At 39.2% G+C, this 123,904-nt stretch overlaps 29 protein-coding genes across 29 annotated transcripts; 14 read left to right on the top strand and 15 right to left on the bottom strand.

Annotated features, from left to right (window-relative positions):
• Positions 1-787: 787 nt before the first annotated feature.
• On the bottom strand, positions 788-1,846 carry BKA55DRAFT_216845 (uncharacterized protein). Its single transcript, XM_046185201.1, has 2 exons — positions 1,719-1,846; positions 788-1,659 (listed from the first exon to the last, which is right to left on the bottom strand). Exons 1-2 carry the CDS (start codon positions 1,795-1,797, stop codon positions 878-880), a joined length of 861 nt encoding a protein of 286 aa, XP_046042046.1. The 5' UTR covers positions 1,798-1,846; the 3' UTR covers positions 788-877.
• A 2,330-nt stretch (positions 1,847-4,176) lies between these two features.
• BKA55DRAFT_546223 (uncharacterized protein) lies at positions 4,177-4,957 on the bottom strand (the record flags this gene model as incomplete). The annotated part of the gene is made up of 2 exons (XM_046190892.1): positions 4,177-4,413; positions 4,502-4,957. 2 exons carry the CDS (start codon positions 4,955-4,957, stop codon positions 4,177-4,179), a joined length of 693 nt encoding a protein of 230 aa, XP_046042045.1.
• A 4,440-nt stretch (positions 4,958-9,397) lies between these two features.
• Positions 9,398-10,460, bottom strand: BKA55DRAFT_486387 (uncharacterized protein; the record flags this gene model as incomplete). The annotated part of the gene is made up of 4 exons (XM_046186226.1): positions 9,398-9,502; positions 9,634-9,842; positions 9,898-10,264; positions 10,323-10,460. Coding segments are annotated over 4 exons (819 nt in total), but the record flags the coding sequence as incomplete, so codon positions are not given.
• A 1,230-nt stretch (positions 10,461-11,690) lies between these two features.
• BKA55DRAFT_216788 (uncharacterized protein) lies at positions 11,691-13,515 on the top strand. Its single transcript, XM_046185200.1, has 5 exons — positions 11,691-12,129; positions 12,303-12,529; positions 12,586-12,820; positions 12,871-12,984; positions 13,052-13,515. The coding sequence occupies exons 1-5, from the start codon at positions 11,998-12,000 to the stop codon at positions 13,415-13,417; spliced, it is 1,074 nt and encodes a 357-aa protein (XP_046042043.1). The 5' UTR covers positions 11,691-11,997; the 3' UTR covers positions 13,418-13,515.
• An 805-nt stretch (positions 13,516-14,320) lies between these two features.
• BKA55DRAFT_697490 (uncharacterized protein) lies at positions 14,321-15,739 on the top strand (the record flags this gene model as incomplete). The annotated part of the gene is made up of 5 exons (XM_046200389.1): positions 14,321-14,733; positions 14,769-14,815; positions 14,865-15,005; positions 15,057-15,079; positions 15,155-15,739. 5 exons carry the CDS (start codon positions 14,321-14,323, stop codon positions 15,737-15,739), a joined length of 1,209 nt encoding a protein of 402 aa, XP_046042042.1.
• Positions 15,740-18,176: 2,437 nt separating this feature from the next.
• Positions 18,177-19,037, top strand: BKA55DRAFT_485447 (ankyrin repeat-containing domain protein; the record flags this gene model as incomplete). Its single annotated transcript, XM_046186217.1, has 2 exons — positions 18,177-18,600; positions 18,808-19,037. Coding segments are annotated over 2 exons (654 nt in total), but the record flags the coding sequence as incomplete, so codon positions are not given.
• A 662-nt stretch (positions 19,038-19,699) lies between these two features.
• On the top strand, positions 19,700-20,711 carry BKA55DRAFT_697488 (uncharacterized protein; the record flags this gene model as incomplete). The annotated part of the gene is made up of 6 exons (XM_046200388.1): positions 19,700-19,882; positions 19,937-20,191; positions 20,236-20,316; positions 20,371-20,400; positions 20,453-20,505; positions 20,633-20,711. 6 exons carry the CDS (start codon positions 19,700-19,702, stop codon positions 20,709-20,711), a joined length of 681 nt encoding a protein of 226 aa, XP_046042040.1.
• Positions 20,712-22,161: 1,450 nt separating this feature from the next.
• BKA55DRAFT_599543 (uncharacterized protein) lies at positions 22,162-23,323 on the bottom strand (the record flags this gene model as incomplete). Its single annotated transcript, XM_046196406.1, has 2 exons — positions 22,162-22,813; positions 22,875-23,323. 2 exons carry the CDS (start codon positions 23,321-23,323, stop codon positions 22,162-22,164), a joined length of 1,101 nt encoding a protein of 366 aa, XP_046042039.1.
• A 1,860-nt stretch (positions 23,324-25,183) lies between these two features.
• Positions 25,184-25,363, bottom strand: BKA55DRAFT_528076 (uncharacterized protein; the record flags this gene model as incomplete). The annotated part of the gene is made up of 1 exon (XM_046188968.1): positions 25,184-25,363. A coding segment is annotated over one exon (180 nt), but the record flags the coding sequence as incomplete, so codon positions are not given.
• Positions 25,364-32,000: 6,637 nt separating this feature from the next.
• BKA55DRAFT_697486 (chaperonin 10-like protein) lies at positions 32,001-33,267 on the top strand (the record flags this gene model as incomplete). The annotated part of the gene is made up of 3 exons (XM_046200387.1): positions 32,001-32,277; positions 32,334-32,954; positions 33,011-33,267. 3 exons carry the CDS (start codon positions 32,001-32,003, stop codon positions 33,265-33,267), a joined length of 1,155 nt encoding a protein of 384 aa, XP_046042037.1.
• Positions 33,268-35,631: 2,364 nt separating this feature from the next.
• BKA55DRAFT_528157 (general substrate transporter) lies at positions 35,632-37,300 on the bottom strand (the record flags this gene model as incomplete). Its single annotated transcript, XM_046188975.1, has 3 exons — positions 35,632-35,965; positions 36,026-37,097; positions 37,156-37,300. 3 exons carry the CDS (start codon positions 37,298-37,300, stop codon positions 35,632-35,634), a joined length of 1,551 nt encoding a protein of 516 aa, XP_046042036.1.
• A 571-nt stretch (positions 37,301-37,871) lies between these two features.
• Positions 37,872-42,903, top strand: BKA55DRAFT_717605 (uncharacterized protein). Its single transcript, XM_046200931.1, has 7 exons — positions 37,872-38,088; positions 38,148-38,754; positions 38,819-40,082; positions 40,146-40,616; positions 40,821-41,089; positions 41,133-42,594; positions 42,678-42,903. The coding sequence occupies exons 1-7, from the start codon at positions 37,992-37,994 to the stop codon at positions 42,885-42,887; spliced, it is 4,380 nt and encodes a 1,459-aa protein (XP_046042035.1). The 5' UTR covers positions 37,872-37,991; the 3' UTR covers positions 42,888-42,903.
• On the top strand, positions 42,903-43,668 carry BKA55DRAFT_528188 (dienelactone hydrolase family-domain-containing protein; the record flags this gene model as incomplete). Its single annotated transcript, XM_046188980.1, has 4 exons — positions 42,903-43,057; positions 43,130-43,239; positions 43,308-43,444; positions 43,510-43,668. The coding sequence occupies 4 exons, from the start codon at positions 42,903-42,905 to the stop codon at positions 43,666-43,668; spliced, it is 561 nt and encodes a 186-aa protein (XP_046042034.1).
• A 1,333-nt stretch (positions 43,669-45,001) lies between these two features.
• On the top strand, positions 45,002-45,632 carry BKA55DRAFT_743926 (uncharacterized protein; the record flags this gene model as incomplete). Its single annotated transcript, XM_046201572.1, has 4 exons — positions 45,002-45,218; positions 45,283-45,416; positions 45,467-45,517; positions 45,571-45,632. The coding sequence occupies exons 1-4, from the start codon at positions 45,118-45,120 to the stop codon at positions 45,630-45,632; spliced, it is 348 nt and encodes a 115-aa protein (XP_046042033.1). The 5' UTR covers positions 45,002-45,117.
• A 1,515-nt stretch (positions 45,633-47,147) lies between these two features.
• BKA55DRAFT_599538 (pyruvate kinase-like protein) lies at positions 47,148-48,829 on the bottom strand (the record flags this gene model as incomplete). The annotated part of the gene is made up of 9 exons (XM_046196405.1): positions 47,148-47,191; positions 47,272-47,391; positions 47,430-47,598; positions 47,680-47,920; positions 48,002-48,060; positions 48,097-48,168; positions 48,211-48,282; positions 48,416-48,673; positions 48,725-48,829. The coding sequence occupies 9 exons, from the start codon at positions 48,827-48,829 to the stop codon at positions 47,148-47,150; spliced, it is 1,140 nt and encodes a 379-aa protein (XP_046042032.1).
• Positions 48,830-49,530: 701 nt separating this feature from the next.
• On the bottom strand, positions 49,531-50,856 carry BKA55DRAFT_546213 (uncharacterized protein; the record flags this gene model as incomplete). The annotated part of the gene is made up of 1 exon (XM_046190891.1): positions 49,531-50,856. One exon carries the CDS (start codon positions 50,854-50,856, stop codon positions 49,531-49,533), a length of 1,326 nt encoding a protein of 441 aa, XP_046042031.1.
• A 726-nt stretch (positions 50,857-51,582) lies between these two features.
• Positions 51,583-52,658, top strand: BKA55DRAFT_599536 (uncharacterized protein; the record flags this gene model as incomplete). The annotated part of the gene is made up of 2 exons (XM_046196404.1): positions 51,583-52,490; positions 52,550-52,658. 2 exons carry the CDS (start codon positions 51,583-51,585, stop codon positions 52,656-52,658), a joined length of 1,017 nt encoding a protein of 338 aa, XP_046042030.1.
• A 9,760-nt stretch (positions 52,659-62,418) lies between these two features.
• On the bottom strand, positions 62,419-63,163 carry BKA55DRAFT_697477 (uncharacterized protein; the record flags this gene model as incomplete). Its single annotated transcript, XM_046200386.1, has 3 exons — positions 62,419-62,889; positions 62,950-63,021; positions 63,071-63,163. The coding sequence occupies 3 exons, from the start codon at positions 63,161-63,163 to the stop codon at positions 62,419-62,421; spliced, it is 636 nt and encodes a 211-aa protein (XP_046042029.1).
• An 11,999-nt stretch (positions 63,164-75,162) lies between these two features.
• Positions 75,163-76,234, bottom strand: BKA55DRAFT_656083 (uncharacterized protein). The gene is made up of 2 exons (XM_046197443.1): positions 75,414-76,234; positions 75,163-75,359 (listed from the first exon to the last, which is right to left on the bottom strand). The coding sequence occupies exons 1-2, from the start codon at positions 76,180-76,182 to the stop codon at positions 75,325-75,327; spliced, it is 804 nt and encodes a 267-aa protein (XP_046042028.1). The 5' UTR covers positions 76,183-76,234; the 3' UTR covers positions 75,163-75,324.
• Positions 76,235-76,781: 547 nt separating this feature from the next.
• On the top strand, positions 76,782-77,754 carry BKA55DRAFT_584910 (uncharacterized protein; the record flags this gene model as incomplete). The annotated part of the gene is made up of 1 exon (XM_046194396.1): positions 76,782-77,754. A coding segment is annotated over one exon (294 nt), but the record flags the coding sequence as incomplete, so codon positions are not given.
• A 4,839-nt stretch (positions 77,755-82,593) lies between these two features.
• Positions 82,594-85,074, top strand: BKA55DRAFT_717568 (S-adenosyl-L-methionine-dependent methyltransferase; the record flags this gene model as incomplete). The annotated part of the gene is made up of 6 exons (XM_046200930.1): positions 82,594-82,893; positions 82,951-83,066; positions 83,327-83,352; positions 83,530-83,645; positions 83,857-84,422; positions 84,491-85,074. 6 exons carry the CDS (start codon positions 82,594-82,596, stop codon positions 84,594-84,596), a joined length of 1,230 nt encoding a protein of 409 aa, XP_046042026.1. The 3' UTR covers positions 84,597-85,074.
• Positions 85,075-86,230: 1,156 nt separating this feature from the next.
• On the bottom strand, positions 86,231-86,956 carry BKA55DRAFT_697474 (uncharacterized protein; the record flags this gene model as incomplete). The annotated part of the gene is made up of 4 exons (XM_046200385.1): positions 86,231-86,354; positions 86,415-86,675; positions 86,731-86,827; positions 86,884-86,956. 4 exons carry the CDS (start codon positions 86,954-86,956, stop codon positions 86,231-86,233), a joined length of 555 nt encoding a protein of 184 aa, XP_046042025.1.
• A 4,848-nt stretch (positions 86,957-91,804) lies between these two features.
• Positions 91,805-92,107, bottom strand: BKA55DRAFT_528206 (uncharacterized protein; the record flags this gene model as incomplete). Its single annotated transcript, XM_046188983.1, has 1 exon — positions 91,805-92,107. A coding segment is annotated over one exon (303 nt), but the record flags the coding sequence as incomplete, so codon positions are not given.
• A 2,733-nt stretch (positions 92,108-94,840) lies between these two features.
• BKA55DRAFT_528128 (uncharacterized protein) lies at positions 94,841-95,014 on the bottom strand (the record flags this gene model as incomplete). The annotated part of the gene is made up of 1 exon (XM_046188972.1): positions 94,841-95,014. A coding segment is annotated over one exon (174 nt), but the record flags the coding sequence as incomplete, so codon positions are not given.
• Positions 95,015-96,371: 1,357 nt separating this feature from the next.
• Positions 96,372-97,279, top strand: BKA55DRAFT_546206 (uncharacterized protein; the record flags this gene model as incomplete). The annotated part of the gene is made up of 3 exons (XM_046190890.1): positions 96,372-96,444; positions 96,601-96,791; positions 96,929-97,279. 3 exons carry the CDS (start codon positions 96,372-96,374, stop codon positions 97,277-97,279), a joined length of 615 nt encoding a protein of 204 aa, XP_046042022.1.
• Positions 97,280-97,923: 644 nt separating this feature from the next.
• Positions 97,924-99,990, bottom strand: BKA55DRAFT_656076 (Alpha/Beta hydrolase protein). The gene is made up of 2 exons (XM_046197442.1): positions 99,392-99,990; positions 97,924-99,326 (listed from the first exon to the last, which is right to left on the bottom strand). The coding sequence occupies exons 1-2, from the start codon at positions 99,860-99,862 to the stop codon at positions 98,076-98,078; spliced, it is 1,722 nt and encodes a 573-aa protein (XP_046042021.1). The 5' UTR covers positions 99,863-99,990; the 3' UTR covers positions 97,924-98,075.
• Positions 99,991-101,213: 1,223 nt separating this feature from the next.
• On the top strand, positions 101,214-102,517 carry BKA55DRAFT_717540 (uncharacterized protein; the record flags this gene model as incomplete). Its single annotated transcript, XM_046200929.1, has 8 exons — positions 101,214-101,404; positions 101,440-101,469; positions 101,515-101,556; positions 101,592-101,711; positions 101,767-101,806; positions 101,855-101,929; positions 102,188-102,339; positions 102,392-102,517. 8 exons carry the CDS (start codon positions 101,214-101,216, stop codon positions 102,444-102,446), a joined length of 705 nt encoding a protein of 234 aa, XP_046042020.1. The 3' UTR covers positions 102,447-102,517.
• A 59-nt stretch (positions 102,518-102,576) lies between these two features.
• BKA55DRAFT_599530 (uncharacterized protein) lies at positions 102,577-104,904 on the bottom strand (the record flags this gene model as incomplete). The annotated part of the gene is made up of 6 exons (XM_046196403.1): positions 102,577-102,849; positions 102,934-103,206; positions 103,705-103,835; positions 103,869-104,086; positions 104,153-104,641; positions 104,699-104,904. The coding sequence occupies 6 exons, from the start codon at positions 104,902-104,904 to the stop codon at positions 102,577-102,579; spliced, it is 1,590 nt and encodes a 529-aa protein (XP_046042019.1).
• Positions 104,905-108,201: 3,297 nt separating this feature from the next.
• On the top strand, positions 108,202-110,330 carry BKA55DRAFT_584876 (uncharacterized protein). Its single transcript, XM_046194395.1, has 6 exons — positions 108,202-108,762; positions 108,850-109,076; positions 109,133-109,272; positions 109,322-109,416; positions 109,479-109,592; positions 109,662-110,330. The coding sequence occupies exons 1-6, from the start codon at positions 108,631-108,633 to the stop codon at positions 110,034-110,036; spliced, it is 1,083 nt and encodes a 360-aa protein (XP_046042018.1). The 5' UTR covers positions 108,202-108,630; the 3' UTR covers positions 110,037-110,330.
• Positions 110,331-123,904: the final 13,574 nt, after the last annotated feature.

The following is a 123,904-nucleotide window of genomic DNA, read 5'->3' as shown; positions in this document are numbered from 1 at the left end:
GAATTCAAGGAATTCAGAGCGCTCAGCACTAGCACGATGAAAAGATTTACAAATGCCATCAAAGGATTGTGCGATCACACTGACTGGGTGCAACCATGAGTGTCTAAAGGAGGATCTTCCGGCTACTAGTACCAAACTTTGTGTTCTAATACAAGTGTATAGTAGTACTGGTTTAGCTATCGGGAAGCAGACTTTAAGTCGAGCTTAACATACTGTCCTCCAGGCGACTGGGGTTGTTAATGGGTTAAGCTCGTAAGGGACCATTGTAATCACGGACGCAAGTCATCAGGGCCAAGTGCCCATCTCGGAGACAATTATGGTGGCGCCATATGCAAACAAATAGTGCACAGAAACACGGTCAGGCTCATCAAGGCATCTCCACTCAAAAGGATTGTATTTGTAATCACTTACTATATTAACTTTATAGTGTTTAACTGGCTATAGGAGTTATAGTAATATAAACCTTAGATATCATAACCCTTGTTAAAACAACCTTTTAATTAACTATCTTTGTAGGTTGTTTAAGGGTTAATCTCTAGCCCTTTATCTGAAAACGGCGGATCACACAATAGTGCTATAAGTTTAGTACTTTACTTTTATATTCTACTGCAATATATAGCCATTAAAACTTATAACATTTTAAAGCCATTACAGTCTTAGAACAAGTATATAAGATAGAGAATAAAGTTAATACTAAATATAATCTTTATAAAGCTATTACTTAAAATATATTAGCTGCTTTAAAGTAATAATAATATTATTAAAGATTATATTTAGAATAGAATTACTCTGTAAGTGTATATAGGTATATATATACTTTTAGCCATAGCTCTTAATTACAAATAACACATCTAGCTCACTATCTCTCTATGCTGGCTTAGATATCATGAATAGTAAGTCTAATCGATGTATATCCAGAAGGGCTACCAGTGGAAATAAAGAGAGAAGCATCCTCAGTCGCCTCATCCGGCACGTAAAACAGGTCAAGCCCGGTTTCCGACGACGTAACGCAATTATAGGAACCAGCAACGGTGGCGCACAGAGTTGCAGGAGCCGTGCACGAGAACTGACCGTTCACAATTTGGCAGGTCAAAAAAGCATACTCCTTGTTAATGCCGACTCCATAGCCGTCGTTCTCCCTGCAGTTTGCAAGGGCGGCCGCATGATCCGACTGGAAAAACGGGTAAAATGCGCATGCATACATACCAAGTTGAGTATCCATGAGTCGGCCAGTGCTGGGCTCGAGGGTCCAGGCTCGGACTGTGTATGGTGTATTCCCGAAGATGTCCGTAGAGGGATTGAGTACAAGAGAGGTTGCACCTACGCCTTGGACGCTCGCGCCATCTACAAGGCCACCATCAGCGACGAGGGAAAAGGTCGGGCTTGCGGCAGCCGCTGTAGTGGTGCTTTCGGCAGTAGTAGTGATGGTTTCAGAGAGGGTAGTGCTGTCGACCTTGGCGGTGCTTTCGGCTGTCGATGTTGTTGCAGTAATGTCTTCAATAGTGGTTGTCTTAGACGAATCTGATGTCGCGGTCGTGGTTTCGGCATCAGTTGTAGTCATGCCTGTCTCTAAAGTTGTTTGGGATAAATATTCAGTCGAGGTGCCGAGAATCGCCGAAGTGGACTCTACTGTAGGCGCAGTAGTTGTCAATAATCCATCTGAAGTCGTGGAGATTCCTGGTTAGAAATTGTAACTGAGGATCGCTCACGATACTTACCTGACGATTTGGGCTTGCAAGGGCTTGAAAGCGCAGAGTTGGCGAAAAGGCCAAAGACCAGAAGAATGCTTGCATGCATTTTGAAGCAATTTGGCAAACGAGTGGCTTAGAACAAGACGGAAAACAAGAACAACAGAGTCAAAAGAAAGAAAGAAAAAAGGAGCAGAGGTCTTAAAATAAATTAACAGCCCTAGTCCAGACACACTTCAGCTCGCTAACTTAAGCCAATAGTCTAACATAGTCTGTAACTATCGCCTTATAAAAGTCCACATTAGACTGTAATTAGCTAGTGTTGGTCAACAACCCAAACTCTAGCCAATAAGCATAAATAGCCCCTGTAATAATTATGCTTAGTTTCACTAGTTTCTAATACTAACGCGCCTCTAGTGGTTCTCCCCATTTTCAAATGCTTACAGAGTCTGTATATAATACCTAACTGTCACAATAGGAGGGAGAGCTAAAGGTTGTAATAGTAAATTACGTCTCTTATATAATGCTATCTATTGATCGGTGGGAGACTCTACTTTAATGGACTAGGCAGTCCAGGAACTCGGAGACTGCCACCACCACTAAGCTAGATGTCTTTGGTCACTGGAACCTATACATATCGAATTCTCGTGCATTATTCAAACCGTCCATGGCAATTCTAGCGTTCTCGCGAGCGCACTACCTTCGGCGATATGTCCAACGCCTTCTCCATCATGTCAAGAATGTACAACATTTGACTCTTGCCCTCTTTTGCCTCTGGTCCAATCAACTCGTGCGGCATTTGCAATAGGTCCATGTCTTCAGTCCGGACCATTTTCCAAGCAGTCTTCTCAACATAAACAGTACTGGTTTCGTCGACTTCTACACTCTGCATGTGCTCAACAAGGTCCCGATAAACTAGCTTTCGCCTGGAGCCCCCATTGGCTGTATGTGTAGCATCACACCGGACTGCCAGGTCCCACTACTCCTTGCCATCAATAATATCCCCAGAGTCACCATTGGGCTAATTTTCGTAGTCATTCTCATCCTTTTCCTTTGATAATGCTATGCTCCCATCTACACCGTTAGATATATCTTGCTAAGCCCAAAGGGTTTTAGCGCAAATCACCGGCTCACGTTTCTACAATAAGTTCTACCCTCCTCAGTGATGTATTGGATTGAGTCTTTCCAAAATTGGCTTTGAGATGTATATACGATGCTGATACCCCGCTTCGGTGAAGGAATTATGCTATACCTAAATCACGTCAGCCCTTCAAATTATACTCATATGATCCGGGTTATATCTTCTGTTTGGGCAGTCCTGCGTGTTTTTCGGTTTTGCTATCTTAAGAGTCTGCATGGGCTTGAACTCAGATTTCGCTCCTTTTGTATCTGTAGCCGTTATAACGCTTTGCCGTAGTTATTATTGGGAGGTTCGTTCAGGGTGAACTCAAGGGTTTGTTGTTGTACCTCGTTGATATCTGCCGGGAATATCATCAGTACCCTCACGAATGTCTGTCTGCATGGGTAATGAGAACATTCTTGCCAATAGCTACGCATTTCGCCACCGTACCACATCTGCCTTTTATCCTGAGTATAGCCCCCCAACACCGTGGCACATCTTGTTCGTAAATCTAATCAGGCTCTCCGCCACTCGTCATATGACCCTCCCTTGAGGCTGTAACGATTTGTCTAGACATATTATAAATAGTCAAACTTCAAATGATCACTGGGTGGAACCACTGGCTGGCTTGAAATGGGATATCAATGATGTTCAAATGCTCTCAAGTACTGTGAGATAGCTGGCCTTAGATCTGCGGATTGATCAGGAGATATAACAGGGTCTCTCTTTTGTCTCAGAGTTATAACACGATCTATATAAAAAGAGAACTTTCATTCCGGTTTGCAATGCTCTGCTTGATACTTGCGTACATCATTGCGTTTTCTCAAAGAATAGTGATAATGAGTCTGTCTCTGATGTCACGTACATCGTTGCCGATAATGCTTGTACAACTGAGAATGAGGAGAAGACGAGAGAAAGGAGAGTCTGCGGTGGAAAAACGTCATTTTATGTGCAGAAGCAATGCATGCATTCAGTGTAGCAGCGACGTCAATTAAATTCGTTGGATAAAAGGCGCATCTGGCGATAGCAGATCAATCCGACTTAATCCAGTTCAACCAAAGGAGTATCTCAAGTCTAAACTAACATTATATCAAGTCTGACTGTCTACCAACAAACTATCCAGAAAGGGTTCTGCCAACTTTGCCATATCGAAGAAAACAATATACCATCCAACCAGCATGTTCATCAATCATGCTCTATCCTGAACTCCAAGCCAATCACGACGCAATCCAATGCTCAGGAACTCGCGCAATTTCTTACAAATTAAGCACATTCCTTTTCAGGTCCCGTCTTATCACTTGTATTCCCTTTGGCATCCTCGTACGTCTTGTCCCAGCCACTTTGTTTCTCTATTGCCTCATCCGACAGTCACAATTTATCTTCACCAGGCATCGCCTCCGGCTTGGACTCTGGCGAACGCGCTCGCCCTTTAGCACCACGGGAGACGGGTTCATTCTCTGCTGCGGCATTTCGGTTCAATTGTATCATCTCGGCGCGGTTCAACATCTCAGCCACTCTGGAGTATGGGATTGAGAAAGAGAGGTTGGGTATGCCTTGATGGAACTCCTCGAGCGCAAAGTCGTAGAGATAGAGTGTGAGGGCGCCCTGATTGACGGGGCTGCCGCCGGCGGTTCGGAAGGGCAATGTCGGTCAGTTTACGCCCAGAAGTTGTATGGAAGATGTTCGAACATACCTCGCGTTTGACGACTTCTTCATAGAAGAGCTCGAGCTGATCAGTGTCTGGGAGGGGAGCATAGGTAGCCTCCCAGACGGAAATCGTAGAGTCGTTATCCGAATTAAGATTAATGCAAATGACAACTTGAATCGCTTCCTCTGTAAGATAGATGTAGTCCTTGGCAATTCTGGCCAATCTCTTTGCATCTTGCGTCAGCGCAACCTCGACAATTACACCTGGGTATGTGGCGCTCTCATGCTGAAATTGCGTATCAGACATGCGTAGAGCTTCTACTTTTCCCGTTGAACCTTGGGTGCTGTCATAGTCACGTAGAAAGAGATTGGAGGACAAGACGTTGCTAATGCTGTTGGTGAAATCACAAACTTGTTCGTTCTCACGACCGAGATCCCGGAGATTGTCGCATATGTTGGCTCCTAATTGCCAAATAAATGAACCATGGGTCGCAGAAGGCATTCGAATGATGATCAGCTCCTGTAGTCGAAGCAGCGAAAGGTTTAGTCTTGTATGCCTGCACTAGTGCTATTTATAACTCTGACTTGACTGTGTACCGATGAATGGAGCATTCTAGTAACCGCACTTTTTACAGTGCATACCATCTTGGATTTTAAGCAAGACCTCATCGGTTATGGGGTCCTTAATTCTGTCACCGCTTCGTCGCCATAATGCATCTACTTCCTGACATTGCGATTCTGATTAACTAGTTTCAGGTATTTGATATTCTTCGACTGCGGTAAGTGCCTAACTAGGTGAAGGATAACTTTTAACTTCAGCCTTGGAGTGTGTGGAATCTGTCTGCTTTGCCAACTCTGTCCTTGAATCGATACCTTAAGCGCCATGGCGTAGGCGTTGAGATTCGTCTTGTGATCTACGGCCGCCTTGAGCGCTTCATCCACCAATTTGCTCTCTGGCGCCAATACTGCCCGCAATCTTTGCCTGTCATTGACGTTGGCCGTCTCGTTCGTACCATTGGGCATAGCTAGAATAGAATGTCGTACAAAGCCGCCTGCTTGAGGTTCGTTCTGAGGCTTTGGACAGTGACTGAAGCGTTGGTCCGACGCAGCCACCAGTGATGTTTCAGCTCATAGAGGGACTGCAAGCTATGAGGGTATACTTTAGGCTGCCAACACAGGTAATTGGAACACGACAGCAGCCACCAGTGGAAATTACCAAGGAGCAGTCTTTATGAGATAACTAGTCGTTTTGGGCGTTCATTGATGCGGTCGTCGTGGTCTCGGATGGACAGACTGGGGACCAGCTAAGAGCACACCATCATACCTGCAAGGCATCCTCGCCTAGCGAATCTTAACAAATCATATCAATCAATACTAATCAACTGCCCAACCAGATCTGCAAAATTTAATCGGCCTCCCTTCTTTTAGTTCCAAAGACTGCTCTTCACTCTATCTCCAAATTTCGTCATCCACGCGCTCTGCTGGACATCTTTGTTTGAGCGCGGCAGTACTAAAAAAAAGGCTCTTCGCGGGCTATATGCAAGCTACATAATAGAATCATTCGGCCAAAAGCTCGGGGATATCGTGAGATTATATCCAAGGCCAAAGGCACGGTCACATTGATACTGGGTTGTTTTTGGCCCATATACGCTTTCAGCCATAGTTTTCAAAGAGTCAACTGCAAAGCATTAATGTAAAGGACCTAGTTCCTACAGAGTACAAGACTTCGAGTCATCCACTGTTGAAGACTATTTTAAAGCTAGAGCCAGTGGGGTTGTCTTCAGAACAGGGCATTATTAGAGACGCATTTGGTAAAATGGGGTTGGCCTTCAGGAAAGACGGAAACTGTTTTATTATTATGTAATATATGTGATAAGTGTGCGCCATAGACAAGAATGCGGCGCATTTTTTCTTAGTATCTGGTTAATTAAATTGACTTTAATTGCTTTATTTGTCTTAAAATAACAATAACGACCTGACTGGTATGTAGGCTGGGGGAAAGTGGACGATCAGCGCATGGGATATCATTAGGAGCCCGACCGTGGCAGTGGCAGAAGTTGCTGGAAAGACACGAGCCCATTGTACTGAAAATTCCTAGGTATCAATGCGGCGGGCACTAAGTTAACGCCTCATTTTCACCCGCCTTCCGCCCTCAACTTTATGAGATAGCATATTGATTCTCTGTGTGATCGGTATTGCGTATTGGGAGACCTTTTTTGAGCTCGTGCAGCTCTCTTACTGGTTTCAATAATATTGTATTGGCCTTGAAGTCGGCGTTTCGTGAAACCTAGAGTTTAGAGTATAGAAAAAGCAAGGAAAGTAAACTTTGAAGAACAAGGCGGCAAAGGTCGTCTAAGATTTCGATATTAACCAGAGACGCTTCTAGACGCTCATTGAAGCAAAAGAACGTGAGCCTTGTCACAGAATCGAATACCCCTAGCATAGCACTCCATGCACAAGCAGAGCCCACGCTGCAAGAGTAGCGGCAACCTCCTTGGATGCTTAGTGTACAGGCCTCGCACCAAGGGGTTTCGTGATCAAACGGAATAGAGATAAGATCATTGGGAATATGGTCGTCAGAGATCCGAGTGCCAACTGTTTCAGTATGCTCTACTAAGAGCTGGATTAGCCCAGTATTACCAGCGCGGAGCGCCTACCATATCAGACTCTGGCTGTGTTTCGGTGCCCTCATCGTCTAATTCCTCCCCTGCACAATATCTCTTCCTTGACTGACTTTCATGACCGTATGTGTTAAATAATGCGTTATAAATGCACTCTCGCCATTCCCTATGATTTGTATATCGCTTCCAACGCGGCTGCCCGTGACGCTGAAAAGGATAACTGTTAACAAGGGCCATATCTAGGAGGAAGGTCCAGCAAAGTGCCTGCCAAGCGCCCCGGCGTAGGGGATGCCTATACTCATAATATGACCTCAATTGATCACCACGGTCAACATGGTTCATTTGTTTGTTATAAGCAGCAGCGACCGTCGGGATTTGAACTATCTTGATAGCTTCGTCACCAAAGAATTGGCGTATTGGCTTGGCGTCGGGCTTGCGTGACGACGGCTTCCTCCTTTGGCGTTCAACTCGCTCATTATCGGCGCCAGTGAACACGGTTGTCCTAAATAATACAAGCTTATTGTCTTTCCAGGCGATATGGTTGACCTGGGGATATAGAATGACAATAAATTAGTAGGGATTTTCGAAGTAAAAGTGCCAGAAATTGATACCTTATTATCAGGGGTTGGTATCGCCTTAACCTTATTAAATTCGTAGCTTCTCTTGACCTTGCCGTCATTGCCCTTATCCTCTGCCAATTCCTTGTAGATGCCGCTGTTCTTGCGGGCCGTGCCTATGGCTCCGTGGCCATGCTTTCGAAGACTGCGAAGGAGACCTGATGATGAGAAGAGGTTATCGATGAAGATATGATATGTCGCTTTTGGCAGCAGATTTGCTAGGGTAATGACGACGGCTTGGGTCGGGTCCAAGGCAATGGGCTTCTCTTCCCTGGCTAGCTCTTTCCCTGCGGCCTTGGAAGCTCCCCGGCCCTGAGAACGTGTGGATGACTTCTTCTGTGGAAGCTCGATGCCAACGGGGCCATAAATCGCATCTCTGATGTGCCAAAGCCACCGAAGAAAGAAGCCCTGTTGGGCGATAACCCAGATCTTTACTCCCACTGGTCCTGGCTTGCCCTTGACCGTTGTTTTGGCACCACATTTCCCCGTATAACTAACCATGCACTCATCCACGGCAAGGTGAGATCCAGCAGTTAAAAGCTCGGCTGAGACTGCTTGTATGTGGTTAGACCACTCTTCAACGCCTTGGAACACCTCTGGTAGGTGTTCCTTGCCGGTCTCACCGATCTTGGTGTGGTCAAAAGGGCGGAGATGATGGTGCATGAGCTGAAACTTCTAGTAGGGCATGAACTTGATAAATAAGTGTTCTGCGCTTTGTAAACCGGGCTGAGGAGAACTCCAATAGGTCTTCAGCGTCCTTTCTATATGTATTCCCATATAAATCAATATTGCAATAAACAGGTAGATCTCTGAGGCATAGGTTCCTTCCCAAGTTCGGAGACGTAATATTCGACCCATCGGCCTTTTCCAGCTATCTACCCATTCGTTGGCTTTGAGCCACGAGATGCAGATCTTGGTACAATGTACCCATTTCTCAACAAGGGAAATAGGTAGGAAAAGCTGGAATAGCTCGAGAGGCGTTGGAGGAAGCGTAGCAATGTGAAATTCGCGCCTTGGTACGTTGAAAGGTTCAAATTGCGTGCCTCGGTCTCGGGTAGCCGGGAAAACAACTATGCAGGTGGGGTCATTTGGCCACAGCCGATGACTGTGCTTTGCCTTAATAAAGCTCTTATCATCATAGACATTGAGAGCCGGCGCATCCTCGGGAATCAATTGAGTACTCATTGATGAAATTGAAATGCTTTAGGGGCCTTCCAGTGTGTTTTGGGGGGGGCTGAAATGACGGATCAAACTTCCGGTACCCCGCTCGTACTCTCGTCATCGCACCGGTCATGTGGGGCTAAGTACGGAGGTGTTGTCTTTTGAGCACTCGTGGGATATAGACCATAGTCCGGTCAAAATTGAACTTCTCGGTGTCATCGAAACACTTCTTTCTTATGGGTGGTATTCACCGCTTCCAAACCCCACCTCGTCCCTAAACTCTTCGTCTGTGACCTCGAAATCTCTTCTAATCCCAGGCTGCCTATCCAAGTGCTCTTCGCTCGCACCAGACGTAATATGCGTAATCGCGTAGGCTGATGACGGTGATGTTGGAGGATTCTTTCGGAACATGGCGCTGTGAGAGCTGTGGCGGTTAATATTATCGTGAAGACGTATTGACCCAGGCTGCGGCTTCGCTTTCCGCCTTGACAAATCGTACTTAGGTGTCATAGATGAAAAGATACTGATGATGGGCGAAAGCACCCGTCGGATAAGTGGAAATATCATTGGGACGTTAGTGGTGACGATGGCGACGAACGATTCTCGACATGCCCAGTTTCCTGACTCTTGGGCGCCTTTAATGGGATTCTACGGTAAAAGGTCATAAGTACAAACGGTACCGTCAAGAGGACAGAGAGAAAATTAATCCCCCCCGGAAAAAAGAAGAAGAAAAAGAAAAAAAAGAAGAAAAAAAAAAAGCAACTAACGAACTAACTCACCGTCAAGATCAGAGCACATCGCAAGATACCAGCCGTGGTGGTAAAAATGCCACCTGAAAAAAGCAGGACTAGTCCCAACTTCTTGTGGAGACGAATCTGAGCCATCAAGAGCATCGGTATCGGGATCGAAAGCAGATACAGGTCAGTGATACTATTAAAAACGACCATGGTGAAGAGGTTGACCCTGGAGACCGCCGGCTGGCAAAAGTCTAGGAAGTGTTCGGTTAACTAAGGTAAATGTTCTACGGAAAGAATTAAACGCACTGCCCGGATCAGGATCAATCTGCCAGTTCTTATGGAATGGTCGACAAGTCAACATGACGCAGCAAATGATGGTAATCCAAGTAATGATGAGGAGGACAAATCCCACGTAGATAGGAACCCTGGACTTTTTCAATCCATCTGTGAGTCGCAGGTAAAACGTGCACATGGCGGCCTTGAGACACCACAGGAGGAACGAATATGCAGCCCATCCCATAAGCTGAGTCTTAGATCCGTTGACTCTCCATGTGTATTCGTCGCTCGCGGGATCGAGTGCTGCTCTTTGCTCATTCGTCATACCATTGTTTGCCAAACCATGCCAGCGCGCTCCGACATTATATCTAAGAATGGTCTCTAAAGTATATGAGACCTTGGTATCGTCAGATGTCATTTAGGTGGCATTCAATGAGGAAATCGTCGGCATTTACCACTACCAAGACCATCAGATAATCGTCGGGTTGTAATCCGCGAATGCCCACCGCTGAGATACGGACGTACCATCGCAAACCAATGATTGCGAGGCCAATACCGAGCAACGTAAATGCTTCTGTCGTAAAGTTGCTCATCTTAGTATATCAGAGGTAGGGTATGGAGAGCGTGAGTGGCATAACCCCCTGGGTCGAGGAATCGAAAGAAGAAATCGAGTTCACAAGTTGCTCAAAAAGAGCTCATCTGACCCATCTTAAAAACAGTCAGTCGGCGGTCGCCACGCACGAGCCCTTCAAAGTTGAGTTTGAGTTGTGCATCATGTAGATAACAATTGGACACGACCGAGAGCTAACGAGCCACTAGGAGGACGATGGATTTCAGAATTGCCCACTCACAGGCAAATTGTGGGGCCGAAAGGGTGACACCCTCCGTCTCGACGACGAAGGTTCGTGCGTTACGTTAAAGTTGGGGAATCTAGGAGGGCCTTCACGATGTGGGGACCGGATTCTACACCCGGTGATATGCTCTTCAATTGTCGAGGAGCTCCAGCGAGTAACCTGCCCCACACCATCCCTGTTAACGAGGAGGCACATGAGGGGAACCACACGATGCATCATTAAGCAACAATCACCCAATTCTTGTACAAACCATTCTTAATCAGACGATGACTTCCCAGTCGGTAGCTTAATCATTGCCTGTAGAGACAGTCAACACGTATGATGATGATAGCTTTATCAATGAAGATAATAGCCGCCAAGAGCCTTCAATTAGGGCAGCCAAGATAAGGAAGCTCAAGAAGGCCATTGGCGCCGGTCAGTCGTAATAAGAGGAGGCGCCAGACAATTTGGGGATGTGAGCAGTGTAATGTAGCAATTTGTAAGTCGAGAGGTTGCTGGTACTTCAATCATAGGCTAAAGTAGGTGGGGGGGCTAGTTACCTTTAATTAGATGCATTTTTATTGGCTGCCCCGCGTTGTCAGGCAATCCCATATGCCAATCATTATACTCGGTACCTGGCATGAACTTTAGTGGGGCCGCAGGAAAGAAAGAGGCGCAATGAACGACGGACTCGCCAACATCCGCCTTGTTGTGGATGTGCGGGCTGTTCAGCGATCACTTGAGTTCATGAACACCGTGATGCATGTGCTGGCGGACACTGTCATCGGCTAACTCCTGAAAGTGGATCTAGACCCACCTTCCGTCACCCGGAACAAATCCCGCCCGACACTTTCGGATAGTACAAGGGCCGTCCCTCATCAGATGGCCGATAGTGGGAGTCAGTCAGCTCAATGATAGACAGTTATCGGCCAGGCACTAGTGATATCACAAGATTTGTATGTATTCATATTGCATACCCATCTACATAGACAAGTGTAATGGAACAATCCGGTGCTTTCTTTGACCCCAATGCCCCCCTATCTGATGCCCCTTACCCGCTTCATTAGTAACACGATCACTGCGACGTGCCCCCGCTTCCATAAGGCAAAGATCTTGGCCTTATCTAGATCTATACACGTTGATTTATTCCCAACACGAGTTCCTCTTTTTTTCTTCTGCTTCTCTTCCCTTTCGACCTGGATCCCTTCGTATCTTTACTTCTCACACCTCCGGTCCCAACCCCTCGGGCCGACTAACGTTGCCTGCTTCTTGTACTGCAGCATAATAGCATGTGGAGATGGGTATCGAAGAACAATTTGTGCTACTCTCGCTCGGGCTTGCCACCATTGGTGTCCGAATTGGAGTACGATGGCGGCAAGTAGCATCTGGTGGATGGCTACTCGACGATTATCTGATGCCGTTAACGGGAGTGAGTTATGTCTTTTTTGACAAGAATCTGCAGCAACGAACCCACTTGTTGGTTGATAGCTCATGTTGGTTCATCAGCGATGAACCCAAGAGCACCAACACCAAGTGCGCGGTTTTGGGATCTGTCAATATCGCTGCTTTATGCAACTTTGCTGACATGCGTTTTGGTTACAGGTTGTCTTTACTGCAGAGACGGTAGCAGCGGATCTAGTCGTTGCCAAATTCCAAGGTCTCACCAATAGTTATATGACGAATGAAGAGCGCACGAACATCGACATCCACGGTCAAGAACACTACAATCGTGTCTGGGGATCCAAGATTCAGGTCATCGGCTGGTTGTTATATGCCTGTACCTTGTGGTCGCTCAAGGTTTGCGTTACAGCATTCTACGGCCGCCTCACGTTTGTGCTATCCAGTTGTCGCAAACTTAGGGTCGTTGTTACTGACTATCGCACAGGTCCGGATTAACTCACCTCAAGACCCGTGTGAAACTTGCATACATCGTTCTTGGGATTACCTACACGGCTGTCGCCCTCACGATTCTTCTATCATGTCAACCATTCAATCACCTCTGGCAGGTCACCCCAGATCCGGGAACCCTGTGCCGACCCATAAACTCGCCAGCATACGTACTGGTGGTGGTTATTCCAAACATCTTGAGAGATATCTACTTGCTTTCTATTCCACTACCTGTATGTCATGATGACACAGTTGTCAACAACTTGTCTAACTTGCGATGCAGCTTCTCTGGGGTGTCAATATTAGCTTGCGACGCAGGCTCACTCTTATGCTTCTGTTCAGCGGTGCTCTCTTCATTATGATGGCTGGCACGATTCGAGCTGTGACAATTCTCACTGTAAGCATAGGCCATCTTGTACACCGACAAGGTGTTGACATTTACTAACCAACATCTCTTGCTTTAGTCGGGGCCCAATGGAGCAGTCTCGGGAAGCGCTTGGGCGTGTTGCGAATCATTTGTCGCCATTGTCGTCACAAACTTACCGATCATCCAGCCTCTACTACGAAAGGGCGCGAGCATGATCGGCCTGAGTGTACTCTTCAGCCGGGGAACCAGATCAACCTCCCAGAGCCACCAGCTCAGAAGTAGTGAGATGGGCGGAAGTCGCTTCGGCACTAGTCGACGACGAGGGCCGAGTAGCCACCCACTCTCTACTGTCCCCCATACAACGGCCTGGGGCAGCGACGAGCATATTCTGCCGGAAGACAGTGACGGCAAGTCATTACGCACAAGAGATCAGCGTGCAGTCAGAAGCTGCGCCCAATGTTGAAGCTCCCGATCCTTCAAGGGATCCGGCAGCTAATGACTGGAGCTACAAGACAGCAGTAGCAAGGACTCCGTCACAGAAGCGCTGAATGTTATCATCGATGCCTGTCTGATTACTTTATCTTCTGGAATTTAGACCATCTTTTATAGGCAGCGGGAAAGTATGGTGTTTTGAACTTTTTACTTTGTTGGCCGTGTGATGACGGTCTTTTCTTTCACCACGTGCTCACCCAGAGGAACGCATAAGCCCCAACCCCCTGCTGCACAAACACATAAACATACACACATGTCTATTACGCCCGGGTGGCCGTACCCAAAGTTCTCTAAAGCCAAAATTATAGAACATCGCTCTAGCTTGTTCCTTGTTCTCTCCAAGCCCATACGAATCTCGCCTTATTCTTTCTAGCTTGGTTATCGCTCTTCTTTTCGGCCCTCAGTGTTAGTATTAACTATCTAAGCTATTCTGCTTAAGTGTTTTATTCTAACTAAAGATAACGTATATGATAAGCAAGCGTGACAAAAATCCCTCAACCTATATTATCTCTTGGGTAGATTAGAGTAGTTATAGCAGGGGCATGGTCTCCGACCTCAAACAGTCCTGAACCAATTTCTGCCTCTCTTCCAATGCCGCTCCCAGCGCCCCCAGTAAACAGCGACAGATCTCGGTCACCAAAACAGGTGGCCGGATCGATAACGCGCAGCATGTATTTTTGCCCATGTTTAAGAAACGAGGAGTTATATTGTTCATCTCGCTTAATGCGGACCTCGATGTCATAAGTATCAACTTCATTTTGCAAGTAAAAGGTGGAGAGTTCGGGGAGCCTGGATGCGACAGATGCGTTCATATCTGTTGCAACTTTCCAGGCAGACGGTCGACTATGGCGGTATTAGACGGCAGGGGATTAATATGACGGACCGGAAAGACGTCGTTACGCTGCTGAGAGAGGCTCAGCTCCTGCCTCTGGATGTCGAGCACACCGCCGTCGACGTCCCCACGGAGGTCGAAGTAGCAGAATTCATCATTGGAATGATTCCCTTTGTCAGTAAAATAGTCGCTGTGTATGAAGTATACACTGGGAAAGATCTGTTCGACTACCACCTCACAGATATCGAGCGAGGCGTTATTGCTGCCACGCTCTTGCTGCCTATTATCGGGAGGCTCGCCAAAGGGGGGCGAGCCCTGTACACGGAGGCCCGTCTCGCCAAGCTGTATGGGCGAGATGCCGTGGGCTGGTCAAGAGCCGTCAAGGCCGGCGCAACGATTACCCAAGATTCCCAGAAGCTTGCTACTTTGCGCAAGGCTGAGGAAGCTATCAGGAAGTGAAGCCGCCTCAATAAGTCGTTAACTGACGAAGCGGCCAAGGCACTCGATGTGGTGAAGCCAGGCGGCGCCAGAGCGGCTGTGAACTCTGCCGTCGATCAAAGAGTAGCTGATGCGTTGACTGCACTAGTCGGCCGCTCCCAAGTCTACGCGACCCTCGATGCCCTCGCGTTGGAACGAGTCCTCCTAAAAGGTGGCAACCTAAACCATATAAAAGGCCATTTCCTGGAAGAGCTCCTAGAGTCCCGAATCGTGCCCTGGCTGCGAGAGCGTTAGGGTAGTTTCCCCTTGGGCCTCAGAGTCCCCGACAAAAAGCAGCTAGAGTTCATCCCCGGACATCTCATCGTACGTCCCTCCTACGTTCAGACGCCCAGTCGCAAAGTCCAGATCTAAATGAAAGGAGACTGACGAGTGGGCCAGAGAGACCTCGACAACCGCCAAGTAACAGACGGAATCCTGGGCTACTTCGACAATGGGGTATTGAACATCCTCGCCGTCTTCGAATCAAAAGCAGGTCCCCACGGCGCCCGCGAGCTGTCTTTTACCGCGGCAGCAGCAACAGACGCCCAAAAAGCCGAGCTCCGCGCCGCAGCAAGGGACGAGTTTACAGACCTCCTAGCCCAAGCAAAGCTGGATGGCAAAACCCCTACCAAAACTCTTCAACAGATCGAAAAGTCCTACAAAACTTCCCAGCTGGGCGGCCAAATCCGCCGCGACATTGAGACCCTCGCCGAGCACGGCGGCATCCACATCGGCGGCGTGGAAACGCCGATCAGCTTCTCACCGACAAAGACTAAGTTCTCTGGGGTCGTGCCTGCGGGACTGCAGCCGAGTCTCCTGGCCACGATTCGAAAGCAGCTGGAGGCCGAAAAGGTTACGTTTGAGATCATTGCTGCCGAGCTGGATACTGCGGAACTCGATTCTGCGGCCAAGCGATTACAACCTCTTGCCGTTGCCATGATGAACGGTCCCGTGCCTGCTCTTGGGCAAGTACCTACTCCGTAAGCATGAAAAGATGGATACTTCATGGAGGACGACGTATGTAAGGTACAGTCTATACAATACAATACAATACAATACAATTTATTACGCCCGGCGGCTCATTTCGGCCGATAGGGCACTAGTCACTAATCCGTACATGCATTGCCTAATTTTCGTCCTCGTCTCCTCAAGCCCATGCTGTGCCAGACATTGCTCAATTTATGTCCCCATTTCCGGAAGCCCATACTATACCTTGCCTTGCATCATTCGAATTGAAATCCGTCTCCTAAAGCCCATACTCCGCTTGTTCCTCGATTATAATTCTCCTCTCTGTTCTGCTGCTCTCTGCATTCTCCCGTGGTTTTAGTAGCATTACCAGCGAACTAGCTTGAAAGCTATTCTTCAAGTATCCAGCGTCCAATCCACGGCGGCTGAAGCGGCGTCCCGCCTCCGTGACACGGGGTGCTTGGTGTATGGTATAAGCATGCTTAGAAATCGATCATATAGATCGATTGCTAGCTTTAAATAATTGATTTAAATCGATTATTACCTTCAGTTAATGGATATCAATTAACTACTAGTTAATTAGTTATTATACTAATAAATTTTAAGCCTTAAATAATTAATTTATATTAAGCATTACTACCACTTAATTAATATTAATTAACTAAAGGTAATAATTAATTAATCTAGCAATTAATATTAATTAATAACTAATTAGATTAGTTCTAGGTTTTACTATCCCTATTTACCCTTATCTTGCCTACTAGTTAAAGAACTTGCCTCTAATTCTTACCTTTAAGTAAACTAAAAGGAAGAGTTAGCTAGTAGATACTAGCTTTACTCTAGGATTGAAGATACTAGGATATGCCTATAATATGCCATTATAAATATAACCATAGTAATATTATTATCCTCCTATAATTACTAAAGTTTCTCTCTATTTCTACTAAGGATAATATAATAGTAAGAAAGTTAATAGCTATTATATAGCACTAATATCCCTCTACTAACTAATCAGATTAGCTTTATATACCATATTATTAACTAGTGGCTCTAATAGATACTAGTTAAACTTATTTTATATTAATATCGCCGCCGCTAGTTATTGCTTATACTATCGCCCTTAAGAATTAGAAATGCCTGTAGCTAATGAGCGACTAAAGGCCAGCTGACATTCAATATAGTCTAAGGCACTCATAGCCTCTACTGCCAAAACAGTCCCAGACCCCGCCCTATAAGCCTTATTCTTATACTTATCTTCCTATATAATCATTAGGCTTCTCTCATACCTTCTCCTCTATTCGAATATCTAATAAGTCAGGAGTTAGTCCTAAAGCCATTTAAGAGCTCGCCATTTCTTACAAGGATAAAATATAACAGCCGCTATATAAGCAGTAGGGCTCAGCTTGCCATAGTACTCGTTCAGATTCTTCCATCCGAGCTTGATGTAAACTTTCAGAAGTCTCCGAGATCGGCGCGAAGCATATCGAGTATGTTCCGATCTGTACCTTCACTTCCGGCCACGGGTCTTGCGTATTGTGAGGGTGGCTGATATGTTAGCAGCCGTTTCGTCCAATGACATGGGCACGGGATGGGGAGGGATAACACAAACCACGATGTCGGACAATACCTCCGCCTGTCGAAGCAATGAATATATAATCCGTGGTCCTCGGTTTGTTCTGGAGGAAGTATCTCTCGCAGACCTATACTATCTTCCGAGTCTGTGGCCTATTATCCTTTATTCTGAATCCGAAATGCCACTACTATGTCCGCTCTTGAGAAAGGTCATGGCCTATCGTAAACCTAGGGAATCGCCTGAATTTATCAGCCGTCTAAACATCGTAGTCCGGAAGTTTTATGGTTGCATATGTTATCGAGGCTGAAATAGCCGACGGCTGGTCGGCAAGCTACCCGGGATACTTTAGATATAAGTTGGCAATCGGCGATCGTATAGATCGATTAGAGGTTTGATCGATATGACACCGATCGAGCAGTTTTCCTCAATGATCGACTGGAGGTTTGATTGATACGATATCGATCGACTAGGGTTTCTAATTAATTAATCGATATCAATTAACAAGCTGGATCGATTGATCAAAATCGAAATCGAATCGATAAGTCGAATCGATCAAGTCGATCAGTCGATCGATTTCCAACCTTGCAGATTTCGCTAAAGCAGAATTAATTAGTTAATGCGGCAAAATTCGCATATGCAGCCATGCCCAACCAGATATGCCTTGCTTACCATGTTCTGAGATCAGGCTGAAGACGCTCCTCATGCTCGATACTTGTCTTCGTAAAGTACTAATTCTGATGCTGGACGCAAAACGTTAGAAGGTTATTAATTCCAAATACCAATCATTCTCACGGTCTTTGTATCCATTACTGACGATTAGCTTCAGTGATACTCGGTTACCTTGTCCTCTTTGCAACAATGGAGAACGGGCCATATGATCCAGACTACGATGAGTATGTTCAAACCAGGCACACGTTACTGTGGACGGCCGTCGAGGAAGGACGAGAGAATGATGTTCGGTTGCTGTTACGCGAAGATTGCATTCAAAAAAATGGAAAAGACCATAACGACCACACACTCTTGTCGATCGCCGTGGCCCTTGGCTTCACTATCATTGTCAACCTTCTCCTCGACAAGGATGATATCGAATTAAACCCTAGAGATATAATTGACCGGACGCCGCTTTCTGCAGCCGCAGCTAATGGGCACGAGGTTATCGTTAGCCTGCTTCTCAAGAAAGATGATATCGAATTAAACCCCAGAGACAGTCACGGTAAAACGCCACTCTCCCTAGCATTGGCCGAGGGGCATGAAGCTGTCGCTGAATTGCTCCTTAACCAGGACGACATTGATCTTGGCCCTGATTGTTCTATGGGCCGCGGCTACGCGCTACTTTCAATAGCTTTGGACAAAGGGCTTCGGAACATAGCATCAAAAATTCTGAACGCTAAAATCAGTCGTAATCCAGAGATTCCTACTGGTCGCTCGCCATTATCCTGGGCCGCAGAGAAAAACAGGAAGGACGAGATGAAGCTAGTACTAAACATCGCCACTATGAATCCGAATCAGCAAGATGATGAAGGACGAACACCGCTCTCCAGAGCCGCAGAGAACAACAGTATTTCGGCAGTGAATTTATTGCTTGAGAATAGCGGCGTTAATGTGGATTATAAGGACCAGGATGGCCGTACACCGTTGTCCAGAGCCGTTGAGAATCAACACAATATTGTGGTTTCCTTTCTTGCAGCTCGAGACACTGTCACTCTGCATTCGCTAGTTCAAAAAGGGAATCTGCCGCTTATCGAAGTCCTGCTTGACAATAGGTATGATATCAATACCAAAGACAGTCAAGGCCAGACCTCGTTGCGCATCGCAATCCTTAATAATCATTTCGAAATTGCTGATAAGCTTCTTTCAAGGGGGGCGGATGTCAACGCTGAGGATACGCATTTCACGAACCCTCTGTCCTTCGCAGTTCGGTTCCAGCTTCGCAACTTTGCTGAGTTACTACTTGAGAACTCTGCATGTATGAAGGGTATCAAGTTTGAGAGTTGGCGAACACTCTACGAAGATTTTCACTGACAATTTAACCTACATATTTTAGAAAGAGCTACTGGGGCACGAAGAATGAACTTTTTTAGCATGAACAACGTGTTGCCAAATGAACCAGAGGTTAAGAGACAATTATTGTAGGTCATCTGTTGCGCTTCTAAGATGATATGCTGACGTCTTTGAGTCTCTCATCCACTTATCAGGCTTGGTCATCAATCATGCTCGCCTCTCATGGGTTTGGGAGGCCGTCTTTCACAAAGTTACCAGATTTGGAAGATACAATGCGAATCATGTCCTACCATTAGTATAGGAGTCTAGAGTCGCGTGCTTATGCCATTGCGCCCGTTCCAACGCTACAGGTGGGCTCAGGGGAGAGTCGAATCACCTGGGAAGGCTCCGGAGTAGCGTGGACCATGGTCGACCTTGGAGAAGATAGCGGATCCGCTCGGAAGACAAAGGACGACCGGTATTTCAGCATGTTGCAAGATGGCTGGATTCCAGAGGATGGCATTGAATTGTTTCAGCAATTCTTGGTCCACCTGACCGCCAGATGGTCAGAGTTGTGCAGTCAATTTGAGGACTATCTATCTCGCCTTGTGAGTCAACACTAACAGCGATCAAAGATATTTGTGGTTAATTATAATGGATAGCGATTGAACCAGCTAGAGTCTAAGGGGGAAAGCCCAGAAACTATATCCCACTTCGCGGAGAACGCTCTGCACATCGCCAAGCTCCGCCGCTTTTTTCAAGGCCAAGTTCGCGGCGCGAGGGAGTTTAGTATAGACCTAGGTTGCCGGTATGGCGCAGGCAAGGAAAGAAGAACACTTGAAGAAATACATAGATTTGCAGACGTGGACCGACAGCTGCAGAGCTTGGGTCAAAGAATCAGGGATCTGCTGCAACTAGTGAGTAAATTTCAGTTTGTTTTATATCGCTGCTGATATAACAGGAATTTGCCTGGGTTTCAATCAATGAGGCTCACAAGTCGACCAGCCTAGCAACCAGCATGAAACGACTTAGCTGGATTACGGTGTGTGACCCTCAGTTCCCTGTAATTATTATAGACCAATACTGAAATCTCCAGTTCATCTTCCTGCCAGCCATGTTTGCCGCGGTAAGATCACAACGTACATCTCAAGAATTAGAAGGTTCTAACGCAATGTTAGAGCCTTTTTGGTATGAACGTGGATATACTGGAGAATAATCCTGATTGGCGATGGTATGTTCTTTTTGTGGGATCCTTCTTACTTTTAACAATCACTGGATGGCTATTCTTCAAATATTTTGAGGTAACTAAATTTCTGAAATATGCGTTTAGTGGTCTGTATGCTAATGCAATAGTATAGGTTGAGGGATGGGTTGAAGCGCATGTGGGACGGCGGATTCAAACGTTGGCTGGGGAAACAAAACACGCAGGGAGAATAACTTCCAATTCGATCGATGATGTCGAGAATAGCCACTATCAGAAACCTAGTCGGGACGTAGAGTTAGGAACCCTAAATCAGGCTAGACCATAAGTGTACATGTTTTGAGACGGTTTATACTAGACGTCTATTCTGTCTTGAAGAAACTAAATGCACGGAGCTTATGAAGGGTCAGTCGAAATGAGTGTCTGTTTTTTATCTGCAGGGAAAGACGTGTATGGAAGACCACTTTACCATTTGCTGAAAATGTCAGACGGCACTTCGACCCAACAGATTTGTGAAGCACTTCCGGCGGGCACATCAACTGATGGGTGACAAGGTAAGGGACATTGACGACTACTACATCGGCGTAGACTTGGCTGATCCGGAGACCGAGCTGCTTCTATTGGATAGTACTGTAGCTATCGAATTACTCCTAATATTATATGGGTATAGTTGCTGTGTGTGTAGGTATCTTACAGTGGTATGAGATAATATTATCTGTTATTAGAAAAAAGTAGGTTATGGTATGGTAGAGATTTGATGGACTGAGGTTTAATCATAAACTTTAATAGGTAGGAAGTATATGTAATATTGGAGTATCCAATACATATATAATACTGACAACACATCGGATGTCACTGGCATTATTAGAGATAGCACCATAAAAAGAATTATTATTAATAGTTAAGCCTGACTAAAAGCAGAAGACGCCATATAACTCTAGAAGGACGACTTAAAAGAGGACATCGACTACGATTCGCCATAGGTTAAGAGGCTAGGTTAGGTTAAGCACTTTAGCTTATAAGACTTATTTGACAATTTTAAGGCAACCAAGTAGATAAAAGCAAAGACAGCAACATACAGACAGGCCCAACAGAAAGATAAGCAGGTAATCCACAAGCGACTACTACTGGTGCAGCTCAGGCAGAGCTTCAACCAGGAGGTAGACCGCTACTATTGGCCAGTTAATAGTATGCCGACCAAGACGCTCTAATAGCTCGCTAACATAATAACAACTAATCTAAGTGCAATGTCATTCGGTTATAAGAGAAAAAAGACATTAATAAGTAAGTATTAGTCTATTAATTATTAATATCTAAGCTTTTGCTGGTAGGTATATTATATTAGCTGTAATAAGGCGCTTAAGCAGTAGGGGATTTAGTTTACAGATGAATAGTAGACCTTACTATGAGATATAGTATATAAGCTTAAAGGAGATAGATTTACTAGTAGTTATAATAGCAGTTTTTATAGCGGTAGAGCTAGAGATTCTAATAGTAATAACAATAATAATAATAATAATAATAACTAGTACTAGTAGCATTTTCTAATATAATCATTTATATAGCACTCGCGTGAAACTGTAGATAACCTCTTAATATTGGAGATGAACTATTTATGTTGCCAATATGAAGGAACTACCTCGTTTTATTAACAAGCAAACCCCCTCGTTTTTCAACACACTATATCTAGGAATGAACAAAGTCTCCGCTTATTTCCTGAATCGGAGGTTCAAGGCGGTCTCCGCTCATTTCATAAGCTACAGGCGGCGGTGCAGGCTGCTGATCACGTTGATACGCCGCGCTCTGGCTACTCGGTGACCTAGGTTGACTGGTAACCGCGTTCGGTACAGTTATCACCGAATCTCTCCACTCGGGCTGCACTGGAGAAGTCGCGCTCGTCTTTCCGCGACTCCTATCAACTGGTGCTATTCCGATCTGCGGAGATTGCTGCATCGAAACAGCCTGACTTGGGGGGGTATCATTCTTCTTCAACCGTCGAACAGACCAGAAGATCGCCAATGCTACGAGCGAAAGTGCTATGAAACCTCCAATCGCACCACCGATAATAGCTCCAATATTAGGTTCGGACTTTGGCGGAGGTGGAGGTGGAGGTGGAGGCGGTATGGTTGCGCTAGTTTCGGGACCAGTGGTAGGAGTAGGTTCAGTCGACGTGATATCTCCATGGGTAAGTGTTGTAGTGAAAAATTCTGCATGGTCCTGACCCTTGTATGTAAAATATACACTCTCGACCCTGGTTACAGGTGTCGGTGCACATCTATAGTCTTCAATTCCCTCCGGATAAGCATATGTTTGACAATAAGCAGACGACTCTTCGGTACTAGAGTGCAATTACAGCAGTCAGAAACAAATCTCATAGGACTGCAGAATGTTCAACTCACCAGCGAAGAACAAGCATGTTTGTCTGACAACTATCGTCGCAAATGTCCGTATCCAATGCGTCCTTTCTCCCAAGACATAATGCGTTAGCCTCGTACTTAATATCAGTCTCCTGAATCACGCCGCAGAGTATAAATCCCATCGTATATGATCGCACCCACATGCAGGTTTGATGGAACTCGCAAGTAATTGGGCTCTCGGACTTCCCCGACAGCCAACCGCATGTTTCATCTGGTGCTACAGTAAGGGTATGGAAGTCATCTGGAAAGCTGGTCTCATGCCGCTTTGCTGCATGCCTGAAGTTAGGGATCTCTACCATAAGGGTTACCGCAGGTAATCGGTCATGGTCCGCGATGCGCGATCGTTGCGTGGGCTCGTACAGGACTCGTCCTTGTGATCCCTTGACAATCCAAAAGCCAAATGCTAACCCAAAATGTAGTAGACTACTCATCTTAGAGTTGACAGTGAGATGGTGAAGAAACCGTCGGCAGAGATATCTCGCAAAATAACAGTCGGGGGTTTGGTTTATTTATCGTTAGCATTCAAGCTTAAAGGCGAATGTATACACACATTCTCCGACTTCAGCCACGGGCATTAAAGACGGCCTCGATTGGTAACAATATGGAGGCGTCGTATACTTTTACTTAGTCGTTGGGGCAATGTCACCGATAGGTCCCAAGTGGCTGGCAGGTCTGCAGTCGGGAGTCCTTGGGGCCCCTACGTTTATTTAGCGAGCCATACCAGAGCTGAAAGTTCAAAGACAAGAGTGGCTTGATAATGCGTCGGAGGGGTAATAATGATGCAGGTGCCAGGATATAAAATACAGGCTGTGGATATGAGAACGACTGATTGATGAGAAACCGTGTCCTTACACGTCACTATTATTCAACGCGACTTTAGGCAATAGACGTGAGAAGAGCTAAAGAACATTTCATTTATCTGCATCTTAGTAAGCAAAAGTCAGCATATCTCGATTTCAGTACTGTAAAAGCCCTTCAAGTTATAGCAGCCCAGTGTGACTTTCTTTTACCTGCTTCCAAGCTTAGTCCCCGGTGCCTTAACTATTACTACTCGTAGTAACTAGTCAAGTTATTAGTTAATTAAGTATCAACCCTGGCCTCTACCACGCGACTATGTCGCCTCACTTGGTCCCCTCGGTGTCGACAATAGGTATCCCACTCTACTACAATCTCGGTCCACAATAGTAATATCATGATAGAAGGCCAACCAAAGCCTTACCCACACTCATACTCTGTACCACACAGTACGTACACAGGATCGTAATCGGTTCAGTAGGGGCCGCAATCTCTTTTAGGTTTTCAGTTACATTACAAGCAGTCGCTTGCAAAATTAGCTTCCTCTGTTATAAAACGTTTCGGTAGGATGCTTTACCTAGTATACTGTATATAACTTTTAAATATCAGGCGTGTGTGATACGGAGCGGAAGGTTCCGTCAGATCCTGGTCAGCTTTACTGAGTGGCGTTAGTGAGGGGTTAGTGAGGCTGTTAGCTAGCTGTTAGATACGCGGTAGGTATCTAGGGCGTACAATAGGGTCAACTCAGTAGGAAGTGGACTAGAATGTATAGATCTTATTGATTGATGACCAAATGTCATCTTGATTTCGTTTCTTGGTCTTGGTGCGGGGGCGTTAGTCCAATGTTTATAATAGATATGCGATAGGGAGGGGCGAATTTAGTAGCTAGTAGACTAGAATTAATAATCTTGATAAAGTCTTAATGATGCCTTGTCTTACTTTCGTTGTTATCGTGCGGGGGTATTATTCTTGAGAATTTACCGCTATAAGCTATATATATTATGATAATAAGTAAACTCTTTCCTAGAAGCTGTAGCGGCTACCTAAATGCTTGAATAAATATTGATCTGGACTATTTACGCATGAAGCTTTGCTATAGCGTTGCAAAAAGCCAAGAAATGTCACACCTCCGCGTAATTACGGCTTCTGTTGCCACCGGCCATGTTCAGTCCTGAACTCACTCCGGAGCAAAGGTCTGTCATTGTTGCTGAGCTACAGGCCGGCAAGTCTCAACGCAAAGCTGGCAGAGGATCATAGGACCGACCAAGGCACCATCTGTGCAATAGGAAGCGTGTGTATTAATCTGATGTGTGTAACTTCTATCTTGGGGCTAGCTGTGATCCCCCTTGTTTTATCCGAGGAGGTGGCACCCTCTGATTGGCTGATTCTCTCGGAGGTCTCGGAAGCAAATCTCCGAGCCTCTGGCACAGGTTGCCCTCTCTGACACCCCCCTCAGGCCGGCAGGTCACGGCCGGGCTGACCTCCTTTCAGCCCCCTTATTCAGGGTAATTCCACAGGTCCTCTTTCATCATGAGGGCTTCCAGTTTTGCTTGGTCTTCGGAGAGCTCTCTATTGCGATTTGCCTTTAGTATCTCCTTTTGATCGGTGATCTTCAACCGTTGAAGGAATGCAAGATGAGAGAGCTTTGGAAGACTCTTTGTTAACCCATCGGCTATAAGCTCAGCGGATGGTGTGTAGGCAGTCTTGATCCTGCTCTCTGTGACCTCCTGTCGAAGCCAGTGATTATATATATCCACATGACGGAGCTTTGTCTGTAACTGCCAGCGCTCATCATATGTCAATCAAATCAACTTTGAGGTCAAAGTTGATTTGATTGATTTGATTGATATTCTATATAAATTCTATCTCTTTGAGCGGTGCAAGACTCCAAAGGGTCACTTGCCCCACTTAGCTTATCTAATCACACAAGTACCTGCAGGGTACGAGAAGTTCTCGTCAGACGGCTTCTTCAATTAATACATACAAATCCTCATACAAATTAACCCTAACAAGTCTCAAAGAAAACAATGAGCTCTTTAAAGATACAAGATAGCCTAGATGATCACAGCTTTGACCCTCACTTAAGGCGCAGCCGTAATGACCCCACCGGGGTGCCGATTTTTCCGCCTGAGGAAGGCAGAGGCTCTGACTTTCAGCCTTTTAACCTAGAATATCGTGATTTTCAGATTAACCCTCTGCCCTAGGAACCACTTGAATTATTCCAGTTTTTTATACCTATTTCCCTTGTATAGTCATGGATCGAATACACCAACAGCTGGGTCACTTACTTGCTCGAAAATGCTATTATTGATAACTAGAATACACCCCTTTCCGAACACTCACGCATACTTAAGTAGGAAGACCTCTCTATCGCAACAGCCTATGTATAGCTTAGAGTCATGATTTACCTAGGAATTTATAGGGAAATATTAATCAAGGACTATTAGAAGGCCCCTAGCCTAGGAGATTAGCGCCCTCTTTACTCTTTTACGAAGTTCATGCCGTTACTTAAGTTCGAGCTGATCACGAGGTATTTCCGCACTTTTGACTATACCAAGCTCGATGTGAGGGATGAGAGCGATCTTCCAAAGACCTTCCAAGCGGCTAAAGAGTGGTCTGACCACATACAGAAGGCATCTACCGAGCTCTATCTTCTAGGGACTAATCTAACTGTAGATAAGTGTATAATCCCTTTTACAGGCAGATCCAAAGAGACAACAGTCGTCAAGAATAAACCTATGCCGGTAGGGTTTAAAGTCTGGGTTATTGCGCAACAGGGCTACTTTCTGCAGTGGCTTTGGCATGTAAAGGCATCACCATATAAAGCTATTATCATTAAGCTACCTATACTAAAGCCATACGGCAAGCAGGGAAAGCTTCAGACCGAGATCCCTCTTAGCAATACACAGAGCATCGTAGTTCACCTACTAAAAAGGCTGCCAATACAGATATATCACGTCTTTACAGATAACCTATTTTCCTCGCCGCATCTCTTCCGCCATCTTCGGCAGCTTGGATACGGTGCCACAGGCACGGCACGCCCTAACTGCGGCATCACCACCGAGATGAAGCATATAAAAGAGACCGGAAAGGCTCCTGATGGCCGGCCTTTGGAGTATAATAAGGTAATATTAATCCCGACACAAGATAAACAGGTATAGATAACTTTATATATATTTCCCTTACTAATTTATCCCTTTTTATCTCCTCTAGGTCATCTAAATCGCCTAGAAAGATAGCAATATCGTGCTCTTCCTTTCAACTGTGCATAGCGGAGCTCCTCACGAGCGCATACCAAAAAAGAGGAAACTGCCCGCTAAAAGAGGCACAAAGGCAGAGGCACGGCGCCTGCAGCAGGTCTTCAACAGAGATAGCTTCAAGATAATCCCTATTCCTACTGTTGCCGCTGCATATAACGATGAAATGAATCACGTTGACCGCGGCGATTAGATACGGTCATATACAACATATAAACATCGCTTCCGCCGCGGTCCTTGGCAGGCGCTGCTTTGGTCTTTCCTTCTTGAAGTCGCACTTACAAATAGCTTCATTTTGCAGCTTCGCATACAACAGCCTCATTAGAAGCCTTATATAACATTAAAAGACTAGAAGGAGTGCATCTATAACGCTATTTTCAACAGATATGCTTCAGAAAGTCATACCAGGAAGAGAGGCTGTACAGGGTTAGAAGAAGATATCGAAGATACAGAAGCACGGCAAAAACACCTATAAAGAGATATTAATCACGTTAACAGAGGATCAAATTCCCCCTGCCTAGCTTGCAAGGGCTTCTGGCAGGGTCAGCCCCGACCCTTCAAAAAAAGGAAGATAAAAGGAGGTTATTTACAGCCGGTATCAGGAAATAACCAAATTCGGAAGAGCAGGTACGGCTGTAAAGTATGTAATGTAGCGATTTGTAACAATGAAAACTGCTGGTACTTCTATCACATGCTATTTTAGGTGTAGGTAGAGGTACCGATTGTTGCGCTAATTTTGATTCGCTCTAGACCCCTGTCGTGACCGCCTTGGAGTCTTGCACCGCTCAAAGAGATAGGTGGAGACCCCTACGCGAACTCATCCCCCTCGTGCACACCAAAAGTCAGCTACCCACCCAGCTGCCTAACTTTACTCCGCCCTGCCTGACCCAGTTCTTAAGGCATTAAACATGTCCTAATGTATCCGAGCCTATTGAAAGCCTCTAAGATGTCAACATCAGCTAGGCTAAATTGCCTCTCATAATCGCTTGCCATTGCTGGAATAGCACAGACATCCAGAGCAAAGTTACTTAGTGAGGGAAACAAAGCCCTGTAGTCTCTCCACTATTGGATAGCATCCTACATATCCTGTAGCTCTAGACAGAAATACCTTATAAGCACGCCGATACTGCTGCTTATCGCAAACGCTTTCTTTATCTTGCTGTTAATCCATTAAGTATACTATACTAATTATCCTCTTAGCCCATCGTCCTTAACGCTGTATTATACTTTATTATTTCTTTATATAGTCCTTAGTTTATATTATATTAATAAGTAAATTAATCCTTAATTCTAACCTTAATATTATAAACCTAAGCAAGTTACTCCTTAAAGACTTAAGTAGCCTTTAACTAGCTAATCCTAAACATTAAATAAAGAATAACTATTATTATAAATAAGGGAGATTCTCTAAGTTTATTATAATACTTATTTAACTTCTTCTACCTATTATTAATTAATGCCTAAATATAGGCTTAATAGTTTGCTAATAATATACTCTTTTATAATATCTTAAATACTAATTACTTCTTTATTATAAAATATTTTGCCTAAAAATATAGCAGTAAGGCAGATTTTATAAATCTTAGGGATTAGCTTTATTATAATAGTATATAAACCTTATCTTTATTAAAGTAGGCAGGAAGATAGTATATATAACTTAGCTAGCTATTAGACTTTAAGAAATTTATTAATATTATTATAATTTACTTTATAGTATTTACTTAAGTTTCTTTTATTATCTCCTTTATAACCTTATTATAAAAGACCTTTTATTCTTTAAAATACTTTAATAGATATTTTATTTTTATTAATATCTCTTATAGGTATTTATAACTATTACTTTTACCTTAGCCTTATATTTATATTATTTAAAGGTATATAAGTTTAAGAATCTTATTTACTTTATTAAAAACCTATTAGTCTTTACTAAATATTATATCCTTTATTAAAATCTATTTTCTTTTATTTTCCTCCTTTTAAGTTATAAAGATAAATACTTTAATATCTATTTACTTTTATAAAGCCTTCTTAATTATTATATATATTAAGTTCTCTTATATTTTATTATTTATAATATCCTTAAGCTTAGCTATAAATTTATTATATAGCTAGTATTCCTTATACTCTTACTCTCAGGTAACTTACTTAAATTATTTACTTTACTTTAGTATTAATAATATTATAAAGCTTATAAATAAGGCCCTTTATATATTAATAATCTAAGTCCTGCTTAATAAGGCTATATATATTATTAATATTAGACTTTACCTTAAATAAGTTAGTATTTTTATTAAAGAGAAAGGCTTATATAATAAGATTAAGTATATACCTATAGTATTATATCTAGCAGGCTTTAATATTAATAGGCCTTATTAATAAATTAAGCTTTTAGTATATATAATATAAATAAGTATTATTTACTATTATATTATTAAAGATAATATAGCCAACTTGCCTCTTAATTTCCTATTTATAGATAATATTAACTAGAAAACTAGTAAGATTCTTACTACTATAAGCACTAAATTAATATTATAAAGCTAAAAGATAGGACTATTAATACCTTAGTTAATTAATAAAGTGCCTAAATATAGCTATACTTATAAAGCAATCTGGTAATATCTAGAGATTAAAGCTAATATATATTACTATTAAGGCATTATAGAGTTCTGCCTTAATAGCATCTTACTTTGCTTTAAAGAGCTGGTATATCTCTCTAGTAACAGAGCTACCACTATCAGACGTCCATGGCAGGCGAGATGGTCTTTACGGGCCCTAGTGAGATCCTCCGCCAAGTTAAGGTCTGTGATGGAGAGCTAAGCGCAGTATGAGAGAAATCTCGAGACGATGATGGGCTGTTGTCTTTACTGTCGTGTGGAGGGCAAACCATTCGAGCACGCAGCTGCCGCATGTGCACGACGCCACGAGTGGTTTCGAGCAAAGGCTAAAGCACTGCAGGAGTGTAAGAGACAGGGGAAGGGCTGGATGGACGAGTTCGCTGTCTGTTGGAAGTGCTACCAGCCACAAGTGATTTGCCGAGCCGCGGATCTAGCATACGAAGGTGCAGATAAAGGTGTATGCCAGTTCCCGGATATGGTGATGCCGCTTTGCTTTGGAGCTTTTAGTCGACCTGGACGGACAAAGTGGTTTCTTAAACATTTTAGCCAAACTTTTAAGACTTGCCACGAGTATATTCTATGGCTAGGAAAGGCTGCAACATTAGGTGGGAGTAAGTGCGCGCAGGCAAACTGCGTAGCAGCGCTTCAACTAGCCGAGCTTGGATAATCAGTTAATACGAGTGAGTCCATTAGCTTCTATTCTATCAACCCAACTCAGATCATACAAGTATCTCACGTTCCATCCATGATCCCATAGTGCTAGGGAATACATGGGTCCATTCCTCCACCTCTATCCTATCCTAGCTGCGCGGCGGATTCAGCTCTAAATCCAATGCCTTTCCCATAGTAAAAGAAATGACACTAATGAACAGACGACCTGAATTCATTACACCCCAACGGATTCAGGTCACCCATAGGTTTTTATTAATAAAATACATTTCAAGTAAATGCATCGATTTATTACACTGAGGTAAGTTTATATATTAGTTATCAGCCTATCTTAGCTACGCAGCAGATTCAGCGGCAAATCTAATGGTTCTCCCATACAAAAAGAAAAGGCGGTAATCAACAGGTAAAGCGAATCCATTGCACGCAATAGATTCAGGTCACCCCCAAATTTAATCCAGTAAAATGCATTTTAATAAGATACATCAGTTTATTACATCAAGTATATATCGCATTTTAATTTCTAGTAATAGAAAATCAGAAATGCGGCATTACAATTGGTTTGAAGTTCAATTTATTAATTAAATTATAGTTAAGAATAACTGGGATAAGCAGGAATATTGGTCATCCATTTTAGTCAAGTTGGTCCATATAAGCCCTCCATCGGAAGAAAGGCGGTCAAAATGCACGGAAAGCACAAGAAAGCCGCCAAAAGCTATCGCCCAAGTAAGAGCAACGATTAGTCAAGTTCATCATAAGCGAAGAAAAGGCCTGTCGGGCCCTACGAAGCGTGGCCTACGCAAGCTTGCAAGAGAGATCTACCATATAACCCAGGTCACCAGGACAAGCCCGTCGGCAAGGACTAGCCAGACAGCTTTCTTGAGTGTAACGGAAGACTTAATATATAGACCTCAGTATCTTTTAAGGCCACTCGCTCTAATAAGACGACTCCCAAAGCTCCTACGCCAAGCTAAGCCAAGAGATGCAAGAGAAGAATGTCCCAGATAATCTGACGTTTAATCCTGACGAACAAGGCCTCACTGAGGGCAAGACTAAAACTGGGAAAGTTATTGGGGATGCCCTTTATCGCCGGTCTATCGTTTCCGAGAGCGATAATTGCACTTGGGTATCCATTTTGGAGTGTATCAACGCCATAGGAAGACGACTGCCGCCGTGCGTAGTATTTACAAATTAAAGCAACAAGCGGACATGGTATGGGCCGAAGGAGACAAGGACGCAATTTGGGAAATGTGTGGATATATTTCGGTATAAAACGCGGGGCGTAATAAATTGAACGACTGCTGCTGCTCATTATCATTTACCTGTCCTTTGATCCTTTCAGCACGCTCTGTGCGACACCATGACGGTAACAGAATTTCTCATCATCTGGCCAAACCGAGGCATCTAGTGAGTTCGATCGGGTAAACAAGTGGTCTGTAATAGCGTGCGCTAGGCTCTTTTCGGGCTTTGTTCGCGTATTCTGCCGATTACGACGAATGAGACCATGGCGCGAGCGCCAGGATATTTCACCTTCCGCTTTTGTAATGACAAAAAGGTAAGCATGTAAGATTGGTAAGCGGCTTATGCCTGCGAACAAGAGATTTTGGAGACGATGCGAATGGCCTTGCTTATATATTACGGCGTCGTTTAATTATCTTGCCCATCAGGATGAGGGAAGCTCGGTTTCATGTTTATAGCCATCATCATCCAGACAAACAAGAAACAAGACTCTATCGCTCTCTTCGCATGAAGATATAATATTGACGCACGCAATGAAAGCCTTAACAATTACTCCGTCCACGGGAATCGTGGCTGTCGAGGAGGTTCCTGTTCCGGTCCCTGGGCCAGGTGAAGTGCTCATCAAAGTCCACGCGGTTTCGTTGAATCCAGTTGATGAGTTCTATGTTTCATCGCCCATCGCTACCCAGGATCGACGAGTGGTTGGTACAGACTTTGCCGGCGTTGTGGTCGAGGCAAGCAGAGACATTGCAGAGATGCAGGATCCACGAGTTCAAAGGGAAGCCCGCGTTGCGGGATTTCACCAAGGAGGTCAGTCATACTCGACCCGTCCCCTCTAGATGAAGAAATGCTAAGGCATTTGATAGCCTCATCTGTAAACGATCGCCCTGGCGCGTTTGCCGAGTATGTCACTGCACCGTATGACCTCTTGTGGCTTGTTCCAGACACAATCACGCTCCAAGCTGCTTCGACGGTCAGCATGTGTAGTTTGACCGCAGCTCAAGCGCTCTTTGATCGACTCAAGCTTCCTAGTCCATTTTCTTCTGGAACGGTCCCACCTGGAGATACCATCAATCTCCTCATCTACGGATCTTCTACCTCCCTTGGGCAATTTGCCGCTCAGTTGGTGCACTTCGCCGCTGAGACATCTGGTAAAAAGTTCAACCTTATCGGTACAGCAAGCGCCTCCAACCACCAGTTTCTAAGTCAAGCGCCATACAATTATGACGTGTTGATTGACTATCACGACTCGGATTGGCCTGACAAAGTAAAAGCCGCTACTGGTGGGGTTGGTGTCCATTTCGCCCTCGATACCATATCAGAATTCGACACGGTCGAAAAAGTTCACAGTACGCTTGGTGAAAACGGCAGATTTCACGTCTTTCGAAGCCCAGGCGGCGGACAGTTCGACCTATCGAGTCTCAAAATTCAGCCTATCTATGACACTGTTTGGGAAGGATTAGGAGTGGAGGTTGATTACGGTGATGGTGAGTCAATATTTTCCTTTACCAACATAAGCCGACGGCACTAAGCTTCTGTCTAGGATTGGTTTTTTCTGCAAAGCCAGAGGCGCGAGACTTTGCCGCTAGATTCTTCCAGTTCCTCGGAAGTGAGGCACCAGCTGGCAAAACAAAGCTACAACCCAATCCGGTTCGCAACATGCCGGGTGGGCTGAAAAAGATTCGACCGGACGGGCTCGCATTGTTGTCGGGATTGGTAACAAAACGAAATGATACTGACTTCAGGGAGGATCATATGCGACCTATCAGCGCAGAGAAGTTGGTATACACGGTTCCATAGCCGGGCGGATTACCTGACCCCCCTTCATTTGTATGGATGAGGAGCCTTAATATTGGTGAGGCATATCTATGATGGTTGGAGGGGTCAGGGTTGACCTATGCATTCAAAGAGAGCAAAAAAGCAGATCTCAACGCAACACCTTCCAACCATAGTAATGCGCAGGCCAAAAAACATACCATGCTGTAGTGAAAACTCCTATAAGTTGATTCAATTGAAGAAAATGTATTTTTTCTATCCTAGGTGACCTATAACGGCTAAAAGGTTAACCTTAAGGTATATATAAGGTAAGCAGCTATTTAAGCAGGCTCTCTCCCCTACTTCACAGCAACTAATTAGCAATTATTTAAAAAACATAATATCCCTGCTATTTGCTTATAAACTAATATATACCTATTTAAAAGCAAATACTACTATAAGTACTTACTTACAATATCCTATCCTAGCTATATAGTATATATAGGTCTAAATCTAATAGAAAATATATATAAAATAAAACTATATTAATAAAGATAGGGACCTGAATTTATTACCCTTAATAGATTTAGGTTAATATTTTTAAATATTAAGAAAAATATATTTTAAAATTATAAATTAATTAATACTTATTAAGATATATTTTATTTTAATTTTAAGTTATATAAACTTAATAGTATAATATTATAATTAGTTTAAAATCTAATTTATTATATTTAGTATTTTTAAAAGTAAATAGCAATTAGTATACTATTTTAGCTAAAAAGGGTTTATATATCTTAGTATATTTAAGTAAAAGTAAGAAGGTAAAATAATAAGTAAGAAATAGTAATTAAGCTAATGTAATTTATAAAATTAAAAAAACTATAAGAATTAATAATAGTAAAGTATTTATAACTTATATTAATTAATATAATATATTAATTTATAGTTATTAATTTATAAATATTTTTAACTTATAATAATAAGGTAATAAAATTAAGGTTTAAATTATAATAATTATATAAGTAGGTATATTAATAAGTATAAATAATATATTAATAGCTATTAAAATAAAGCAATTAATACTTAACCTAGTAGTATTTAATAATTATAAGCTAATAATATTATTTATATATAATATTAATTTATTTATAAAACTACTTAAATGTCTATATATTATTTATAAAATATATTATTATATATATATTAAGAAAGAAATATTATAATATTTAAGGAGGTATTATAAGTTAATAGAAATACTAAATAAAAATAATATTATAATAATAATTTAATATAACCTTAGTATTATCTAAAAGTAAAGTAATTTAGTAATATAGCTATTAATATTATTAATAACTAACCTTATATTATTTATATATTTATTAAGCTAAAAGATTAAATATAATAATAAAAGGCATTTATATATAATTAATATAAAATATGGTATATAAAAGTATTATTATAAGAAATACTAATATAAAAACCTTTAAGAAAGAGATAAAAATATCTAAAGGCAAGTTATAAAAATATAATAGGTTTTATAATATACTAGGGTTTAATATTAATAATTATTTAATAATAGGCTAGGTAATAGTTAGTTTAAGGTTAAGTCTAATAAGCAAGCTAGCTAAGTAATGCCTAAGAAGGCAATTATTATTAACTAGATAAATTAAGTAATAAAGTAATAATAATACTAATTTAAAATAATAGATGAGTCGAGTTGAATGAGATAATAACGTACAAGCTCACCAATCTTGCCAAGCCGACCCCGCATGCTCAGATTCTCCCCGGGTTTGTCCCCGGATTTCCCGCGATGCTTTCTGGCTCTACCCCGGTTTGATAGAAGTGGTGCTTAGCTGATGGCGCCGCTCTCCGTCGCTTGGGGTTTTGCGGGGCCTCTCCTGGGTGTTGCCTCGCTTTGACGTTGGCTAAGGTTCCATTCACTGCTTGCGAACACGGCCGCGCGCGTTTGAGTCGACGCAAAAGCTCCTCCTAATGCCTCCAAGCGTCCATGGGGAATGAGGGGGTCCTTGCCAGATATGGTTATTTACGCTGTCGATCTAGCCTTCCTCGTATGATGATGCTGGGTCATCTACCGGAATTGGTTGCCGGGGATATACCCACCTCCCCGGAACCCGGTTGCAGCTTCGCCCGGCGGGTCAGGATTTACTGTGCATAAGGATATTGCATGATCTTGTGAAGGGCAATGGAAGTTGACGTAGCCATATAATTAAGATTCATTTGCAAGTAGTACATCGTCGACTGCTGGAGAGACCGGGGAACCTAGCTTCTCCTTCCTATTAAGCCTTGCACAGTAGGTCCAGTTCAAATGTTCACCTACTCCCCATAGCTGGGGCTCTTGTCAGCAGCAGCTTTGCTCAATTGCAATGGTGATTCATGGAATCCCATTTAGCCGCTCTTGTGTTCCACCTCCACAAACATAACCTTGGCCTTGCCCTCCAAGTGCTGCGTATCTGCATTTTCTCCATCGAAGATGTATGCCATCTGCTCGAGGGTACGGCCTCGAGTCTCAGGGTAGAAGAAGTAGGCGATCACGAGGAAGGCAATAAGGAAGATAATGTAGGTAAAGTAGTACTTCCAACCGATACTCTGAAGTGCAATCGGGTTAACAAACATATTAAAAATGCCAGCTAGAATACCTGAGGACCACATGACGCTGAAGCCTCGGGATCGGAGCTGGTACTGCCAAATCTCAATAGGGTATGCGATGACTAGTGGTGTCCTAAATTAATTCATCTTAGCTGAGCACTGTGCACCGTTTAGACGTATGTTATTGACTTACAGTGCAATATCGTAACCCGCGAAAAAGACAAAGAGGAGAGGAATGACAGCGACGCCCACAGCAGAGTTTCCTGTGTTTGCGAAAGAGCCCGATAATCCAGTAATGACAATGTAGCTAGCCAACATAGTTGCGGCAGACGTGAGGAACAAAGGTCGTCGGCCGAGCTTCTCGACGCATGTTGCCGCTGCGACAGCCCAGATAAGGTTCCAAACCTGTAGGCATGCAGAGATGAGCGTTTGGTGAGTAACGCTGGTGATGCCGACAGTCTGAAGGACAAGAGCAAGGTAGTACGAGACAACGCCGTTACCACTCCACTGACTGAACACTCCCAGAGAAACCGAGATAAGCAGTCTCCATCTGTTGCCCTTGGTCTTGAGCATGTCGGCATAGCTAGCACTGACATGGGCCTCCTGCTCGGCCTTGATGGTGTTTGTAATCTCCTCAGTCTCGAATTGGACTAGAGGCGAGTTGATATCTCCACCAGCATGGTGCTTCGCGATGACCTGAGCTGCCTCTTCGTTGCGATCCACGGACGCAAGCCATCGAGGAGATTCAGGCGCAATGAAGAAACCAGGGAAAGCCAAAGCAGGAAGCAGGATCTGCATCAGCGATGGAAGACGCCAGTCCCAGGAGCTGCTATAGTTCCTAGTTCCGAATGTTACCCATGCCGAGATGATACTACCAAGATAGAAGCCGCACTGGAAGCAAGCGGAAGCGATGGCTCGGTGGGTGGGATAGGCGATTTCATTAATGAGCAGGGGCGCACCGCTGGTGTACCATCCTGCTGCAGCACCAAGCAGGCCGCGAGCGGCGATGAAGGCTGCTGGGTTATGTGCTGCCGTCTGTAGAACGGTGCCAGAAACGAGAAAGACGTAGCCGATGTAAAGGCCTGGCTTGCGACCGTACTTATTGGAAGTCCAGGCGGCGAGGAAGAAGGAAACACCGTTCATAAACCAGTAAATGGCGTTGATGAATCCAAGCCAAGCACCATGTGGCATGTTCATGAACTGGTTCCACTTGGGAAGCGCTTGGAGACCGTTCATCAAAGAACCGTCGTATCCGTTGGCGGATGCTTTTGAGACTATGTTAGCCTCGTCAATTATGCGAGGAGAGATTGTCGCGGGACTTACAGAACATGACCAGAGAGAGAATAATGAAATTGAGCCTCAATAGATGAACCTGCTTGTACCAAGGCTTTCCATCTGAAGGCAACACCGACGCCAGCGTGTCAGCCACGGTGTCCGCCTTCTTGACTGGAGCTTCGCTGGCACTCATGATATTCAGGTATAGACAATTGATGAACAAGCGAGGGCTCGTGTCTCTTGCAAGGTTTCTGTGCGGATGTTTGAGCAATGGTATTCTCATGGGTTTGGCTTCAACTTTATAGGCAGTCACATCTCGTTCTCCAACTCGGCTAAGGAGCTGAAAGATTGGGGTTCATACCTTATCTGGTGGAGTCAATATCTGGGGTCAGGGGCGGCCTAGCGTCTGATTCGAGATAAGAACCATTCTGGGGTTTCTCCAGACCTGGTGATACCTAGTGATACCGGCTAGATCGGCCAGCATGGGCCCGATAGGTTTTAGTGACAGCACTAACACGGCCTGGAAGGCCTCCTAGCGACATTGGCGGTCAATTGTGCGGGGAATTGGCGGAGAAATATACGTAGTCGTTTAGGCGGAGGAGGCAATATGGCGGAGGCGGAGAATTGCCAGAACTGGTAAGCCCCAGACGCAGGTCCAGGCTTGGTAGAAGATCAGGACTGATTGGCTATCATTTGAAGTGGACTATAAGAGTGATAAGCTAAGGCTAACATGAGGGCAATTAATTCTCGGCCGGATTGAATATCTGCAAATAACACTTCTGATGCACATCTCAGAGAGATAAGCTACACTATCTGTTCACGCAATATCTCAAACTAGGGACAATCTGAGTTCTTTCTCCCGGTCCCCATTCCATCCCGTTATCATGTCGCCACTCTTGAGCGATACTCGCGCAGATGAGCTACCCGTCGACGAGCTACTCTCAAAACTGACAGTCGACGAAAAGGTGGCTCTTCTTGCAGGTAAGATCCAAACTTCACATGCGACAGGACGCTCCATTCGGGTGTTAACTCTTGGACAGGCAAGGACTTTTGGCACACGACACCATTACCTCACCACGGTATACCATCCATACGCCTCTCCGATGGACCGAACGGCGTTCGCGGGACAAGATTCTTCGACAGTGTTCCTTCGTCATGTCTCCCATGCGGGACAGCATTGGGCGCGACATTCAATACAGACTTATTGGCTGAGCTTGGACAGTTACAGGGCCAGGAAGCAAAGGCGAAGGGAGCTGTCTGCGTGCTTGGCCCTACACTCAACATCCAGAGGGGCCCACTGGGTGGCCGCGGCTTTGAGTCCTTCTCTGAAGATCCGCTGCTTTCTGGTATTCTGTCGGGGTATTACGCAAGAGGTGTTCAAAGGGAGAACATCGCAGCTACGCTGAAACACTTTGTCTGCAATGATATGGAGCATGAGCGCATGGCCGTCAATGTGATTATCACTCAACGCGCGATGCGGGAGATTTACCTATTGCCATTTATGCTTGCCATTGGCATAGGTGATCCTCGGGCAATCATGACAGCATACAACAAGGTCAATGGCATACATGTCTCGGAGAGCAAGACACTGTTGCAGAAGATTCTTCGGGAGGAGTGGAAGTTTGACGGACTCGTCATGAGCGACTGGTGAGTGGGCTTACGGAAACATCTAAAGATCATCCTTCTGACCTTTTTTTGCTTCACCTTGTAGGTTTGGTACCTATAGCACAACAGAGTCTGTTCACGCTGGCCTTGACCTGGAAATGCCTGGCCCAACGCTTTGGAGAGGTTCAACCTTATCCCATGCTGTCATGGCCAACAAAGTCACTGAAGAACAGCTCGACAACCGCGTGCGTAACGTCCTCAACCTCATCAATTACTCGCGCGCCTCCGGTGTGCCTGAGAACGCACCCGAGAAACGATTGAACCGCCCACAAGACCAAGAACTTCTGCGACGAGCAGCGTCAGAGTCCATCGTCCTTCTCAAGAACAACGATAATGTCTTGCCGTTTGTCAAGTCAAAGACCACTGCGGTCATTGGACCAAACGCCAAGATTGCCCGTTTTTGTGGAGGCGGCAGTGCGTCGCTTCTTCCATACTATAGTGTTTCACCCTACGATGGCATCGCAAAGCAGTGTGAGAAAGTGGTTTTTTCACAAGGCGCCATGGACCACCAGATGCTACCGCAGATGGGCGATGTGCTTAGGACTGACAAGGGTCAACGGGGCTTCACTTGGAGGGCCTACAATGAACCCGCGAGAATCAAGGACCGAGTTCCGTTGGACGAGCGCGTTCTTGCCAATTCCAATTGCTTCTTTTTGGACTATGAACACCCTGATCTGGCTCCAGTTTGGTACTCTCAGGTAGAAGGAATCTTCACACCTGAGGAGAGCGGCCTCTACGACTTTGGGCTCGGAGTGGAAGGCACAGGGAAGCTCTTCATCAACGATGCACTCTTGATCAGCAACGTCGAGAACCAAAAACCAGGCGAGACGCTATTCGGTTCTGGTACTGTGGAGGAAAAGGGCAGCATGGAACTAGTAGCGGGCCAAGACTATAAAGTCCGGGTGGAATGGGGATGTTTCAAAACAAGCAAATTGCCGCCTTCTGGTCCCGTCGGTGGTCGGCACGGAGGATTGAGATTTGGCGCGTGCAGACGAATTGACCCTGCTCAAGCCATTGAAGAAGCCGCACAAGTAGCCAAGTCTGTGGATCAGGTCGTTCTGGTTGTGGGCCTGAATGGTGAGCTGGAGTCCGAGGGCATAGACCGTACTACTATGGATATGAGCGCTCATACCAACGCCCTTGTCTCTAAGGTACTTGCGGCAAACGTCAATACTGCTGTGGTGGTTCAGTCAGGCACACCTGTTGGTATGCCTTGGATCGACGACGCTAAAGCAGTCTGCCATGCTTGGTACGGTGGCAACGAGACGGGAAATGCTATCGCAGATGTGTTATTTGGTGACGTGAACCCAGTAAGTTTGCTCCCGATCCGACTAGGCAGAGTATCCCAAAATGATAGCTGACATTGGCAATAGGCTGGCAAGCTGCCCTTGACGATACCGCGTCGTCTTCAAGACAACCCTACATACTTTAACTTCCGTAGCGAGGCAGGACGTGTCCTCTACGGCGAGGACGTATATGTAGGATATCGGTACTACGAGAAGGTCGATTCCAAACCTCTGTATCCTTTCGGTCACGGCCTATCATACACCACGTTCTCGCTCCAGAACCTCAGCGTGAAGGTTGATGATGTTTGCAAAGTTACGCTTGATATGACCAACACAGGCTCTCGCGCTGGAGCCCAAGTCGTCCAAGTTTACGTTGCCTCACCAACGACGATGGCGGTTGCACGACCTGTCAAGGAGCTCAAGGCCTTCCGCAAGGTTTACCTTGAGGCTGGAGAGAAGAGACAAATTACGATTGATATGGATACGGTCTTTTCTACAAGCTACTGGTACGAGGGTCGTGATAAATGGTGTAGCGAGAGGGGTGAGTATAGGGTCCTGGTTGGTACGAGCAGTGTGGATACGCCGTTGGAGGAGACATTCGCGGTAGACAAAACGAGATATTGGACCGGTCTCGCACCCTAATTTCGGGGGATATATAGAATAGACTAAGACCCAGAAGAAATCATGCAAATAAGCGTTGTGCCCATCAAGCTTAGAATAGTGTAACAATGACTCAAGTGGTGCACGTGACCATAGTCTTAGTCGTCCCGGCCTTTCGGGTGCTTAGCCGGGGCACTTTCTAGCATATCTCGAGCGGGGATGGATCGGTCCATCTCCTCAATCCTTCCCAGCGACAAGGCGCTACTCCACCCCTACCCATTGGCCAAATATCGAGGATCGACAGCGCTGTCATTGTCTAGGCCAAATTTCTGTGTCTATTACCAATATCGTTTCTCTAGATTGGCACTCACTAACAATGTCAACGAGTCCTGCTTCCTCCAGGGTTGTTGCGCGGAAAGCATGCGATGCATGTCGCCTCCGGAAACGAAAATGCAGCTTTGGTTCCCAGGGCAGCCTGCTCTGGACAAATATACTAGAGTCGTCCATGACGTGCGACAATTGCAAAAAGTCAAACTCCCAGTGCTCGTTTCAGTTACCATCGAAAGCACGAGGCCCAAAAAGGAAGACCGAGTACCGACTCAGCGTTCCTGGGCCAGCCCTTTCAGAAGCCGACTTGGGTCTAGAAGCTCAGAGTCCCACTTCACCACAGTCATTTTCAAACCCCGGGAGCTCCATTATATCGCTTGCAGAGCCTTCTGTGCCGTCTGCAAGCTGTATACTCCCATATGCGACCGACATCCTTTTCCCGCGAGACCTTGTGCGGTTCATTCTCAACGATTATGTAACATACGTTTATCCACTGATCCCTGTGGTTCACCGCCCATCGTTTGAAACAGACCTTGACGGGAATCGTGACTTACACGATGATGATTTTCTCACATTGATCGTCTCTTTATGCGCCGTTACTGTCGGACTATTGCCGTCTAGGTTGCAAACATATCGTGGGTTCTCAAGTCCCCTGCCATTCCGCACACGCTCAGAGATGGCAAACGGCTGTTACAAGCTCAACCAAAGCTTTCGAGACACGACGTATTTCGACACGGTCAGTCATCAAAAATGGGCGAGTAGCTTTCTCCTAGGCGTCACGTTTCATCAGACAGGCAATAACAACCTCTGGCGGATGTTTGAAGTGGAATCCATGCAGCTGTTACGCCTGTTGGAAGTGCAGCACATCTCGAGCTATGCGGGCTTGGACGCCATAGAGGCCCAACTGCGCAAAAAGGCTTTTTGGTTGATGTTCTACGGCTATTTGCACCAGATGCATAACTTGCGCAACGAGCGGTTGACATTTCTCGACCCTGTAATGTCATGTGAAATCAATATCGAAGACCTCATGCCGGTTCCCGTGGACGACGAATATATATCATCCAGCGGCATCCTCCCATGTCCTGAGACTGAAGTCGCTCAGTCTCTGACTTCGGGCTTCAACATCCATTCGCGCATTTTCTCGGCTGCTTTAAGACCTCCAGGTTCGGATCCCAAGAGGCATTGCATCTGCAGCCACGTGAAAGATCCCGCAGTGCGTTTAGCGTCTCTCCAAGATAGGCTGCATCACCTCAAGTATATGCTCGACACGGTGTTGCCGGCATACAGATCATGGAGCAAGTCCAGTACAGCCGCCGCTCCTACTACTTCGCCTGGGCAAGATGATGTGGCCAATATACAACGTGAAGCCATTCGTGCCAATATACATGTCACGCACTTGTGGCTTCAAATTATGCTACTTGATCAAATTGACATACTTGGTGGCCAGCGTGGAAAGGAATTCACAAGTCCCTCGATAGCGTATTCTACCTCATCCCCAAGAATACAAGACTTTGCATCATGGGATGAACGCGAAGATATCTGTCGACAATTCCTACATCTCTTAAATTCACTCTCTCAACCCAGTCTAGAACCGAACGGTCTTTCTCTGGTCAGTCAATGTTTATCTCGGCACAAGGGAAAAAGTCTAAAAAGGCTGATTCACGCTGACATCCTATTCTTGAACAAATATAGGTGTACAAAGTCAGAGACGTCGCTGTTTCGCTGTTATCGTGTCCATATGATCCTTCTGAAAAGCGGGCACGGCGAGCAACAGAGTATCTGCGCGAGTTCTCTAGACTCTTATCCATACTTGATGTCAGCGAGCAGGTTAACTTGTTAAGTCTGCAGAGTTGGATTGATACTAGTCGAGATAAGCATACTATAGTTGCAAATTCCATTTAACGTGGTGGAGTCAGGATGAAATTTACTAATCAGAATACTTCTGTTGTTAGTGAAAGCTTCCCTTCAAAGCATCTCCACGCCTCTGAGGAAGCTGCCGCGAGATGGGTCAAGGCTGTCAAGGCCGAGTACAGCACCAGCGAGGCTGTCAAGTTTGCGGCCGTTGGATACTGGTGAGTCAGCTACTACCGAGTAACCCACTGTGGAGTCGGTCTAGGAAATATTCGAAACTGACAATGTATTAGTTGGGGTGCTCGATTCGTCACTCATCAACTGTCGGCCGACGGCATCTGTCAAGCCGGAGCCATCGCCCACCCATCTTTTCTGAAGGAAAGCGATGTATTCAAGACCAAAGGTAAGCAAGTCAATCAACGAACATTCACGCGCACCTCCAAGTCTTTGCTGCTAACCATCATATCGCAGAACCGATCTTTCTCTCCGTTCCTGCCACAGATAAGCTCTTCGAACCTGAGCAGCGCAGCAGGACAGTTGAAATTCTGTCTCAAGGAAACGGAAGATTCAACATGCAGATCTTCTCAAACGTCGGCCACGGTTTTGCAGTAAGTTTTGTTCAGACATCCCCACCTTGCATGAAGCTATTGTTATACTAATACTCATGGCAAAGTCTCGAGCACGTCTCACTGATCCCTACGAGAAGTGGGCTAAGGAGCAACATTTCAAGAGCTTTGTTGACTGGTTCGACTTTTGGCTTGGAAAGAAGTATATGCCCTATATAGGATACTGGTTGGACTATACTAAGACATTTGTAGACTCGAAGTGCTAGATGCTAAGATCTGATAATTGAATCTATCACGTCTTAAGGAGTAGGCAGTTCGGCTCGAGCGGGGCATTGCAGGGGTGTCTAGCCAAGAAAAAAACGAGGCGTTTTGCCCCAAACATTATCTGTAGACTAGTTGCGGGGGTTCCCCGTTCCCGGGTATCTCCTTCTGAGCGGAACCGTTTCCCCAGTTTCTTTATCTTGGCTGGTGTGGAATTTCCCCGCATTCCATTCTGACCGAACTTTGTCTACAGTATCTCTATTTCTGTCTGTATCTGAATCTGAATCTCAACGATTGACCTGGCCCTGCCCTGCCCTGCCCTGCCCTGCTCCGAGTGCGGACATTGACCTGTCTCGGCTACTGTACTAGATTGGTTATTATAGATCACGTGGTGCGAAATTGCCACGCCTTATGGTTAGATGAACCGCTCCTTGTACAGCACCGTTACGCCACAGGATTGCCCACAGTGACACGTTGTCAGCGGTTGGGGCATACATGCATATATTAGCGACTGGTTAGTTACCAGCTTCGGGGAACAAGATAAGTCGTTAGCGCAGCCTGTAGATTAGCGGTCCCTGTTCGGACACAATCCGCCAGCAGAACGTTGTGCACAATGAAATGATTAGAGGCTCATCAGTCTGATAAACAAAAGGTTCCAGCGATTATCAAAACAAAGAAGCGGAACGGTGGGATCAAGTAGATAAGAGGTGGCATTTGAGTTTGGAAAAGCAAAGAACTGACGGGCAGGTGAGTGCAGAGCGGAGTCAAGGGTATCTAACCGAAGCAGACGCCAAGAGCCAACACCGGGTATCCCGAAATAACCCCCCTGGTCAGTGATATCAGAGCAGGTCTGAGAAGACCGAGTTTACAATACTTGTTATCATTCTGGCCCCGTTTGCTATGGAGACAATAGATGGATAGATGTTTCGTGTATTTGCTTTTGTTTTTTGCAGTTCGCCTACATAGGAAATTAACAGTATAGGCGCACAACCGCTGGCTTCCCGCCCTGATGTACTGCACATCATGGTACAGAAATTAAGAACAACACAAGATATTGGTCAAACTACGTGTCTGCTCGCTTAGCTTATTGGCACTAGCAATCAATCTTCTGTTCTCTTGGCCTAAGTTCTTAAACCTAAATGTTGTCGGCCTGGTTTTCGTCTCCTGCCTGGACCCGACCCAGTGGCCGGCTGGCTTATCTGACCGGGGAGTTGAGACTCGTCATGCCTGCCTGGGGCTACTCTGTAATTTGTCACTAGCTAGGTTGTTTAGCGGTACCTAGCCCCCTCTCACCCCGCTTTACCCCAGCATTGCCAAAGCCGCCCAGACCATACCAGACCAGACCGGACCAGACCAGCATCAATATCTCTTCTGTATCTTGTGTTCTCCAAACTGTTCTCTCCCAACCCATCCCTCCTCAACCATTCTTCCTCTCTCTACTCCACCATAACAGAATGGCGTCTCTAATAATCTCCTCTATTGAGCAGTACTTGTCTCCTGACAAGAAGGAAAAGGGCGTCCTCGACCATGGTGAGACTCCCGTCTCTGATACGGAGTAGGAGGGGGTTAAGGGAGGTTTTATAGGAGAATGTCGATGGTGTCGAGTTTAGAACTGTCAGTTGGCAACGAGCCACGGTTGTATTCCTTAAGATCAACTTTGCCATACGTATTCTTGCTATCCCAGCAGCCTTGGGCGCATTGGGTTCCGTGGGCGGCTCTTTGTATATCATTGGATATACGTCGCTCAATGTTTGTAAGTTGACCTGATTTGAAAAGCATCATGATTGGCGCTGACTCGTGTAGATACTGGCCTTTTTCTTGGTGACGTCAAGCACAATTACACAGAGTGCCACAGTAAGTAAATCAGCTACCTACGGCAACGCCACATAACGGTAACACCCCTGAAGCATTGGCAGACATGATGGGTCTCATCTGGGGTCGCTGGGGCCGCGAAATCGTTGGTATCTAGATCATCATCGCCCAAGTCCTCATTTTAGCTGGTGGAATCGTCATATCAACCACTGGCTTCAATGCGCTGTTAAACCACGGAGTATATACCGTATATTTCGGCCTTATTTCTGCCGTTTTGATTACCCTCTTCTCGTCTATTTGTACCTTCTCTACGCTAGGCTGGTTAATATAGTTTAGCTTTATTACCTTCGTTATTGGCATCTTCATCTTTGTTATAGCCATGTTACAAGTTAATAGACCTGCTGCTGCGCCTAAGGCTAGAGACTTTGATCTTGGTTAGGCGCTAATTGCTTATCCTAGCCTTGTTATAGGCATAGTTAACGTAACTAACATCTTTATCAGCACTTATAGCTCTTTTATATTCCTGTCTATTATTTCTGAGATACAGCGACCTTAGGATTACTATAAGGCTTATCTTCTTGCCGGCTTTATTATTAAAGCTATATACCTCTCTTTTAGTCTAGTTGTCTACTATTACTATAGTATATAGCTCTTAACCCCTACTTTTACTAGTACTAGACCTATTATTAATAAGGTTGCCTATAGCATCTCCTTACCTAGATTTATTCTTAGTATTAGCATTTACTAGCATATTGCTACTAAATATATATTTATCTAACCTTGTAAGACTTAAAGCACTTACAGGCTAATACATTTACTTACTAGGGTACTTAGCTTAGCATTAACTTTATCCTTAGTTCTGCTGCTTTTATTATGGCCGAGGCTATCCCTATCTTAAACTACCTGCTTAGACTGGCTGGCGCCCTCTACTTCGCTCCTTTTAGTCTAGTCTCTCCTGCTCTTCTCTAGATATATGACTTCGAGAGCTACAAGACTGGAGCCTTGGGACAGAAGATCAAGTACGGTTTCCATGTGCTGATTATGACTCTTGGATTTTACATAATCATCGTTGGAGTGTAAGTGCTTATTTCCTCTAACCATGCTTAACTGGTCCATCTCAGATGCTAACTATACTTGCCTAGTTATTCCGTCGGTGTTCTGATCAAGGAGGCATTTGCCACGGGCGCCATTGCCAAGGGTTTCGATTGCGCCGACAACTCTGGTTTTGTTCAGGGCCACTAAAAGTGAACTGTGGACAGGAGTTCATTCATGGTAGCGAGTGCTAAGATTAGTGTTTTTTACAATGCAGTCCTGCGATGAGGTACCGCACTCACCGTGCGCTGACTAAGCAAGGATTGGTGTACAGATGATGGCCATGTCACTTGAATGACATAGCGTCGTAATTGAATACTCTGATCAGTTTCGCGAGCATCCATTCATTCATCATTGACTCTATGACTGACTGGAACATCTACCACTGGCTGCCATCCTCTAATAGAACACCAATTAGAGTAACCCTCGAGGGCAAGATTGCCTGAACGTAAGTGCTGCTAGGTATGATGACAGGTAGGCACCTGAGGGTCGTAACGAAGCAAGAATATTCACAGTACTTCGTTAAGACTCATGTAATATCCGTCATTTTATTTAATATCCGTCAAAGGTTCATTTCTAATCAATCTCTATCGCGAGCTTCCCAAGTCCCCGATCGACACAAGCCTGTAAAGCAGTCCCCTTATCCTTAGCCAACAGCGCCGTGCTCCTGTAGTTAACCTCTCCCTTATAAAGCATTACCTTACAAGCGCTATAAGCCCCAGACTTGCATAAGTAAAGTATATCGAAGCCAGCTTCGTTGAGCACGTCGAGTAGCGTCTTGTTGGAAGGAACCGTCATCGTCTCGTGTCTGTTGGTCTCGGGCTCTTGCACGTCCCCTCGAACTGGTCGCCTAAGTTGTCACCACCACTGCCGAAATCTTCGAAATGCACCATGTGCTCTGGGTAGCCGAGGTCGGTGGTGATGCGCTGGCATTCTTTCATCATACCTCCTGGTCCGCACGAGAAGATGCGGGCTGGGAAGGTCTTGTCTTCGGTCTTGGGCTGTGGTATAACTTGTTGGATGTTAAGCTTCTGGCCTTATGACTTGGCGTATATTGTTGTCTTGTCTTTGGGAAGTTGATCCATGAACGGGGCGTCTTCGGGGCTTTGCACGGCGTAGTGAAGATGGTATGGTACTCCTTTGGCCTCCCACTCGCAGATTAATGGGAGAAAAGCAGTTATGCCAATACCTCTAACGATTAGGATATGCTCGAGATTCGGGTCGGCCTTGGTGTCATTCTCCTGTGCGCCTAGATTGTTGCCTGGTGACATCTTGATCTCGTCGCCAACCTTTATCCCATTATGGATATAAGCCGAACCACCTCGTGAGTTACGATCGAGAGAAACGCCTAGACTGAACTTATACAAATCGCCTTCAACAATTAAGTATAACCGTTCAAACTTATTATCTGGCCCAAAGGTGATCTAAGCAAACCTATAAGGATTGAAGCTAAGGTTGTTAAGAGTCAGGTCCTCTTTCAACTTGAACGTAAGCTTTCAGACACGACAGGTAACAAGTTAAGCGTCAACCAGTATGTATGGCTTTGGCGAGCTCCTCAGCTTTACTTTCCTAATATCGATCCACATATTAGGCATAGGCAGCTAAATGCACTTAGCCAATAGCTAGAGGGAGACGTTTCTTACTCTCAATATCCTCTGCATGTTGAGAACTAACCACTTAGGATATGGTCTTTTAACTAAGGAAATAGTATCACCCTTGGCAAATATTTCCCATCTGTAACACTCTAAAACTCCATCTGGATCATCCGGTTTGTATTGTTTGCTTAAGGGCTCTTGGCTATTTAAATCAGGAGTTAAGTTTATAGCATAGATATCTAGGCTTGCTGACCTCGAGGAGGACTTTATCGCCAAGCTTATATAGGTCGCCGATGTAGACGTTATTATTACTTATGTTAGTTGTAATAATGTTTTCTCCGAAAGCTCCGACATCATATAGGTTCGGTTTGGGGGCGTTCTCGGCTTGCCAGTCTGGGTAGTGCGCTGGGTTGTACTGATATACTGCGCGTTCGGTTCCGCCGTGACTTTTGGCGGCATATTCGTCGCCAGCAATGCCTGTCGCTGTGACAAAAGTTGGGCCGTGCTGTTCCTGTTTGTACATGGCTGATGTTATTTCTCACCCCAGGCCGCGTTGCTGGACTTTTCCAGCGCGGACTTGGAAGAGAACGCCCTTTTCTGGCACGGGCGCATCTTCGAGTGAGTAGACATTCCCCTTTGGGATGTTTCTGGTGGATGCGACGTCCATTGTATTGTGATAATCGGTAGGTGTAGCAAGAAATGAAACTAGACAATGTGGTCTGTGGTTTCTGCGATCACACTCTGAGCTCCATCATGGGCACAAGTAACCCACAAAGAGCCGGATAAAGAAAAGCCTAGTTGGAAAGTTAATTCCATGGTCCGCTCATGATTCCGAGAATTCTCAGGTCTTCAGTGGAAGGTGGCCGGAAATCCCGCGGACCACCCGATGAACCTGCCGAACAATTCCAAGTTAGCCCATTGGTTGTTTGAACTTATAGTGGGCCTCTCGGCTTCTCCATCCATGAGCGATCTGCCAGACAGACTTATTGTGTAGGGTAGCGGATACAGTTGCATCATATGCTTGATGCTTTCGGCACTTTCTTTTCAGCCTTTATCAAATACAATTAACTTTTAACAGATGAATCAGAGTGTTTTTAATGATATATAATGTGGTGGGCTTATGGAACATGCTTGTCAGATGGACGGTTAGAGCGGCAAATCCCTAATGTTCTACACATGCGCAATTTTGGAGAACAAACCTCATTTTCTGAAGGCCTTCTCACGGAGCATAACTTCAAGGTACGGAAGAAACAAAACTGAGTTAGAATATTGCGCTTGTATTGATTTAAGAAATATATAATCTATGATCTATGACCTAATCTATACATCTGGCCACTGTATTTCCAACTCTATGCAACTTGTCGTCCCTTACAGAACAGGCTTGGGGGTATTCTTCTTAGCCCTGCCACCGAAACCCCAGGCGATCTGGTGAGCGATCTGGATAGAAGTGTTTAGATCATCAGCCCACGACCAAACAAGTCCGGTGTTCTTCTGGAACAGACGACCCGCAGCTACTAGATCCAACGGGGTATCGTCCTCTTCGCCCTGGATGATTTCCTCGGCAAAGGTGCCTGTCTTGATGCTACCGACAGCACTGACAAGCAACCTGTCTCCAACAGACTTCTTAACCGCCTTGGCAAAAGGAGCCTGGTAACCGGGACCGACAGCAACCTTTTGCATCTTGTGGATACCACCGCTGGAAACATCGAGAACATCAACGCCTCGCTCCGCCAAAAGGTGCGCAAGCTTGATACTCTGCTCGAGAGTCCAGTTCTCTCCCTCGTACTCAGGGTTGTTGTCCAGCCAGTCAGTGGCACTAATACGAGTGAACAAGGGCATATGGTCGGGCATAACGGCTCTGGCTCCCTCGACTATCTCAAGAGCAAGTCGGACTCTGTTCTCGAAGCTTCCGCCGTACTTGTCGGTGCGCTTGTTGGTAGCAGGGGACAGGAAGCTCGAGACGAGATAACCGTGAGCAAAATGGAAGTCGATAACGTCAAAGCCGGCCTCAACTGCTCGACGCACTCCGGAAACAAAGTCGTCCTTGAGTTGCTCAATCTCTTCGATGGTGATAGCACGGGGTGTAGGATAGCCTGGAGCAAAAGGCTCATTGCTGGGGCCCACGACGTCATCGGGCCATCCGCCGGCTGCCTTTTCAGCGGCAAGTCCAACGTCTAACCAAGGAGCAACACAAGAGGCCTTGCGACCGGCATGGCCAATCTGGATACCAATAAGAGAGTTGTTGGCGTGTGCGAAATCAACGTGCTTTCGCAGTCCTTCCACATGTGAGTCTAGCCAGATACCCGAGTCTTCAGGTGTGATACGGCCTCGTGCTTGAACAGCTGTGGCTTCAAGCATGATGAGACCAGGGCCACGCTGGGCCAGTCCGCCATAATGGGCAAAGTGCCAGGGCTGCTGAAAGCCGCCACGGGCACTGTATTGGCACATGGGGCTGACCCAAATGCGGTTGGGCATTGTGATGCCACGGATCTTGATGGGCGTAAAGATCCTTGGCAGAGAATCGTTGGGACCGCTCAAACCGAGGCCGGGAGCGGGAAGCTGCTCGGGGTTGAAGTATTCAACTCCCTTGGCAGGGATATTCTGAACAATCTCCTTGTTTGTATCTTTAACTTCGGTGCCGTTCTGGGAGGTGAGGACATGAATGGCCTGAGAAGGTTTCTGTTGGACAGTCATATTGGTGCTTGAGGTTTGGTGACGCGAGACTCCCGATTGTGAATAGATAACTGATTGTTTGTTTGGATTCTGGAACAATTCGATGGAGCTAATCCTTTCTTAAGTAGATGGCTTAATGCAGTAACCTACAACCAGTGCTTGATGGCAACGTTATGCATAGCGCTTGACAAATTCGATTTATTACGTCTTCCTTACTCATGCTTAGTTTACCGCCTGCTACAGATATTCGTACGTAATGACTTGCGGGACCCAGTTTGGAATCAGTTTACGGATAACGGGACAAGCGAGACCAAGAATTATGACCCCTGACTCGTATACATATCCACTTTTAGACTTTTTCAGCACTGCAATCGTTCTCGGGGATAATACGGAATTATCCGAGTCAGCTACCGAAAAGACTAAACTCTTTAGAGCTGACGTTCGATCTTGGCAAGAAAATCACGAAAGGTTCTTTGCAAATTCGAGAATGATTAAGGGTTTGCGTATGCCACTCCGTATTATGTCATGTTCCACTGCTACCCACTTTGCTTTGGAAACAACGCTGTTCAAAAGGCTGATTACGTGAACTTTGCAAGATTCTACCATGCTCATTAGAAGCCACCAAAAGTCATCTACTTCAGCATCTTGAGCACCTTCCACCAATTTAATCAGACAACTGCTATAAAAGTCAATCGACTCATTATATGTTTTACTAGTCACAAATAATTTTTACAACCAAGTCTCACAATGTCTGCAAATCTCAAGCACGAAGCTGCCAGCGAGGCAACCCCATTCGCATTCATATGGCGTCAACTCTTTCAATCAATCCCCTCTATCCCAAACACCGTGGACCTATCTGGCCAAGTCGCTCTGATTACTGGATCCAACGTTGGCCTTGGCTTTGAAAGCGCACGCCAACTTCTTGCACTTAACCTCTCACACATGATTCTTGCCGTTCGATCTAAACCGCGAGGAGATGCTGCAGCAAAGAAACTCCAGGCTGAATTCCCCTTCGCGAAGATCGAGGTATCCGTCGTTGATATGTCGTCCTATGACTCAATTATGGCTTTCGCAAAACGATACGAGACATTGCCAAGGTTAGATATCGCCATCCTTAATGCAGGTCTAAGCCAGCCCAACTATGAACGCGCAGAGGAAACAGGTCACGAGATTACCTTCCAGATCAACTATCTCTCGGCAGCTCTTCTTGCTCTCGTTCTCATTCCTATTCTCAGAGAGAAGCGTGGAACCACATCACCAGCGCGTCTAAGTCTCGTTGGCTCCGACACATCATATTATGCAAACTGGAAGGGCACAGATTCAAAGCCTATTCTTGAAGTAATGGACAACCCAGCCCATTTCAACTCGTGGGAGGCCTACAAGACCACCAAGGTTTTGCTAGTTATGTTCGCACACGAACTAAGTAAGCGCATACCCTCAAATGAAGTTATTATCAACGTATCGAATCCCGGCGCATGCAGAGGAACACAGTTTGGACATGCGGAGCGCTCAATGATGGAAGAAGCGGTGCTATATGTGGCATCGCTGGTTCTTGGACGGACTGCCACTGTTGGTGCCCGGCAGTATGTGGATGCTGTGACGGTGCAGGGGGCCGAGAGCCATGGTAGCTTTGTCAGCGAGGGCAAGATTAAGGCGTGAGTTTCCCTGAGTGGCTATGAATATATCGTAAGTTGTGCTAACAGTATTTGTCTAGATTCCCACCGATTATGTATGAGCAGCGTGGAGTAGCCCTTCAAAATGCGTTGTGGAATGAGACGATGAGGGAGTTTGCTTTTGCAGACTGTGAAAAGTTCTTAGCCTAGACTTTAATATCTTAGGGTTAGGATAGGATTAGAATTAACTATATAAGCTATCCTACCCTGATACTTTTCTCTAACTATGGATGTAGCTAAAAGGATAGAGTGGAGATTTTTCTAGATAATAAAAGCAAAGAAAAGGAAGAAATAAATAAGGTAAAATATAAGGATATAAGGAAATAAGAAGAAAAAGAAAGATATAGCTTATAGCTAGAAAGTAAGTATAAAGTAAGTAGTTAGGAATAGTTAGAAATAGCTAGAAAAGCATAATAAGAGCAAATAAGGAAAATAAAGGTAGAAATAAAAGGAGGAATAATAGTCTACTAGGTCTGAGCCCTAAGGCACCGAGACTGCTATAGCCTCCATATCTGCTAAGACTGAGAACGGTCCTGTCTCTAAGTCTGTGGAGACCGAGACCGAGACCGAGACCGAGACCGAGACCGAGACTAAGATGGTTTCCGAGCAGACCGAGAGCGTTACTTCTACCAGTGTTTACCCTCCTCCCCAGCCTACTACTAAGACTACCGAGGGTATTGAGACTAAGATTGAGACTATTCCTGCTAAGACGGAACCTACCTAGCTCGCAGCTAAGTCCTTAACTAACGATAGTACCTAACCTCCTCCTAAGCCTGCTACTGAGACTGTTAGCACTAAGACTGAGACTATTTCTAAGCACCCTAGCCAGACCTAACCTAGCCTTAAGAGAACTGGCTAATAGGCCACTTTAATTATATATATAACCACTATCTTGACCATTACTTCTTATAGTCCTGAGGTTCCTAACTGCCTTAATGGAAATTGCATTATAGCTGAGACTATTGCTATCTCTATAACTATATGCCCTGTAACTGAAGTATAACCTACATAGCTCATAACTGTCATTAAGGAGCAGCCCACTTAGTCAAAGCCTACCTACCCGGTCCCCGAGATTAAAGAGCAGTCTATTACTCCTGTTACTGAGTCTGAGGAACAGCTAACGAAGCCTGTTACCGGCCATGAGGAGGGATCAACTAAGCCGTCACAGTGGGGTTCGTCAATGCCGAGGCGAGTGGTCACCCCTCACCGCAACAACTAACCACGTTCTATACGGAGGAAAGACTTGAGGATTATATCCTAGAAAATCCGGAGCCCAGGACGCTACACAGGCTGGTGTGGAAGGCCGTGATACTCTTGTGGCATGTCAACTTCGGGTAGACTGTTGCTGGCTACATGATTCCTCAGCGTATATTTCGGTTTGAAAAGCTAGCTTTCTTCTGCGGTTTCCGTAGTTAGGTGATGCCTAAGGCTACTATAAACAGGTGGGAAGGGCTGCACTACCGTAACTTTTACTTTTCTAGCAGTAAATTCGTTATAGGGTGTTAGATGACCACAATATCGACGCCGCCCTACCTTCCGGCGTGAACACCGCGCACAGCGCCGACTCTAACGCCCCCATCCTCAAGAGTACCGGGATGGTGGTGCACAGTATTACAGAACGAGTATAGCGAACAGAATTGACAATTCACACGATCGTGGCTGCTCCTCCTCATTGCTCCTCGCATGGCTCCGCAAACCTTTCTATGAGTTGTTTGCCCGACCCCACCAGCTATCGGCGGCCCTACTGGCCTTGCCCCTCTTGAATCACCAGGTTCCGTAGCTAAATGTCTATTTTGGTCTCTTCCAGCGTCAACCCTTTTGATACTACTACTTCAGCCCAGGGCTCTGCTCTACAGTAACACGGGATGGCGTTCCAATCCAGGTGCAACTCAGGCTTCAACGGACGGTTGAGGAGACAAAGGCTGGTGAAATGGAAAGGCAACTAAAGGAATGGTCATAATTTCATATGTCGCGTATAGGTAAGGTTCAGAAGGACGTAAGTATGGCGAATAAGGGGACGCGCTTCGGCTGCCCAGGAAGCGCGCCGCCTTCATTGCGTCCCTGTGTTCTGTTGTATCTCAGCCACTTGAAATTGTACCCACCACGGACTGAATGTCTTCTATTTAACAATTTCATATAATCTAAGAGATCCCGTGATGCATGAGTCCCATCAAGCTTACCGTAGGATCTCCCCACTCAAATTAAAAATTTCATATCTCAGCGACCCCAGACGATTAATCATAAGCTATTGAAGGAAGGAGAGTTAGTTTCCCCTCTTTCCAACGGTGTCACTTTGATAAGTTCGGACAACCTATTCTTGCGCAATTCAGAATTACAGAATTATTTCTGGCTGGATTCTCATATACGAGAAACTGCTACCCTAGACTGTACAATGACAAGCCACTGACCCGGCGAGAGGGTTGTCGTGGTTGCTTGACGCATCTCTCGAAAGGATCTCTCCTTGGTCCCCATCTCACAGACTGGTTGATATTGCGACGCCTATGCCGCCGCCTATCATTCTCATTGACAGGTAGTGGGCCCGACGGACTGCCGTTGCTATATTTGTGCATGGTGGACATATAGCCTATGTAAATCCTGCGTACTAAATAAATATCAATTCTGGACTAATGTTTTCCCAAGTGGTGGATAATGGGTTAAGTAAAGCCTATTTTTAGCCACTTGTATTGTGGGCAAACCAAGCCAGGACCTCAACCCTGCCTTAATGACATCCACTAACGGACGAATTAATGCAAGGAAAAAGGAGAGCTGAGGCTTATAGTATTGGCCTACTTGAGTATGAAATTATGAAAGGGGACGCGTTCCTAGTTCAAGACTAATAGCAATCTATACTCTTCTATCCCTATTTAACTATTTCATGATCCTTTAATACAGTAGCGTACATGTTCAGTGACAGCAAAGTTGATCGAAACTTCCAGTGGAACCGCACTAACAGCAGGGCTGGTGGCTGGTATGTAGCTTCTTCGTAAACCAGTAACTATTCAGCATGAATATTTGGACGCCATCGCGCGGTTTAAACTGCGGAGCCGTATCTCCGACCTCTGCTTCTCAGAGCTACCTTTACATGCTATTGCGTAATTAGCAAAAAGAGACTCAAATATCTGTAATGGGCAGATACTGACTCATGTCAGCATAAACTTGTTAAGGGACTACGCATCCGCTACCCCGCTTACTGATCCCAAAACAACCAGTCTGCTAAAACAGCATTTCCAGTCAAAACACGAACTGAGTAACAGAGCCACTGAGCCTGTACCCTGTTGTAGAGTAGAGAGTTTATGACCAGTCTAACTTTTATGGCCTGCAACTAATATTCTTTTCGAACAAATATAAGCCAACGTGAACGAGCAGTCCTATACTTTTCCCTCAGGTGATATGACGATAGCGTCATGGCTGCATATACCTTCGGTTACTGGCACATGCGGCGTGAGTGGAACTTCCCACTCACAGGCCATCACATGTTAGCAATATCTGCTTGTGGTGTAGTATAACTACCAACTAAATAGCCAGAATCTGTGGCTTAAATTACAAACATCTGAACAACATTGCAAGCTCGCAGTTCGAAGGTAGCCCAGTTGAATCTGCAGTATCGAAGGCTATCCTTGGGTAAACTCTAAAATAATAAGACTTATGGTTGGGCGGTATGGAAGCCGAGAGAAACCATGTCAGCCCACTTCACGTTTAACCAGCTGGCGTAAGCTGCGCCAACGCGCAGAGTGACGCTTCGCTGAGCTATAGAAAACGTTACCAGCTCTAGCCAAGATACGACATGTAAATGCGAAGAAGAGCCTATATACTTGAAGCCCTGTACTTCTCGAGGCCTCTCATGTCATGAATGGTGTCCACCCGCTATTAAGCCCTGTGTAATTAGTTTATATTAAGGGGCTTTTATAGCTACAGCTAGTTAAGTAAGCTACTTTAGGTTTTTTTAATAGGGTTTATATTAAAACTAAAAATAGCTATAAATAATAGTTTTCTTCTCTTTTTTTATAAAAGAAATAAAATCTTTTATTTATTCCATTAATAGCCCTAATACTTATTATATAATAAAGATGTACTTTTAAAATAAGCTAAAAAATACTAAAGTGATATTATAAATATAAGTAAGATAATTTAAATTAAGGCTATTTTTAACTTGTATTTTTTTTTAAAAAAAATAATAAATATCTAGGCTAGGTTAAATTTAATTATCTCCTTATATATAAGGATATTAAATAATATATTCTCTTTTAATTTAAAATTAAGCTAATTAAGCTACTTCTTACTTATTTGCAGTAATAGGGGATTAATATACTAAACTATATTATATAAGTAAGGGAAGGTATATAGGCCGAGTAAGTTTTATATAATTTAGGAAATTACAAGCAGTTCCTGGTATAGTAGGGCTTAGTGTACCTACTGGCCCTATGAGATTCGTTCTCCTAGGCGTAATAAACTCTATCTATCTATCTATTAGGCCCCAGGAATCTATATATTAACTCCACCAGGGCGAGTATGTAAAGGATGAAATAATGGCTGATAGTGCAATTAGAATTACTGTAGTGACTGAATTGTGCATTCCCAAGGAGGTAGAGATAGGTAGCGGTGAGACCGTCAAATTATACAACACCGAGACACTCGTGTTATTTATATGACTGCGGTGCTAAGAACGCCAAGGGCCACGCCAAGGTTAAGGCCAGTAACCAGATCTACATTAAGTGGATTAACTGGCCCGAGAGCCATAAGGGACCTATTATTAATATATTAGCCTCTTGCAGTTCTGCTAGCTATAAGACTAGTATTAAAGAGATCTATAAGTTCTTTAAGATTAACAAGGTTAGTCTTATTAAAGCTAGTAACCCTAATATCTATAGCTTTAATAAGCTTATTACTAATAATAATAGCTAGCTTATTTAAATCCTTAAAAATATTAAGGCTAGTACCTATATCCTTTATTATAAGAATATTACTCTCTATAATAGTTTCTAAGAGAATAATACCTAGATCTATCCTTAATACTTTAACTTTAAGATTAAGGGTTTTAGCATTAAGTAGCCTGAGGATATCCTTAGAATTAAGCTATATAAGCCTGATAATAAGGGCATTAAGTTTAATATCTATATTAACCCTACTAGCTATCCTATCCCTGGCCCTTCTCTAATTAAGGGTGCTATTAAGGTTACCTAGGGCAAGCTTGCTAAGAAGTCCTAAGGTACTCCTATTACTGACTATAGTTCCAGTTCTAACTCTGGCTCTGGCTCTGGCTCTGGCTCTGGCTCTGCTGCCCCTGCTACTCCCTCTAAGACTAAGGCTCCTATTACTAATACCTTTGCTACTACTCCTATTAAGACTTCCTCTACCGCCTAGGAGCTTTCCACTCCTATCCAGACTTCTAGCCCTACTTCCCCTAAGCCTACTAAAACTACTTACAAGTCTAAACGCAGCAGCAAGGAGGCTTGCTATTACGCTTATAACCTTATAAACTAAGCAGCCCGCTAAGTGAGGTTATATATTAAAGGCTTTTACAAGAATTAAAAGCCGCCTATCCTAAATAAGATAAATCTTTAAGTACTCTGCTATATATATATATATATATATAACCTTAAGCCTAATACTATTTAATTATATTAATTACCATTTACTTTATTATGCTAAATATTTATAATGTCTTATCTTCCAGTAAAAAGTCCATGCTTTAGTCTTTTAAGTCTGCTTACTCTGAGCTATATTATCCGAAGGTCTCTCTCGGTGATGCCCTTTACTCTGCCGCAGTAGCTGTTCAACGCACTATTCCCTCTCGCTGCGGTGCTGAATTCTGCTTGAAATGTTCTCATTAGTAGTCCATGCAAGATGCTACCAAGACATAAAAGGGTAAAGAGGTAACGGGAAAGTTTAGAAAGAATGATGAATAGTCGTCGGAGTTTGCTGTGCTGTTATTCCTGTTGCTCGGCGCGGAGACCCTAGGATCACTGAAGACCCCGGAAAATATCTAGGTAGCTTGCAAGAGATGCTAGCAACAATATTAACTAAGCAGCAAGAATGCTTAAATGCCGCCCTAAAAGACGTTAAGGTAAATCTTTCTGGCAAAAGTAGCAAAGGCGCTAGTATATAATCTACTATAGATAATGTAGGGCGTGTTAGAAGCGGTTAAATTATACTTTTCTAGGCCTAGAAACCTAATATTCTTAGTAAAGTATATAGTATTAGCAAGCACCTACTTAGCTAATAAGAAATGCATATTCTTTGCCTTAAATCTAAAATAGGAAAACTAGTGCTATAGTATTAATACTTAAGGATGACTCTAATATTACTAGTTATATTAGCCAGTATCTTTAAAATACTATATTTAAGAAATAGAAGTCTATCCTCTCCTAATATCTTACCAGATATAAAAATAATAACTAGACCGCCCTTATAATAATACTATATATTAAACCAACATCTTAAGGGAAACTTCTTATCTAAGTAAGGTTTATGCTTAGTCTTATTATAAAAATAATTAATAAGAATTAAGATATTTTAAACCTTTATAGATCTAAAGTCTAAGGCTTAAGCAGAGAGGGACTAGGAGCTTATAAACTATAATATTTACAGATTTTAGGTTATAGCTAAAGAGAACTAGCTAGGAATAGACTTTTAGGGGAATTAACTAAGAACTACTAAAAAAGCCTAATTACTGCGTCCTTTCTAATAACTTTATACCAAGACCTAATATTAAAAGAGAATAATAATTACTTTAATAATATATATTCTAATAAATATATAATAAGCTTAGCAAATAATAAATGTAAAATTACTACTCTCCTTATTACTTTAGATATAATAATAAACTACTATAAGAAAATAATATAAATAATAAACAGAAGTCGTTTATATTAGTTATATAATATATACCCTTATAGGTGCTATATAAAGCTATTTATATTTATAAGAAAGGCAGTAAGTAAAAGGAAATATATTTACTATATAAAAGTTAAATTAAATCCTATTATATTATTAAATTTTATTTATACTAACTTAGATAACCTTAAAATTCTAACATTTTCTTAAAAAATTACTTTTAGATTTTATACTTTTTATTTTAATATATTAAAATAGTAATTAAGTTTAATAAAAATAACTTATTATTTATTTACCTTTTATTTATATATATTTATATTTCTAATTTCTTATTTTTATTTTATTTTTATTACTTTTTATCTTTTACCTTTTACTTTAAGTCTAAAGAGATTATATAATAAAAAAATATAATATAATAGTAATAATAATATATAATACTATAATAAGTACTAAGATTATAAAATTATTACTTATTACTTTAATTATAAGTATAAAATAATTACCTTTTTAATTTCTTAAGTTATTTTCTTTATAAGTTTATCTTAAGCTATAATTACTAATTTACTTTAATAATAACTATAAATATATTATATCCCTTAATAAGTCTTATTTTAGTAATTATTTAAGAAATAAATATTAAATCCTTTTATTTTAATAAAAAGGCCTTAATAAGATATTAGCTATATTAAACCTTAAAAATCTAAACCAGGCTATACCTTTTATAAATAATTTACTTAAAAATAAAAGGCTTTAATCTTATAATAGATTTTTCCTATTTATATTATAAATATTATATTATTTACCTTATACTTATTATATAATATTATAACTAAGATTTTCTTAATTACTTTTAATACTTATAAAGATTTACTAAGAGGGCAGATATTAAGATATATTTTATATATATTTACTTATAAATATAAGCTACTAGGTTATAATAAAGATATTAAATTATTAAAGATAATAATTAATAAGTCCAGCTAGTAATACCTATAGGTAATATATATAGGCTAGTCTTAAGTAATTAAAATATAACTAGTAATAAATAATAAGATTTAATTAGCTTTATATAGGCATATAAGTACTAGTTAAACTACTAGCTTATAGATAATCCTAGTCTTATAGGTAATATATAAATTATAGTTACTAGTTCTATACTAATATATATTAAATAGTAGCTATAATTAGAGAGGTTAAGGTAGGAGACTATATACTAGAATAAGGACCGAAGTCTGCTTTATTGCCTTATCTAGATATTATATCTATATTTCTATAAAAGGCCAGATATACTAGTATACCTTATAGCTAGTGCAGCCCGAATCCCAGATCTCTCTGTTAATCTAGCCAGTCTGCGCAAGGATAAGATTAGTATTAATAGGATTTTAGAGGGTAGTAGATATAGTTATAGACTGCTGTAAAGAGATAGTCTATAATATGAGCTATAGCCTCCTTTATTAGCTAAAGAGTAACTATCCTTATATATCTTATCTAAACCTATTTACCCTAGTTAAATATACCTTATTAACTACTAAATACTGCTTACTATTAAAAAAGGCATTGGCGTTTTATTTTTAGGTATATTATATAGACGCAAAGTAATAAAAGAGGCTTATTGGCATGCATTTTAATAAGATGCTTGATGGTTTCCTTAATACAATCCGGCATTATAAGGACCTGGCAAATCTACCTATTATACCTCTAGGAAAATACCCTACTTAAGAATATAGGCTTTATATATACTAATAGTATTATACTTCTAAAAATAGATAGATTTTATTTGCAAAATTTAGGATTAGCTAAATATAGGCCCTATATATCCTATAATAGTAATATTTTATCTATTAAATTCTAATTAGCAATAATACTTAAGGTTAATAATAAGGTTAATAACTTATAAAATAAATATATTAATAATAAGTAAAAAGAACTTTTAAAAATATAAGTAAGGTAAGAATTAAGGCCTTAGTATATGCTTTTATTTATTTATATTAAGTTTTACATTACATTTAGTGCCTAGTTTAAGTTAGTCACTATGGGTTAGTTAGGGGTTATAGGTTTCCTGCCTTAGGGTATAGAAAGTTACTTAATCTATTTATATAAGAGAATTCTAGGCTAGAGCGGGATACGTTCCTGCTAATAAGATGCCCTCTTAAAAGTAATATGCCTTTATGCTAATAATATACTAGATAAACTAAATAAAATAGCAGTTATATACAACTTTGCCAGGATTACCTATTTTAATATTTAAAATAATATGCTTAAAACTATTATAGGGCTGGTTATAAGTAGGGCAGGTGCTACTTAGGGGAAAGGGCATCTGGCGCTCTCTGTTAATGCAAGTAGATATTATAGGTATTTTAGGTAGATTTAGATATGATAGTAATTATAGATAGTTTAGCTTAGCACGTCCTGTGCTCCCCCAGGAGACTTTTCAGGGCTAATGGCCCCCCGGAAGAAAAATATATATAATATAACATAACATAGCACTAATTAGCAATCCGATATAAACCAAAACAATAAAACATAAATTTTTTTAACCCCGCGACCTATTTTCTTAGCTAATTTAACTTAAATTACCTATAAATAATACCTAGGATTAGCTCTTATAAAGACTAGGGCGACCTTAACGACCTCTATAGCCCGAGATCTAACTAAAAGACATCCCTCTTAGAAGGTTACCCCTATTTGCCTTATTTTCCCTTATTTCCTAATTTTCCTAATTTTCCCAAATACCTATAATCTTTTTAATATTTTTCTATATATCTTTTCTTTTATACCTTTCCTAAATTTCTTTAGATTTCTTGATTTTATATCTAGATCCTAGACCTCTTTTTATATTACTGCTATCTTTTTTATTTTTATAATATATTTCCTTATTTTCTTTAACCTCTTTTTCCTTATTTCCTTACCTCTTTATTATATCTCTTAAAAATCTCTTTACTTTTAATATATAAAAGGATATTACTTAAGCAGAATAGCTTAGATAGTTTAATTTAACCCTATCCCAACCCAAAGACTAGCGGCCTTGGAATCCTTGCAACTGTTGCCCTGTCCTTGTCTGGTCTCGAGTGCACGCTTAAGCAGTGGTAACAGTCTTGGCTCCGTTGGTAGCTCCAGTGTTGGCGTTGCTACCAGCCTTCTTGCCAGCCTCCTTGCCCTTCTTGGCACCCTTCTTGCTCTTCTTACCCTTCTTACCCTTCTTACCCTTCTTGCTCTTCTTAGCCTTCTTAGCCTTCTTGGCTCGGGCCACAAGCTCGCTGGCGTCCTCTTTCTCGACATCTCGGGTGGCAAGCTCACTGGCGTCCTCTTCGGATTCTTCCTCGACGTCTCGGGCTTCAAGTCCCTCAGCGTCTTCGGTGTCCTCCTCAGCGACTTCGTCTCGCTTGCCATTCTTGTTGCAGTTGTTGGTAGCCTTGGCAGCAGCCTTGCCGTTGGCTCCCTCGTGATGGCGGGCGACGAGTCCCTCGACGTCTTCCTCCTCTTCATCGTCTCGCTTGGTCTTGCATCCTTTGACCGCCTTGGCCTTGGCGCCCTTGTTCTTGGCACCCTGATGATGGGGTTATCCTTGTTAGTTGATGAATGGGTAGCGAAAAGTAAAGTAACTTACATCTCGTGCCTCAAGGGCATCAAAGACGGGGAGTGCGCTTCCTGGAAGAGCAGCAGCAGCAGCAATCAAGGCCTTGCAAGCTCTTAGCTAGATAATATCAAGATTGTGAAGAGAAACTTACAGCAACTTGTCCAACGCGAGCACGAGGGACTCGGTTGTCCTGGGCAAGGGCCTGAGCGGCAAGAGCAGAGACGATAACGTTGGAGAAATACATCTTGAAGGATAAAAGGTGTTGAAGATGAGAAATGAGTTCTGACCAGCAGGTAAAGAGAGGAGTAATGTAGATTAAAGTAGGACTAGCCTGGTAATGATGAAAGAAACTTTGAGATGTTGCGTCAAGCAAAGCTCAAGTAGTTGAAGAATGGAAGTGAGTTGAGTTGGTTGATGAGAACAATTTTGTGATGAAAATGCCAAGCTTTATATCGCTCTCATCTCGACTATGTTCATCTACGCTAATACCCCATTTCCCCAGATCCTATGGTCTTGGAGTAGATTCTCGTATTCGATTCGTAATTCAATTGGTAGTCAAACGCAAGCGCCAAGACCAGACCCAAAATGTTTTGAAGTTTTTGCAAACGATGCCAAACTGCCGTACTCACTCATAGTCGAGATCCGAAATAACCGATCTATACGAGTAATACTAACCCCGGACTATAGGTCTCTTACTATAAGAGAAGGTGGTGCTGGGACGGCTAGAACGGCCTATCATGAACTCGGGTCTCGGCCGAAAGCCAACACGCTGGGTCGTTTGTTAAACGCGCCAAAGTTTTGGTCATAGGTCATTGATGGAAATTGAAGCTCGGACAAGTTTCGCCGGTTTCACATCACATGATTGGGCTAGATTTGGCGACCCCTGACGGCTACGACATATAGTGCTTCACATTGCCTGAAATTATTACAAACCCCTGTTACAGATATTACCCCACCAAAGATCTAGAGCTATATTTCGGTATACTTATTAATAACCACTCTGCATTGGAGATGATTGCGAAACTGCCAAATCCACAAAACTGGAATATTGTTTTGAGTGAGCGGTCTGGATGAGTTTCGCACCTTGTGAGGTCGCATTTGGTGCTTGCACGAACCATCCTACGTTTCGTCTTGGCGTTTTAAGACTGTCATTATGAGCCGAATAACCGTCCAATTACGAAGAGACCAATTGGAACGCCAAGAGTTTGAAGGCAGGTATATACACACTGACGACGCCTTGAACTCAATTCACTTTTGCTTTTCAACATTATCTCTTTGATCTAAATTCACAAAACCGTAAATTTCAAACAGTTCACATCAATTCGGGCCGAAACAACCATGTCGCCAAAGTATAGACCAGTTCCCAATAAAGAGGAACAGACATACGAAAAGAATGCCCTTCTCTCACCTCTGCCAATCTACTCCAACAGCCCGCCATTTGTGTCGCATTCCACAACACATCCATATCTATTCTGAATATGTCATGGCACCTTACTATCTTTTTCATTAACTTTCTTTGTTTTTTCATTACTAGTTCGGGCTACGCCTTCAACTAATGGAGCGTGCTCTCAACCAGCCTTTCCCTAAGGTAGGTCTAACCTTGTCCACCATCAATCGTATGTTAACGTCAAATAGCTCCTGCGGAAAGCGTTTCCGGTTTCCACTCAGTTCGATATAATGTCACTCTAGCCTTGAAAATGACCGAAATTGTCGAATATAGCCCTAAAGTTGATAAAGCATAAAATCACGTAATATACGATGTTAGCGACTACATGATTTCTCAAGCTAAGCTTGACAAATTGGGTCTTGATTGAGCTTCGCTTAACGTCAAGGACCCCAAGACCGGTCATGAAGGCTATTATGTTGGAATCTAAGTTTTCCATCAACTTCATTGTCTCAACTTGCTTCGACAAGAAACTTATAAAGAATATTACTCTATAACGGGAGGCGATATTAATGTTGAATCGGAGGACTTAAGAGGATATCTTAGTAAGGATAACGTGTTTAATAAGCGAGCGACGCAGTTAAGCGAGTAGCGCACTACCTTATATATATTAAATCTAGTTTTTAAAAAACTATTTAAATATCTAAACTAAACCTAAAATAGCTATAATCTTACTAATATATATATATATCTTAAAATAAATTATATTTTTTTTTTATATTTTTTAAAATATTATATATAGCTAGTATATAAAAAAGGTATTTATATTATATATTTAAGAGTTTTTATATACAATAAAGTAACTAGAAATTAATACAAAATATATTAAAATAGAGTTAGTTATATTATTATAAGAAATATTTCTTTTAGATTTTTAGCTATTTTATTTATACTAAAAAAATGCTATATAATAGGGATTTTATAGTTATACAGTGCAGTGCATTACTCGCTTGTCTGCGTCGCTTGCTTATTAAACACGTTACAATTGCTTATTCAGACTAATATATTGTTTAGATTACTGTATTGAGATTTTGAGAACGAACTTGATGTGCCAGAGTAATACAGGCGTCTTTGCATTTAAGTATTATGACGGTTATGACAGCCACTGGCCTGACTTTAGCACGTTGCACTGTGTCGTAACTTTAATGCTATTCGAGAATGGGCATTTGAGCACGCGGTTGCGTTTGGAGATAAGGAGTAAAGTGACCAATTAGAATACCATGCAGTACCCACCTACTGGCAGCACCTACCTATTAGCAAGTAAAAAAATAGTTTCTTTATATAAAATGCTTAATTGTATTTATATAGTATTTAACTAGAATTAAAGCTATTAATATAAAATAATTTTTATTATATTAAGGAATTTATTTAGTTTAATATTACTATATTACTTTCTTAACTATATATAATATAGCTATATAAAACTAATATAAAATAATATATATAATATATATATAAAATAGATAAGTATATAATAATTAGGTTTTAAAATAGTAAAAACTATATAATTTAAAGGAATAAATTATAATTTAATATATCCTTAACCTAAATTTATAAGGATTTCCTTCTTAATAATATAATAATAAAGAAATAATAAATTAATTACTTATTAATTAAAATATTTTACTAGTTAGTAAGTACTAGGCTATTAATTTTATTAAGTAATAATTAAAGCTTAAGACTTATTTTTAAAGGAAATATAATTATTAAAGGGCTAAATATAAATATTTAATTATTATTTTTAATTAATTTAGGCTTATAAAAAATATAATTATAAAATATAACATTTAATTAAATAATATCTAAAACTTTAATAAGACTAGCTTTATAAGAAGTATATTATTAAATAGCCTCTATTTATATTAATAGTATATTAATATTATAGCTAATTTGCTTATTTAGTTATATAATTTATTTTATAACTTATTTAATTCTCTTTTTACTACTAATATTAAATTTATAACTTAAAGTCTTTAACTTTAAGTAATTAAACTTATATAAAACTTAATATATATCTTTTATAAAACCTTATAATTACCCCGCTTTTATCTTAAATATTATAATATACTATCTCCCTTATCTTAATTATACTCTTATAATTTAAAACTATAACTAGCTTATTATTAACTATTAATTAGCTTTATAGCCTTTATTAACTTTATTAATTATTTTTTTATATTATTAAGCTAATATTTATATAGGTTTTTAACTAAAGTCCTTAATTTAAAGTTTTTAATAAATCCCTTATTACTTACCTTTATAAGCCTTCTTATTATAAGGGATTACTCTAGCTTTTATAATAACTTAATTTCTTCCTTAAGGTAGCCTTTAAAGATTATTAGCTCTTTATAATAATAATATATAAGTAAGAAGACCTTATAACCTAAAGCAGCTTATTTAATAAAGGTAATATTATCCTCTTTATCTTAAGTCTTTCTAATCTCTATTATTATAATATAAAGCTTATCTTTATATTTATAGTCTTTAAGAGCTGCTATAAAATAAGGGATTAGGTTAGGCATTTTAATATAAAAGGCCTTATTAGGTAGCTATAGGCTTCTTTAGATAGGTATTGTAATGGTGTAGCTATAATGCTATTAGCGGTTGCAGTTAGAAGTCAGGTCGGATAACTTACTAAAGTATAATAGGTAATTAAAGCATAGTATCCTTTTAGGTAAGTTATAAGAAGAAGGTTAGGGCTAGCTAATAAGCAGGGCTTTTTAGCTAGTATATATATAGCTAGGTTTAGGCTATAATTAAGGTAGCTAACTATAATAATTTAACTTAATAACGCTTTACTAGCTATAGGGGTAATAAATATTTAAATTATATTAGATTTTAGAAATACCTAGATATACTTTTTAAGGCTAACTTATAAACTTAAAAAAATTAAAAAAAAAAACAAATTATTAAGTAATATAATTATTATTAGCTTAAAAAAGTATAAAAGCTTAAAATTAATTTAGCTTAAGAATTAGAAATAAGTTATAGTAATTTAAGTAATTAATATAAAAGGCAAGGCTATTAATTTATTTATTATAATTATAAGTTAATATTACCTTATTAATTAATATTAAGAAAGTAAGTTCTTAAATACTTAGGCTATTATTATAACTTAAAATAGTTAAATAATAATAAGATAGGCCTTAACTAGCTAAAGCACTTTAATTAATATATATTTAACTAATTAATTAATACTTATTATCTTCTAATCTTTAATAATTATAAAAGTTATTAATTTATTAATTTTTAAATATATTATAAGAAAAATAATATTATTATACTTTATATAATACCTTAATTTTTATATTTATTATAGGCCTTTAATATTAAGTACTTTAGCCTATTAAAAAAGGTATATAATTAAGAAATAAAATAACTAATTAAAAGGTTTATAATCTATATTTTTAAGACTAAGTTCTTCCTAGCTTTTTATATTATCTTTTAATTAATTATAATTAAAGTATATATTAAAAGAGGTTTTAAAAAAGCTAGGCTTATTTCTTTTAATTTAAAAGTTATAATTTTAAAGCTTAATATATAGCTATAGACTTTAATACTCCCTAAGGTAATTATTAAACCCTTAATTCCTTAAATATTAAAGACTTTAAAGACTATACTTAAGGCTTAATTTTAATATAAATACCTTAAGAGATAAATTAAAAGGCATTAAAGTAAGTCTTTAAAGTTAATTTTAAAGGCATTTAAATCTCTTTTAAGAGAAATAAAGGCAGTTATATATAAGATAGCTTTAATAAGGGCTAAGACTAAAGATTTTTAATAAGTAAATAAGATATTTAGCTAGTAGTATATAGTAAAAAAAACCTACTTATAAATTAAAGGAAAGATAATTATAAAATAAGATAGGAATTTAATTAATTATATAAATATAGATATATAAATAGTAGTTATATTATTAAAAAGTAATAATAAAGGAAGGTTAATATAACTAGGGGTTAGGTAATATAAAATATATAGTAAAACTAAGTATAATATAAAGACCTATTAAGAGGGTATTAAGGCCTCTAAGAATAAGTATAATAACTAAATTTAATTAATTAGATAATTTATTATATTTTTATTATAATATTTATTTAAAAGGTTAAGATTTTTATTTTATATACTTATTTATTTTATATACTTATTTATTTTATATACTTATTTATTTTATATACTTATTTATTTTATATACTTATTATATATATTATATTAAATTATTTTCTTTAATAACTAGCCTCCTTAATGCTCCTTTTAATACTCTTAATACTAGCCCTTAATAATTCCCTTAAAAATGCTATATATATCTTATATAAAGGATAAAGTTACTAAAGTAATATTAGAAATTATAAATAATAGCCTCTTATAGAATATATCTATTTAGAAATATAAGATTTTTTAATTAAATTTTAGGGACTAATTAAGAGGCTTACTATTAAGGTTAAAGGTTATATAGCTTGCCTAGCTATTATTTAGACTTAAGGAATATAAATTAATTATATAAATACTTTAATAAGAGGCCTTAAGCTATACTCCTTCTTATAGTAAAGTTTATATTATTATTAATACCTTTATATAATAATAAGAAAGACAAAAGCCTATTAATATAAATTAGCTAGCTAGGTTTATAAAATACTATCTATTTATAAAGATAAAGATAGGAAAATACTAAGAGGTATTAAAATTTAATTACTTTATCTTAATTACTATTAATTAATACTTTAATATTTAGAAAAAAGAATATAGCTAAATTAAACTTAAGAATATAATTAATATTAATAAAAATAAGATAATAATTAGATTTTATAAGTATTTATTATTTTAACTAAGAATTTAACTAATTTATTATAAATTTAGGCTTAAATTCTTTAGTTATTAGTAGTAATAATCCTAGGAAAAAGGCCTTTTTTAAAAGCTATTAGTTTTATGCTTAAACTAGCTTTATTAAGGCTATTATAATAACTAGCTATCTTTTAAAACTAGGGATTATTTTTAAAGGTAAATAACTTTAAAAATAATAATTTATTAATAAGCTTTAAGAGGTAGCTAGGTAGTAATATAATATATTTAATAATAGCTAAATAGATATTTATATTATTATTAAGTAGCTTAAAGAGGTTTATTTTCTTTAAGTATAACTATTTAATATATTTAATATAAGGTATAATAATTAGGTTTTTAAATAAGTAAACTAATTTATATTAAGTTTATATTTATAAATATTATAAGATATAATATTAAAATATCTCTTAATAGTAAACTTAATATATATTAAGCTTAATTAATATAAAGAAGGTTTATTAATAATTAATAAGCTAGAATTTATAAAAGTATTAATAAATATATTATATATATTTAAAATAACTTATAATTATAAATTAATATTTATATATAAGCTATAAGTAAATTTATAAATGTTATTAACCTTAGTTTAAATTACTACTTTTTTATTAATTTTACTTTATTTATTCTAATAACGTAGTTTACAAGCGAGTTGGCCACCCAAGCGAGTTGGCTAGCATACTTTTTACCTTAAAAGCTATTTTTTAAATAATTCTTATAAATTCAAATTAGGCTTAAAATAGCCAAGATTTAAATAGCATATATATAAATCCTAAAGTAAGCTATATTAATTTTCCTAGATTTTTAAAAAAATCCTATATAGCTATAAACTTTAAAGTCTATTTACACTGTAAAATACACTGTATTTTAAGGTTTTCTATATAATCTAAAATACTTAAAAATCTTTAAAAAATACCTTTTAATAAAGTTAATTATACTATTTTAGGAACACCTTTTATTTAATTTTTAGCTAATTTATTTAAGCTTTGGAATGCTATAGGGTAAACTATTATTAGCTGCACAGTATGCTGGCCAACTCGCTTGGGTGGCCAACTCGCTTGTGAACTACGTTATATAAAGTTAATTAGTTATATGCCTTATTATATATATTTAATTAATTAAGCTAATTATAACTTTAGGTTAATTTAACTTTTACTAACTAACTTATATAAAACTTAATATAATTCCTTTAATTCTAACTTTAATAAAATTTCTAAACCCCGCCTTTACCCCGCGTTTATCTAACTCTATACACAGACTCCCCATCCTAGCTACGCTCTTATAGTCCAAGACCATAGCCAGGCTATTACCAATTCAAGAGCAGCTCTCCGGCAACATCGGCTGCCCTTATAGATATACTAAGGAGCCACTCTTTATATATAGCTAAGCTTATAAAGGCAGCAAGGAAAGCTGCCTTATCTAACTAAAAAGGATAACCTTCCCTTAGGGCTGTTTCTAGGTCTTTAAGACCTAATAGCTTATTATTAACCTAGTTTAGATTAATTAAACTAATACAGTGCCTCTCTTCTATATAACTAATTAACCAGATTAGGCTGCAATTAAAGATAGCTACCTTAATAAGGTTAGATCTGCCCCTTAATAAGAAGCTCTTTATAATAGTAGTAACTATTATATATATTATATAGAGTTCTTCTTTATTAGCTGCCTTTAGGGCAGGCCTAATAGCTAGATTAAGATTATAGCTAGTTATATAGTAGGCATAATTATATAGCTATAGGCTATTTTATATAGCAGGCATTAAGGTAGTATAGCTATTATGCTATTAATAAGAAGGGTTAGAAGGGAAAGTTAGGTTAGATAATATACTTTAGAAGTGCGATAAATAGATTAGGTATAGTATGTTATAAAGGTTAACTAAGGTTCCTTTAAATAGGTTAAAGGAAGAAGGTTAATTTAGCTATTAAAATATAACTAGTATTAATACTGCTTAGTTAAGGCAGTAATTATATTATTAAGGTAAATAAACCTTATTTAATTCTAACTTTTATAATAATAGCTTATTATAAGGGTTTTATTATTTAAATTATTAATAAAAAAGCTAAAAAGCTTAATAGCCTTATATAAGGCTAAAGGTAAGGGAAAAAAAGAAAAAAATATTAATATTAAGGAAATTTATATTTTAAGGTTTTTTATTTAATTATATAATATTAAGATAAAATAAATAATAAAAATTAAGAAATTAAATAAAAGTAAATAGTTATATATAAAGGTAATTTATTAAGTTTTTTAATTTAATTAATATTATAATATTTTATAAACTTATAAGTATATTAAAGACATTAAATAAAAATAGTTAATAGAAATAGGTTTAATATTATTTAGTAAAGATAATAAAGTCCTTTTATAAATATTTTTTATTTAATTAAATAATATTAAATAGAAATAAATAAAAATATATTAAGGGATTAAATAAAGGTAAATAATAGATATAAGTCTAGTATTGCTTAAAAATAAAATGCTTTTTTTAGATATTTTTTTATTTAATTAGATAGTTTTAAAAAGGAATAAATATTAAAATTTATAAAAATTAAATAAAGGTAAATAATAATATTTAAAAGACTTAAATAATAGAAAATAGTTAAGGATAAAATAATAAAAAGAAGTCTATTAATTAATAAGCATTACTAACTTATTAAAGATATATTAAATATTATAACCTAACGGTAAAAGGCGCTTATATTACATATACCCTACCTTACTTTTACTAATTATAACATAACTCGCGCCTTACCCCAGAACATCCCGTGAGCCTCACGAACCGGCTTACGATATAGACTCACGACTTACCATAAGCCAGGCTTAGCATACCATAAGCTACCTACTATATATATATATTTATTTAATAGTAAATAAAACTTAGCTTACTAGCTAATAATAAGACCTCTTTATATTAATAAGCCTTATCTGCATTACTTTATTATTAAGAAATATAATAACTTAATAACTACTTAATATAATGCCTTATATCTTTATAAATATAAAATCTAATATAAACTAGTTTAATTATTTGGAAACCTAAACCGTTATATTAAAGTTAAGAGAATTTATATTAAAAGTAATATATTAAGGTAAATAATACTACATAATTAAAAATAAAAATAAATAATAAATAATAGTTTAATATTACTTAATAAAGATAATAAAGTACTTATTTAAAGATTTTATATTTAATTAAATAGTAATATATAATAGTAGATAATAATAATAAAAGGGATTAAATAAAGGCAGATAATAGTAAATAATTAAGAATAAAGGCAGATAATAAAAATAAGTTAAATATTAGTTAATAAAAATAATAAACTACTCTTTTAGAGATTTTTTATTTAATTAGATAGTGCTAAAAGAGAATATATAATAATAATAATAAAAACTAAATAAAAATAAATAATAAAACTAAGTTTAGTATTACTTAATAGAGATAATAAAATACTTTTTTAAAGATATTTTATTTAATTAAATAGTATTAAAAAATATTAATAATATTAATTTAAAGGGCTATATAAAGGCAAATAAAACTAAATATCTAAATATAAAGTAATTAATAAGCTTAACTAGCTTATTAAAAATATATTAAATTTAAGGGAATTTATATAAAAAGGGGTATATTAAGGTAAATAATAAAAGCAAGTCTAGTAATACTTATTAAATATAATAAATTACTTTTTTAAATGTTTTTTATTTAATTAAATAGTATTAAATAATAATAAATAATAATAATAAATTAAATTAAATAAAGGTAAATAATATTATATAATTAAGAATATAGGCAAATAATAAAAGCTAGTTTAATATTACTTAATAGAGATAATAAACTGCTTTTTTAGAGATTTTTTATTTAATTATATAGTTTTAAAAAGTATAAATAATATTATTTAAATAAATTAAATAAAGGCAGATATTATTAAATAATTAAAAATAAAATAATTAATAAGCTTAATTAACTTATTAAAAATATATTAAAGTTAAGAAAACTTATATTAAAAATAATATATTATAGTAAATAATAAAAGTAAATTTAGTATTATTTAATAGAGGTAATAAAGTGCTTTTTTAGAGATTTCTTATTTAATTATATAATATTAAAAAGTATAAATAATAATAACTTAAAGAACTAAATAAACATAAATAATAATAAATAATTAAGGATAATAACTAAGAATAAAAGGAAGTCTAGTATTACTTAGTAAAAGTAATAAAGTGCTTTTATAAATATTTTTTATTTAATTAAATAATAATAAATAAAGGTAAATAATACTAAATAATTAGAGATAAAACTAAATAATAAAGGTAAGTTTAATATTACTTAATAGAGATAATAAAGTACTTTATTAAGTATTTTTTATTTAATTAAATAGTATTAAAAAGTATAAATAATAATAATTAATAGGATTAAATAAAAAGGGATAATAAAAGCAAGTCTAATATTACTTAATAAAAATAATAAAGTACTTTTTTAGAGATTTTTTATTTAATTAAATAGTTTAAATTAAAATAAATAATAAAAGTTAAAAGCAAACTGCTAATTAATAAAGTATTAAAGTATAATTAGCCTAAGCTAATAAAGTAACTAAAGTAAATATAATAAGCTTAAGTAAAAAGTTTATTATATTAAAATTTAAATTAATCTTAAGGTTATATTAATATCTTAATAATAATATTAATATTAATATAAAAAAGAAACTTTATTATCTAATTAAATAGCTATATAATATATACTTTATTTTTATATAAATCTAATTATAAAAAGGGGGACTTTTTTAATACTTTAGGAAAAGGTAAATTATAAGGTATAAAAAAGGTAAATTAATTTATAATATAATAGCACTATGCTAAACTCCTATATTAAAAAAAGGTAAATTGGCCAATTCACTATTATAATAAGTAGTAGGGGCGATATATTATAAGTAGTGGGGGCGATATATTATAATAGTTTCTTAGATCGAGGTGGTTCGCGATCGAAATCAACGCCTGATCTGGCTTTCGCAGTCATCATTCGTTGATAAGATCATTAACCATTTTAGAATCCAAGGAGGAAAAAATTCCCCCACGCCAATGACCACCAAGGAATATTTTCCCAACAAAGAGCGTGCATCAGCAGCATTAATACAGCAGTACTAATATAAGACCAGATCAGCACTTTACCTAATAGTAATTACTTAACCTAATATTGCCTTTGCTATATTTTAACTTTGCCAATTTAATATAAACCTAGGTAAGAAGCACTATAAGGGCATAAACTACTTACTATAGTATTTTAGAAATACTAAAATACTTATAATATAACTTAATAAAATAGATATTTTTAATATTTATAATAATACCTCTTTTATTAATAATATTACTAATAGGAAAAGTTTATAAACTTATATTATAAAATTATTTAAAAAGACTATTAAATAGTATTTTAATAAGTAAGATATTAAAATTACCTTTATAATAAAGGCAGAGTTACTAATACTTATATATATTATAAAGAAGTTTATATTTATTTTAAGATTAATTATAAAGCTTAATATAACTTTTTATAATTTAGAAATTACTATTTAATATAATAATATATAGACTATTTAACTAATTAATACTAATATAATAATTTTATAAATTAAACTTTATTATATTTATATTTATAATTACTAGCTATATTAAGAAGTACTTCTTAATTAGATTTTAATCTAGTATATTTTTATTACTAAGATAATTATAAATAGTCTTATAAAGGTATTACCTATTTAATAGTTTTAGAAGTTTATTATATAAGTTAGCTTAGTAAATATTAAAAATAGGATTTAAGAAAGAAGGACTAAGGAACTTACTATAAAGGATGTTATTAAAATAAAGGAATATCTTAATAAAAGAAGAGCTAAATAAGGGATTAGAAGGATAGGCAACCTAATAATAGGAATATAGACTATATAAACTAAGCCATAATAGCCAGTTTAGGGGGGTGTATTAAACAGGTGCTAGGGCCTTACGTGCAAGCAGGGATGCTTTAAGATTATAGCTGAAATAGTAAAACCTCTAAGGGGTAGAATTCAACACAATACATTATAAATATACCAATCTGGATTAATAGACCGAATACACGGAATGTCTGATAATAGCTAGCTTATTATCCTTATAATGCCAGAATTTAATGCTTGATTACTATTAGCTAAATTTCAATATATAGGGCCTGATATGCTAAACTTACTTGAAGTAAAAGTAAGTGCCTGGTCTTGGAAAAACTTTGTTAATCTGCCGAGTACTGCGAGTTCGAACTTCAACTTTATGCTGTATGCAAAGTATTTAAGGATATTTTGAAGGATTCGAAAGCCTGCATATTGGACGCCTAGAAGAACGAAGTCCATGATGATAAGAACCACATTCATAATGATGAGTTCTGCCATCAATCGCTGTTTCCTTTCTTCCGCCGTGTATTTCAGGATCTTAGCCGTTCCCCAGATGTAGAGCCCGGATATGATCAACTCTTGGACGCAGAATATGGTGATTTGGATGGGCTCCATAACCTTATATCCGAGTTTAACTGCCCTCGGGACTGGGACAATGTTATAGCAGAATGCTAAGACTGTCGTGGGAATGAGAAGGATGACAGCATTGATAATAATCATTATCAGAACACTGCGAAGGATACAGGGGCTCTGGAGGACAAGATGAAGTCTTGACCACAAGACAAGCGATTGCCCAACGATGAAGGCCCACCATCCGGCAATTGTAACGGCGCTTTGAAGGTACGTGTGTGGGGTTATTTTGAAGAAGTAGGTCGAGAAGCCAATGGTGGCGACGATTAGGCCAAGGCTTGCGACTAAAAGACTCCAGAAATACCACCCGGAGAATCTCTTAAAGGTGACAAAGACTAAAATAATGATTTCCAAGGCATTGTAGAGGGTGATTGCTATACAACCAGCGAAAAAGAATGCCACTGATGGGCTGCTCTCGCTCGCTTGGCCAAAAGTCAACATGATTTGACGCCAAGGAAGGTCGTACAATTACGGGAGTGGTGATGGATGAATCCTTGGCTATGGAATTGTTGCAATAGAAGACTTGAATTTAATATAGGTACTAATAGGCTGACTAAAACTACACTATCCCTTCAATTGTCGAGGACCTCCCACCAGGCCACGGCAGGGGGGCAACCAATTAAAATGCATCGGATCAAAGGTACCTAATCCCCCACCCATTTAATCCTTATGATAGAAGTACCAGCAATCTTTCGAGTTACAAATCGCTACATTACACTGCTCATATAGGCGGTGATCAATGACGCATCGTGTGGTTCCCCTCTTGTACCTTCTTGATGACAGGGGTATTGTGGGGCACGATACGCCCGGGAGGTCCTCGACAATTCAAGGGATAAATGCCGGACCCACAAGCACTACCTAATTTCATGACTCTGTACGGTATACTTATTCAGGCCTCGCAGGCATGATGACATTTATCAAACCGACCGCTAATATGCTTTTCGCAAGGTTGGCCGTTAATGTCAGTAAATCTCCTTCTCATTGGTCGTATGGCGGGTAACTAAGAAAGTTTTCTAACGTCTTTAAACCTGTCAATTAAGGCGCGTGAGACATGCGATGCAGCGTACTAAAAGTTCTCATATTTTAAAGCAAATGCTGACGAGTCATGCGCTATTCTATGCCGATATTCCCTCCTTAGTACCCTAAATTACATCTGCGGCAGATAGTAGAGATGTTTAATATCTTCATCTTCTTATGGGCGATTACGCAACATATGAATCAATTTGACCAATACGACCAAGTGCGATAATAGTCGAGGTCCAGCAACTTAGGGTCAGATTGCGCTCTTGCATTCTCATCTACCAACAACCGAGGGCGGGGTAAGCACCCACCCAAACTAAAGCTGCCGCTCTCCCTTAAGCGTCGTGTTCAGCAACGGTGCCTAAGGGCGCTCCCTATCTATGCCGGCTCGTGGAATCCAAGCAATATCATGACTCAACTGTCGTTTCTGGCGATGCAGCATTCTCATTAATGCCGAAATCCTCAGATCATAGTTCAAAGCCACACCCCGCCCTCCGCACAATCACGAGGACCCTTCGCGGATACTCGCTAATGTCGGTAAAAGCCGATACAGATATATTCGAGATGCCGGTGCTAGAGCAATTTTGCGCGCAGTTGTGGCTGTCACATCATGTCGCAACACACAGTAGTGGAAACAGGAGTTTCTGAAGGTAATGTCAGATCGCTATCCATATGGAAAGTACGAAAACTGGACGGGGTGCCAGAAACTGGATCCCTATGTTGGCCACCACTCCCAGGGCGTTAAGGATGTTCTCATTTGTGGGGTTGCTCCCGTTTGAAAGGCTTGGGTTGAGTACCAATAGATCGAGATCCATATCTGAGTGATAACCGATAACCATATAAGATGGGGCCTAGGTCGTTAACATGTCAACTCCCTGGCGAAGGTCTCTGAGGTTGTTCAAGACGGAAAAGACATTCATATTCGGAGGTTTCTGATCCAGGAAAAACTCATTGCCTGTCTGCATGAGCGTCAGTGGCTACATTCTATAAGTATACTGAGTTTTGTCTAGGGTATATGACTCGAGGTCTGCAAAGGAGCCAAGGCTGCGCTCTTGAGTGTGGGGCTGCATGGGATCGATTGTTGCAGAGGCAAGTCCCTCCATATCGTAGGGTATCCAGAACATGCTGTCGCTGACTGGGCGAACGCAGTCGCTTTTAATAACAAGTGCTCTGGCTGGGCCATGGCTATTTGTTCGAACTATAACCCAATGTTTTGGGACAGGACGAAACTGAAGGTGAATGTGAGCCATATTCTAAATATTATTAGGATCCGTTGGCCTCCTTGAAAGTTTAGGTCCCCCTGAACTGGTCAGATTAGGACATTCCATTTGAACCCCTTGCTAATCAGCTTATCCGCATCAATAGAATTATTGGTTGACGGGGTAATACCAGCACGAAAGGCTTGCGGCATCTACCAAGAGGGGTAGACACCTTGCGCGTACTTATAGGCTGTCCTCCCAGCGCGGAGCTTACGCGTGCTGGTATTCGCTCATTGATGAAATATGTGTTTATGCGGCAATCAAGCTTCGGTTCATTTGTAATATCAAGGTGGGCGATCAAGTTGTAGGTAATGGGTGCCTTGGTGGCGTCTAGTCGTGCGACATTGGGCTGAGCTAAGGGTGCCACTACTAATAGAAAAGGTCTAAATGACTATCTCCTCAGAGCCCAACAGGCTGCAATCCGTACCCCGCCCCACCTTATCCCTGTTATTACAGCAGTACGAGCGGGGTACCAAAAAGCTTCAGCTTCCAACCTTTCATAGCCAATTTACTATATAATTCATGGCAATTCAATTAATAAATACCTCTTCAGATCCCGATCAAAGGCAGGAGGTCGATTCCTATAATAACAAGAGCTTCTGCAAGCAACACAAGGGCTCCCGCACAGGCCCTAAAGAGCCTGCCAGGGCTAATAATTTTCCAGCCAATAAGGCCTACAGCTTTAATTTTAGCCCTTTTATTATATAACTTTGCAATTATTATATTAGTTATTTACCTAATATATTACTTAATCTTTTATAGATTTTTATATCTAAATTACTACTTTAAAGGTAGGTTAAATATACTAATAGATAGATTTATTACTTACTTAAAAATAATATAATTAATAGCTAGAATAATTTACTTAATAAATACTTAATACTCTTAGCTTAAGAAGGGATTTCTATTATATAAACCTATATATAGCTTAATATATTAATTTATATAAGAATTTATAAGGAAAGGAAGCTAAGAAACTTTTAAAAGGCCCCCTAGCTAGAAGATTAATTCCCTTTATATTTAGTTATTAAGTTTATGCCTTATTAGAGATTTTAATTAATTTATTATTATATTTTTCCCTTTAACTATACTAAAATTAATATAAATATCCCTCTTTTAAAAATATTTTAAGCTATTAATAAGTAGTCTAACTATATATAGAGGTTATTAGCTGTATTATTCTACCTAGGCTCTTATCTTGCTGTAGATAAGTATATAGTCTACTACACAGGCAGATTAACAGCTATAACTATTATAAAAGGGAAATCGACCCTCCTTGGCTTTATAATATAGGTTATGGCCTAAGCAGGCTTCTTTATTAGGTGGCTTTAGCACTTTAAAGGCTTAAATTATAATGCCTTAGGAAGGGGGGCAAAGGCGAAAGACAGGCCGCCCTAGCACACAAGAAAGAGAGGCAGCTAGCAAAGAGACAGCTGCTCTCACACAACTAGTCAATATGCAGGCCATTGTTGTTTCTCTCTGTGTTTCACTGCCAAAGCAGACATATCACGTCTTTGTAGATAACCTCTTCTTAATACCACCTCTTCTCTGTAAGCTTTATGATTACAGATACAGGGCCATAGGCATAGCCTGTCCTAACTGTGGCATACCTAAGGACCTAAAGAGGATAAGGCATTTAATAAAATAAGGCATTATAACTATGCCTTTAATAAAGTTAGGTCTATCTTAATAAAGGATAACCTAATAAGTTTATAAAATTAATGTATATATATTTTCCTTATTAACCTATCTCTTTCTCTTATATCTAGGTTAATTAACTAGTTTAAATAGATAATAGCTATATGCTCTTTCTTATAACCCTCTTTTAAGGCAATAAGTATACTAATAAAAAGAGGAAGAAAGTATTTATAAAGTACCTATAAGCCTGGCTAATATAGCAGTTTTTTAATAAAAAGATTACTAAATTTATTCTAATCCTAATAGCTACTGCTGCTTATAATAATAAAATAAACCACATTAATAAAGGCAACTAATTAAGTTATATATAAGCTATAATTACCCCTACGTTAGGGGGCTTGGCAGGCACTTATATAGACCTTCCTCCTTAATGTTGCACTTATTAATAGCTATATCCTTTAACTATATAGCCCCTAGCTAAATTAGGAGAAATATAAGTTATAGGAGGAATGGCAGAAGTGCATTTTAAATACCTTATTTAATAAATATATTAAGAAAGTTAAGTAAAAAAGAGATATTAGTTAGGGACTAAAGAGGACATTAATAATTAAGAAATACGGCAAAAACACATAGATAGGAATATTAACTATGTCTACCGAGGCCGTAAGCCAAGGTGTCTAGCCTGCCTTGTCTTCCGACAAGGGCAAATAAGGTCAAAAGGGCCAAAACAGCACTCTTTCAGTGAAATCAGCGGTAATACAAGAGGCAGGTGCAGGGCAAACAGACTAGGTATGGCTGTAAGGTATGTGATGTAGCGATTTAAGACAATGGAAACTGTTAGTACTTTTATCACCGCATAGATTAGGTGGCGGTAGAAGTACCTTCTAATATCGGATATGGGGAAACCGGCTACCCTGTACTAATAGATAATAAAATTAAAATATTTAATAGCTTATCCTATATAGCCTTAATTAAGATCTATAAGTAACTATTATATAGTTTTTATATAAGAATATTTATATAAAATTTTAGTTTATTATATTTTAATAATCTTTATTATATAATATAAGTATATATAAAACTTAAAAGTTAAGAATTAAAGAATATTTAAATATTAATATTAATTAAATAAAAATATTATAAAAATAATTAAAATATATTAAAATACTTTATAATTTATAGTTTTTTATAATAAAATATATAACTTAATATAATTTTTTACCCCTTGCCCTTATTTTGCCTAAGAGCTTCTTCAATCTTAGGGATCACATCATGGCCTTTAGTTAGATAAGGCTCGTCGGGCCTGGGTGCCTGCAGGCTTCTTCGGATAGCAGGCATCGTGACGGGGCAGCTGTGATGCTGTTAGCGGTTGCGGCCAGAAGGGAAAGTCGGGTCGGATGACTTACTGCGGAAGCGTGATGGATGATTGAAGCGTGGTATGCTGCAGGGGTCGATGGAAGACCTTTGAAGTGGGTTAAAGGAAGAAGGTTGGGGCCAGCTGATAAGCAGGGCTTTTTAGCTGGCATATATGCAGCTAGGTTTAGGCTGTAATTAAGGCAGCTAACTATAATAATTTAACTTAATAAAGCTTTACTAGCTATAGAGGCAATAAATATTTAAACTATATTAGACTTTAAAGATACTTAAATATACCTTTTAAGGCTAATTTATAAACTTAAAAAAAAAAAAAAAACATTTTTATAATATTTATAAGAAGTTTTTAAAATAATTTATAATATATATAATATATATATTATTATTATATTAAAAGTTAATATATAATTAATAAAAATACTTATTTATATAATTTTACTTTTTTAAGTTAATTTATTAATTAAAATATAATAATAAATTTAAATTAATTATGTTATATAACTTTATTTAATATTTATGGCTATAAAAAGATAATATTTTAAAAAAAAAACTTAATATTATAAATATATAAATAAGGCTTAGTAAAATTAAGTATTAAAAATATAATTTAAATAATTTATATTTTTAATATTAGTAATTTTCAAGCTAGGACTTAATAGTTATTTTCCTTATATTTTCTATAAATATTTATAATTAGTTAAGATTTTCTTAATAAATATTAGTAATTCCTTAACAGACTTAACTATTAAACTTTAAGTAAATATATCTTTTTATTAATATTTAATATAATTATATAGTATTTTTTTATTATATAATAGTTATTTAAATATATAATTAAAATTAGAAAAAAATTATATTACTAATCTAGAAGCTTTTATAACTATTTAAAAGTTTAGTGTTTTAGTGAGGAAGGGTGGCCGGTTTCCGGGGCCCCTCGTCATGACCGCGTTGGAGCCTTATGACCTCTTAGGAGATAGTAGATCCCTATACAAATTAGGTAGCCTAATATTATTAGGGTTTCTAGGAGTAATTAAGTGGCGGTCCTAGCACGTAAGAGCTTTTAAGCCTAACCTCCTTACGGGGGGGAAGAAAATACCGAACTCGCTCACGCCAAAGTCCGCAGATATCGAGTTCGGTGTTTTCTTTCCCTCCTAGCCTCCGTACGATCTACATACAACCAGGGATAGGCTACTGAACCAATGTGATAAAATGTGATAAACTCTAAACTGCACTAGAGCTAGTGAAAATCCCCCTGATCCGTTATTAGTGGGGACGCGTTGAGGCATCTGAGCTAACCGGACAGGGCTAGACTCAGATGATCACTGAGAGAACGAGACAAGAAGAAGGATGGGTTCAGTACCAAACGGCAGGGAAGAAATTATAGAAGAGCAACATGCCTCCATCCATTCCGACCCATTAGCTCGATAAGCTTGACTCGACAACGTCGGAACCGCGAATATAATTCCTGCAGCAGATCGATCAGCGAAGGCCTAACTACCGACATTTTTTTCTTTTCCATTTCTCACTTTCTTTCTTTTATTTTTCACTCTCGTTACAACAAATGGCTTACGCAACGGACAATGGGCACGACTCAAGTTCAACGAGAAGTGGTGGCAGGCCCACTGACTCCCTAGTTCCGCAGTCATCAGTCATAACAAGGCCCCCTGCACAAACCTTGATGTCAGCACTCACCGCCGCCTCCTCGTCGAACTATGCCTCTAGCGTGTCTAGTGACAGCCAAAACCAAAACCAGAGCGGGGGTATCCCTGGCACACCCGTGAGCGGACGCTCACGTCGCTCAGACGGATGGGACCAGCAAACGCTTTCCCCGGCAGCGGCTGCAAGAGCCGGAGTTGATGATGTGGGAATTCCATGAGCCAAATTGCAATTCGATGGCGTTCTGACTGTTGTGAAATAGCCTACGATTGAAGACCATGCCGTTGATCAGCCAAGCAGTATTCGGCCCAAGGAGGATCTAGATGACTCTTCTGATTCTTCAGATGAATACATGACGAGTTATCGGCCTATGGAACGGTAAGAATTACCCATTATGCTGCTATTAGTTCAGTATCACTTCATTACCTGCGAATATCATTTACCATACTAGTAGATTGGCTGATTGGTTCATCTGTTTGCTCATGTTGACTTGATAAAGTAGTTCCACTCGGGTCAGTGGGTCACGCTCCAAACGTTTCCTTCAATCTTTCGTCAAGAAGTTTAACAAATCCTCTGTTCGTCCGTCTCTCGGTTCTGACAAGCCATTGGTATCCGAGAATTAATCAAACAATTCACAGGTTACGGCTTGCTGCCAAACAGCCAGGTATATTCCCGTTTCACCCATCAATCATACTCTTCGATAGCACGCATCTTAGTTATTCGTGTGCTAATGCGCTTTCGTTTTAGCAAGAACAAACCAGAAATGGTATGAATTGAGGCCCCGGGCGCGTCACCCCCTCGCTACTCTTTAGCTTGTGTGCTTGCTGACAGATTGTGCCAGTCATTCAGCACACCGTCATCATCGATGTCTTCGAAGGGCAGCTTCATTTAGCACCTATCTCATCAAAGCCGAGGCGGGTCCTTGATGTCGGCACTGGCCCTGGAGCATGGGCATTGGTAAGTTCTTATCATTGAACGAATGCAATGATTTGCATCTTTTACTGACATTTGCCATTTTGCCGTATTTAGGAATTTGGCAAGTCTTTTTTTTTTTGCCGTTCATGTCCTTCTGTGCCATGGCCATTGAAGCTAACAATCGTGGCCTTGGTTGGTAGCCCAAGAACACCCTTACTGTTCCGTTCTAGCCGTGGACATTGATCCGGTCCAGCCGCCTTACACCAGATCTAACTGTAGTTTTATGGCAATGGATATTACGCATGATTGGGACTTCACCGGCGGCGGTAACTTCGATTTTATTCACATTCGACAACTTGGCGATATTCAGGATAAAAGGAAGTTAGTCCAATCGACTTTTGACAACCTGAAGCCTGGAGGATGGGTCGAATTTACGGAATGGATCGCAATTCTACAGTCACCAAATCATTCATTGGACGGCACCGCATTCCGCAAATGGAATGATCTGCTAGAGCAAGGAATGCGCAGTTTTGGTACAACGCTGTACTACCCGAATGAATTTAAGCCATTGCTACAGGAAACAGGCTTTGAGCATATCATTGAGACCAGAAACGGCGCGCCGACAAATGCGTGCTATCCTGGGAAAAGGTTGCAGCGCATAGGCCATCTAATGACGCAGAACTGGCTGCTTGTTCTTGAGCCATTAACAATGCCTGTTTTTACGCAAGCGTTAGGCTGGTCTCCGGATCAAGTTAAGTCGTTTCTGGTTGATGTGCGGAAAGAGATTGGCAACACACAATACCATTCCTTCATGACGCTGTGAGTACCATCCGCCCCTTCCATCTGAGAACTTATCAATAACTCTTATGCTTACAATTGCGGTCCAGAATAACTATTTGCGCCCAAAAGCCGTTAAATAGTTCATCCACGTCGTCAAAGTCGGCCTCAGCTTCAGCCTCCGCATCCGAACCTTCTCTTCCCACGATAAAGTAGGTCCTCCGGTTTGACCAGACGCACGTTGAACACGACCCGCAAAGTTGCCTTCTCGAAAAGGTCACTTGCGAAGCTGGCCCTAATGTAATCAATAACCAGCAGCACATGGTTCGTGATACTTGGCACAGAATGGGGAGCCCTGTCCCCCCTCCAAGGATGGATCGGGTTCGCTTGTATGCAGTGACATCCATGGAACGTCTAGGTTATAATGTTTTTCTGGTTCTTTTGCCAGGGAGGTTTTGATAATTGGGATAATATCAAGAAACTATGGGGTCTAGTTCATAGACCCTTTGTTGGGTCTGAATGGTATGGTTTTGGTGTTCTTTTGAGCACGTATGCTGTGAGGAACTCGGGCGCAGATGGGGAATTTAGGGTCGCCCACCAACTCTTTCCTGAAAAATATTACTCTTAAAGCACTTTTCCACAAAAAGGGCCTTAGAATAGATAAATAAAGCTATGCTAAGATTATCGGAAGGGATAATGACCTCCAGAAAGCAAAGAGTGTATACAGTTAATATGCCTCTCAAACATCCTAACAAAGTTATACCGGTATATGCTGATCGACCCAGGCCTTAACAAGTTTTTCCTTATACAGTTCAAGCCAAGTCTTCTTTATATATACAACCTCTTTAGAATGATCTAGAAGATACTTTTTCTTATATGCTGCCACGCGGTTATTAAAATTGCCTCGGTAGGTGACTGCATAATAGAATGCCAAAAGTTATAGAAATCTGCCCAACTATCCGGTTTGGACCCCATTTTCATGGCTCCCGATGCATTAGAGGCAGCGCCAGCAGCTAGTTTCTCCTGTAGCGCGAAAATTGGAAGGCAACATGCAAGCACTGCTTTGTTTGTTCAGCCCGAAGGACTTCTATTACGACGATAACTTGAAAGCATAATGTCTCAGGGTAGGCATGATCTTCACGGCCTCAGGAAACAACAGTATTGGTAATCTACCTATATGCTTTAACTCTGCGGGATGGAATACCCCGCACAAGTAACAACTGAAGAACAATAAAAAAACACATTTTGCTGCTGCTCATCATATTCACTTTAACCCTTTAAGCACCCTAAGTGCAACAATGATACTGGCAAAAACGCATTAACCAAGAGCGCTGAGTGGAATGGATGCCGGCATCAGGTTTTTAGGTCCAATGGAATCATATAAATAGGGGATATAACGCCCAAAATTTCCAAATTGAGTTTTCGGCGCATCTTTCGTAATACAAAAGATGCTTCCTATTTGTGGTGACAGGGAATCAGGCCGTAGATCAGCGGGGACAACGGTTCACGATCTTTACGAACATTTAAAGACAGCACGATACTCTGGTAAGCTACCTAGATTAAACTGCATCCCATGTTGTTTCCATTTCGTTCCTATCTCGTGAGCATGCTTGATCTTCTACCCTCACAGTTACATCAGTCACCGTCTTGATACCTCCTTTATCCCCGTGCCCAAGCTCCACAAATTCTGTCGTCGAGTCACCGCCTGAGACGATAGCTCTTGCACTCGCGCCGTCACTTTCAGGATCAGGATCAACTGCACTAAGCTGCCTGGTGTATCTACTTGCACCAGGCCGAGTTCCTGTCTCGTTACCTCGAGGAGTCGGCTTGTTGGTACTATCGAGATGACTTCAGAGACCGACCTTATAGGAAACAAGGCGAAGCAGAGGCTGAAGAGCAGGAAAGCTGCCACACCAGAGTCTAACATGCAATTCAAGCGTCACCCAAGCGGCAACTCGAGCCATTTTGTAAGTCCTGTAATTATAGGGTTAGCGGCTAATAATGGGAGCAGAACAACCAAGGCAGGCAACGAACGTGTCAACGGCAAAGTCAGTAGTTATCATGAAGCCAAGTCGAAGAATTCCCATAACGATGGCAGCCAAACCAACACAGAAGACGAGAATAACTTTTATCGCCTTGGAACCAAACGTCATATTTTTGTGGTTGACCCAGATTGGCAGCCCGAATAGCGCGGCATCGATCAAAATCCCAATGAAAGCATGACCCCACATTAAATGAGCTTCCGATTTTTGGCTGACACAATTTCTATCAGGATTCATGCCGTCAAAGAGGTCGCTGAGTCAGTATTAGAGAATAAACTGAACAAACTGACAGAAACAGGCACACATACCCGATAGGTTTGCACTCTAGGAGGAAGAAGATAAATACTACTAGAGTGATCGAAACGATGACAATGCCGATACCCCAGACGCACCGTATAAAGACACCTATCGGCATGTCAACCGTCAGGTTGTGCGAGCAGGGCACAGGATGGGATACGTACGATCTCGACTAAGACGAGGAATGAAAGCCAGAATCGACAGGCGAATTAAGCCAGACGCCAGGAAAAACAGCATTTGTGCAACAGGTAAAAGCTGGGTCGCCTTTATTAGTCTAGAACAAGAAATGAACCGGTCATGCATGCTTGGAATAAGCGCATACCGTGAAAAAGGCTTTTAGCTGTGCGGGAGAGAGTGTGCTCATCATAGATCCTGATCCATTTTGTACTTAGGCGATCTCGAGGGAAGATATAGCGACAGCCAAGGCCTGAAATCACAAATATGTCAACAACGACGCAGTGGGGAAAGTTCGCGGGGAGTCTCACGAAGCCAAGTAACGCCAGCATGTCATCAACCCCAAGAGCCCTGGCCATGAAGCCGCGAGCGTACAGACGCCCGATCATGACAATGGATGATAGCACGATAAGGCATAGATTCAGGTACAAGAGAACCGGGCCTTGGGATTTAGCATCATTGTCCAAACCGCTTGCCATCTTCCGTGTTGGCGCAATGTAGCAATACTCCAGTTAGTTGGTGCGGCAGAGGGGTATATGCGTATGTCGCAGTCCGGGCTGCCTTATGTTCGTGCTTTTACAGTAGAGAAAATTATCCATAACCGTTGAAGAGACATGCATGTCTCTTAAGGGCCCCAGAGTGGCATCCCACAGCACCCGAAGTCCTTCGTAGGATAGTTGACTGTCTGCAGCCACTTTCCAAATAATACGACCTTATCTCGCTAGCAGCTACATACAAGGAGAATGGACAGCAGAGTGGCCAAGGGAGAATAACCCACCCTCAATCAATTCATGGATGGCCCAAGCCAGTTGATTCGGAACGAGGGGAACTTCCGCGGGCCGCCCTCCCCAGAGGAATTTGCTTCTAGTGTGAACCTCCACGTTCTGGCAGGGATAAATAGCTCGAACCCCTGAATGACAACGGCGTCCCGATAGGATTGAGAGTATTGCACACCGGCTTAGTCAAACTTTTGAGTTTGTGTGGCTAATTGGTGGTATTAGACGAGTAGGTACGTGCGCACTAATCGTTCATAACAAAACGACCCGCCAAGCGAGGAAGATGAGTAGCAAGTACAGAAGAAGTCTCTAGAAGTCTGTGAAGCTTTCTTACAGTAGCTCTAGCAAGTGTTGATGGGTTATCGATTGGACAGGCGTTTTAAAACTTTCCCTGACTCGTGTCGTGGTCTGAGGCTTGTGCTAGTCAGCGCATCGATGACAGTTGGTGGAGATTAGAACTCACATGTCAATCGTATAACTCTAAAACGTAAACCACGGGCAGACAATCTGGGGGACAACAAATGAAAAATACATTAAGGGAGAAAATAAATACGTTGAAAGACTCTATTAACAGGAACTGGGAAATATGAGTTGTTGTGATCGAACTAATCAGTAGTCCAAAGAGGCCAGAGCGAGCGACGCGAAGAGGTCCCAATCCATCGGATCGACGTCGATAACTAGGCATGACACACAGACCATCGTATCTTTACGTTATTGGTGAGCGACTGAATAATATCTCTTGCGGAGAGGGCGGTCGGGCATGTGGAGGAGAAGGACTGGAAAGGGCCTCGGCGCCCCTGAGCGAGTCAAACGCCCGCGACACCATAGAGCTCAGTGAGTTGGCGGAGACGTACGCGACGACCTTAGCGCGTTTTCATCCATAACAACAATATCCCCCATCAACTTCAACACGCGATTGCTCTATCAATTATGCCTCGATACAGGCGAGGGCTACATCATTCGCCTCACAAGAGGACAATATGCCACCCTTACCACGAAGCCATTCAGACTTGATCAATCATCCAATGTGAATTCTATTTGAGGAAGCAGAAACAGCGCATCTTAGGAGCCATGACGAGATGGAATCATGGACTGAAATTCCTCGAGACGACCCTCGAACGAAAGGAAACCAAATTCTAGACTGCATGTGGGTCTACGTATACAAGTTTGACAAGCACGGCCGCTTTCAGAAGTGCAAGGCGCGTCTGGTAGTAAGGGGCGACCAGCAAGCTAGGTCAATTCACGGAGAGACCTATGCGGCAACCCTTGCGGGACAATCCTTCAGAACGTTGATGGCCATCGCCGCACGTTTCGATTTGGAATTGATCTGCAACGCCGAAAAGTTCAAGGAGACTGAAGTCATAGAGAGAGGCAATCAGAAACTCCGCGTGAGCACGAGACCTCATGAGGGTCAAGGTATGGCAGATTACCTCTTCGATTTTGTTCTACTTGCTGATAAAGCGGTCTTGAAGGATATAGAAAGAGGTGAATATGTTGTTAAGGCTGTCTCGTTGCGGTGGAATGATGACTTGGGGTGGGGATGGGTAAGGATCCTAACAGGCTATTTGTTAGACTTATGGGTATACCTTATGTGGAATGATGACCGGATGGAGAACTGTCTCTGCTTTGACGGATCTGAAAAAAATCTCGCGCACTAGATCTGGCCTAGGGATACAGCAATTCACTACACTGGAGGCTGTTTGGAGGTTCGCTTATGGCGGCACTATAGTAACCAAAATGAAATGTACTAAGGAAGTATATAAAAGCAATAATAATGGTATTAAGGCACGATATAAACATCTATTAGGGCTAGCTACCGAGGCGCCTTAGTATAAGAAGCTCTAGTAGATCTATATAATGCCTAACTACTCCGAACTAAAGTCTTATATATAATAGCCTAGAGCCCATTACCTTAACCCTTATAGCCTCTATAACTATTATCTATTTATTTAATATATTACTAAAGTAAAACTATTTTTATAAATATATAATTACTTAATATCTTATTTATTATATTTATTATAAGAGGACGAGACTTATTTTATAAGTAATAATAAGAGTTACTGCTATTATATTAACTACTATATTATATAATAAGTAGACCCTATAATACATACTAATAAATAATATATTATAATCCTATTTCTTTTTCTTTTCCTTATTAAAAATCCCTTTATAATAAAAAAGCTATATAATTAGTAATTATATATTAGCTACCTCCTAGAAACATATCCTTACTAAGCTATAATATATACTCCTTGCAAGTCTTAAATAACTAATTAAAATACTTTAAGAACTATTAAGTATATCCCTACTAACTAAAGGCCTTAAAATATAAAGGTATTATTATATTAGGAAATTTATATAACTTATCCTCTTTATACTTTAAATCTACTACTTAGTAAATTTCTTGTAATTAATAGTATCTTTAATATATTATATATATATCTATTTATACTTTCTTTTTATTCTAGTAATCTTAAAATATCTTTTTATTTATATAAATCTAATTAAAATATTAAGCACAGGCTATTAATATATACTTAAATAGTTTCCCTTTTACTTAATATTAAAAATAGCACCCTTTTAGTATTTTAAAGTCCTATTTATATTAACTTTATTCTCTATTACATACTTAGGTTTAATAAAGCACCTTTATAAGTCTGGTAAAAGTTATATAATTAGTACTAGGACTGCTATTACTTTTACCCTAGTTTTTATTTATAATCTTAGCAGGTAGGGGTAGGCAAAACTCTAGGGTAGGCAGTTAGCATTTAGTATAATATATTAAATAAATATTATAACGCTTATTACTATTTATATACTACTGCTAATCTAATTATATGTTAAGAAACTAGCTTATAATTCCCTATAAGCCTTATTTTAAAATCCTTTATTAAATAATATATAATTACCCTATCCTGCTTACTTTTAAATAGGTCTATCTAGGTCTAATAAAACTATATAAGACAAGCTAGCTACTATTAATTAAGACTCTTTAATGCTAAGGTATTAGGGTTAGGTTTATCTATTATATATATAGTTAAGTCCTTACTATTATATATATAATTAGGCTTTATTATTATATCTATTAAAATTTATATATAATATAAACCCTAGTCCTTATTATATATATAATTATATTTTACTTTTATTAAATATTAGAATTCCCTTTTAAACTCTTAGTTTATATTAATTATAGTTTTTATTTAGTTGAGGTAGATCTATTCGTAAGCATTAGGTTTAACTGGCCTCGAGGGGTGATGTTGATAGTATAGCTTATAGTAAAAGCAAGAAAACTGGCTAGTGCCAATAAAGCAATCGTTATCTGTAAAGCGTAATCCGTTTCTATAAAAATGCTCCAAGACTTGAACTTCGTAGTGGACTATCGGAGGATTCGACTGTAACTTAAGGAATTGCTCTTTGATTTGATCTTCCAATCTAATATAACTCTTGAAGCAGGAGAGGTCTTTCTAGAGGTAGGAAAACTCTTCATCCTCTTTCAAAATCATTCTTCCTAGTATGCTATCCAGGTTAGTATGAGAATTAATTTCTAGTAGCTGCACACATAACAGGGCGTGGACCTCAGACACTTAAAATACATCAAGGACTTCTCTCACGCGCAAAGCATCCTCTACAAGATGCTTCGAAACGCGGATATAATCCACAAGCCTTCCTATAAAATGTCTCGCTAGATTAGAGACTTTTGCTAGTAATTCACCGCCTCCTTCAACAAGAACCTCTTAACTCAGTCATAGAAGTATATCCATTTGTCAATTATTCCGAGAGATATAGGCCAACATGCATATATCATAGGCTCCTAAGGCTTCTCAGGACTGGAATCGTTTCAGCCATCTTTTTAGATCTCTTGCTTCTAATAGCCTATTAGCCATACTTATAGATCTTATATTATATTACAAGACATACCAGTATCAGTTACATTACCGCGGCGAGTCACAGACCCATTCAAGTGACCAATGCATAATGTTGCTATCCTCGATAGCAGGCTTGCTTCTTTCCTAATCCTAGGGGTTACAAAGGCAGCAAAGGACCGAGCCAGATTATTTACCTAGTAGGCCAGCCAACCAGCACTAGGATCTGGCTCTCAGGTCACATCTTGGAGGCATCGTAATGTTTATCTCAAGAATGTCGGTATCCTATGGGCCGAAGCAAATTCTCCCTTCTCAAAACCCTGATTTAAGGCCACCCAAAAAATAGAACTTTCTTCAGAGTCTTCGATACCAATTGATGTCGTAGCTCTACCGCCCTTATCCCAGTCACAATAGTAGGCAAGTCCTGTTGTGAGTCGGCGGCGAGAGGCTGTCAAACTGATATTGTCGTGTTTGACAGTGACTTGTGGACCTTGAACGGGCTGTTCGATCCAAAGAAGTATCAATACCTCATACAGCCGGGCGATAAGTCTCTGATATCTGTCGAGCCAAGCGTGCCAACTCTAACAATAGCGGTTAGCGGCGTTGGAGAAATCTCCTCTGCTTAAGACATTGTTAAGGAAGACGACATAATCCGGTGCCGCAGTTCGGGAATATCAGTACTGGCCCTAAGATGTATACTAATAACTCTTTAGATCACAAGATCTGGTCCAAGTTTACGTACTTTAGATAAAGACAGGGGCCTTTTTCCAGGAACCACTTGTTTTAATACACGTAGCGTGACTATTTGCTTTAGCTTAGAATATCTATTACCCAATACAGATAAGATAAGAAAAACGAAGGGAGATAACTTATGTAAGATCCTGGGCTGAAAATTGGCTGCATCTCAGCTTACGCTGATGCAAACTACGCAAGAATTAAGGAAATGCTAGAAGGGAGCAGAACACCTGGTTAGTCGCGCTTGCAGATAACGCAGCTGTTATGTCTCAGACTGTTGGCTCTATCCGTCACTTGGTCGGCCTCCCACATACGCTATACTGCTTTGATAGTTTTAATGGTGTGTCTCGTGTGAGATATTGGTCTGCCTCCTGCAGATGGCCAATAAGAGTAGACTCCCTTTGATAGGAAATTACAAACCCCACTAAATGACGACATTGTTTGTAATTTTTGTGGATACACGGGAGGAGGACTTAAATCAAGCAGAGCGCTATAGCCTCAGGCATTCTTGACATCCAGATCATCAGTCCATCTCAGCTAGCTGATGAATTGGCCGTTTCAGGACTTCCAAGATATAGACGAGTCCACAACTTTCGAACAAGCTGTGGGCTCGTCTCGACCCAGCCTGAGTCCGCAACTATCCTATGTAATACAATTTCTGGAGCAATTTGGCTAACACACAGCATTATAGTATATGTCGGCGATATTCCTTACAGTTTACCCGGAATTGATTTCGATGCGGGCTTCTCAGGAAACCTGATTCCACCCCAAGACGTACATAACTTTGAGGCTTTTGATATGTTCCAAGATAACTTATTTCCTAATGACCAGTTGCAGTTTCTGAACCTAGACTTGATTGAAGACGACAATTTGCTCTTGACCGTCCCCCAGCTGGCAGCTCCGGATGAAACTGGAACCGTTCAGTTTACACCAGAAAGGCTACAACTGCGACATGAACCATTCCTTGATCTACAGGATGACACTTCCACCATTCTGTAGAATGAGTCACCTGCACAGATCGATGAATCTGGATTCATTCCACAGAATACCTTTACTGATGGATACTGGGGAAACTGTTTGCCTTCGCATCACAGCATCATGGAAAGTCATGATGAAATTGTGCTGGGGCAAACAATCGGCAAGGAATATAACGAATGGAGACTTTCATATCCTGGAAAGGATGAATTTGTTGCCAACGGCTTGTTCTATTGCAATCGTCAAGACTGTCTGTCGTCTTTCCAAACGTCTAGAGATAGGAAGTTAGTATTTCTTTTTTACATACTATCGCGCATAAAAGGTCTAACAAATAACAGCGCACATATCAGAGAGCAAGAAAAGCCTGTCATCTGTCCACATTGTCATACGCGGATGGGTTACCAAACTGACATGAAAACACATGCTCAAACTCATCTAAAGAATGAGCTCCGCCAACGCTATTCATGTCCACTTTGTGGAAAGTTGTTTACGAAGTTGTGCAATATGACAAGGCATAAGAAAAAGCATTAAAGTGTCTTTATTATAGCTTAATACTAGATTGATCTCGTTAAGTATATCTCAGAGCTTGAATATTTAATTGAGTACCTTTTGCGCTACGTTTCAAGATTATTCAGTCTCATAAATCTGTATTTGCTCATTTTAGCCTGGCATTCCTAGCGCAAAGCCTAAACCTGACCTGGTCGCCAGTCCCCCCCTAAAAAAAAAAAAAAAAAAAATAATTCGGCCTAAAAAATGCCGGTTTACGAAAAGTACTGGCATTGCCGGTCGACACTAAGATTTGTTTGGAGCTTGAGATAATGGCCAACACAGCAAAGTCGATGTCCAACGAGTTCGGGTCCTGGGCCACAGCAAATGACTTGGGTGCGACTTGTCAACCACGTTGTGGTTCAAGCAGATTGATTTACAGGTCAATCCGGGCCCAGCTATTAGAGCCAGCCTGGAACTCATAATAAGCATGGAAATGATTGTCAGAAAGAGTTGTAGCTTTTTCTCCCTCAGCAACACGCTCAACAACCACTCTACTCAAGTATGTAGACCAGAAATGCGCCGCATTTCCATCTAGGCCTAGAAAACAGGAACGAGAAACGCGCCGCGTTTCTCCCGCGAGGGGCCGTGCCGACCATGTAGAAGTCTACGGTCATGGGCGCTATAGCGCGTAGTGATTTGAGTTGAGTCGACTGAGGGAGCAGCAATTAAGTGCTCTTCTTTGCATAAGCGTAACTTCACAGAGAGCAATCTATCCTCTTAGTGTCTTCGCAGCTTCATCAATATGGCAGACCTCGCGACGTGCACGGAGGCGATTATTACATTGCGGCCGAGTCAGCTTCAAAAGCTCGAGAATCTCGGCTTGTACTACCGGTACAATTCACCAGAGCCAGCAGTGATTTGTATTGAATGCGGCTTCGCCATTAACCCCACACCCACGCCACGTCCCCCAGGTGATAGGTACCTACTTAACAACCCTTCTTCATCTGCTCCACCGGGAAAGTTCTAGCTGGCCTTGTGGCTTGATCATGTTAAAATAAATTGGGGACGATGACAATGAGGGAACCGCCGCAAACCAGGACTCAATCGTTGCACCAGACTCGCATGCGATCGCTTGAATGGTTTGTAAGTTGATCCTCGTACTGCTTGTCCTTTGTGTAGCCAAATAGAGAGGCGCCAATTACCTTTTTCTCGATATAAGAGCCGAGATCGTTCGGGACAGCAGCTGTCAGAGCAGCTCTATGGTTAAATAACCCTCAGGCTTATTAGTTCGTAGCCCTTTCAGTTAATAGGCAGTAAACGACGTGCCTGCCTCCAATCTCCGGTGATAATCTTGGCAAAGGGCACTTTCTGTCAGCAAGCTCCAGGAGGGTTCTCATTTCCCTGATGGCGCCTTCGACAAGAACCATCTTCTAGCACATTGAACAGACTACTGGTAGCACTGCACCATCTGAAGTTATGGTGCCGACCACCTTGACGAGAGAACTCTGACGGCACGACGCATTATGGAAAGTTGCATTCGTGGACTTGAGAAGCACTCACTCCATTCTCCATACTATTTTCTTGTATTTTGATGTACATTCGAACAGTCACTATTAAGCTCGGCATGCTAGTGAGGTCATGGAAATCGCAAATTACGTAACAGAGACTGCAGAACTGTGGTCGAAACCATGGAGAATCAGCAAAAGAAGACGAGTCAAGCACTCTGCAAACAGGTTTGCCAGCGCCTCGATAACCTGTGTCCAACGCCCAACTACACTATGATTCTCGGCTCCTCAGCAAAAGTGGCGGCACATTTATGCCAACAGTGTCTCTGGAAGTCGGGCAAGACGCCTGTGATCGCCTGAAAACAACGCTCCAGACCCACTTTAACGCGGAGACGACAAGGTCCTTTCGTATGTGCCCCATGGTCCACATGCCATCAAATGTGAAAACGCAGTAACTAGCAATACAAACCCATCGCACCTCATTCGGCTGCCCCATCGATCACAAGAGTGTATTGGAGATCGAAAGAGCTTTACGGGAATGACAGTTTCCCCGTGGTCTGCACGACCGCAACAGGGGGATCTACAGCGGGAACGACAATAATACAGTAGTGGCTTGTTAACTATCGCATCGCGAAGTTACATCGTGCGTAATCCTTCCGCGGTCCGCTAATGGGTGATGATCAGATCCCTGTCATAATTCACATGCTATTCGCGCATTCCTCGGCTGGTGACAACATGCTTCAAATCAGGTATTTCGTATTTGCAGACCTGCGGAGTGCGGGCCGTGACGATTAATGCAGGGCGACCATGTCTGAGACAGACAACTTCAATACCAAGGGTGGCCACGAACCATGCCAACTCTAAGTTTTACCACCCCTGAGGCCTGCAACCTCTTGGCATGGATCGGTAGTTAGTGGTGACGCGTTTTAACGCGCTAGCTTTAATTAATGTTTCTCTCGTTGTTCCTCTCCATCCTGTGTCGTTCGTTCGAGGCCACAGTTGGAACCTTTCTATTCAAGTCCATTTCTCCGAGCGAACTCAGGCAAACAATTACTTACAACGTTTCGAACTTCACTTTGAGTTTTGCGGGATGTGAAGAAGTACATTATCTTCTTCCGTCGTGGCGATGACCATATCAGACCCGCCGTCTGAGGGATATTTAACGCTGTGCGGTATGATATGGACCGAGTCTGCGACTTGTGAGTTGATTTTTTTTTGGACTAATGAGGACTAAGAATGTCACGCCTCGAACATCTGGTCAACATTTGGTGGCCTTGATTCTTCGATCCGATCATGCCCTATGTGCAACATCGGTAGCGGGAATGGAATCAGACTGGGCCGTGAGATGAACTAAGGTGGGCTTGGCACGACGGCTCAGAGCTATAACCACCCATCCTTTGATGATTGGGCAACTGCGACGATTCAACCCATCATTGCATCATGGGCAGAGAATGAGCCATCAGCGGCGCAAACATGCGCCCAAGTTCGAAACGACATCTCGATCGAAGAGCTTGACGCCCAACCGAGACTACCCCCCGATACGGTGGTGAGGCCTTCGCCACGATTCGTTCCGCAACGCCCCCGACAATCACAAAGAGAAAAGAGCAAATGAGGTGTCTCCGGATCTTTGACATTAGCGGCAGTGTTACTTCTCCCCGGTCAAATACCCTAACTGGTCCTCAGCACTCAGCTGCTGCCAAGGCAGACGTACAGGAAGTGTCGAAAGAGCGGAAGGCAGCCCACCCAACGAGCCTCGGCAGGACAAAAGGGCGAAAGAACGGTGGTAAGAAACGCGGCCAGAACAGAAAACTGACTGATCGAGAAAAGAAGGAGAACCACATTCAAGGCGAGAAAAAACGTCGAGCATTGATTCAGCAAGGCTTTGAAGACCTTCGCCAATTGGTACCTGAGTTGAGGACGGACAAGTATATCAAGAGTACAACGCTATTCATTGCGGCGGATTGGTTGGAGGATATAATTCAAGGCAACCGGGAACTGCGGGCACAGATTGCCATACTCAAAGGCGAGGAATAGATAATCCGTGGGTGAGGATACTCTGAATAGTCCTTCAAAGTCTCACAAATGCCCCCACATCCGGTGAAAAGGGACATGGTCGGTCTTCGCACAACGCTCCACAAAGGACAGGACGTACAAGCAGATCAAAGGCCATGCACCCCAACGGATTGATACCAGGGGAGGTATGAGAGAATGGGGTATTCCGATGCATTAAGAACGATCTCCGCAGCCTTATAGGTGCTGGCTCGTAGTAAATGGCGATGGAAAGTCCTGTAAGTTCTTGCCTGGAATGTACCTCCATAGATACCCTAAACCCAAGTTGTTCATCTAGCCAAAATGAAATAACATTAAATATCCTTTCGTAACTATGTTGGTGCTAACAATGAGACAATATGCAAGCACAAGACTAATTGAGCACTTTTGTCAAGTTGAGCTTGACCATAAAAACCACCACTGGCTCACCACCACTGCATCTAGTCTGGTAGGATATGGGATGGGAAATACGGTGGAGGAGGTCCTTCTCCAGACACCGCAGGCGAAGAGATGTATCAATATATTGGTGTTGCTTTTCCCAGCAACAGAGTGAATCACCAGAAGAGTACATCATTCTACATGTAGCGAGGAGGAAAGAATCACTTCAATTGAATTGGATATAAGCAGAGCGTGATTCTAAGTAAAAAATATGAGGAGAAGAAGAAGAAGAGACAAAACTGCGCAACAAGATAACCAGAACGTTTTACCAATCAACTACCTTCGAAGACACTCCTATCTGGCTTCTACATCCGCAAGGCCAGGTGACGACGCATCCCATCCTTTAGACATACAAGCTTTGTGCATTCTGAAGAAGAAACTCGTAGCTATACTTCCTGAAATCGTCATTTATCAGGCTAGCTCGATTCGCCTCAAAGTTCATAAGCTTCTGGCCTTGGTCCCACTGCGGCCAATTCGGGTACTTCCCATTGATACCACTATTTGGATCCAGGTCGTAGAGAAAGTTGATGTAATAGGTGCGGATACTGCGGCTGGCATAATTGGGCAAGATTCCGAAAAAGACTTGTATGATATCCGATGCGTGAAAGGTACCGAGAATGGGCGTCCCGAAGTTGTAGGTAGCGAGATATGACCATGATGGAGTTGTGGGATTCGCGAGATTCGCTAGCGTTAGAAACGCTCTTCGTGATAGGGTAAAGACAATGTCCCCTAGCAGCGCTGCTCGGCGCTTGAAACCTGGGAACACTTCGTTCAATGGCCCAGTGCGGAAGGGGCTGCCGTTGACCACCGCGGATATACCTTCGTCATATGTCTTGACAAGCTCGGTAAGCTGAGCTTCGCTCGCGCCGTGAAAGTGAAGGTCTTTCAGATAGCGGACAAGATCCTCCGTGGTAGTCAAGTTAGGCTGGAAAATAGCGAGTAGTGTGCCCTCGTCTTCTTGGTCGCCAATGATCATGGGCACCGCTGCGTATTTCTTGCTCCCAACAAGGATTTCCGGACTTTCAGTGAGGACCTTCCCGTCAGGCCGAGGAAGATAGGAGAGAGCCACGGAATTGTATGATAGGAAAGCGGGTACTGAGGTAACAGCCTTGAGGAAAGTCGAATAGTCAACCTCACGAAGACAGTTGAGAGTATCCTCCTCACCACTGCAGCCGGCCTCTTTAACAACCTTATCGTAGACTTCCTGCCCTTTAGGACAGTCAACGGGGTCGGCGGGGACTATGCTTCCTGAGTTCATAATTGCCCCGCGGAAAAGTGGCTTGCCATTGTAGGTATTATCTCCATCGTAAAGAGCCATCTGATTCAGGATAGATATGGCTCCGGCTGACTCGCCCCATAAGGTCACCAAACTTGGATCGCCACCAAAGGCTTCGATATTATCAGCGACCCACTCCAAGGCCATCCGTTGATCGAGTAAACCGAGATTGGAAGCTCCATCGGCGAGGACTTCCTTTCCGGGCATGAAGCCGAAACCGGAGGTTCGGTAGTTGATGGCAACGAAGATAAATGGTTTCCGCATGTCGAGACCGTGCTTAATGAGACCTGTGCCATCATACATAGATGACCATCCAAACTTGTAAGTCACGTTAGCATTACTCTTTCAATCGGAACCAATAATGGGAATACAACAGCACATACCTGAAACCCGCCTCCGTAGATCCAGAACAAAACGGGCAACTTTGCATCTTGGCTTGTGCCCTCTGGGCGCGTGATGGTGATGCTCAAACAGTCTTCGGACTGGCCCGTTACGGTTTGGAAGAAGGGGTGGTTGGAGAGGTCGCCAGCAATTTTGAAAAGAAAATTCTTGTTTTCGCTTGACAAAAGCATCTGTGGACATGCTCGCGCAAGCCGAGTCCCGTCGAATTCGCCTAAGGAGTTTTCTACTCGCTTAGGTGGTCTCAGCCTGAGCTGTCCGGTAGGGGCTTCCGCGAAAGGGATGCCGTTGAACGATTCAACGCCGTTGGCTACTTTCCCCAGGATCGTGGCATCTGGAGATGAGATGGTAACTGTCGCGGTCTTGTCGGCCCGTTCTTGGATTGTTTGTGCTGGCGCAGGAAAGTCTTGCGCGGCGCAGCAAACGACCAGTAAGTTGAGGAGAGTTAGACGCATGATGCCGGGAGGTCTGAATACTCAATGAGAAAGAAGGCGATGTAGCAATGAGTTCTCGCCTTCCTCGGATCATTGATGGTAGGAGGAAAAAACTGCGAACCTCCGATGACAATACCGGTATATTTATGCCCGTCGAGATGATGAATCGTGAAACCCATCACGACGAGTTGTTTCTCATCATTGCACACTTAGACGCTGTTTCGCATGACAAACCTCGGGACGACCAGCCGAGGCGAGCTTCACACCATGTGAATCTTTTCGTTCGCAAGCCCTACTCTGAGCGGCATAGCCTGCAAATATGCGGCTAACTAAGGGTCAGGAATTGGTTCGGCAGTTGTAAGAGCCGCTAGTCAGGGGTCTTTGCCGATCAATCCGGGGTAGCCAAACAATGTGGAGAGAGAGGGGGGGGGGGGGGAAACAAGGGTTAGCTGCTGCTAATACGGAGTAATATGTTGTCGAGTCGTCTTGCACCACACGTGCGAGAGGTTCGCATCTCAACCCCCTTTTGGCAACAACAGGTCCTGTTTTATAATAAGTCCAGGGAATACGAGGTAGTCTGAGCGCAAATGACCCTTTTTCTTTGGTGATGAGTCGCCTGATCGCCCAAAGTGGAAATTGCTCGACGTTGTCCACTGACGGCGTGTAGAGTACTCGGCCATATTCGGTATCGCGTTGATACGAGCAACAATTCGGCCATTCACATGTGTTCATATGTGTAGACATCATGTGCTTGCCGTAAATTATACGCTCATAATGGTCTTCGAGACACTCCCCTGAATGATCGCTTTGCCGGCTTGCAATGCCGTGCATCATGAGTGTCAGCCACCCGTGCAGGCAATCCAGGTTCCGCGTAGAAGGACTCTGAGTCTCTTAGTAGGCTAAGTTAACTGACTGATCTGTGGTCGCACTTACTATATTAAGACAAAGTTACGAGGAATATGGGGAAGTCTAAAAATGCCCCGAATCGAGCTGAATCCTAATGCTAAGCAAAGATCTTTCCCTTTAAGAAACAATCACAAACATGTGAAACTCCTGTCTCGCGTAGACTTCATGGCTTGAGGAGTTTTCCGTCGTTGCATTTCAACATGCAGGTACAGAAGGAAAGAATGCTGATGGTAACGTGTCGTGGATGTTAGGCACTACCAATATTCTCTTATCCTGGCTCGGAGGCGAGTAATCTAATTCTTCATTTCAATGACTTCCCGCAACCCCTGGCTGCCGGGAACACCTTTGGCACATGCCTGGCACTGATGCAAGCCACCCTGCCTGCCCCAATCCTTTTCCCGTGGTTCGCGAAGAATTTCCCATGGCACAACCTATTTTGACTATCCTTACTACTCGAAACCCCAATATGGCTTCATCGCCCAAACATGACAACGAACAAGCGATGTACAAAGTACAGAACTGGCTCCATGAATTAGATGACGATGCATCATCGTCCTCCAGCTTGAGCTTCTCAGCTACGTCAGCAAGTAATCCGCCTACGCCGCCCTCAGATTTGGACACGGACGACTCGGAATCAAGCGAATATGCGAACGTTCCGTCAGAATACTTCGAAATTTACTACTAGGAGGCAGAGCAGTGCCGGAGAATGTTGAGGGTGCATGGTGAGAGCGTTTCCCGAGATCCAGCGCTCGATCTGACTTCAACAGGGAGCCTGTCGATGCCACGGCCCACAAATCTTCGCTACTGTTGTGAGTTAAGTAGAATGGAATTATAATACTAACAGTGCTGACCCGTCTAGTCACCTGCTTTGGTGCACGATAAACGATGGAAAGTTTTACAGGAGCCCTACCAGTCATCCTCGGCGGGTGATGGATATCGGATCTGGCACTTGCACTTGGTCGATGTGGAACATGCATCATCAGATCCGCCACAAATGAGCACAGGCTAACCGCTCTCAGGTATTTCGCGATGCAAAACCAGGGCTCACATGTCGTCGCCGTAGATAAATCCCCTTTCATGCCATAACACGTCCTGCCGAACATTGAGAAAATCCGAGAAGACCTGAATCTGGCTCTCCCTTCTGAGGAGAGCATGGCGGATCTAATTTTTTTTCGGCAGCTTGTGTGGAGCGAGGATCCTGGGGGGCTATTCCGCAACGCACGCCGACTTCTCAAACCAGGAGGATGGATCGAGTTCACCTGGCTTAAACCTAAGCCTCGACACCAACATAAGGCCTGGATGGTGTGGGAGCGCCTGGAGCGCAATGTGGGACGGCGCACAAATCGGATGTTTCCCACTCTTAACCTCGTCAAGTGTTTGATCCGAGACGTAGGTTTCTCCAATATTGATACCACATATGTTTGTCGGACTGCATCCCAGTGCGGGCTTACCACGGCGGACCTGTATGACTTTGACATTCGGGACCAGATCATGCTTCCGCTCTATGAGGGATTGGGCTTCACTTTGCCTGAGATTGAGCTCTTAGCCATCGGCATGAGAGAGGAACTAGCGGAGGACATGGAGTTTGAAAGGTACGCACCAGGGCCTGTTTTATGAAGAGAACACTGCTGACTTTGCTGGCAGCTTTAGTGTCTATGCCCAGAAGCCACCTCAGATGACTGTGGTGGTGACGTTTTAAACAGGGTCATCAAGGAAGTCGTGGGATTCATATTGTATTCAATTTGTGTATTGATATATCCTTAGTCGATGGTGAAAGTACGTTAGGTATCAATTGATCCAATCATAAAAATATCTACTCATATCTGAGGCTATATCACTTCTTCAGATTCTCCTTGCGTGCCTTGGTGCATCTCAAGCCGCACGCATTGCACAACCCTCCACCCTGAGGACCAGACAGTTAGTGACACGTCTACGTCGCACCACAATTTTTGCATCCTCCTGAATTTGGCCTCCTTCTTTGGCGTCATGGCTCCCATTTCCGGCTTGGGTATGGTGATACATTGATTCCGGAATGCGCTTTCTTTTGGGGGGGACAAGACTCTCGATTCCGGCCTGAGTAGGTGATACTTTTCTTCCGGGAACTTCGATGGCTTTATTTTATCCTCCCACGGAACAAGGCGACGTAACGGCCCAGGGAGAAGTGGTATAGGCTGACTGGGCCATACGTAGTGATCCTCATTGTGAGAAGGGTTGCCCGGCCATAACTGAGTACCTGGAGTTAGGCGAGGTGCAAAAGGTCCCGAGCTTCTGAACCGCAGCGCATGAGAATGAGCCTCATATCCGAAGTACGTGAAAGCAGCGGATGCGGAAAGCGAAACGGCGGACTGTTGGAAGAATATTCCAAGACATTTGTCCTTGATGATTTTAGCAAGGGGTGGCAGACTTTGGTTCTTGCTGTCGGTGCATCCGAGGGCTATGAAACAATTCATGTCGAGAAGCTGGGTGATGTATAATTATGCAGTTGGAACAGGACCAATCCACGAAAATGTCGAAGAGTCGGACCAAATCTAAACGAGTCCTTATTAGTCTTGCTCAGGTAGGTGTACAACGCAACCGTGAGCCAGTTCAACGCACTACTGAGGCTAGGGCCCAGGAGGCTACGATTGTGGTTCATAGTGAAGAGGTAAATGGCAGTGCTGATGAGGAGCCATCTTCAGTACAACCGGGAGGGTCAATTAGGCGCACAAGGCAAAATAAAACTCCCTCCGTTGAAGAGAGCGATTGAGCAACTTAATCTTTAAATTGTAGTAGTTGTGGTTCTATACTTGATTGGGCTGGTGACATGATGGGGTGAACCAAAACGGGGGTACCCATAACCGCCCTGGGGACTTATTATTTTGTATTATATAGTAGCAGAAAATATGAACTTCTTCTCTTCTCGTTGCATAGAAATAAGACCGGCAACTGAGATTATTAAACATACAGCCTTCTTATACAGTCACCGTAGATGTGGTATCGCTGCGGCGACCATCATCGACATCATCCACCGCAACTGTAGTCTCGACTGTCTTCGTGATGCCATGTGGGCCAGGATATGTGGCTAGATGTATCTCTGAGCCACAGCTGCCTTGACCAAGTCGTTCGTCTTTTCCCAACTTACTCAAAATCGTGTTACCCGACTTTGGCATGGCGTGACTGCCGCTAATGACAACACGGGAAGTGATATAGTTGGTTGGGTTAGATTTGTGACAGCTACTTCCGCGGTAGCCATCTCCTCGCCCAGCCGCACCACTCCTCACGACTTTGGAGATCAAATTGGCCATGAGGAGCTCGATGTACAGCTTGACTATGTATGCGAGAGGGGCGAATTGGACGTATCTGCGTGAGGAGAGTCAGTTGGCTGTTGGCAGCAAGATGGAAGGTTTACAGTAGTCAGAAACTCACAAGTAGGGGTCTGGCAAGCTCAGGAAGCCAAGGAGCAGAATATCCATAGAGGTTGACACAACTACCATACCAGCATTGAAGTTGAAGAGCTTCCAATACTTGCTCAAACCATCGGCAATCAGGCGGAATCGCACCAAATACAAGAAGTATAAGTTGAGCGCTAGATCAACGACGAGGAAGAAAGACTTCTCCGCCTTTTCGAACCCAAGGTTAAGATGAATCTGAAAAGGTGTAGCTCCATCTAGGTGCGCGACAGTCCATATGTAGGCAACGGCGATATTGATGCACCCGATAGCAAGCACGAGGCCCCATTTCAGCTTTCTGGCTCTGCGCTTGTTGGTCATGATCAAAGCAACGCGATTGGCAATGATTTGGGGCAAGAGTTGCGTCTGGATTGCCCATAGTGCCACTGCATGATTGTTAGCCAAAACGTTTCTCACACGATTCCTATCCCATTGATCATTACCAGTGAATAAGTAGAACCCGACACTGAAGACATCAGTTAACATTGACGCTGAATGCGACCACCGAATGACTAGTACCTACCTTCCCGGAACGATATCGTTCAGGTACAAGAATGTGACGAGGGCGAATACAAAATTTACCCATGCCTCAACCCAGATCATGTATAGGTAGCCATGATGAAGGCTCTGCGTACGTCTCCATATGCCGCGAGTCTGCTGCACGGCCTTTGCAAAAGTAAACACAAAAACGCCCAAAAAGAGCCCGAAGTATATGGAAGCGAGATCCATGACAAGTCCTGGTGTTATCAGGGCGGCAAAGCAGCGAAATGGACTGAGTACAAAAGCAAGAAACTGGTGGGGGGAGGTCGTAGAAGGTAGAATTGTCTGGCCGACCTTATGTAACAACTCCTCTTTGGTCGCAGGAGTGTCATGGGAGTTAGGGAATCGGTAATTTGAACCCGATCGACAAATCGAACTTCACTGGTCGGTATACGCGTACAGCTTCCCCGGCATTGAGCTGGACACATGCCAAACGTCTTGTGCCTGAATAAAGCCGCGACGAATTCTGTAATTGGGATAAACACCGCTAGAGGAGACGGCGTCAACTCTCACGATCGTTAGTGCAGGATCGGCCCACGGACCAGACTGTTGGCTTCTGGGTGGGGATCCAGACTTCAATAGATCGTGATCTGCGGCCGGCAATTGATCTGGCGGGGTGACGAGTCACTCGCATGAACCACAAGTGGCAGGTCGTACTTAGTAGAAAAATATTCGCCGGATGGGTTCCCTGCCTTGCAGGGATATCCCTTTCAACGTCGTTAATCAAAAATAAATGTGGTTAGCACTAAACTGCCGGTAATCTTCATAAGTCAGTTAGCGCCTAACCGAGAGGCCGGTGGTAGTTTGGGCTAAACTATAATCTGGGGTTACGGGAACGGACTAATGACGATGCGTCGCCGGGGGGGAGGGGGGCCAAACTACTTTTAGATTGGCGACTGGGAATGGGCTCCACTTTCCTTTATCACAATATTATTCTTGTATCCGGTAAAGGAGGGGGAATTGAACCAACCCCTCCCTGGCAGACTGATCAAAGAAATCAAGTCCACAATCAATATGTCGCACTGAGCGTGCTTAAAGGATTAAAGTGAATGTGGTGAGCAAAAGTGAATGTGGTGAGCAGCAGCAAAATGTGCTGATTGATTGTTTTTCTTAAGTAGTCTCTCGTGCGGGGTATTCCAATCCGCAGAGTTACTTAAAGTATACAGCTAGATTATTAACGCAGTTGTTTCCTGAGGCCGTGAAGATCATGCCTACCCTGCGATACAATAACATCACCATATTCTGGTCCACACTTAAGGAGTCTTCCTCGACTTCCAGGCCTTAGCTGCAGCGCACGGGGCCATACACGTGCGCTAGGTACCAGGCCATACTAACATTCCTGGCATCAAACAAGCGGATAAACTGGCCAAAGCAGCAGCATCACTCCCTGAGCCCCTTTAGGCTTAGCTAACGCTAGCATACTTGCGAAGGATCGCAAGACAGAAACCGAAAGAAGCATTCGAGACCTAGTGGCCTACCATCGCCCCTGGGCAGTATAAGAGACTCAATCTCAAGGAGACCATAGCCTGCCCGCCGGAGCTCTCGCTCCCACATGCAGTCTTGCACCATCTGCTCGCAGCGAGGTCCCTCTACGGGGACTTTGCCTCATACCACGAGAGATTCGACCATAGCGATACACGACTGGTCTGCTCATGCAACTGACGCAAAGCACCGGATCACATCTTCTACTATAGAAAGGTACCGCCGCGCCATCGGATGGTGCTCGCTCCCTCACCGAATGCAGCTGTCAACCTCGCAATAGGAAAAGACTTCACTAAGTTTACCGAACTGTCTAGAATAAGCGCCTTCTTCGACAGGATTTGCCCTCGCTACTAGACGAGACTGACTCGGGACACACTCGCATCCCTCTTCCTTTCCTTCTTCTTCGCATCATTTTCTTTTGTCATTTCTTCTCAACACTTTCGGGCTCGACCAGATGAAGGGCCCTGTCACGCCCTTCATCTGGTCGAGACCACTCGAGGGCAACCCCAGGTTGTCTCGCCTACAGGCCTACCACAGCCTCCCTGATAACAGGCTTGTCTTGTGGCTGCTGTTTCTCAGCCGCGCCTGGTCATCCCGCTGACGGGTAACAGGCTCGATACGATCCGCCGTTTGTGCCGATGATATGCTGGATGGTGTGGTCTGTTATCGTGTCTTGCAGAAAGTGCGCTTGACGGGGAAGTCTAATTTCGCATCGCGAACGACAAAGCCTCTTCCATGCCAATAACATCTTGTAATTAGATCATAGATAGAGACCCCTAGCTCAGCACGTCCTGTGCCCCAGTAGGGGACTTTTCGGGGCCGATGGCTCCTAGACGAAAAACATACACTTTTACAAAATATACTAATATTACCAATATAAAACGGTGGCTAGTATTGTTTTCAATAGCTTCAATTTTGCTTTGTTTTATATTGATTTATATTAGTTTGATTTGGTAGTGTTTTGTTTTGTTCGGAGCGCTGCTATAGCTCTCGCCTGAACGAGACGGCCTTAGCGGAGCCCGAGTTTCGCTTTTACTTCCGGCATTCGGTACAAACAGTCGACTTCTAAGATATCGCGAAGCCCTCTTTAGAAAAGATTCTATTCGTCTCCCAGACAGTTGTCGTGTGCATAAGAGGAGAGGTGTGATCCTCGCCAGGGGTTCCCCCTACCCAAGCCAGGTCTGTTTTATACTTTTCTTCCGATCTCCGCCTAAAGATAGTGCGGGCGTTTTTGCTGTCACAAATCCTCTCGTGGCTGTGTCATCATTTTTGGTGCAACCGGTTTAGCTCCTTGAGTCACGACGCCAGCGAGTAAGTGCCTTGCAGAAGCCAAGGCCAAGTCCTAGATCATATGTGTTCGCTTTAGTATTCACTACTAAGACAATACGAGAATTCTATGAGCTGTGGAAAAGAAAGCGGCTCCAGATTGATAATTGGCTGGCTGGAGAGCGAGAACAACTGATCTGACAATGCCATACTGGGAAGGTAGAACCCGAGAAATCCCTGTATTAGGTCACATGAAAGCTGATTAATGCCGTCGAAACCTATTCCTTGTAGTGACCTGCTGTGAAACTCTAAATACCAATCGGAAGCCAGTAGAGCAGAACATTGGCTTCCGCCCAGCGACGATCCCGAGTCAGCTGGAAAATCGAGCTAGCGTAGGGGTCCGGCAGACACCAATGCTCATCGATTGGACCACCCTCAGGTAATTATAGAGGGATCTGCATTCAAGCTTTTCAAGCAGACAGATCAATCAAATTGTGTGTGGAAACATATCCGATTTGCGGGGCTTGTTAAATATTGCATCTAATTTGTCAGGGCAGGCCCACAATAGGGGCCGAGCGTCGATGACGCAGAATTGTACCGTTAACATTTGCCCTGCCCGCCTTGCGACATGAAACCATTCAATGCATGCATGACTAGCGCCTTTTTCTCCCTCTCCGCATTTTGTTCGAATTTTCAGCCCTGGCTTGATAGTGCACAGAGCTATTTGCTAAACATATTCCTTGAATGTGCTTTTTAGAGTTCTGATAATGGGGTAATCTACTTGTCTTCTCGCGGTCGGAAGCCTGTTCCATAACCTTCACACTTGCGTTAATGCACTGGCGCCGATGCTGCAGCAGAACGCCACATCCGCAGGGTTTTCACGCCACCAACTTATTGCCCGCATTTTGATCGACCTGATCACGGCATTTGCCGTAGTTTCTGTTTTTGATGATTTTATATCTAACGACTCAAGCTCCTGAAGCGATGCCATGATGGGCATAACAGGTTCCCATACACGACGTGAAAGGACTACGTAAGGCCCCTTAGCCCTGGCTTTTCTCATCAGAAAATCTAGTCCTTTGTTTGCAATAGCTCTCCCTTTTGCCGAGCCCATTCTGGATCCTGTAATAGCGACGTGCAGAGACGCTTGAACGAGACCCTGTCACGATGGCAGATCCAGAAGCTTGGACTCTCCTTGCATTGGGCCTCTGGTTTATCGGCATGCGAATGTGGGTGCGATGGACGCAGGTTGGATTCTCAGGCTGGCAACTTGATGATTATCTCATGCCTGTGACCGGTGTACGTAACTACCTTGGATCCCTCGGGCGAATGCAGGTCCCTTTCTGATCTCAGAGGGTAAGCTAACAGAAGATTTCCTCGACACAGGTGGTTTTCACGCTTGAAACAGCGGCCGCTTATCTCGTCGGTGCGATGTTTGAAGGCCTCACAAACAGCTATATGACCGATGAACAACGCGCTGCGCTGAGCCCGGACTCGAAGGAATATAGCGACCGTGTTTGGGGATCCAAGATCCAGGTTATCGGATGGTCTTTCTATGTCTTCATTCTATGGTCTCTGAAAGTCTGCCTCGCGGTTTTCTATTCGCGACTAACGTTTGTGGATACCGCCCCACGCTGATTATTCCGGAAGCTGACCAGGCACTACACAGCTCCGGTTTGGCCCACTTGACAATGCGCGTGCGAATTGCATATGTACTGCTGGGAGGGACATACGTAGCAGTGGCGCTCTCGATCCTGCTCGGATGTCAACCCATGGAACGGTACTGGCAAATATATCCAGATCCTGGGAGTAAGCTACCCTTAACTTGTTGAGTTCTGAACGGTATTGACCTCGGTAGATCTTTGTCAACCGACCATATCAAGGCTCTACGTCTTGGTGGTGGTGATACCCAACGTTATCACCGACCTGTATTTGCTATCCATCCCTCTACCGGTACGTCAAATCACATCCCCTGCCCTCTATAGATAGGCATGTCTAGCTTACATCTGCGACAGCTTCTCTGGACCGTGAACATCAGTCTATATAGAAAGCTCACTTTGATGGTGCTATTCAGTGGAGCTATCTTTGTGATCATGGCTGCCATAATCCGTGCTGTCGTCATCCTTTCTGTAAGGCACCGATCCATTGCAGGGGACTACCATGAGATGAGATGGACCTAACATGACGTCATCTTCTAGGCTGGTCCTGAAGGCGCAATCTCTGGTAGCCAGTGGGCATGCCGGGAAACGTTCGTCTCTGTGATTGTTACCAACCTACCCGTCGTACAGCCTCTCGTTCGAAAATGTGCCGATAGAGTAGGACTCAGCGCCCTATTCAGCAGGTCGACTCGCGCAGCGCACAGTTATTCTCTCAGAAGCAGGGAAGTTCGCGGCGACTGCGACCTAACACGCAAAACGCGCAAGAATCTACACTCAATCCCTCAAGGTGCTGCATGGGACAGCGATGAGCATATTCTTGGAATGATGGACCAGGTGGCACAAGAAATATCTATTCAGACAGACGCGGTTGCCCAGAAAGAGCCCGGTGCATCCGGCGAGGAAAATAGCGACTAGGTGTTGTCACATTGTCTCACTAAGGCCCCTCTGACACACGGGCTGTATGACCAAGGAGGATCAAAACTTGGATGAAACAGATCGTGAGGAAAACTTCGTCATAGTTGACGAATACGATCCGATCCAAGGAGGTATAAAACATACTAACTTCAGTCACACATCCAATTAGAAATCAAGAGCTTCAACGCACAGTCAAAATCCCTCGTCAAATGTGACAAAGAGGGAAGTTTGGAGACAGCTGGCCAAGCGTTAAATGGCGCAGGCGAAGTGGCGCATCGCTGATAAACATCTGGGGCGCTTCGGCTGCCAGCCAAACCCCACTTACCAGGCATGACTGCTGGGGAACAGCGGCTAAAACCGAGTAGGAATAGAAGAACCTGAACCTGACCAACGGTCCTTGGCACAACGGATTTTGTGCCTCAAGGCGGGCCCGCAGTAACCTTAATTCCCATCGTTGTTCTAATATAGTGCCCGTTAGTGGTGGTGGACCTCCGCTGAAAGCTTAATTTATAAAGACAGTAATGTGCATAATAAGCTTATATCCCAGATAAGCATATATCCTAAAATATCTTAACCTTTAAAATAGAAATTACTATAAGAATATAAAAAATTATTAAATTAATTAAAATTAATTACTATACTCTTCCCTAGGTATTATAATAACTATCTAATATATTCTTATATTATACCTAGTCTTACTATATCCTCTATAATGCCTTTCCTTTATTTATATTAACCTTCCTTAACTACTACTTCTTAATCATTTGCCCTATACCTCCCTATTAGTATTTATCTTATTAATTACTTGCCTTCCTCTAGTTACTATTATTACCCTTCTTTTTTATAATTAGGTTTTTTTTACCTCGTTATAATAGTTAGGTTTTCTAAATAGGTTAACTAATGTATACTAGGTTTATATTTATAAATTGCATAAGGTGTAATATTAAGCATTTATAAAGTATTATATTTCTTAATAATTAAATAATATATATTAGGCTTATTAATATAAAGATACTTTATTAATAGCTAGTAAGCTAAGTTTTATAAAGGTATTAATAAATATATTTTATATACTTAAATATAATTATTACTTAAAAAGGTAGTTATTAAGTAATTCTTAAGATTACTAGTAATTTTAAGAATTACTAGTATTCTTAGTTAGGTATTAGTAACTAGGTCTTAGTAGTTACTTATAGAATTTCCTAGTATATAGTAATTATTTATAATTAAAAGAAAAATATAAGGTATATATAATATAACTACTAGGATTATAATATAATTTTTCCTTTCTCTTAATCTTATCTTTAAGACCTTGCTTATTTATTATAGTATTAGTTCCTCCTTAATATATAAAACTTAACTTTATAATTATTCTTATATTAATTATATTATTTTTAGAAACTTAATATTATCTTACTTATATAAAACTTATTGCTTTTACTAGATATAAAATTATACCTTATTTTTTATATATTAAAAATTATATTAAATATATAATAAAAAATAAGTAAAAGAACTACTTTAAGTATACCTATTAGGGTTATACTTATAATAATAAAGGTATAACCTTAACTAAGGGTTAGTTATATGTTTTTTTTATATATAGTATTTTGCTAATTCTTTAAGTAGTAAATTATTTAATTTAAGAGAAAAACTATATTAAAGCTAATAAGAAGGCTATTAAATAAGAGCTTATTTAATTATAATATTAATTAAATAAGTATTTATCTAAGTTAATATATCTTTACTATTAAAAGTATTTTATTTAATCTAAAGGTCTAAAAGCTCTTAAGTAAGATATTAAAATAATAAGTAAATATAAAAAGGCAGAGAATTTAGTTATGCCTTCTAATTTTATTATTATAATTAAATTAATTAAAGTTAGTATAATAGACCTTATTAATTAGTTTACTATTTTAGATCTTTTTTTAAGTTTTAATAAAAGTTCTTTAGGAGTTATTAAGTATTAGTAAGGTATTTTATTAGTTTTTATATATTTTTACTTTTTAAGTAGTTTTTCTATTTAATTAGGTATATCTTTTATTTATTAATATTTTTTATATCTCTAATTTCCTTTACTTTATATACCTTTAGTCCTATAATTTATTATAGTTTATTATTAGTTTTTATATATATTATATTAATAGCTAATTTAAATATTAAGATATAGTAAATTAGATAATATCTAGTATTTAAAAGTAGATTTAATTTATATTAATTTTCCCCTATTCTTTATTTAATCTTAACTAATCTTAAGTATTTATAATCTAGTTTATAACTTAGTTAATCTATTTTAATATTTTTAATAAATAAGTAAATTATATTTCTCTTTATAAAGGTTAGTCCTTTTAACCTTTTAAGGTTATAATATCTTTTTATCCTTTTCTTAATAAATTCTAGCTTAATCTTAAGTTTATTATATATTTCTCTTAGCTTATTACTTATAATAATAGCTATTAGGTTTATATTTTTTAATTCTTAAGTATTATAATATATATTAGATATAAATTTAATATTTATATTAAATAATATAAGTTTTATACTTTTATTATATATACTATTATAGGCTAGCTAGGCGCTTAGTAGCTTTTTAACTTAATTATCTTACTTATAGTTAATATAATACTAAAGGTATTATTTTAATACTTAATTTATTTATTTTATCTAGCTATCTGCCTATAGTTTAAAAGCTATTATAAGTTAGTAATTAACTCTTATAAGTGCTATAAGTATTTATTAGAATTTAAAGGTAAATATTAGCCCTCTATTTAATACAATTTCTCTTAGTAACCCTTATTTTCTTATTACCTTATTATAGAAGATATAGGCTATAACTTCTATATTTATTACCTCTTTATAACATAAGTAAATTAAAATTTTTATAAGTTTATTTATAATAATTATAATACTATTATAAAAGATTTTAATTAAGAGATCTTTTAATAATAATAACTTAGTTATAAAGTTTATAATAATTAAATTTTATAATTATTTTATAACTTCTATTAGTTATAGTGTTTTATAAGGTTTATATTATTATATCCTTATTTTAGTATAAATATTATATTATTTAATAACCTTTTTTATTACCTTTTATATTATTTAATATCTTTATAATAATAATTATTATTTTAAGGTTTTAGTAACTCCTTAGTATTTATATAATTAATATATATAGAATTCTTAAATAAACTTTTATAGTTTTCTTAGGATTTCCTTAGTTATTTTTACTTATATCTATCTTAAGGTTTATATTTTCTAAGTAACTTAATATTTTCCTTTTTTATTCTTTTCTAGTATTTATTCTTTTACCTTAGTAATACTAGTATTATAATTTAGTTATTAACTAATTATATCTGCTTTATTATTTTTTAACCCTTTTTAGTAAATAATTATAAAATTAAATTTATATAAGAACTTTATATAATATAATTATTATTAATTAAGTTTATATATTATAGTAAAATATAAAATATTCTAGTAATTAATATATACTTTAATTTAGTATTTACTTTTTATAAAGTAATATTTAAACTCTTTAAACTAATTAACTATTATTAAGAATTCTTTATTATAAATTAGGTAATTAACCTCTATTCCTTATAGCTTATATAAATAGAAGGCAATAAGGTATAGCCTTCTTTTATTATTTCTTTAACTAATTTATTTTCTTAATATAAAGTCTAATATATTTATTTTTAATTTAATTTCCTTTTTAAGATTAAATATTATTAAAACTAGTTTATTAAAAATTGCTTTTTTAAGTTATTTAAAAGCCTTTTAAGTATTATTATTTTAATTAAAAGGCTTATCCTTTTTAGTTAGTTTAGTTAAGAGGATTATAATTTTATTAAAATCCTTAATAATTTTTTATAATACTTAGTAAAACTTAAAAAGGCTTGTATTTCTTTAATATTAATAGGTACTTTCTATTTAGCTATTATAAAGATTTTTCCTTTTTATATTTTAATTTCTCTAGGGGTAATAATATATCTTAAGAAATTTACTTTTTTAAGATAAAAGTAACTCTTACTTAATTTAACTAATAATTTAATATCTTATAATATTTTTAAGACCTTATAAATATATTCTTTATATTCTTCTTTAATATTTCAGAAAATTAAGACATTATTAAAGTAATATATTATAAAGATATTAAGGTATTATTAAAGTATATTATTAATTATCTATTAAAATATTATAAGTATATTAATAAGACTAAAAGGCATTACTAGGTATTTAAATAATTTAAATCTAGTTTTAAATACTATTTTCTATTTATTTCCTTCCTTAATATAAATAAAGTTATATATTCCTTTAAGGTTAAGGGCTATAAAGACCTTTTTTCCTTATAATTAATCTTTAAGTTCTATTATAAATATAAATAAGGTTTAATCTTTAATAATATATATATTAACTCCTTTATAATTTATAATAAGTTATAGTTTTTAATTGCTTTTTAATATAAAAAGCATTACTAATCCTATTAATAAGGTTAATTTTCTAATATACCCTTTTTAAATTATTTTATTAATATATTATTATTAAATTTCTAATTCTCTTTAATTTAATAAATAAATCTTCTAAAATAATAAGTTCTTATTTATAAGTTTAATTTTATAGTTCTATTAGTTATATTTAAGGATTCTTATTTTTAATTCTTTTTTAAATTATTTATTATATATTTAATATTCTTTTAAAATATTCTTAAGTTAGTCCTAGCTTATTATTATTAATTTGTTTTTTTATAAGTCTTATTATTAAAAGATACTTAGGATTTTTATTTTTTATTTTTAACTTATTTTATATTTATATTATATTCCTTTTAGAGGTAGTAAAGTCTTTACTTTATATTAGTTTATACTTATCCTCTTAATTATAAATTAAAATCTTTTATTACTTATTATAATTATTTTACTATTATTATTAAGGTTATTAGTATTATAACTCTAGCAGTCTTATTATATATACCCTATATTTTCTACTAATTACTATACCCTTTACTAAAGATAATTAGTATTAAGACTTTATAACTAAAGCTAATTTACTATAACTAGTATTAATTTATCTAGATTACTATTAATCCCCTAATAACCTTATTAATTACTAAAGAATATACTTAATATATAAATTATACTTATTAGCATTCTTATAAAACTTAGCTTACTAGCTATTAATAAGACTTCTTTACTTAAATATACCTAACTTACTTTATTTACTATTAAGAAATATAATACCTTATAACTACTTAATATAATGCCTTATAACTCTATAAATATTAAACCTAATATAAATTAATTTACCTATTTAAAACCCTTATTATTATATATTAATAGCTCTTATTTAAAATATACTATATTTAATAACTAAGTAATATTATACTATTAAGATATCTAGTAATACTAGCCTAGTACCTCCTTATACTAGAGTATTACTTAATATTACTAAAATAATAGCTAAATTTTAATAGCTTTATAATACTATCTATACTCTGCAGGCTTAAGTAAATATATATCCTGCTATAATAGCTACTAAAGGCAGTAATAAATAAGACCTTAGAGAAGTACTTAAGCCCCCTAAGCTAGAACCCTTTAAAGGCTAAGCTGCAGATATAATCCTATTTCTTACTTAAATAAAGGCTTACTTCTGCCTCTATAAGAATAAGCTAAATACCCTTATAAAGAAACTCCTATATATTATAAGCCTAATTTAAGGAGAAGTAAAGGATTAGTTTAAACCTATTTTAAGAGACTTCCTTAAGAATAAAGAAGATATATAAGACTAAGATACCTAAAATATCTTTAAAAACTAGGATAATTTTAAATAAGTCCTTAAAGATAACTTTAAAGTAATTAATAAAAAATAATAAGTTATTATAAAGCTACTTGCGCTTAGATAGTATAAGTCTTATATAGCTTACTTTACTAAGTTTAGGCAGCTTATATCTAAAACTAAGTAAGATAATAAAGCCCTAATAGAAATTTATTATAAAGGACTAAAGGAAGAAGTTAAGGATAAATTATACTTAGCTAATAAACCGGAAGAAGGCCTAATAGTATATATTACTATAGTAATTAAAATTAATAAATAATAATATAAATATAAGAAAGAGAGAGTAAATTATAAATAGGGTAATAATTTTAACTTATATTACCCTAGTTAATAATATAATAATAATTAAGGTAATTTTTAAAACTAAGGCTAATAATAAGGTAATTACTATAATAATACCTTATATAAAACCTAAGTAAGGCCTATAGTACTTAGAGCTATGCAATAAGGCAGTAAGAGATAATAAGATATATCTTAATATAAATACTATAACTATAACTAATTTAGGCATATAGTATAATAATGCCTTAAATTATAGAAACCTTAATAGTAAAACTAAGGTAAATAACCTCTTAAACTAACTAAAATATTAGGAATAACCTAAAGCAGATATAATATAATTTTATATTATAAATTAACTTTTATAAAGCTACTTATAGAAACCTATAAGGGATAAAAAAAAAGGAGCTTATAGAGGAAGAAAAAGAACAATAAAGACTTTACAGAAATGAAATTAATAATTAATACTATTATTAAAAATAGAGAACCTGGAATAAAAGGAATACTTCTAATAAAAATAAAAAAGAGATAATAGTAAAAGAAGGATAATAAAAAAGGCAATAAGTAACAATAACTAAAAGTCTTAGAAATAATATAATAAGGAATAATAATTATCCCTAATATAAATAAGAAAGTTAAGTTAACTAGCAAAATAAATAATATCCTTACTTAAACTATAGCAGTAAACAAGCTCTAGAAAAAGGAAATAGCCTTTAATAAGAAATAAGAGGCAAGAGCTAAAATCTATAATTATTATTATTAATACTCCTAAAATATAAGATATAGAGGAGGAGTAGTATAAGTAATTATATAATACCTCTATAAGGAAGATAAATACCTAGAGTAGAAATAGAAATAACCCTATAAGCTATTATTTAATAAAGCAGGAAATAAGATATAGATATTACTAAAAGATAGGTATATATAAGGAGCTAGAGAATATAGAAATACTAATATAATTAAACTTTTAAATATTAAAGTATATTATATTAATAATATTATAAACTTATTATATAAGGAAGAATAATTTAATAAATAAGATAATATTTAAATATTTTTAATAAATAAATAATATAAGGAAATATTATAACTATCTTATAAATACTATTAATATAAAATATATAAATAAGAAAAGCTTAATAATAATTACTTTTTAGTAACTATCCCTAGTATACTTAATAATAAACCTTATTTAAAAAAGAAATAAAAAGGTACTTAGTATATATATAGTATAAAAACCTAGGAGTAGTAAAACTATAATTTAATATAGTTTATTATTAATAGACTTATAAAGTAAACTAACTTTATAAAGGGATTTAATAATTATAAAAACTTATTAAAGATATTAAAAAGGAATTCTAGGCAATTATTAAAGGAAGGTTTAATTACCTAGGAAAAAAAAAAAAAAAACTAAATTAGATAATAATAACCTAACTTAGGAAAGAATCTTTACCTTAGTTAACCTTAAGGAAGTATTTAATTAAGTAAAAATTAATAAAATAAAAAAAAATATTAAAAATAGGAAAAGAAGTATTAAAAATAAATTAATAATAGATAATATAACTACCTAATAAAAGAACTATTAGTTAATAATATAAGTTTAAAAACTATTAAAAACCTAATATATTAGTAAAAACCTAATATATTAGTAAAAAGCTAATAGATTCTACTTATATAATAACTTTATAGATTTCTAATAACTTAATAAGATTATAATTATAAAAGTTATAGTTAATAGTAAATAATCTAAATAAGGAATTATACTAGATAAGCAAGATGCAGAATTAAAAGAATACCTCTAATAGCTATTATATAATAGAGAATTTAAAAATAATTATATTAATAAAGAAGGATACTATAATAGTAACTATAAATAAATTTATTAAGATATATTAGGAAATAAGAAATACTATTTATAATAAAGCTATAAATAGATAAAGTATAAAGATAAGAATAACTTAGATTAATAAGTGCTTTAGGAGCTATATAAGATAATAAGCTTAATAGCTTAGTATTAAAAGTTTAGATTAAGGGGAAATAGCTAAATACTTAAATTAATTGCAGAGCTAAATATAACTTTATTAACCTAGATCTAGTTATAAAGCTTAAATTAATATAAAGAAAAAAGCAAGTCTTATATCTAGTTATTAATATAAAAGGATAACCTTTTAACTATAATAATAAAATAGTAGATTAAGAGGTTAATTACCTTAAAGTCCTTATTTAAAGGAGAAATTAAGAACTAGACTTAGATATTATTCCCCTATTACTAGATATAGATACTATCCTTAGTATACTATAGCTTAGATAAGTAAACCTATATATTAACTAGCTAACTAGCTAAGTTACTCTTTATAGTAACTTAAATAGTAATAATAAAATAATTATAATAAATAATAAGAGATCTTAAATCCTAATTAAAAATAATAATATAGGTATATATAAAATAAAGGATTTACTAACTTTAAAAGGAGTATAATATAAGTATATAAAAGGTAAGAAATAATAAAATTAACAAGACCTAGGCCTTATTAGATATTAACTATATAACCTAGATAAATAACTAAAATATTAAAAATAACTTAAAAAATAAAAATAATATAATTAACTTAAGAATATTACTAAAAAGTATTACTTTTATAAAAAGCTATTTAAAAAAGAACTCGAGATAAAGGTATTATAATATAGCTACTAGGATTATAAAATATAGCTTAAAATAAATAACTTACTATTTTAAAAAATTTATAACCTTAATAAAAAAAAACTTATTACCTTAAGAGATTACTTAAATATAAAATTAGAAAAAGGAAATATTAAGATATCTAACTTATTAATAAGATTCCTAGTAATGTTTATCTTAAAGAAAAATAGGAAATTATAACTAGTTATAAACTATAAGAGGTTAAATGCCTTTATAATTAAGGATAAGACCCTACTTCTGCTTATTATAAAATTAAAGGACTACCTATAAGGTAAATAAATCTTTACTACTTTAGACCTTAAAGGTACTTATAACCTAATTTATATTAAAAAAGGAGATAAATAGAAGATAGTATTTAAAACTAAATTTAAACTCTTTAAGTATTTAGTAATGCTATTTAGACTTATTAATATACTTATAATATTTTAAAGGATAATTAATAATATACTTTAATAATACTTAAATATCTTTATAATATACTACCTAGATAATATCTTAATCTTCTTAAATAATAAAGAAAAATATAAAGAATATATTTATAAGGTTTTAAAAGCCCTATAAAATACTAACTTACTAATTAAATTAAAAAAGAGTTATTTTTATATAAAAAAAGTAGACTTTTTAAGATATATTATTATACCTAATAAAATTAGGATAAAATAAAAGAAAATCTTAATAATAGTAAATTAGCCCTTATTAATAATAGTTAAAGAAGTCTAGAGCTTTTTAGGATTTATTAATTATTATTAAAGATTTATTAAAGACTTTAATAAAATCGCAAACCCCCTTATAAACTTATAAAAAAAGATAGGAAATTTATATAAAAGCTAGATATATAAGTAATATTTAAAGCATTATAATAAGCCATCCTTAATAAACCTATATTAGTTATATTTAACCCTAATAAGGAAGTAAAACTAAAGACTAACTTATTAGATTTTGCTTTAAGAGGATAAATTAGATAATAAAATAAAGAAGGAAAGCTTTACCTAATTGCATTTTATTTCTATAAATTACATAAGGCAGAACTAAATTACCTTATTTATAAGAAAGAATTCTTAATAATTATTAACTGCTTTAAGGAGTTTAAATACTACCTTATAAGAAGTATATATTAAATTAAAGTTTATATTAATTATTAAAATATCTTATACTTTACTATAATATAAGAACTTAATTAATAATAGCTATATTATGCTAAATACCTATGCAAATTTAACTTTATAATTATTTATTATAAATAATTAAATAACAAATAAGCTAATACTATTAGCCAATAACCAGATTATAATACTAGTATAATAAAAATAAAAGAATAACTTCTAAAAAAAAATAATAAAAGAAAATACTAATAAGTAAAAACTCTAGGACTTATAAGTAATTATAAGCCTAAAAACTAAAAACAAATAAATAGAAAAAATCTAAAATAATATTATAGGATATAATATCTAGAATCCTATTAAGAGTAAAGCCTAAATGCCTACCTATAATAATAAATTATAGGTATTTAAATAATTTAGAAAAGAACTAATATAGGATATATATAAATATCCCTTATATAGTTACTAAGGCATTATAAAAACCTTAAAATATATCTAAATATATTATAATTAAAAAGGAATTAGAAAAATAATAAAGAAGGTTATTAAATAGTGCAATTTATATATAAAAACTAAGGTATAATAATATAAACCTTACGGCCTACTATAACTATTAGAAATAGTAAAAAGACTATAAAGCTTAATTATAATAAACTGCATAACTAAGCTATCTTTATTAGAAGAACTGTTAACTAGAATATTTTATAATAGTATCTTAGTTATAATAAATTAACTTATTAAATTCTCCTACTATATACCCTATAAGGAAGATATAAATATAAAATAACTTTCTTATATTTTTATAATAAGATAGTTAAAAATATAGATTATTATATAAAATCCTAATAAATAGAGGAATAATATTTAGAAGTAAATTTTAGCAGGTATTAATATTATATATAAAACTAAATTACTAGCTCTTAATAGCATTTAGACTATAAATAGACAGATAAACTAAACAAATAAACCAAGTATTAAAACAATATCTATAATACTATATTAACTATAAATAAGATAATTTAATAGAAAAGCTACTAAGCGCCTAACTTGCCTATATTATAGTATATAATAAAAGCATTAAGACTATACCTTTAGTAGCCAATTTCAGATTTACCTAAACTTATATTATATAGTATAAGAATTAAAACAATTAACCTAGCTGTTATAATTAAAAGTAAGGACTTAAGAGCCTTATATAAAGAATTAAGGAAAAAATTAGAATTTATTAGAAAGTAAATAAAAAAATACTATAATATAAAAAGGATTAAGAAACTAACCTTCTTAAAAGGAAATATAATTTACTTAGCTATAAAAACATTATAATAAAATAACTAAGTTATAAACTAGATTATAAATATATTAGGCTATATAAATAAAAAGAAAAATCTTAGAAAATAACTATAAATTAAACCTACTATTAAAAGTCAGGCTTTATTTAATCTTTTATATCTTATTACTTAAATTAGCAGCTAACACAATATAGGTCAAGACTAGTAATAAACTAAAAGAAATTAAAGGATTAAAAGTCTATAAAGTAAAGGCAATTATAAATATAAGGAAAATTAATAAATAAATAAAATACTTTATTAAATAGAAAGACTACTTAAAAAATAAAAATATATAAAAACTATTTAAATACCTTATTAAGGCTTAATAACTCCTAAAAATTTTTACTAAAAATAAAAGAATTAAAGAAAGTATTAAGACCTAATAAATCCTACTTAAACTACTTAGTAATAGCAGATTAGTCCTAAAAGGAGCTATTAATTATAATACCTTTTAAAGCAGCCTGCTTATTATACTTTACCTTCTTTAATTTATTTATAAAACTAAAACTATATTAGATTATATCTAACCCTTTTACCTCTACTTAATAATATTAGTGCCTTAGATAAGTAATTTTAGTAAACTAAGTATTTATTCTATTATAAATATAAGTAGACTGCCTAAAGATTAATTAGTTTATTCTTAATAGCCTCCTCTTTATGCTTTAAATAATACTTCTTATTAATAATCTTCTTAGCTAATATTATATTAGTAAAACTTATAAAACAATTTTATATAAATAAAAATATACTTGCTATTATAAAAAGGCTATAATTATTATAGGATATTCCTAACTTAATATAAGGATTATAATAGTTTAACTTTATAAGGTTAAGAATATAGGAATCCTCTATCTTCTAATAGATATAATTAAAATAAGGCATAATAGGGTTCTTAAATACTATAATTAGAATATAAAAAAATTGCAATTTTTAATAAAAGTTTTCTTAGTATTAGATATATAGTTAGATATCTTAAGGGATTATAAGAGTAAAATTTCACTTATAAAAGATAACTAATAGAAAAATATATTAACTAGGCCTTAAGGGCAAGGCCTAAGGGATAGGAGAGATTATATTATAACCCTAGCAGTCCTATTATATATACTCTATATTTTCTACTAATTACTATACCCTCTACTAAAGACAATTAATACTAAAACTCTATAACTAGAGCTAATCTATTATAACTAGTACTAATCTATTATAACTAGTACTAATCTATCTAGATTACTACTAATCCCCTAATAACCTTACTAATTATTAAAGAATATACTTAGTATATAGACTATACTTATTAGCACTCTTATAGAACTTAGCTTACTAGCTATTAATAAGACTTTTTTACCTAAATATGCCTAACTTACTTTATTTACTATTAAGAGATATAATACCTTATAACTGCTTAGTATAATGCCTTCTAACTCTGTAAATATTAAACCTAATACAGACTAGTTTATCTATTTAAAACCCTTATTATTATAATTAGGAAATATAACTTAGCTAGTCTTTTAATTAATATATAGGTTTTATTATTTAAGCTAGTTTATTTTAAGTAAGATATTTATTTCTTTTCTTAAAAAAATAATATTAAAACTTATTTTTTAATTCTTTCCTTTAATAAAGACCTTAAGGTAATAAATCTCTTAATTTATTATATTATTATTATAATTAATAACTTACCTTTTTATATTAAAAAACTAATATAATAATTATTTCTTTTTTTATAATAATCCTAACTTTATAACTATTTTTAGGTTAATAAAGTTCTTCTTTACTTTATTATTAATTTATATATTTAGCTATTTTCCCTTAATTTAAGCTTATAGTATTAGGTAATTAGGTTTATTATCTTATCTAGCTCCTAAAGTATTTATTAATGTAAGTCTTTTTTATTACTATTTATTACTTATTTATAGCTTAAATATTATAAAAGGCATATTACTTTTCTTAAGTTTACATAATAAAGTAATTTATATTTTTTATTTTTATAGCTAACTCCTATATAGTAGTCTTTAATATATCTTTCTTTATTTATAAAGTTATTTATAAATTCTTTATTATATAATTTCTATTAAAAGTATTTCTTTAGTTTTATATTTTATTTATTTATTATAATTCCTTATTTAAATTACTTATTATTATTTAAAACCTAATTAAATCCTTTTTTAAGCTTAATAGGTTTAAAGAGGTATCTTTCTTTTATAATCTTAGATTTATTATTCTTATCTTAGAGATATTCCTTTAGTTATTTATATACTTCTTAGGTAAATTCTCTTTTTTTTCCTTTTTTATATTTTCTTAAGTTAATTAGTTTAAACCCTCTCTTAGCTCCCTTATAAGTTTCTAGAGCTAGATCTTTAAATTCTCTTTTTACTTTTTTAATTATTTTTATTATTTATAAGGCTTCCTAATAAAAGTTCTTATTCTTCTAGATCTTATAATAGTATATTATATAGAATTATAGCTTTATTATTTTAAGGCTCTTATACTAAAGGTATATTAAGTACCCTTTTACTTTCTTTTTTAAATAGGGCTTATTATTAGGCATTTTAAGGATTATAATAAAAAAATAATTATTATCTTCTTTATTTTATTTATATATTTTATATTAGTAATACTTATAAGATA

This window comes from Fusarium redolens (assembly GCF_020744475.1).
Source record: "Fusarium redolens strain MPI-CAGE-AT-0023 chromosome Unknown BKA55scaffold_28, whole genome shotgun sequence".
Taxonomy (NCBI): domain Eukaryota; kingdom Fungi; phylum Ascomycota; class Sordariomycetes; order Hypocreales; family Nectriaceae; genus Fusarium; species Fusarium redolens.
The sequence above is the reverse complement of the archived record's forward strand: the minus strand, read 5'-3'. Positions and strand labels throughout refer to the sequence as shown.

Coding starts and splice junctions, on each gene's coding strand:
- BKA55DRAFT_216845 (XM_046185201.1), bottom strand. CDS start 1,797: ATGCATGCAAGCATTCTTCTGGTCTTTGGCCTTTTCGCCAACTCTGCG. Junction 1,660..1,718: donor TTGCAAGCCCAAATCGTCAG/GTAAGTATCGTG, acceptor CCACGACTTCAG/ATGGATTATTGACAACTACT.
- BKA55DRAFT_216788 (XM_046185200.1), top strand. CDS start 11,998: ATGGGTATCGAAGAACAATTTGTGCTACTCTCGCTCGGGCTTGCCACC. Junction 12,130..12,302: donor ATCTGATGCCGTTAACGGGA/GTGAGTTATGTC, acceptor TTTTGGTTACAG/GTTGTCTTTACTGCAGAGAC. Junction 12,821..12,870: donor TGCTTTCTATTCCACTACCT/GTATGTCATGAT, acceptor CTTGCGATGCAG/CTTCTCTGGGGTGTCAATAT.
- BKA55DRAFT_717605 (XM_046200931.1), top strand. CDS start 37,992: ATGTCGCCACTCTTGAGCGATACTCGCGCAGATGAGCTACCCGTCGAC. Junction 40,083..40,145: donor TATTTGGTGACGTGAACCCA/GTAAGTTTGCTC, acceptor CATTGGCAATAG/GCTGGCAAGCTGCCCTTGAC. Junction 42,595..42,677: donor AACCGAACGGTCTTTCTCTG/GTCAGTCAATGT, acceptor GAACAAATATAG/GTGTACAAAGTCAGAGACGT.
- BKA55DRAFT_656083 (XM_046197443.1), bottom strand. CDS start 76,182: ATGTTGACTTTTGGCCAAGCGAGCGAGAGCAGCCCATCAGTGGCATTC. Junction 75,360..75,413: donor GGCACTTACTTTTACTTCAA/GTAAGTTTAGCA, acceptor ATAGTAATCAAG/CATTAAATTCTGGCATTATA.
- BKA55DRAFT_656076 (XM_046197442.1), bottom strand. CDS start 99,862: ATGCGTCTAACTCTCCTCAACTTACTGGTCGTTTGCTGCGCCGCGCAA. Junction 99,327..99,391: donor TCTACGGAGGCGGGTTTCAG/GTATGTGCTGTT, acceptor GTGACTTACAAG/TTTGGATGGTCATCTATGTA.
- BKA55DRAFT_584876 (XM_046194395.1), top strand. CDS start 108,631: ATGGCAGATCCAGAAGCTTGGACTCTCCTTGCATTGGGCCTCTGGTTT. Junction 108,763..108,849: donor ATCTCATGCCTGTGACCGGT/GTACGTAACTAC, acceptor TCCTCGACACAG/GTGGTTTTCACGCTTGAAAC. Junction 109,077..109,132: donor GTTTTCTATTCGCGACTAAC/GTTTGTGGATAC, acceptor GGCACTACACAG/CTCCGGTTTGGCCCACTTGA.